The sequence below is a fragment of the Oncorhynchus nerka genome, linkage group LG20 (assembly GCF_034236695.1).
Source record: "Oncorhynchus nerka isolate Pitt River linkage group LG20, Oner_Uvic_2.0, whole genome shotgun sequence".
Classification (NCBI taxonomy): domain Eukaryota; kingdom Metazoa; phylum Chordata; class Actinopteri; order Salmoniformes; family Salmonidae; genus Oncorhynchus; species Oncorhynchus nerka.
In genome coordinates, this window is record NC_088415.1 from 81,767,683 (window position 1) to 81,911,861 (window position 144,179).

The 144,179-nt window shown below is 43.3% G+C and overlaps 7 protein-coding genes and 1 long non-coding RNA gene across 9 annotated transcripts; 3 read left to right on the forward strand and 5 right to left on the reverse strand.

The window, feature by feature from the left end:
* The first annotated feature begins 11,303 nt into the window (after positions 1 to 11,303).
* Positions 11,304 to 14,706, forward strand: LOC115103239 (ubiquitin-ribosomal protein eL40 fusion protein-like). The gene is made up of 5 exons (XM_029624048.2): positions 11,304 to 11,406; positions 11,996 to 12,107; positions 12,284 to 12,370; positions 13,015 to 13,117; positions 14,554 to 14,706. Exons 2-5 carry the CDS (start codon positions 12,005 to 12,007, stop codon positions 14,645 to 14,647), a joined length of 387 nt encoding a protein of 128 aa, XP_029479908.1. The 5' UTR covers positions 11,304 to 11,406; positions 11,996 to 12,004; the 3' UTR covers positions 14,648 to 14,706.
* Positions 14,707 to 15,535: 829 nt separating this feature from the next.
* Positions 15,536 to 47,220, reverse strand: LOC115103238 (homer protein homolog 3-like). Of its 2 annotated transcripts, none has more exons than XM_029624046.2 (10): positions 46,696 to 47,220; positions 46,297 to 46,345; positions 39,421 to 39,577; positions 37,560 to 37,691; positions 37,359 to 37,466; positions 29,311 to 29,444; positions 26,222 to 26,378; positions 17,594 to 17,701; positions 17,001 to 17,081; positions 15,536 to 16,878 (listed from the first exon to the last, which is right to left on the reverse strand). In XM_029624046.2, exons 2-10 carry the CDS (start codon positions 46,317 to 46,319, stop codon positions 16,693 to 16,695), a joined length of 1,086 nt encoding a protein of 361 aa, XP_029479906.1. In that variant the 5' UTR covers positions 46,320 to 46,345; positions 46,696 to 47,220; the 3' UTR covers positions 15,536 to 16,692. The 2 variants fall into 2 exon arrangements, with proteins under 2 accessions (XP_029479906.1, XP_064861935.1); XM_065005863.1 differs by having other exon boundaries at positions 16,711 to 16,878; positions 17,559 to 17,701.
* Positions 47,221 to 47,598: 378 nt separating this feature from the next.
* Positions 47,599 to 62,736, reverse strand: LOC115103240 (regulator of nonsense transcripts 1-like). Its single transcript, XM_029624049.2, has 23 exons — positions 62,394 to 62,736; positions 61,693 to 61,829; positions 61,477 to 61,566; positions 61,147 to 61,314; positions 60,778 to 60,958; positions 60,288 to 60,449; positions 60,078 to 60,165; positions 59,709 to 59,807; positions 59,432 to 59,540; positions 59,164 to 59,323; positions 58,946 to 59,064; positions 58,586 to 58,750; positions 58,191 to 58,305; positions 57,931 to 58,074; positions 57,211 to 57,424; positions 56,393 to 56,510; positions 56,114 to 56,270; positions 55,687 to 55,829; positions 55,230 to 55,404; positions 54,969 to 55,050; positions 54,504 to 54,889; positions 54,279 to 54,398; positions 47,599 to 54,121 (listed from the first exon to the last, which is right to left on the reverse strand). Exons 1-22 carry the CDS (start codon positions 62,559 to 62,561, stop codon positions 54,282 to 54,284), a joined length of 3,297 nt encoding a protein of 1,098 aa, XP_029479909.1. The 5' UTR covers positions 62,562 to 62,736; the 3' UTR covers positions 47,599 to 54,121; positions 54,279 to 54,281.
* Positions 62,737 to 63,186: 450 nt separating this feature from the next.
* Positions 63,187 to 68,139, reverse strand: LOC115101816 (pyroglutamyl-peptidase 1-like). Its single transcript, XM_029621290.2, has 5 exons — positions 67,654 to 68,139; positions 66,896 to 66,948; positions 66,322 to 66,438; positions 65,882 to 66,114; positions 63,187 to 65,561 (listed from the first exon to the last, which is right to left on the reverse strand). Exons 1-5 carry the CDS (start codon positions 67,682 to 67,684, stop codon positions 65,342 to 65,344), a joined length of 654 nt encoding a protein of 217 aa, XP_029477150.1. The 5' UTR covers positions 67,685 to 68,139; the 3' UTR covers positions 63,187 to 65,341.
* Positions 68,140 to 68,263: 124 nt separating this feature from the next.
* LOC135563050 (uncharacterized) lies at positions 68,264 to 70,937 on the forward strand. Its single transcript, XR_010460245.1, has 2 exons — positions 68,264 to 68,601; positions 68,886 to 70,937. It is a non-coding gene; the product is annotated as an uncharacterized LOC135563050 (long non-coding RNA).
* A 2,810-nt stretch (positions 70,938 to 73,747) lies between these two features.
* On the forward strand, positions 73,748 to 75,526 carry LOC115103241 (transcription factor JunD-like). Its single transcript, XM_029624052.2, has one exon. It carries the CDS (start codon positions 74,003 to 74,005, stop codon positions 74,906 to 74,908), a length of 906 nt encoding a protein of 301 aa, XP_029479912.2. The 5' UTR covers positions 73,748 to 74,002; the 3' UTR covers positions 74,909 to 75,526.
* A 346-nt stretch (positions 75,527 to 75,872) lies between these two features.
* Positions 75,873 to 83,126, reverse strand: LOC115103242 (ras-related protein Rab-3A-like). Its single transcript, XM_029624053.2, has 5 exons — positions 83,041 to 83,126; positions 80,961 to 81,185; positions 79,249 to 79,367; positions 78,921 to 79,045; positions 75,873 to 78,252 (listed from the first exon to the last, which is right to left on the reverse strand). Exons 2-5 carry the CDS (start codon positions 81,183 to 81,185, stop codon positions 78,062 to 78,064), a joined length of 660 nt encoding a protein of 219 aa, XP_029479913.1. The 5' UTR covers positions 83,041 to 83,126; the 3' UTR covers positions 75,873 to 78,061.
* A 564-nt stretch (positions 83,127 to 83,690) lies between these two features.
* On the reverse strand, positions 83,691 to 110,951 carry LOC115103243 (3',5'-cyclic-AMP phosphodiesterase 4D-like). The gene is made up of 12 exons (XM_065005866.1): positions 109,912 to 110,951; positions 106,836 to 106,909; positions 103,637 to 103,683; positions 103,260 to 103,372; positions 96,694 to 96,787; positions 95,658 to 95,842; positions 95,424 to 95,522; positions 95,143 to 95,307; positions 93,534 to 93,633; positions 93,076 to 93,353; positions 92,596 to 92,778; positions 83,691 to 92,277 (listed from the first exon to the last, which is right to left on the reverse strand). Exons 1-12 carry the CDS (start codon positions 109,933 to 109,935, stop codon positions 91,741 to 91,743), a joined length of 1,899 nt encoding a protein of 632 aa, XP_064861938.1. The 5' UTR covers positions 109,936 to 110,951; the 3' UTR covers positions 83,691 to 91,740.
* Positions 110,952 to 144,179: the final 33,228 nt, after the last annotated feature.

A 144,179-nucleotide genomic window follows, 5' to 3' on the forward strand; every position in this document is an offset into this window, starting at 1 on the left:
GTTAGGATAAGGTTTAAGGTTAGGGCCAGAGTCAGTAGATAGTTAGTTGAAATGTTACTAAGCATCTATAGATGGACTAACCAAAAAAGTGTTACCAATTCAACTCACACAGAGGAGCAATCTGATTGTACACTGCAAAACTGCACCCTTCATTGACATCAAGTTTACTCTAATTTGGTTTACTTTCACCCAGTGAATATGTTTGAGTAATGGCACACCCGTATCATTTTTTTTTATAGTTGAATAATAGCATGATTTTTCCGCAGTGTGTCTGTTCCGCATCAAAGGTTTGATTGAATTCTTGTCATGCCCCTTCATGAGCTCTACATCCTCATTAGAGGATGCTGTTTTGTTGGTTGACCTGCATTGTACAGATGTATGATCTTAATTTGAGCCAGTTTGCGACAGTGGGAAAATAATCCTGCAGTAACAGGAAATATGTTTTATTTTTATTTGTTGAATTTTTTACCCTTCTCTCCCCAATTTCGTGGTATCCAATTGTTTAGTAGCTACTATCTTGTCTCATCGCTACAACTCCCGTACGGGCTCGGGAGAGACGAAGGTTGAAGGTCATGCATCCTCCGATACACAACCCAACCAAGCCGCACTGCTTCTTAACACAGCGTGCATCCAACCCAGAAGCCAGCCGCACCAATGTGTCGGAGGAAACACCGTGCACCTGGCAACCTTGGTTAGCACGCACTGCGCCCGGCCCGCCACAGGAGTTGCTGGTGCGCGATGAGACAAGGATATCCCTACCGGCCTCCCGGTCACGGCCGGTTACGACAGAGCCTGGGCGCGAACCCAGAGTCTCTGGTGGCACAGCTGGCGCTGCAATACAGCGCCCTTAACCACTGCGCCACCCGGGAGGCCAAATTTTTATTATTATGTGGATTATAATTAATGGATATTTTTGTATTGGTTGATACATTTTTTGTAAGGAACAATCAAGTCTGAAATGTGAAAGCGCATTGAAATATCAAACTTCAGGAGCCTCTTTCAACCTAAAACACACTACACGTTTTTCATTTCCTGCATTGCAGGAATGTTCTCTGCAACCCGGGGCATCAAATTAAGATCCTACATCTGTAATGCCTACAGGTGCTCTGGCAGGTATTGTTATTGGTAGCTCAGGTCAGTGGGGAATAGTAGAGAGAACAGGTGTGAGCGGTTTGCTAAATGAGAGAACAGCAGCAGGTAGAGTGGAGAGAGGATGGGCTCTGTTGCTACAGTAGCTGTTTCCTACGGTAACCTGAGAAGCTTTCTCTGGCCTAATAAATGGCTTAAAGAGGGTATTACAGCAACACAGACACAAGCACATATTTTCTGTATACAGACACATGGTGTGAGCGCACACATGCACACACCGGTACACACATACACACACACCGGTACACACATACACACAAACACGTCATGTATAGATTAACAAAGAGCTATAGAGACACACACCTATTGTCATATTGTAATATTTCACCTCTTGTCAAGGAGATCAATAATAACTGTGTTTATGTTTTCCTCACTGCCAGGGTTGTGGCTCCCCCCTTGGGCAGATATGTGGGGTTGCAGAACAGATTTCACATGGCTGCCACTCCTTCTCCAAAGCTTGAGTCCTTCTACACCCAACAAAATCGACAACCACCTCAGGTTAGTGTCAGAAACATCAAACTCTGATAATGATATATGCCAGTCTTGATCTCTTACATCAACATAGCTACTGGAAGTGTTGGCGCTGTGGGAACGGACACCCCTTCAAATTAGTGGACTCGACTATTTCAGCCACACCCGTTGCTGACAGGTGTATAAAATCGAGCACAGAGCCATGCAATCGCCGTAGACAAACATTGGCAGTAGAATGGCCTGTACTGAAGAGCTCAGTAACTTTCAACGTGGCACCGTCATAGGATGCCACCTGTCCAACAAGTCAGTTTGTCATATTTCTACCCTGCTAGAGATGCCCCGGTCAACTGTAAGTGCTGTTATTGTGAAATGGAAACGTCTAGGAGTAACAACGGCTCAGCCGCGAAATGGTAGGCCACACAAGCTCACAGAAAGGGATCGCTGTATGCTGAAGCACGTAGCGCATAAAAATCGTCTGTCTTCGGTTGCAACACTCACTAGCTGCCCCAACGCATAGTGCCAACTGTAGTTTGGTGGAGGGGGTTAATGGTCTGGGGCTGGTTGCATGGTTCGGACTAGGCCCCTTAGTTCCAGTGAAGGGATATCTTAACGCTAAAATCAAATCTAATTTTATTTGTCACATGCGCCGAATACAACAGGTGTTGTAGACATTACAGTGATATGCTTACTTACAAGCCCTTAACCAACAATGCAGTTTTAAGAAAATACCTTTAAATAAAGTAAGAGATAAGAATAACAAATAATTAAAGACCAGCAGTAGATAACTGCTACATCATACACTGACATTCTCGGCCGATCTGTGCTTCCAACAGGTTGTGGAAGCCCCTTTCCTGTTTCAGCATGACAATGCCCATGTGCACAAAGCGAGGTCCATACAGAAATGGTTTATTGAGATCGTTGTGAAAGACCTTGACTGACCTACACAGAGCCCTGACCTCCACCCCATCGGACACCTTTGGGATGAAGTGGAACTCCGACTGCGAGCCAGGCCTAATCTCCCAACATCAGTGTCCGAATCTCACTAATGCTCTTGTGGCTGAATGGAAGCAGTCCCTGCAGCAATGTTCCAACATGTAGTGGAAAGCCTTCCCAGAAGAGTGGAGGCTGTTATAGAAGCAAATTGGGGACCAATTCCATATTAATGCCCATGATTTTGGAATGAGATGTTCGACGAGCAGGTGTCCACATACTTTTGGTCTTGTAGTTGAAGTTGAAGTTACAGTTGAAGTCGGAAGTTTACATACACGTTAGCCAAATACATTTAAACTCAGTTTTTCACAATTCCTGACATTTCATCCTTGTAAAAAATTCCCTGTCTTTAGGTCAGTTAGGATCACCACTTTATTTTAAGAATGTGAAATATCAGAATAATAGTAGAGAGAATGATTCAGCTTTTATTTCTTTCATCACATTCCCAGTGGGTCAGAGGTTACATACACTCAATTAGTATTTGGTAGCATTGCCTTTAAATTGTTTAACTTGGGTCAAACGTTTCGGGTAGCCTTCCACAAGCTTCCCACAATAAATTGGGTGGATTTTGGCCCATTCCTCCTGACAGATCTGGTGTAACTGAGCTAGGTTTGTAAGGCCTCCTTGCTCGCATGCACTTTTTCTGCCCACAGATTTTCTATAGGATTGAGGTCAGGGCTTTGTGATGGCCACTCCAATACCTTTACTTTTTTGTCCTTACGCCATTTTGCCACAACTTTGGAAGTATGATTGGGGTCATTGTCCATTTGGAAGACCCATTTGCGACCAAGCTTTAACTTCCTGACTGATGTCTTGAGATGTTGCTTCAATATATCCACATAATTTTCTTACCTCATGATGCCATCTATTTTGTGAAGTGTACCAGTCCACCCTGCAGCAAAGCACCCCCACAACATGATGCTGCCACCCCCGTCCTTCACGGTTGGGATGGTGTTCTTCGGCTTGCAAGCCTCCCCCTTTTTCTTCCAAACATAATGATGGTCATTATGGGCAAACAGTTCTATTTTTGTTTCATTAGACCAGAGGACATTTCTCCAAAAAGTATGATCTTTGTCCCCATGTGCAGTTGCAAACCGTAGTCTGGCTTTTTTTATGGCGGTTTTGGAGCAGTGGCTTCTTCCTTGCTGAGCGGCCTTTCAGGTTATGTCGATATAGGACCCATTTTACTGTGAATATAGATACTTTTGTACCTGTTTCCTCCAGCATCTTCACAATGTCCTTTGCTGTTGTTCTGGGATTGATTTGCACCTTTCGCACCAAAGTACGTTCATCTCTAGGAGACAGAATGTGTCTCCTTCCTGAGAGGTATGACGGCTGCGTGGTCCCATGGTCTTTATACTTGCGTACTATTGTTTGTACAGATGAACGTGGTACCTTCATGCTTTTGGAAATTGCTTCCAAGGATGAACCATACTTGTGGTCTACCATTTTTCTTCTGAGGTCTTGGCTGATTTCTTTTGATCTCCCATGATGTCAAGCAAAGAGGCACTGAGTTTGAAGGTATGCCTTGAAATACATCCACAGGTACACCTCCAATTTACTCAAATTATGTCAATTAGCCTATCAGAAGCTTCTAAAGCCATGGCATCATTTTCTGGAATTTTCCATGTGTGTATATGTTATAGCCAATCATAGTAATCCAGTAGGCTAATGCAGCACACGGGGATGTATGAAACGTACTCCTCAGCCTGAACTGTCCCCACGCGGAATAGCTAGCTTTGTGTGGCACGACTGGTAAGACGCTTCGGTAGGACGGTCACGCATGCTAGCAAAACAGAGGTCCTGGGTTTGCAGCCCATTGATAGGGCCCACATCTGGTACTACCAGCTGAAGTTGGGCTTCTACGTCTCTCTGCTTCTCCTTGTCTCTGTGGACGTCGAGGAAAGTAAGTCCCCTCATCTACATGCTATTCACGTCCCTCCAGTACCATGATAACCTTACATAGCAGGCATAAAATAAACACCTGAGCGGGCTTGGGAGAAACCGGAAGCATCCGCTTTTCAGGCTTCACCTCTCCTCTCTGTTGTTCCCCTGAAAACAGTATTAGTCTGGTTTCTAAAGACCCCGCTGAGGGTGGGACCATAACAAGCAGTCCCCATTTATAACCCATCACTTACTAATAGAGAATGGCAAGGATCAGGGTACGATGTTATTTTCTACATGATCAGCTCTACTTTACTTGGGTCCTGGTTAAAAATGGACTCAAAGACCTGTAGGGTGAATGAATGCATAATCTACTTCAAAGCTCACATTTCTTCCTCAGACAAATGAAGGGTCAATATGGTCTTTCAATGAATTAATACCATGTCAGAATAGTCATTGAGATCATGTTGAACAAATACGGCAAAGCATTTGGATGTACAGAGTCATACTCTTGCCATTAGATTTGTCAACTTTTAAACTGGTTTTGCTTCTCTCTCCTTTGTAGGATTTCAAAGAGCAGGTGATTCACCACATTACCACCATCGCCCTGCTTGGTTTCTCCTACTGTTCCAACTAGGTACGGATAGGCACTCTGGTGATGCTGCTTCACGACTCCTCTGACTTCCTCCTAGAGGTTAGAGCTGGATCACCGTCCAGCCAATCTCCCCATTAACGTCATTTTGTAGCTATATCCTAAGAAATGTGTAAATCATGCATTTCATTTGGAACTGGTGAACTACACTTGCAACAGGTTAGCACTTTTCTGACATTGGTCTCACTTGTGAATTGTAACTTTGTTATTGAGGGTCAATGAGGAACAGAATGTTCAATTTAGCTTGGCATGTATTATGAATTATTATTATTATGCTTTGAATTGACTTCTAATCATTGCATGAATTGCTTCCTCTTCCTCTCCCCTCCCTGCCTTGATTTCTAGAATAATCCACACAATCCTTATGCTGTCCATGGAAGTATTTGAACCCTTCACTAGCTAAAATTTTTTCAATGTTCTTCTGATGGTGCTACAAGCACTTCATGTCTTCTGGGCTGTGTTAATCCTACAGATGGCCTACAAGTTTCTCTTCATGGGCAAGGTGAGTATATAGGGTCACAAAATGACCAAAATACAAGTAGTCTAGCACATGTTCCAAGTGTTAATGATGTGTATATGTTTGTGTCTTCAGCTGGATAAAGATGAACTCAGTGATGAAGAGAGTGAGCTGGAAAGGGGGGAGGATGACAAGGGAGACGGGGAGGAGGAAGACGAGGAGAAGGAGTAATGTTGGGAGAGAAGTAAAGATGGTCTAAACGCCAAACTGAAAATGCTGACCAATAGCTGTGTCTTAAACAACCTAACAAATCACAGAGCTGCTGTTGTGAGAAAGATACGCAATGCGCAGTAGAACTGTGAACCTAGACAGAGTTCAACGAAGATTAAAGGCTTTAAATACGGGATAGAGTTAACCATAACCATCTAAGCACAATACAGCTGTAACTCCAGTCACATATGCCCATTCATTGTCCTACTGTATAAAATGTGAATAGGAAGTACCCTATGTATTTTTAGCATTCCAAAGACATTTTTTCCTCCATCTATGGGTTCCTTGGCCACTATTCCTCTCAGCATAGTCAACTTGATAACAATGGGCCTGCCTATTTCCGTTTTTTTAGGATTGGCAGAGTGTATGAAAGAGATTGCTTTACCCTTTTTGAATACAGATTACTTGTTGAATTAAGAAATTAATACTTCAGTATACTGAATGTATCTCAAAGAAAGGTTTGATATCGCTGTAAGAATTGTTTTGAGTGACAGTTTTTGTAAATGTAATGTTTTGTGATTCTAAATGTAGTTTTTAAAAAGAGGAGGATGGAATCCTTGTGATGGCTGGAATGGAATTAATGGTAGGTGTCAAACACACAAACATATGGAAACCACCTGTTTGACTCCTTTCCATTGATTCCATTCCAGCCACTACAAGGAGCCTGTATATAATTGTATGACTTGTCAGGGATAAATGGTCTGTTAGAGTAGGCTACACTGTTGTTCATAATATGGCTATAATTTATGTAATGTAATTGCAGAAAAAACATAAGCCTAACTAGCCTATAACAAGTCCTACAATCTTCTATCACAGGGTGTAATTGGTGTTCTTTTGATGTGACCAATTTATACTAATGCTGATATACTGATATGCTAATGCTTTGAGTTTCCGATGTTTAATGACCTTGTGTATTTAATTTATTCAATTTACCTTTGGGGGAGGGGTGCAGGTTATTGGGTCATACAAAATACTTGGCCTAATAAACATCATTTTGGAAATTAATGCCTTCGGTGACTTCCATCATTTTAGGGGTGAAACTTTGAATCATATGCAATGCAATGTATTAATTTTAGCATGTTATAGAACTAAGGATAACTCATACATGTGTGTTTGTATGGTCCCACAGACTAGGCATACTTATTTTTACTAGGCTATGGGTTTTCCCGCCTTCGGGGTTCACTTTAGAGGAACAAGGTCTTTAAACTGCGTGAATTTGACTAGCCTAACGTGATTATATTTGGATGAAGTGGTATTAAATGTCAGTCTTTATCCATATTTTATGTACGACTCAAGAAGCAGAACTTTACCTTTGACTGAAGAAGCTAAACTTAACCTGAGCCGCATCGGCCCCCTCGGTTGGCGGCCATACGCACACCTGCACCACCAGATGAGTTAGCGCTGAAAGCAAAGGCTATAGATTCCCACAGTGGTGTCAAAATACCCATAAAACCTAGCGGTCAAACAGGAAAATGGTTCCAATCGTTTTTACACCGTTCATTTTTCCCATAGGGGATTTTAGAAAACACTTCAAATGAGGGCTGTGTTTCGTGTAGGCTTACCCTGGTGTGACGTTTTAATAACCATGTAAATCTCTCTCAGACAACGTGACTTGTATCAATATATTTGGCTCTATTTACGCTCAGATTCGAAAATGCTAATTAGCATCAAAGTAGACATGCAAGACTACAAATCAGAAAGGTTGCTAGATCGAATCCCCGAGCTGATAATGTACTAATATGTTGTTCTGCCCCATGAGAAAGGCAGTTAACCCACTGTTCCCCTGGGCGCCAATGTCGATTAAGGCAGTCCTCCGCACCTCACTGATTCAGGAGTTGGGTTAAATGTGGAAGACCCATTTCAGTTGAATGCATTTAGTTGTGCAACTGACTAGGTATCCCCTTTCCCTTAAATAAAGGTTAAATAAAAAAATTAAAATAAATCCTTCCCTGCAAGCACCTGCATGTAATCTCTAGCTGACTCCTTTGCTAACAGTTATTGTGTCAATTTAAAACGTGCTCAAGACAGTTCACAGAATTGTCAATTCAAATAAATGTTGCCAAAATATTAATTCCTGAATTTAGCCAATCCAGAAATTCTTACCTTTGCCTCAATTCGGCAGTCTCGTCCAGATCATCGTGGCATTTGTAGTTCTTTATGATAGCCACATTAGCAGCAAATTAGCATTTTTATTTTGATAAACTTCACCTTGTCCTAGAGAGATTTACAGTTATCAAAATGTCACACCAGAGTAAGCCTAAATGAAACACATCCCTTATTGCAAGTGTTTTCTAATATCCCCTATGGGAAAAACGAATGGTGGAAAAACGTCTGGAACAATTTCCTTGTTTGACCACCAGTTTTTGGGGTGTCATGAATCATACGGTGGTACTCTATCGATCTGTTGTTGGTGAGTGTCAATCTTACGGAAACCGCAAAGGGGAGACATTGCAACACATGTGACATCTACTTGCAGGATTGCTTTCCAAAAGCAACACCAATTTTTTAAAACAAAGCCCGGGAGAGCATTTGTAAACTGATGTAGGCAATTATCTTCCTCTTGCATGGCATGACTTGCAATCCTATCCGTGTTTACCGCAGGAGAGGTAGCTATTAAAGAAATCGTTTTTTCTGGTGGTCAACGCGCCAACTCCGCCAAGAAGCCTCCAGACCAGTAGATGGCGGTAATGTGATGCGTGACGTGTGAGTTTGGGAGCCCAGCAGGGTTGCCATGGTCGAGTTTTTCCGAAAATTGGCCAACATTGAAAACTTTGTTGCGGGTGAAAATGTATTGTTCATGGGTGTCGCGTTTTTGGTGTACTTCTAAATTGCACCGCGGCCGCCATGGCATTTTTCTTAATATATATATTTTTCACTGTGACCTGCTGCTGATTGAGTGAGTGACTGAACTTTTGTGAGTGTAATGTTTACTGTTGATTTTTTATTGTTTAATTCATTAATCTGGCATTGATTGGTCCCATAGGGCGGCGCACAATTGACCCAGCATTGTCCAGGTTCAGGTTTGTAGGGCATCATTGCAAATAATTATTTGTTCTTAACTGACTTGCCTAGCTAAATCAAAAAATATATAGGCCACTTGTGTACCCTACCTGGAGCTGGCAAAAATATTTAATAAATATTTAATAACTCAGTTTGTCGTAGCCTTGTTATTATGCAATTGTTAACGGCCATGTTTAGTAAATTAAATTGGAAGTTATCAATTGTGATCATGGTCACAGCTCTATAGCAAATGTATCATTCTCCACATATAATGTCAGATGCATTGTGGACATTCCCTGAAATGACATGTTGGCCTTTTAGTGGCTATATGCATCTAGCTAGGCACACCATGGCAAATTTGAATTGCAATTATAAACCCAGATTTTAGTCAGTAGCCTATTGAAATAACAAGTCAAATCTCGCAAATAGACCATTTATAATTGTTTGTAGTCTTAACATCTGGCACACAATATTTATTTATTTTGATTGAACCTTTATTTAACCAGGAAGGGCTCATTGAGATTTGAAATCTCTTTTTCAAGAGCTCCTGGCGAAGATAGGCAGCAACAAGTCATTACACAATTACAGACAGACAACATGAAAAACTATAGGTAATCTAGTAAAAAAACAAACATAGAATTCACAAGAGTATAACATAATCATAACAAAAACATTGACAGGTCAGGGAATCAGCCTCAAAATCCTTCATCAATAATTTAAAAACACTCTGGACAAGTTCTTCCAGTTTAAAAGTATTTTGTAAGGTATTCTAAGCCAATGACGCAGAGTACATAAAAGCCCCTTTACCAAATTCAGTTCAGACATTTGCCACAGTTAGCAGGATAAAGTCCTGCGAACGAAGAGAGTGCCCACCACATTTCTGAACAATAAAAATGCCCAAATAAAATGGCAGTAAACCCAAAATGGCTTTGTAAGTAAAAGTATACCAGTGACTGAGCCTACAATTGACTAGAGAAGGCCAGCCAACCGTTGGTATATAAAGTGCAGTGGTGCGTAATGGTTTTGCAGTTTAAAATCAATCTCAATGCTCCATGGTAAAGGGTGTCAATTGATCTTAAACACTGAGTGGAAGCATTCATATATAAAATATCCCCATAGTGTTGTAAAGGCATAAATGTAGCTTATACTAGCCTCCTTCTGGCTTCAATAGAAAAACAGGCCTTATTCCTAAAATAAAATCCCAACTTCAGCTTCCATTTTTGTCATTTAAAAGAAGCTGTCATCAATTAAAATTCCAAGATATTTATATGAGGTTACAGTCTCAATCTCATTGCCCCAACAGTTAATAATAAGTGAAAGGTTCAGAGGTCTATTTATTGATTTAGAAAGCACCATTAGTTTAGTTTTGTCGGTATTGAGGATAAGCTTCAATTGACACAAGGTATGTTGAACAATATAAAAAGACGTTTGCAAGCTTTTGTAAGAGACGAGGCACAACAATAAATAACAGTATCATCAGCATAAAAGTGAAGTCGTGCATTTTGCAAATTTTTGTCTAAATTATTTATAGAAATAGTGAATAAGAAGGGACCAAGTACAGAGCCCTGGGGCACACCATTACAGACGGACAATTTAACAGACATGGGCCCATCAAATTGAGTGCACTGAGTTCTATCAGACAGATAGTTAGCAAACCATGCAACTGCATGCTCTGAAAGACCTACGCTCGACAATCTCTGCCTCAGTATAATAACAGCACAATTTCCAGAAAATAGTGCAACATTCGTTTTTTGAAGTTCGTCCAAGTGTTTCTTGCACAGAGATTTCGAGATCCTCAGTCCAATTTTCATCACTCAAACTCTCCTGTTGGATTTATCTATAGTTATGCACATGTGCAGGCAGGATTTATTTCCAATTATTAACAGGGTGGTTTGAGCCCTGAATGCTGATTGGTTTAAAGCCATGGTATAGCAGGCTGTGTATCACGGGAATTACCAAAAAATACTTTTTGCTATTCTAATTAGGTTGTTAATCAGTTTAAAATAGCAATAAGGCATCTCAGGGGTTTGTGGTATATGACCAATATACCACAGTTAAGGGCTATGTCCTTAGAATAGCCCTTAGCTGTGGTATATTGGCCATATACCACGCCTCCTTGGGCCGTATTACTTAATCATAGCTGTCAAAATAAGTTACATTGATCTGGAGAGTTTAATACGGGTGATTTATCTTTTCTTTTGTGACATATTCTTAAACTTGCAATAATTATTATATTGATGGAAAACCGAATTTAGCTTCCTAGCCTATGTCGTTAAAAATGAAGAAAAAAATATCATTCCTAATTCGCTGGATATGTTATAGACTAAGGGTTTCGTGGATAAATGTGGCAACTCCTCTCTTGCTACAAAAAAAACCCCAAAACATTAAAGACCTAGTTGTCTGCCTTGTGTGCGGGTTTTCAGAGGTCAGGGCCTCGAAGTTTTAGCTAGACCTGGCAACCCTTAGCCGAAGGTAGAATGATGAAAACCATCAAGTTCCTGCTTTCCTGTTCTCCAGAAGCAGTTGTCTGACGGTGAGTGTTGTTTAACCAGCTACGCGTATCTTCAACATTATGGATATATTTTGAGGATTGACTATCAGCGACTGTTTTATGTCTAGATATCTGACATTAATTGACGACTGACTGTTCATCAGTGTGTGAGAAACGGGACTAATAGCTAGCTAGTTGTGTGACATTAGACGGTAGCTAACGTTAGCTTGCTAACAACCGTGGCCCCGTGTGCCATGTGCCATTTCCAAATGGGTTAGCTAAACGCATAACGTTAGCTACAGCCATATTACTAGTGTGTAGCTAAAGCATTACAAACATGTTATCCAGTACTGTAATTGTCAGATGACACGTGGCTGGTGAAATAATTCACTGTAACGTTATTCAGACATCATTAACTTACTAAACAGCCCACAACGTACAAGTATTGCCCGTTTGATTAACGGTAGCTAACTAACGTGCTAGGTGTATGAAACTAGTCATTTAGTAGCCTGCTGATTTTTAAAGCTAACTAGTCAAATATTCTCCGTTGAGCATGCATTTCACTCCAGGACCACGCTTAATCTGTGTCCAGGAAACTGGCCTATAATGCTTACCCGCCTTGTTTCAACAGCCAACAAAGATGCAGATCTTTGTGAAAACGTTGACGGGTAAAACCATCACCCTTGAGGTGGAACCCAGTGACACCATCGAGAATGTGAAGGCCAAGATTCAAGACAAAGAAGGTAACACTCAATCTCAGCAACAGTAAAAATGGCTGGGCACTGATCTAGGATTAGTTTACCTTCCACCTGAGAACTGAAAATCGACATAAGATATGTGTATATGGGCAACTACTCCAGTTGGTGTGATGTGGATGGTTTGATGGCAAACATACTTAGTTTGCTGCCTTCCCTTTCAGGTATTCCTCCTGACCAACAGCGACTCATCTTCGCTGGCAAACAGTTGGAGGATGGCCGCACATTGTCAGACTACAACATTCAGAAAGGTACTTCTTGACTAATCCAATGATGGAGATAATACTGTTTGTTCAGACAATGACAGACAAGTCTTCAGTGTTCACACTAATCTGTCATGGCATTGAGGCTTATATCACATCTTAGTCCATGGGAACGTGAGCAGTCTGTCTGGGATGCGGCAGGTAACCTAGCGGTTAAGAGCGTTGAACCAGTAAATAAAAGGTTGTTGGTTCAAAATCCCCAAGATGACTAAGTGGAAAATCTACTGATGTGCCCTTGAGCAAGGCACTTAACCCTAATTGCTCCTGTGAATTGCTCTGGATAAGAGCGTCAGCTAAATTACTAAAATGTGAAATATTATGCATGCTGTAATAGTCATGCATCACATATTAGCAGTTAATGCCCCTGGCCCTAAACAAAAATAATAAATAGTTAATATAACAAATATATATATAAGGCCCTAACAAACAATTTATTTTATATAAGGCCCTAACAAAAATACAAATGTTTATATTCATATGTTACATATTTTCAACTCTTAGAAATACAATTTGTGATACTACCTGGAAAACAGTGGCATGTGTTACGTAGTGGACTATCCCGACTAAATAAATTCTACTGTGTAATCTTGTTGACGTGTAATTTGTTAATGTGTCACTACTTTGCTTCCCAGAGTCCACTCTACATCTCGTGCTACGTCTGAGAGGAGGTATCATCGAGCCTTCCCTGAGACAGCTGGCACAGAAATACAACTGTGACAAAATGATCTGCCGCAAGTATGTCTGCTTTCATTAACTGAACACAAAATACACTGAACAAAAATATAAACACAGCATGCGACAATTTCAAAGATTTTACTGAGTTGCAGTTCATTTAAGGAATTCAGTCAACTGAAATAAATAAATTAGGCTCTAATTTATGGATTTCACATGACTGGGAATACAGATATGAATCTGTTGGTCACAATACCTGAAAAAAAGGTAAGGGTGTGAATCAGAATACCAGTCAGTATCTGATGTGACCACCATTTGCCGCGCAACATATTTCCTTCACATTGAGTTGATCAGGCTGTTGATTGTGGCATGAGGAATGTTGTCCCACTCCTCTTCAATGGCTGTGTGAAGTTGCTGGATATTAGCAGGAACTGGAACACGCTGTCGTACGCGTCGATCCAGAGCATCCCAAATAGGCTCAATGGGTGACATGTCTGGTGAGTATGTAGGCCATGGAAGAACTGGGACATTTTCAGCTTCCAGGAATTGTGTACAGGTCCTTGCGACATGGGGCAGAGCATAGTCATGCTGAAACATGAGGTGATTGCTGTGGATGAATGGCACGACAATTAGCCCTAGGATCTCGTCACGGTATCTCTGTGCATTCAAATTGCCATAGATAAAATGCAGTTGTGTTCGTTGTCCATAGCTTATGTCTGCCCATACTATAACCCCACTGCCAACATTGGTCACTATGTTCACAACGTTGACATCAGCAAATCTCTCACACACGCCGTCTGCCCGGTACAGTTAAAACCGGGATTCATCCAGCGTGCCAGTGGCCATCGAAGGTGAGCATTTGCCCACTGAAGTTGGCTACGACGCCGAACTGCAGTCAGTTCAAGACCCTGGTGAGAACGACAAGCACACAGATGAGCTTCCCTGAGACAGTTTCTGGCAGTTTGTGCAGAAATTCTTTAATTTCATCAGCTGTCCAGGTGGCTGGTCTCAGATGATCCTGCAGGTGAAGAAGCTGGATGTGGAGGTCCTGGGCTGCCATGGTTACATGAGACCTGCCAAATGATCTAAAACAACGTTTGGAGTGGCTCATGGTAGAGAATTGAACATTACATTTTCTGGCAACAGCTCTGGCGTGACAACTGCACATTTTAGTGGCCTGTTATAGTCACCCAGCACAAGGTGCACCTGTGTAATGATCGTGCTGTTTAATCAGCTTCTTGATATGTCGCACCTTTCAGGTGGATGGATAATCTTGGCAAAGGAGACATGCTCACTAACGGGGATGTAAACAAATTTGTGCACAATTTTAACGTTTTTGGTGAATATGGAACATTTCTGTGATTTTATTATTTCAGCTCATGAAACATGGGATCAACACTTCACATGTTGCGTTTTATTTTTGTTCAGTGTAGAATTACAGACATCTACTGACCCAGGTCTGTGGACTTAATGATGTTGGTGCACTCTCTGTATTACAGATGCTATGCACGTCTTCACCCCCGTGCAGTCAACTGCCGCAAAAAGAAGTGTGGGCATACCAGCAACCTGCGCCCCAAGAAGAAGCTGAAGTAAACTTGCATCCTTACAATCTTTTGTCAAGGTTTTCAATAAAAGAACATGGAAAAAGGAAAGGCTCATTCTTGCTGTCACAAACCTTGACTTACTACATGGCACAAGGCAGTTTTGATCACATTATTCTATGCCCTTTTATTTTTTAGACAGTTTCTTTTGAACAAGGCTCATGAAAAATAACATTTTGCTCCACTTCACTTGAGTGCCTTAATCTAAATATAATTTGTGCAATGAAACTTGTAATTTCATTACGGATCATTTTTTTTTACAGTAAATGCAAATACATACAACCACTTACAAGGCCTATAGCGTTGTCTCCTATAAACTGAACATCAAGTCCCTTCTACTGCTCTTAATGATTACATATGCTGGAGGGAAATAAGAGCTGATCAAATGCATTCATTCAAGTCTCAAAGATAGTTATATTTACGTAAACCTCATGAACGAAGAGCTCAATCCGTAGCGCTTTAGCATTTATGATTTAAATTTTGAAGGTCATTTCCGATTGCGCCGACATACAGCGTTATAGCGCAGATTTTCAGCGCTATGGATTGAACAGATTATATTATCAATTATTAGACAATCTGGCTAGAGACAATGGCTCTTTGAGAAGTCTTAATTTAACATTGACTTATTGCAAGAGCAAACTCTTAAATGTCTTAAATCTTATCGCTCATCTAAATCATCTACCTAATTATCAGGACTAATCTAGCTTTAATTTAACATTCTATAAACACAAATGAGAATCTGTTGAGTCAAGCTTTTGAAAGCTCTTACTTTGAGAACTCAACTCTTTTGGTGCCTTTTAGTTCTTAGATGGTTGGAACATATTCGCATGTATGCAAGTTACCCTCCCATGCCTCATACATCACACTATTACCAGCATGCCATAGTACCAATAAAGTTTTATATATTTACAACTGGTACCCGTAACACGGACACATCTGACGTTTCTGTCAATAAACATGTTTCTTTACAGATTGTTTATCGCTCAGAGCACTTCACATGCATTGTTTTTTTTTAAAGTATACAATTATCAGACATGAGTCGTTAACATATCACAGGTTAAATAAAGACTAACAATCTGTAGTGCTGAAGACCTGCGCTGCTACGACCGCAATAGAAATTGAAAGAAGTACATTTCAATGGCGCTACAGCGCAGATCTTCAGTGTTACGGATTGAATCGAGCCCTAACTACGTTAATCATATTGATGTCCCGAGATTATTACAGAGGCATATCTTTTGGTCTCTGTGACACTAACTTTGCTCAGATGTATAAAAAAATAATATTTTTTAATAAGGCTAATTCTTTACTTTCTTGTTATTGAATACCAATTATCTTGAGTTGTATGATAATTTGATGTGAATTCTGTCAGCCACATTTTTTAAAATTATTCATCTGCGTCATGTAATGCTCCTTTCCACATACATGGTTGCACTGAGATCTCTCCCCCAAAAAATAAACTCACTGGAAAATTAAAATAGATAATCCACATTGCTCATTATACCATTATATTACCAAATTTGTATAAAAATCAGTTGAATTCAAAATCTACAAGCACCTAATGATGTCATTGTTCTCATTCTTGACAATATTCCTAATCGCAAATAAACAGCCTAGCACTTAAGACTATTGCCTTGAATGTTGCTTAAGAAAGCAACATGAAATGCAGCAGATACACTGCCTTGGTCAGTGTTTCCCAACCCTGGTTCTCCAGTTCCCCCAACAGTACACAGTTTTGTTGTAGCCCTTGACAAACACACCTAATTCAACTCAGTGAGGGCTTGATGATTAGTTGACAAGTTGAATCAGGTGTGCTTGTCCAGGTTACAATAAAAATGTACAATGGAGGACCTGGGTTGGGAAACACTGCCTAGGTAACACCACAACATATTGCTTAACAAGCTGGAAAGTACAGTACAGCGATGCAGCAATCTTCCCACAGCAGAAGCGGTGTTGTGCTTTATAGCAGGAGAGAACCAGCTCCATCTCTTTTTCCTCTCTTTGCATTGGCCATCCCCAACAGACCCTTCCTCTTTGGCATCATTTGTCAATCAGCTTGACAAGGCTCTGCCGGAGGTCGTTCAGGTCAAAGAGCTTGATGTCCAGGATCTCGATGGCCCTCTGCACCTCACTCTCTGTGCGGTCCCGCTCCTCTAGGGAGGCGGCCAGGTTCTGCTCGGCATTCTGCACCCGCTGCTCCAGCTCCAGGTTACGCATCTCCATCTCCTGAAGAACCACACGGGGGAAAAGAAGACCATGTCACCCGTCTTAATTCACCCTTAGTGCATCCTACTTGCTGCTTGTTCCTGCAATGTTTCAGCAAGTATTTCTTCAGTGTGCAGTTCTACCTGTAATCTATGTATGGCTTCTTCTCTCTCCTGCTCCATCTCATGGTATTCTGATTTCTTGTTCTGCAGAATGTGGATTTCCTGTGATAAAAAAAACCATTATCAATCGCACATTAGGACCTTTGCGATCAGCAACACAAAACAAAGGAAGTTACAGGGTTTCGCATCAGCCTTTATTTATTTTGTTTAAAGACCACAACTGATTTGAGATCAGTTGCCTGGTTATGCTATCTTTGTGATAAGACTGTTCTCCATCTATAATTGCATACAATTTCATTTCAACTCCAGCTACTTTTGATCTTGGTAACTAGAAACGGCTCCCCCTAACCTCATCGTATGCATAAGTTGCAAAGGGCAAACAGCTGTACCAGAGGAGGCTGGTGGGAGGAGCTAGGACAGGCTCATTGTAATGACTAGAATGGAATTAATGGAACAGAGTCAAATGTGGTTTCTATATGTTTGTGTTTGACGTTCCATTAATTCCATTCCAGCCATTACAATGAGCCCATCTTCCTATAGCTCCTCCCACCAGCCTCCTCTGAGATGTACCTACAATACCTCTCGTTTCCCCTGTATGTCTCTTGCCCTCTGACCTCGTCTTTAGCCTTGAGCAGGGCCTCCAGTTCCTCCAGAGACCGAGTCAGCTCGTCCTTTAGCATGTCACTAGGACCGTGGCCGCCATGTGCTTCCAGATCAGCCACCTGCCAACAGACAATACGTTTCAGTCAAGACCAGGGGTGTATTCATCACGCCGATTATGTTGCAAAACGTTTTCCTGTTCACTCCAAATGGAAAATGGTTTGCAATGAAAACGAGGTTTCTATTGGACAAATTCAGGTAGGTCCAATTTCCTTCTGTTTGCTTCCTTTTGGTTCTTACATGGTAAACAGTTTCTGTTGCAATACGTAATGAATACACCCCAGGATAAATCAGTATAGACTTGACTGTTCTGCAGTTCTTGTCAGATCTTTAGAGGGAATGTGAACGTTATTGTGACGTGTTTGCCAGGACCCTTGTTGAAACTAGATTGAGCCTCTACTTGCTATGTACTCCTGAATGGTACTATAATTGGGACAGGTGCTGGTCCAGAAAGGAATGATACCTTGCCTTTACAGCTTGCCCCTGCCATTAAATGTTATGTACATTTTCCTAAATGTTAACAGTGTTTACCCAGTTGTGGTCATTTAAATCTGTCAGAATCTCTTTTCAATCAGCCATTCTAATTGGCAAGACCAACCGCAATGAGCAATGGGTCTGTTGTTCTCCAGGCCTTTCTTCATCAACTCAATTCACAACTGCTCCTCACACAAAATGCATCATATATAATATAATATAGCAGTACCACACTGCAGGTAAAGGAAAATCCAAATCCCTTTTCCCTGGCTCCGGGTAAAAAATGTCCTACTTTTCTCCTTCCCCCCCTTCTGACACACAGGTCTCGACACACATCTCTGCGTGCCTGGCAGATATCTCAGCTTGGATGTCAGCCCACCACCTCAAGCTCAACAAGACGGAACTGCTCTTCCTCCCGGGGAAGGCCTGCCCGCTCAAAGACCTCTCCATCACGGTTGACAACTCCACAGTGTCGCCTTCGGAGAGTGCAAATAACCTTGGCATGACCCTGGACAACACCCTTCTCTGCAAACATCAAAGCAGTGACTTGCTTCTGCAGCTTCATGCTCTACAATATCCGTAGAGTACAACCCTACCTCACACAGGAAGAGACACAGGTCCTAATCCAGGCACTTATCCTGTCCCGTCTGGACTACTGCAACTCGCTGTTGGCTGGGCTACTGCAACTCGCTGTTGGCTGGGCTACTGCAACTCGCCGTTGGCTGGGCTACTGCAACTCGCCGTTGGCTGGGCTACTGCAACTCGCCGTTGGCTGGGCTACTGCAACTCGCCGTTGGCTGGGCTACTGCAACTCGCCGTTGGCTGGGCTACTGCAACTCGCCGTTGGCTGGGCTACTGCAACTCGCTGTTGGCTAGGCTACTGCAACTCGCTGTTTGGCTAGACAACAGGTTTTCAACCTTCTCAAGTTCTCTCATGTCACCCGTTATGCCACCTCAGGTCACTTGGCCACCCATCCCTACGGGAGTCCAAGCTCTTCTCTGTCCTGGCACCCCCCCCCCAAAATGTTTTTTTTTCTTTCAATAAATAATAAAATATGTCATATATAATATCACCAAGTAGCAGTACCACAATCCAGGTAAAGGAAACTCCAAATCCCTTGTGTATACAGTATACAGTACAACTCAAATGTTTAGACACACCTAATCATTACAGGGTTTTTCTTTATTTTTTACTATTTTCTAGTACATTGTAGAATAATGAATAGTGAAGGCATCAGAACTATGAAATAACATATTTGGAATAATGTAGTAACCAAAAAAGTGTTAAACAAATCAAAATATAATTTTATATTTGAGATTCTTCAAAGCAGCCTTTGCCTTGATGACAGCTTTGGACACTCTTGGCATTCTCTCAACCAGTTTCATGAGGTTGGAATGCATTTCAATTAACAGGTGTGTTTTGTTAATCTGTGGAATTTCCTTTTTAAGGAATTTAAGCCAATCTGTTGTTTTGTGACACGGTAGGGGTGGTAAAAGACCATGTCCACATTTATTTTATTTTTTTACCTTTATTTAACTAGGCAAGTCAGTTAAGAACAAATTCTTATTTTCAATGATGACCTAGGAACAGTGGGTTAACTGCCTGTTCAGGGGCAGAACGACAGATTTGTACCTTGTCAGCTCGGGGGTTTGAACTTGCAGCCTTCCGGTTACTAGTCGCTCTAACCACTAGGCTACCCTGCCGGCCCACATTAAGGCAAGAAGAACTCAAATAACAAAGAGAAATGACAGTCCATCATGACTTTAAGACATGAGGGTCAGTCAATCCAGAAAATGTCAAGAACTTTGAAAGTTTCTTCAAGTGCAGTCGCAAAAACCATCAAGTGCTATGATGAAACTGGTTCTCATGAGGACCGCCACAGGAAAGGAAGACCCAGAGTAACCTCTGCTGCAGAGGATAAGTTCATTAGAGTTAACTGCACCTCAGATTGCAGCCCTAATAAATGCTTCAGAGAGTTCAAGTAACAGACACCTCTCAACATCAACTGTTTAGAGGAGACTGCGTGAATTAGGCCTTCAAGAAACTACTACTAAAGGACACCAATAAGAAGAAGAGACTTGCTTGGGCCAAGAAACACGAGCAATGGACATTAGAATGGTGGAAATCTGTCCATTGGTCTGATGAGTGCAAATTTGAGATTTTTGGTTCCAAACGCTGTGTCTTTGAGACGCAGAGTAGGTGAACAGATCATCTCCGCATGTGTTGTTCCCACCGTGAAGCATGGAGGAGGAGGTGTGATGGTGCTTTGCTGGTGACACTGTCAGTGATTTACAGTATTTAGAATTCAAGGCACACTTAAACACTTAACTGCCTGCCATTAGGTACCGAGATGAGATCCTCAGACCCCTTGTGAGACCATATGCTGGTGCGGTTGGCCCTGGGTTCCTCCTAATGCAAGACAATGCTAGACCTCATGTGGCTGGAGTGTGTCAGCAGTTCCTGCAAGAGGAAGGCATTGATGCTATGGACTGGCCCGCCCGTTCCCCAGACCTGAATCCAATTGAGCATATCTGGGAGATCATGTCTCGCTCCATCCACCAACGTGGCGTTGCACCACAGACTGTCCAGGAGTTGGCGGATGCTTTAGTCCAGGTCTGGGAGGAGATCCCTCAGGAGACCATCCGCCACCTCATCAGGAGCATACCCAGGCGTTGTAGGGAGGTCATACAGGCACGTGGAGGCCACACACACTACGGAACCTCATTTTGATTTGTTTTAAGGACATTACATCAAAGTTGGATCAGCCTGTAGTGTGGTTTTCCACTTTAATTTTGAGTGTGACTCCAAATCCAGACCTCCATGGGTTGATAAATTTGATTTCCATTGATAATTTTTGTGTGATTTTGTTGTCAGCACATTCAACTATGTAAAGAAAAAAGTATTTAATAAGAATATTTCATTCAATCAGATCTAGGATGTGTTATTTTAGTGTTCCCTTTATTTTTTTGAGCAGTGTATATATATATATATTTTTTTTTTTGTTAAATGAAATATGACAGGAAACAATCAAAAGCAACATAAAAGCTCCATAAATAAAATAACATTTTAAATCCTTAGTGGCTGTCACGGTCTTCCTCCTCTTCATCTGAAGAGGAGAGGCGAGAAGGATCGGAGGACCAAAATGCGGCGTGGTTTGTGTTCATCTTGATATTTAATAAAGAAAACACTGAAACACACTATACAAAAACAATAAATGAAATAACGACCGTGAAGCTAATGAGAACTGTGCTGACACAAGCAATCAACATAGACAATCACCCACAAACAAACAGTGAAACCCAGGCTACCTAAGTATGATTCTCAATCAGAGAACACTAATGACACCTGCCTCTGATTGAGAACCATACTAGGCCGAAACATACAAATCCCAAAATCATAGAAAAACAAACATAGACTGCCCACCCCAACTCACGCCCTGACCATACTAAATAATGACAAAACAACAGAAATAAAGGTCAGCACGTGAAAATGGCGATGTCAATTCTACCAGTATTGTACTATGTGATAGCTGTTGGAAAAGCATTCCTCATGAAGCTGGTTGAGAGAATGTCAAGCTGTCATCAAGGCAAAGGGTGGCTACTTTGAAGATTTTTGTTGGGTTACTACATGATTCCATATGTGCTATTTCATCATGTTGATGTGTTCAGTATTATTCTACAATGTAGAACATCTTCTCAATAAAGAAAAACCCTTGAATGAGTAGGTGTGTCCAACCTGTTGACTGGTACTGTACAGTATAGATAACACTAAACCAGCACTTGATCCCCCTCCATAGCTCTGACTCTACTGATAGCTACGTTATTGAGGGAAATGGTACTTTCTATGCCTGTGATGGAGTTGTCCCACCTAGCTGTGTCTTAAGATTAATGCACTAACTATAAGTCTCCCTGGATAAGAGCGTCCGCTAAATGACTGAAAAGTCAAATAAAATGTAAGGAAACGTCAGTCAGGGAGCCTGCCATCTTGGAACCTGGATCATTCCCCCACCTGGATCACCTCCCACCTCTTTATCCCGCTTCAACCCAATTCAGTAACAGCAGTGCCCCTGAGAATGCTGTTCCTATACATGCAAAACAGCAGTATCTCCTACTAACCAAACAAGTCATAAACTAAACAAATAACAACAGTGAGGAATTAATACACAAACCCCCCCCAATGCACAAACTGCCAAGCAACAAAACTGTAGTATAGAGTAAATAACAAAGTCATTATCTGTCATTGGATGATAAAGGCATAATGTCTCCCTATCAGACATTGAGGTCTCAATGATACACACAACATACACCCTCCCCTTGATCCTCCTTTACCGTGGCCAAGGCTGCTGCCTTCCAATGAGCAAGCCAAGGACCGAGACACCACCATTATCAGGTAACTGAGAATTGAAACCTCACTGCTGTGTCAACTCAGCCTGCAAAATACGAGCAAAACTAAAAGGAGACCTTTAAAAGGTCTCTGCTTCTTGGAGAGTCTTGAGAGAGGCTGGATTATTTTTAACTGTGTGTGGTAGGAAGGGAGAACTAAATGAGAAGCTGCCAGTTTCCTCTGGTTATTTTTCATTTTTCTCCTAACTAGGGCATTGAAAGTAGGATATTGCTGTCCTACAAACCTCTCTCTCTTTCACCCCCTGGAGATGTGAACCATTTTCAGAGATGTGAACCATTTTCAGCCACTTGGTCGCCCACTTCAGATCGAGAGAAAGAGAGAACTTGGTCCACCAGACCAGGGCCCGGTTTCCCAAAAGCATCATTAGAACCTTCGTAGGAGCATTGTTAAATCTCTGAACTGTTTCACAAAACCATCGTTATTAACGTTGCACTTAAACACTCTGAATCTAACGCCTGCCTCAGACCACTCATAGAACAGCTACTGAATCTAACGCCTGCCTCAGACCACTCATAGAACAGCTACTGAATCTAACGCCTGCCTCAGACCACTCATATAACAGCTACTGAATCTAACGCCTGCCTCAGACCACTCATAGAACAGCTACTGAATCTAACGCCTGCCTCAGACCACTCATATAACAGCTACTGAATCTAACGCCTGCCTAAGACCACTCATAGAACAGCTACTGAATCTAACGCCTGCCTCAGACCACTCATAGAACAGCTACTGAATCTAACGCCTGCCTCAGACCACTCTTAGAACAGCTACTGAATCTAACGCCTGCCTCAGACCACTCATAGAACAGCTACTGAATCTAACACCTGCCTCAGACCACTCATAGAACAGCTACTGAATCTACCGCCTGCCTCAGACCACTCATAGATCAGCTACTGAATCTAACGCCTGCCTCAGACCACTCATATAACAGCTACTGAATCTAACGCCTGCCTCAGACCACCCATAGAACAGCTACTGAATCTAATGCCTGCCTCAGGCCACTCATAGAACAGCTACTGAATCTAACGCCTGCCTCAGACCACCCATAGAACAGCTACTGAATCTAACGCCTGCCTCAGACCACTCATATAACAGCTACATGTATCGGCCCTCCCGCATCACTTTATACACATATCTCCACTAAACATATAATCACATGGTTTATCCTTCTCTGTGATTGCTGATAACTACAGAACAAAGTTGACTTCAAACCAGTGGTGTAATTAAAGTACTTAAGTAAAAATACTTAAACTTAAGTTTTTGGGGAATCTGTACTTTATTATTTATATTATTGACTACTTTTACTTCACTACATTCCTAAAGAAAATAATGTACTTTTTACTCCATACATTTTCCCTGACACCCAAAAGTACTCATTACATTTTGAATGCCCAGCAGGACAGGAAGTTAGTCCAATTCACACACTTATCAAGAGAACATCCCTGGTCATCTCTTCTGCCTCTGATCTGGTGGACTCACTAAACACAAATGCTTAATTTGTAAATGAAGTCTGAGTGTTGGAGTCTCCTCCTGGCTATCAATAAATAAAAATACATGTAAAAAAAACTGTTTGGTTAATTTAAGTAATTTGAAATAATTCATACTATTACTTTTGATACTTAAGTATATTTAAAACCAAATAGTTTTACTCAAGTGATCTTTTACTGGGTGACTTTTTCACTTTTACCTGAGTCATTTTCTATTAAGGTATCTTAACTTTTACTCAAAAGTTAGTATGACAAATCGGGTACTTTTTCCACTACAGCTACAAATACAAAGTTGTCAATGTCTATGCAATTGATACAAACAAGCGATGTATGAAAATATACTTCAAATGAAAACCGAGATGACTGCATTACAATATAAACAGTCAGCTATAAACCTATTTCAATCATATGCTTAATCAATTATGTTATATTTTGCTACTTGTAGGCTACTGTCTGTAATTTGTCTCAATGTATTTCATGATGTTTAGCCTAATGTGGGTAATGATGTGCCAAATCAGTGATTTAGTGCATTTGTATTGGATAGGCAATATTTGCAGCTTTTGGGAAACCAGGGCCCGGTTTCCCCAAAATATAATTAGAACGTTCATAGTAGCATCGTTAAATCTCTGACATGTTTCCCAAACCATTGTTATTAACGTTGCACTTGAGCTTGTAAGAGCTGATCCATCGCCAGTATTGTGAAACAATTATAATGTTAAGGTAAGATTTGAATGGAGAAAGCTGATCTGAGCGCAGCCCTTCCTTTCTTTCGATCCAATCACTATCGACTCATGCTCCAATGACACACTTATAAACCGTTCTCTCTGCATGGTGTTTTGGTAAATGCATGTTACATCTTCGTCTGTTGTAGGAAAGATTCATCGTTAAATCACTCGTAAATGTAGGTTTTATTGGGCCCTGAGTGGCTTGTCTTTTTAGAGGAGGTTTAATGTAAAGATGCGGAGGATACAAATCTTCTGGGACGACTGATATATATTCACAGTACAGTTAAACAACGACAGAAACATTGCATGAAATGGTAGAATAATAGTGGAGATCAATTTTATCAGGCTAGACAAGACATTATAAGCCCAGACCACTCAAACCATTGAAGTATTTGAATCCAAAGGTTTTTAATAAAAGGCTCGGAGACCAGCAAATTCCATAAGTTCTAAGCAGCCAGCAACCCTGAAAAGACATTATATTGATGACATAGAAGTGTAAAAACAGACAAAACACTTAATTGACTGGACCCATTTAGCATTGACGCAATGGAGAATGTCTCATCATCCACTTGTCTAGTAATCCTATGTATCACATGTATATCTCAGGGATGGGAGTTAAATGGGATTCCATGTGTACTCCAAGCCACAGATGGATGACATTCTCTGCATTCAGACTAATGACGCCTTAGAGAAATAGATGTGATAGTGCGAGCATGCAAAGAGCATGTTTATACTGCCCAGTAATCCAAACCAACTGACACACCTTGAATAAAGCTTCAGGGGAAAAGCCTGCAGCATGACAAGGACAGTGTTGTCAGAGGATGATAAAGGGAACTACCAACTGATGTGTCCTTCCACTTTTCTCCAAAGACTTTCACAAGACAAAAAAAAAACATTGCATGAAAACGATGACCCAATCAAAAACCTGCATGACCTCCCCCCGGCAGAGAACCGGCACGCCGGAGACTTTCAAAAGCTGTCAGTGGCAGTGACTCATCAACCGATCACGTTTGAACAAGACTTTACTGCTACAGTGGCCCACCGCCTTCTCTCTCCACTCGGACTGCAGTGTTTTACAGCACCAGCATTGATAATTAGATGTGACCTTAACTATCAACATCTTACCTCCAGGTCACAGCATGGAGATATTTATGGAGAGAGCGAAGGTAACATGAGGCGAGGCATCAGGCACGTGTCTATTCCTCAAGAGGCTGAAAATAACTTCAAATCTTCATGGTGCTCTATGGTAATGCTTTTAATTGTACTTTCCCATTGCACAACTAGGAATGTAATATACCTTTACATTTCTACAAATGTATTTTTCATAATTCTGTTTTCTTGAGTGGTTGCATGCACTTGCATAAATACATTGAACTTTAACATTTACCTAGCATTCCACTGAGACTTGGTCCACTCAACATCTGTGGAAACGGATCTGACATGGCGTCCATAGTTCTATGCTAAAGAAAGTAAAGGGATGACAACACTCACCTGGTCTCGTAGCCTCTCCGTCTCCTCCTGGTAGGCAGCTAGCTGCTTCTTCCACTGCTGTACGTTGTTATTAGCTTCATGCAACGCTGACACCAGCTTGGAGTTGCTGTCCTGCAGGGTGAAGAGCTCTGCCTCCAGGTTCATCTCGCAGATAGACCTGGAAGACATTGGCAAAGACCTCAGACAAACATTCTCTGGCCACTCTGGAATGGAAAAGAATGAGGGGACATTCACTACATGCTGGAGAGAGGCTTAATGGTAAAGACTGTCAATCAAGAGTGTCCGTATTTGTTCAACTCTGGGGTATAATTTGTGCAATTGGTCCATTAAATATGTTCCTGTTCCATGTTCTTAGATGCCATGTTATTCTACGATTAGAAAGCTTAAGGTTATCCAATCATAGCAACTCACCATAGAAACCATAGAATAAGCCTTGTGTAGTAATAATGGACAACAGGGACAAAAGCAGAGTAGAATGAGTGACTGAATGGCAGGGAAATATTCACATTTGAGTCATTTAGCAGACTCTCTTATCCAGAGCGACTTACAGCAGTGTTTTCCAATAGTGATTTACATGCATGTGGGTAACCTTCTCCCTCTGTGTGTGAGTCATCACATGATCTTTGCCCCACTCCCTTTTCTCTTGTCTGGACCCTGTTTCCCGTTAACATGTTTATTCAATGGGAAAAACTTCATCAAAACAATCATAACTAAAGCAAGATGGCACCGACAGACATGGTCACCCTGTTCTTAGCTCCTAGTCAATTTTGCAGTATTTAGTTTTTTTTGTGTGTGTTATTTCTTATATTATTTGCTCAGAATGTTTTTTGCATTATTACCTACAGCCGAAAGTAACTTTTGAATATTAGATTGGCTGTCATTCACCAGCATTTCGACCAGAAATTTGACTTTCCAAAATTGGATCCTTTGTTTAAACTCCCTCGAGGTAATTCCATGAACGACATCACCGGAGAAGAGGAGAAAACTATAAACCGCATATCCTGAGGCTGTATTTATTGTACCTGGGGACTTAATAAAGGAAATCTGAGAAAAATGCTACTGAAGTTCTATCAACACATCTCATGTGCTAATCACGCATTGAGCAGTCTTGAACATTACTACTCCCCCTTCTGGGACAACTACAAGGCCCACCCCGCCCTCCCTTCCCTTCACCAAATCAGATCAAGGTTCCATTTTGTTCCTCCCCTCCTATAGGCAGAAACTTAAACTGAAAGTGCGAACCACCACATTTAACCATGGCAAGGTGACTGGAAACGTGTACAAACAGACCAGCTATGCCCTCCGTAACGCAATCAGAGGAGCAAAACGATTGTACAGGGACAAAGTGGAGTCGCAATTCAATGGCTCAGACACGAGACGTATGTAGTAGGGACTCCAGACAATCAATGATTATAAAGGGAAAGTCAGCCACGTCGCAGACAACGCTACCTCACTCCCGGAAAAGCTAAACACCATCTTCGCACTCTTCGAGGAAAATATTGAGCCGCCGACGCGGGCCACCATAGTTCCCTCCAAGCTCATCACTAAGCTCAGGGCCCTGGGTCTGAACCTCGCCCTGTGCAACTGGGTCCTGGACTTCCTTACGGGCAGACACTAGGTGGTGACACCTAGGGGTGACACCTCCACCACACTGATCCTCAACATGGGGGCCCCACAAGGGTGCGTGCTCAGCCCCCTCTTGCACTCCCTGTTCACCCATGACTGCGTGGCCACACACGTCTCCAACTCGATCCTGAAGTTAGCTGACGACACAGCAATAGTAGGGCTGATTACCAACAATAATGAGACAGCCTACAGGGAGGAGGTGAGGGCACTGGCACAGTGGTGCCAGGAAAATAACTTCTCCATCAACAAAACAAAGGAGCTAATTGTGGACTTCAGGAGACAGCAGAGAGAGCACGCCCCAATCCACATTGACAGGGCCACAGTCGAGAGGGTAAAAAGCTTCAAGTTCCTCAGCATGCACATCACTGACAACCTGAAATGGTCCATCCACACACAGACAGTGTGGTGAAGAAGGCACAACAACGCCTCTTCAACCTCAGGAGGCTGAAGAAATTTGTCTTGGCCCCTAAAACCCTCACTATCTTCCACAGATGCACCATTGAGAGCATCCTATTAGGCTGTATCACTGCCTGGTATGGCAATTGCACCATCCACAGGGCTCTCCGGAGGGTGGTGTGGTCAGCCCAACACTGCCTGCCCTCCGAGAGATCTACAGCACCAGGTATCACAGGAAAGCCAAGGAGATCATCAAGGACCTCAGCCACAGCCTCTTCACCCTGCTACCATGTAGAAGGCGGAGACAGTACAGGTGCATCTAAGCTGGGAGACTGAAAAACAGCTGTCTCCAGGTCATCAGATTGTTAAATAGTCACCACTAGCCGGCCTCCGCCCAGTACCAAGCTCTGAACTTAGTCACCGCGATGCAGTGCCTTAGACCACTGCGCCACTCGGGAGGCCCTAGTCACTGTTATTAGCCAGCTCTACCCTGCACCTTAGAGACTGCTGCCCTATGTACATATGAACACTGGTCAGTTTAATAATGTTTACATACTGTTCTACCCAGTTTATACTGTATTGTAGTCAAGGCTCATCCTACATAACTACTGCTGTAAACACCTTTCCTATTGATATACTATCAATACATACCATCATATATATATATATACCTGTATATTCCGAACTCTGACATTGCTTGTTCTGATATTTCTTAATATCTTTATTTACATTTTTGGGATTTGTGTGTATTATTTTGGATTGTTAGATATTACAGCACTGTTCGAGCTAAAAACATAAGCATTTCGCTGGATCTGCGATAAAATCCGCAAAATATTTGTACGCGACCAATACAATTTGATTTGATTTGAATGCCCCGGCTCTGGCTTACTACAAGAAAATCCTCTTTGCCTAAATTGTGTTTTTCTGTCTGAACCTTGGAGATAAAATGGAATACTTGAGTTTAAAACCAAGAACATTTCTACAAAACATTTGGTGTACTTTCAGACAATGAAAAAACCCTGTCTTGAGTGAAACTTTGAGGACAAGAGCGTGTATAAGTGGGTTACCCTTCAGAAAGCATCTTTTTAATACGCTCCTTCTCAGAAGACAGTGTGATATCTGCGCTTTGGCTGCGGAACATCTTGTCCTCAGGACCGTTCACACACATCACCGGTGGAGACTGGAGCTCGTCACCGAGGTCCTAAAACACAACACAAATAATACACTTTAAAAGGGGCAATCTGCAGTTGAAACAATAACAAAACACTGTTTTGGTAAAAAGCTGAGGAAAGTGGCTGGAGAAATGTAACCACTCTCAAATTAATAGACTGAGCTATGGATGCAAGGAATGACCATCCATGATATAAAAATGATCGTTTTAACCATGTTTTGAGGCTAAATAGTGTTTATTTTATTGCCTTACAACCTGGAATTAAAATGGATTTTGGGGGGGTTTGTATCATTTGATTTACACAACATGCCTACCACTTTGAAGATGCAAAATATGTTTTACTATGAAACAAACAAGAAATAAGACAAAAAAACAGAAAACTTGAGGGTGCATAACATTCAACCCCCCCCCAAGTCAATACTTTGTAGAGCCACCTTTTGCATCAATTACAGCTGCAAGTCTCTTGGGGTATGTCTCTACAAGCTTGGCACATCTAGCCACTGGGATTTCTGCCCATTCTTCAAGGCAAAACTGCTCCAGCTCCTTCAAGTTGGATGGGTTCCACTGATGTACTTCAATCTTTAAGTCATACCACAGATTCTCAATTGGATTAAGGCTTTGACTAGGCCATTCCAAGACATTTAAATGTTTCCCCTTAAACCACCCGGGTGTTGATTTTGCAGTTTGCTTATGTGCTGGAAGGTGAACCTCCGTCCCAGTCTCAAATCTCTGAAACAGGTTTCCGTCAATAATTTCCCTGTATTTAGCGTCATCCATCATTCCTTCAATTCTGACCAGTTTCCCAGTCCCTGACAATGAAAAACATCCCCACAGCATGATGCTGCCATCACCATGCTTCACTGTGGGGATGGTGTTCTTGGGGTGATTAGAGGTGTTGGATTTGCGCCAGACATAGCATTTTCCTTGATGGCCAAAAAGCTACATTTTAGTCTCATCTGACCAGAGTTCCTTCTTCCATATGTTTGGGGAGTCTCCCACATGCCTTTTGGCAAACAACAAATATGTTTGCTTATTTTTTTTCTGGCCACTCTTCCATAAAGCCCAGATCTCTGGAGTGGGCCTATGGACAGATACTCCAATCTCCGCTGTGGAGCTTTGCAGCTCCTTCAGGGTTATCTTTGGTCTCTTTGTTGCCTCTCTGATTAATACCCTCCTTGCCTGGTCCGTGAGTTTTGGTGGGCGGACCTCTCTTGGCAGGTTTGTTGTGGTGCCACATTCTTTCCATTTTTTAATAATGGATTTAATGGTGCTCCATGGGATGTTCAAAGTTTCTGATATTTTTTTTATAACCAACCCTGATATGTACTTCTCCACAACTTTGTCCCTGACCTGTTTGGCGAGCTCCTTGGTCTTCGTAGTGCTGCTTGCTTGGTGGTGACCCTTGCTTAGTGTTGCAGACTCTGGGGCCTTTCAGAACAGGGTTATACACTGCTCAAAAAAATAAAGGGAACACTTAAACAACACAATGTAACTCCAAGTCAATCACACTTCTGTGAAATCAAACTGTCCACTTAGGAAGCAATACTGATTGACAATAAATTCCACATGCTGTTGTGCAAATGGAATATACAACAGTTGGAAATTATAGGCAATTAGCAAGACACCCCCAATAAAGGAGTGGTTCTGCAGGTGGTGACCACAGGCCACTTCTCAGTTCCTATGCTTCCTGGCTGATGTTTTGGTCACTTTTGAATGCTGGCTGTGCTTTCACTCTAGTGGTAGCATGAGACGGAGTCTACAACCCACACAAGTGGCTCAGGTAGTGCAGCTCATCCAGGATGGCACATCAATGAGAGCTGTGGCAAGAAGGTTTGCTGTGTCTGTCAGCGTAGTGTCTAGAGCATGGAGGCGCTACCAGGAGACAGGCCAGTACATCAGGAGACGTGGAGGAGGCCGTAGGAGGGCAACAACCCAGCAGCATGACCGCTACCTCCGCCTCTGTGCAAGGAGGAGCAGGAGGAGCACTGCCAGAGCCCTGCAAAATGACCTCCAGCAGGCCACAAATGTGCATGTGTCTGCTCAAACGGTCAGAAACAGACTCCATGAGGGTGGTATGAGGGCCCGACGTCCACTGGTGGGGGTTGTGCCTACAGCCCAACACCGTGCAGGACGTTTGGCATTTGCCAGAGAACACCAAGATTGGCAAAGTCGCCACTCGCGCCCTGTGCTCTTCACAGATGAAAGCAGGTTCACACTGAGCACGTGACGCCATGGAGAACGTTTTGCTGCCTGCAACATCCTCCAGCATGACCGGTTTGGCGGTGGGTCAGTCATGGTGTGGGGTGGCATTTCTTTGGGGGGCCACACAGCCCTCCATGTGCTCGCCAGAGGTAGCCTGACTGCCATTAGGTACCGAGATGAGATCCTCAGACCCCTTGTGAGACCATATGCTGGCTCGGTTGTCCCTGGGTTCCTCCTAATGCAAGACAATGCTAGACCTCATGTCGCTGGAGTGTGTCAGCAGTTCCTGCAAGAGGAAGGCATTGATGCTATGGACTGGCCCGCCCGTTCCCCAGACCTGAATCCAATTGAGCACATCTGGGACATCATGTCTCGCTCCATCCATCAACGCCACGTTGCACCACAGACTGTCCAGTAGTTGGCGGATGCTTTAGTCCTCCTCTGGGAGGAGATCCCTCAGGAGACCATCCGCCACCTCATCAGGAGGCATTGTAGGGAGGTCATACAGGCACGTGGAGGTCACACACACTACTGAGCCTCATTTTGACTTGTTTTAAGTACATTACATCAAAGTTGGATCAGCCTGTAGTGTGGTTTTACACTTTAATTTTGAGTGTGACTCCAAATCCAGACCTCCATGGGTTGATAAATTTGATTTCCATTGATCATTTTTGTGTGATTTTGTTGTCAGCACATTCAACTATGTAAAGAAAAAAGTATTTAATAAGAATATTTCATTCATTCAGATCTAGGATGTGTTATTTTAGTGTTGAGCAGTGTATTTACTAAGATCGTGTGACACTTAGATTGCACACAGGCAGACTTTATTTAACTAATTATGTGACTTCTGAAGGTAATTGGTTGTGCCAGATCTTATTTAGGGGCTTCATAGCAAAGGGGGTGAATACATATGCACGCACTTAAAAAAATATATATATATTTTATGAAACAAGATATTTTTTTCATTTCACTCCACCAGTTTGGACTTTTTTGTGTTATGTCCATTACATGAAATCCAAATAAAAATCAATTTAAATGACAGGTTGTAGTGCAACAAAATAGGAAAAACGCCAAGGGGGTGAATATGTTTGCAAGGCATTGTATATTCTTCAAGAATCAATGGGTACATACATATCACAAGTCCAAAAATGTATGTAGCAACTGCAGATTTCCCCTTTAAACCAATACCAAAAAGCCCGGGGGTGCAGTGTCTTCTGGTTTTTGTTAATTCTTTAGGTACCTGATTGGCTGATCCAGGTCACTTACCTGGTTTCCCAGGTTGAAATTAGTAACAGGTAAAAGGAAAAGGAAGAAGACCAGCTGAGGCTGCATGCAGTGCATTCGAAAAGTATTCAGACCTTCACTTTTTGCACATTTTGTTACGTTACAGCCTTATTCTAAAATGCTATGAGATTCGAAATTGAGCTCAGGTGCATCCTGTTGCCATTGATCATCCCTTAAGATGTTTATAGTCCACCTTTGGTACATTCAATTGATTGGGCATGATTTGGAAAGGCACAAACCTGTCTATATAAAGTCCCGCAGTTGACAGTGCATGTCAGAGCAAGAACCAAGCCATGAGGTTGAAGGAATTGACCGTAGAGCTCCAACACAGGATTGTGTCGAGGCACAGATCTGGGAATGGGTACCAAAAACTGTCTGCAGCATTGAAGGTCCCCAAGAATACAATGGCCTCCATCATTCTTAAATGGCCTAGTTAAATAAAGGTTAATAAACAAATTCTTCTCCCGGGTGGCGCAGTGGTTAAGGGTGCTGTACTGCAGCGCCAGCTGCGCCACCAGAGACTCTGGGAGGGGAGGTCCGTGGGGCAATGCACAATTGGCCTAGCGTTGTCCGGGTTAGGGGGGGTTTGGCCAGTAGGGAAATCCTTGTCTCATCGCGCACCAGCGACTCCTGTGGCGGGCCGGGCGCAGTGCGCGCTAACCAAGGTTGCCAGGTGCACAGTGTTTCCTCCTACACATTGGTGCGGCTGGCTTCCGGGTTGGATGGCGCTGTGTTAAGAAGCAGTGCGGCTTGGTTGGGTTGTGTATCGGAGGACGCATGACTTTCAACCTTCGTCTCTCCCGAGCCCGTACGGGAGTTGTAGCGATGAGACAAGATAGTAGCTACTAAAACAAATGGATACCACGAAATTGGGGAGAAAAAGGGGTAAAATTCACAAAATAAATAAATAAAATAAACAAATTCTTAAATGGAAGAAGTTTGGAACTACCAAGACTCTTCCTTATAGCTGGCCGCCCGGCTGAGAAATTGGGGAGGTGGGGAGTCAGGAGGTGGAGAGTCAGGGAGGTGGGGAGTCAGGGAGGTGGGGAGTCAGGGAGGTGGGGAGTCAGGGAGGTGACCAAGAACCCGATAGGTCACTCTGACAGAGCTCCAGAGCCGGCCGTCATTGTAAATAAGAATTTGTTCATAACTGACTTGCCTAGTTAAATTAAGGTTAAATTTTAAAAAATGGTGTTGAAAGCATCATGCTGTGGGGATGACAGGAACTGGGAGACTTGTCAGGATCGAGGGAAAGATGAACAGAGCAATGTACAGAGAGATCCTTGATGAAAACCTGCTCCAGAGCTCTCTGGGCCTCAGACTGGGGCGAAGGTTCACCTTCCAACAGGACAACGACCTTAAGCACACAGCCAAAACAACGCAGGAGTGGCTTCAGAACAAGTCTCTGAATGTCCTTGAGTAGCCCAGCTAGAGACCAGACTTGAAGCCGATTGAACATCTCTGGAGAGACTTGAAAATAGCTGTGCAGCGACGCCCTTTTTATTTATTTTTTATTTCACCTTTATTTAACCAGGTAGACTAGTTGAGAACAAGTTCTCATTTGCAACTGCGACCTGGCCAAGATAAAGCACAGCAGTGTGAACAGACAACACAGAGTTACACATGGAGTAAACAATTAACAAGTCAATAACACAGTAGAAAAAAAGGGGGAGTCTATATACAATGTGTGCAAAAGGCATGAGGAGGTAGGCGAATAATTACAATATTGCAGATTAACACTGGAGTGATAAATGATCAGATGATCATGTACAGGTAGAGATATTGGTGTGCAAAAGAGCAGAAAAGTAAATAAATAAAAACTGTGGGGGTGAGGTAGGTGAAAATGGGTGGGCTGTTTACCAATAGATTATGTACAGCTGCAGCGATCGGTTGGCTGCTCAGAGAGCAGATGTTTGAAGTTGGTGAGGGAGATAAAAGTCTCCAACTTCAGCGATTTTTGCAATTCGTTCCAGTCACAGGCAGCAGAGTACTGGAACGAAAGGCGTCCGAATGAGGTGTTGGCTTTAGGGATGATCAGTGAGATACACCTGCTGGAGCGCGTGCTACGGATGGGTGTTGCCATCGTGACCAGTGAACTGAGATAAGGCGGAGCTTTACCTAGCATGGCCTTGTAGATGACCTGGAGCCAGTGGGTCTGGCGACGAATATGTAGCGAGGGCCAGCCGACTAGAGCATACAAGTCGCAGTGGTGGGTAGTATAAGGTGCTTTAGTGACAAAACGGATGGCACTGTGATAAACTGCATCCAGTTTGCTGAGTAGAGTGTTGGAAGCAATTTTGTAGATGACATCGCCGAAGTCGAGGACCGGTAGGATAGTCAGTTTTACTAGGGTAAGCTTGGCAGCGTGAGTGAAGGAGGCTTTGTTGCGGAATAGAAAGCCGACTCTTGATTTGATTTTCGATTCAACCTGACAGAGCTTGAGAGGATCTGCAGAGAAGAATGGGAGAAACTCCCCAAATACAGCTATGCTAAGCTTGTAGCATCATACCCAAGAAGACTTGAGGCTGTAATTGCTGCCAAAGGTGCTTCAACAAAGCACTGGGTAAAGGGTCTGAATACTTATGTAAATGTGATCGTTTTTTGTTTGTTTAATTAGCCATTTCTAAAAACCTTTTTTTGCTTTGTCATTATGGGTTATTGCACGTAGATTGATGAGGGATTTAAAAAATAATAATGCTGTAACAACACAATGTGGAAAAAGTGAAGGGGTCTGAATACTATATAGGGTAGCCTAGTGGTTAGAGTGTTGAACTAGTAACTGCAAGGTACAAATCTGTCGTTCTGCCCCTGAACAAGGCACTACAGGATGGTAAAAAATATATATATATAATGTCCTGACTTTACCATCCTTGATGGGAAAAGTATGAGTAATATACTATTGTAGTCTGGCGCTATCTAGCAAAATATTCCCTACCTGTCGTGGTTTATACAGTACGTCATCCTTTCACAGTTACATCACTCCTATTTCAATTTCTCTGTAGTTTAGTTTTGCCATGGGGAGTGAATTACATCTACCCCTTCAGGACGGAGAAGGTGTTTGCTGTTGTGAGATACAGAACAGCTTGTTTTCCTCTGAGCGTCCACGCTGTGGACACCTTCCCAGGCACTGTAGCCCTCTGTCACAACAGGAGTGTCAGAGAGCCTGATGTCACCAGAAGGTATTTCAAGGACATCAATTTTAGCAGCATGCCAAGTCTTGAGGATCGTCCATTCTACTACAATGTTCATCATACTCTGAGAAACTCAACCTCACGAAGACAAAGACCCTGGATTTGTTTGATTTGCTGGACTATTCTTTGTCATAGCGTAATGGTACCACAATTGGCCATTCTTAGACGTAAATGGCTATCAAACAAACATGAGACCCACCTGTGAGAACTGGAGGAGAAACCCCAAGTCATCCGATAGCAAGAGAGTAAAGAACACACCAATATAAATTTAACACACTGTATTGAAAGCAATAAGGCCCGAGGAGATGTGGTATATGGCCAATATACCAAGGCTAAGAGCTGTTCTTAAGCACAATGCAACGAGGAGTGCCTGGACACAGCCCTTAGCTGTGGTATATTGGCCATATTCCACGAACCCTAGAGGTGCTTTATTGCTATTATAAACTGGTTACCAATGTAATTAGAGCAGTAAAAATAAGCATTTTGTCATACCCATGGTATACGGTCTGATATACCACAACTGTCGGGCAATCATCATTCAGTGCTCGAACCACCCAGCTTATATAAAACATTTTGTTAACCTCTGACTGCCATAATCAGAATAGTCTAGTGATCAATGAAATACAATTTTTAAGAGAGTGCTAAATAGTAGAAATAGATCTAAATGACTAGTTCACAACTTTCCAGGGGTTTGGTTTTTCAATATCGCCATTACAACAGTAACTGTGCTGGATGAGGAATGAGAGACACCACTTGAAAATGACTCAGCCACAAAATTGAGGAGGGTTAGGCAAGTTTCTCATGATCAGGCAGATGGATAATTGTTCTCTATTGATCAATTGACCCGAGCAAGACTACATTTTCAACATTTCAGGGGCTTCTGCAGTGAGCAGACACAGCCAGCCAGGCAGCCAGGCAGCCAGCCAGCCAGCCAGGCAGAGCACTGGGCTGCATTGGATCATTTCACCATCGCCCTAGTTTTCCTTTCACTTTTAGAAACAAATGACCCAGTTCATCCTTCTTACGGCTTCCTTCCCATCTCTTTCCCAGCCTGCAAAAAGACCTGGGAGATAGCAGGAGTTCCACAGACTCTCAAACGTTCCGCAGACATGGTTGTCTCAAAAAGATTCCTCAGAGGCTTTTCTCTTAAAAGCAGTTTAAATAGTCATGGAATAGCTGGGCACTATACTTTGAACAATATCCCCAATGTTTCTAAAAGACCTCTGGAGTTTTAGCACTGAAGCACTGTGCTTATGTCAGAGCTCACCTGTGGGGCAGCGATGCTGAGAGCAGTGTTGACCAACTCCATCTTATCCTGGGACTTTTCACGTGCAAGACGGGCAGCCTCTTTCACCTCCTTAAACCGCTCAGAAAACTGAGGAGGGACAAGAGATAAATGCTTGTCCATAATTAACTACATTATTTTAGGACACCAGACCCTTAATGTGCAGTGAATTGAGATCTTCACCTGGTGCAGCTGCTGCTCTGTAGCGAAGCCCAGGCCGTAGACCGTGTTGGCCCTGCTGTCCGCCCACTGGCCGAACTTCTGCGAGGTCCTGGTGAACGTCATGCTCGGTGTGATGGTGCAGTTGATGATGGCCTGTGGATAGAGCAGAATCGCAATAGTGGAAACCAAGACTGTTCTCAGAGCAGACCTGGTCGTAGCTAGATATGTTCGAGTTGCGTCAGGGACAATTTCAGCATTTTTCCAGACAAAATCATGACCTACTGCAGTAGCAGTTACTCACCTCAGCTGATGAAAATCAATAGCTATCATGCTATACAAATAATGATTCATGTTTATGCCTAAGCAAGGACTTGTTTTCTCAGAAAAGAAGTCAAACATTTGGGCTCATTACGGGAGCATTTTCTTGTATTTTCAGAATATCCCAACGGATGGTTGCAAATGCGTTGTACAAACAGATGTTTAAACAAATCTGGAGTCTAAAAAAAACAGTTAACTCCTTTGGAAAAGTCTTTTGAGCCTAATAACGTGATAATGTGACATACCCATATTTCAGATTGGACCGTGGGTGCATTGGCAATCTATAGTTTGCATTATTTTTCAGATGTAACCAAGAAATGACTCTTTCTTTGACTGACCTCTCCTTTCAACAGATTAACAAGCATTGCATCAGGCAGCGGTAGACATGGCTACAGCCCCTCATTTTGTTTCAGGTCACATGAGAAAAAACATTAAGCAGACCTATTTATAACCTTTTGCGTCAGCTGCAGAATTACTATAATATAACTGACTTAAACACCCAGAATCAGAGGGCAAGGGCAGCTTAAAGAAGAGGAGGTTTTTTAACAAACGATTACGAGAGTCTGGGCCAACATGTTTCACATGACATGGTACAAAAGATTACCACGTTGCCAGACACAAGACAAGGGGAATTGGGCTGCTGATCACAAGGTCTGCAGGGAGTGGGGAATGTGGGTCAGACCAGAGGTGTTAAGGGGAGATCAGATAGATTCCAGGGTGGCATGGGGAGTTGATCCAAATCCAAAGCTTGTGAGGAAGACGAGCCTTGATCTTGTGAACGCTGTTAGGTGACATTGATTTTCTGTTCACATTCCAGTTCTTCTTGACTTAACATTGGCTTAATTGGTTTTAAATTAATAAAACGTGTAGAACCACTGCTTTAATGTCTAGCATCGTAAACAACTAAGGTCTGGAAGGATAAATAACTTTACAGGGGTAAGTAAGAGTGAACAGAAACAATCTTAAACAGGTCCAGGCTGACCTGTTACATATTCCAGACTCATATTTAGCTACTCTCTATCCAAGCTGGACTATGCTATATTGGCTAGAAGAAGAAAATTGTGAACTTGAGACCATATTGTTAGCCAACCCACTCAATCCTGTGAAAATCCCTTAAATCCCAGTTTTCAACAAGACACATTCACGTAATCCAACCGTAGCATGCATTCATGTTCCAGAGTCAACCCACTACACAGTACAGGGTTTCCACTAGTTGCCGCAGACACAAAGTCAAAATGGTCTATATCGTAAAAGTTCATCAAAATGAAAATGTGTTTTTTGGTCTTAATTTTAAGGTTAGCTGTGTGGTTAAGTTTAGGGTTAAGGTTGGGTTAGTGACACTTAATTGGGGAGAACGGGCTCGTGGTAATGACTGGAGAGGAATCAGTGGAATGGTATCAAATACGTCAAATACGTGGTATCCAGGTGTTTGGTGCCATTCCATTTGCCCCGTTCCGGACATTATTATGAGCCGTTAAAATCCAATTTTAAGAAGTGAAATTGTAAAAATAGGTGAGGTGGCTGTGGTACCTAGTGACGACCACAGTACAGCTGCATGGCTCACCTTGGTACCGCCCACGCTGATGATGCGGTACACGTTCCTGTTGCCGTCGTAGAAGAAGGAGACGGTGACGGCATGCTTGCTGGCGGGGATCCAGTTCCTCTTAGTGTTTGGGTCGATCTGGAACACATGGGCCCTGGCACTGAAGATTGGCTGCTCCCTGGGGAAAGGTGTGGACATGGAGCTAAGCATGTGAAGACAAATGGTGGCCAAGAGTTTCCTATTCCCTACAAAGCCCTGCAAATTTGAGTATGTGAAGACTAACGAAAAGACAACTTTGTTTCTGACTCACAAATAAAGATTTTTCTGAATAATGATTTTATTATTAGTACAGTGGAAGACTGACACATTTCTTCCATTGTTTAAAATATTGAACACTGTTCACTAAACAAATTGACAATTCCTACTTTCGGACAAAAGCATTATATTCTAATCGAGATTTACTGTTCATGTTCTGATGAATAAGAAATATTTGCAATTTCTTTGTGCTTTCAGGGAGGAACAACAACCTCCTAATCCTCCCATAATGGGACACAGCTCCCATACTTGACTGGCTGCCATAATGCTACAGATGTTGGTGTCACCTTTGGCAGCTCTCTCAATCCAACCCTAATTTGCCCGTGGTTGTGGTTAGCATAAGACTGTTGACTAAAAAGCTCTGAACCTTTGCCCAAGTCCCCTCCCCATCCCTTCTTCTGCCAATGTGACCATGCTAAGTATCCTAGATACGAGGTCAATATTTCAAAGCAACAATGTCACTGGTGTTCTAGTATGGTTTGGCAACTGTGGCATGGAAAATTTCAAGCCAACCAAATCCGAATGACCACAGTGGAAAGACCTCACACAGAGGGAGAGTTCAAGTCCAGTGACTGTACGGAGCAGAGCAGACAATAGATCATAACCTAACCACCCTGGAATCTATCTGATCTCCCCTTAACACACAGCAGAGCAGACAATAGATCATAACCTACCTAAGTCTAACCTGTCAAATAAAAACATGTCATTCAAAAAGACATTGGATTACGTACACAGTGAAGTCAAAAGGATTATACCTTGATGCTACAGATTGATTGTTGCCCCTTTCACCCTCATCATATTCAATTCAAATCTGTAGAAGCTATGCAGAACAGAAAATCCACTGCAGTTAGAGGGTTGTTGGTACAAAGAAACCCACTAAATGTCATAGCAACATGACATGGTCTTAGGTGTCTGACTGCTTACTACGTATGGATTAGCAGTAGTGGATGATTATAACAACATATGGTAGTGACGATCCTATCCATTTCATTGGCTGATGAAAGCTAATAAGTCAAATAAATCTATCACAAAAATCAAGTAGAAAATTGATGGATGATTTATGACATGGCAAATACCAGGTCACAATGCACATTAAGCTGTATCCAAACGAAACTCAACTCTGACCTCTTCAGTGACACACAAATCCAGTGATATGGGTAAGCAGACACACGATCATACAATATCTTCGAAGGATGGATTTAAATGAATTGGATTTAATCCTTGTTCTGATTCTATATGCCAGGATCTCTAAATCTCAGGAGTTTTGGTGTACCATTTTAACTGCAAGAATTTGTTTACAATGACAACTATTGGTTGCCAGCTAGTCTGTGTTTTTACCTTCCATGTCAAGACTTTGTCACTTTAACCCTACTGCAAATAACAACTATCACCATCAAAGACTCACAGACACACTTTCTCTCTCAAACACACGATGGGCTTGAGGAAGGAGACAGCAGAAGTCTCATCACATGGTAATCCCCCTTTTGTCAGCTGATCTCATGCTTAATAACCAGCTTCTATATGGCAAGCAGTAACCCCCAGGCTCAGACAGACACTGATCAGAGGGTTGGCCAGACAGGGGACAGGAGCAGTACTGTGGAACAGAGGGTTGGCCAGACAGGGGACAGGAGCAGTACTGTGGAACAGAGGGTTGGCCAGACAGGGGACAGGAGCAGTACTGTGGAACAGAGGGTTGGCCAGACAGGGGACAGGAGCAGTACTGTGGAACAGAGGGTTGGCCAGACAGGGGACAGGAGCAGTACTGTGGAACAGAGGGTTGGCCAGACAGGGGACAGGAGCAGTACTGTGGAACAGAGGGTTGGTCAGACAGGGGACAGGAGCAGTACTGTGGAACAGAGGGTTGGTCAGACAGGGGACAGGAGCAGTACTGTGGAACAGAGGGTTGGTCAGACAGGGGACAGGAGCAACAGAGGGTTGGTCTGTGGAACAGAGGGTTGGTCAGACAGGGGACAGGAGCAGTACTGTGGAACAGAGGGTTGGTCAGACAGGGGACAGGAGCAGTACTGTGGAACAGAGGGTTGGTCAGACAGGGGACAGGAGCAGTACTGTGGAACAGAGGGTTGGCCAGACAGGGGACGGGAGCATTACTGTGGAACAGAGGGTTGGCCAGACAGGGGACAGGAGCAGTACTGTGGAACAGAGGGTTGGCCAGACAGGGGACAGGAGCAGTACTGTGGAACAGAGGGTTGGCCAGACAGGGGACAGGAGCAGTATTGTGGAACAGAGGGTTGGCCAGACAGGGGACGGGAGCATTACTGTGGAACAGAGGGTTGGTCAGACAGGGGACGGGAGCAGTACTGTGGAACAGAGGGTTGGCCAGACAGGGGACGGGAGCATTACTGTGGAACAGAGGGTTGGTCAGACAGGGGACGGGAGCATTACTGTGGAACAGAGGGTTGGCCAGACAGGGGACGGGAGCAGTACTGTGGAACAGAGGGTTGGCCAGACAGGGGACAGGAGCAGTACTGTGGAACAGAGGGTTGGCCAGACAGGGGACGGGAGCATTACTGTGGAACAGAGGGTTGGTCAGACAGGGGACGGGAGCAGTACTGTGGAACAGAGGGTTGGCCAGACAGGGGACAGGAGCAGTACTGTGGAACAGAGGGTTGGCCAGACAGGAGACGGGAGCATTACTGTGGAACAGAGGGTTGGCCAGACAGAGGACGGGAGCATTACTGTGGAACAGAGGGTTGGCCAGACAGGGGACAGGAGCAGTACTGTGGAACAGAGGGTTGGCCAGACAGGTGACAGGGGCAGTACTGTGGAACAGAGGGTTGGTCAGACAGGGGACAGGAGCATTACTGTGGAACAGAGTCAGCAAGATAGGCTACAGAGTTTGGCAGACTCACGTTGAGACATGAAAGTGTAAAAGCTACCATGTTGGTACTTGGCACCAATGCTTCCCAAATCATTAGCTTACATATGATGCAATTGACTGACATTGTTGGGTTAAACTAAAATGCCTCTCTCTACGGTAAAGCTATTTTCATCGTGGAGCATTTGGTACCTTACTGGAAGCAATTTGAATATCAAACTCACACAAATTATGAATACACAACTATACACTTACCTCCTACCGTAAAATGTGCTAATTATGTTGGCAGCCATTTAGAAAAAGTTATCCAGGTCACACCACCACATGTGATATCATTGAAAAGCGCAGAATGTCCTCTCATAGGAACAAAACACAGTGGCATGTATGGCCTCAAAGAGAAAGGCCATGAGAGACCTGAGGAAATGTGTCATGTTTTAGACGATTGTCTTTCTGTGGAAGCGAACTGGATAATGGATCATGTTAAACAGATGGACATGGCTTAGTAGGATGTGGTGTTGTGTGTACATATACTACACACACACACGATCAGGGTTCGAATTATACATCCACTCTTGGGGTGTTGAAAATATTTGACCATTTTGCGGGGGGGGGGCTCACATTGATATTTCAATTATTATAAGAGGGCCTTGTTATGGGGTGGCCAGCCTCTCTAATTTTAACCCTGCACACAGTTTGAAAATATTGATTGGTTTAATTATACTGTAAATGCTCCACCAGTTAAATAGGTGAGCAGAACTCCACCATGATAGGACATAGCGAGAAGATCCCATTTCAGATAATTAAATTACTACATATTCTGGCAATGGAAATTCCACAACACTGCTTTATCGATAAATGCATTACCTAATAATCTATTACGGTTTACAACTGCTTTAATTCATGTTAATTAATGCACCCCTATTGTAGAAGTGTTATCACTCACACTATCCATTTCTAACGGGTTATTACAGTTTATTGTTCTACACGCTGTAAACAGAATTCTTGACATGGATGCTCTTCTAGAGGAGATTCTGGGGCACACAGCGCTGGGAGAACTTCTCTCCTTGATTTAGTACAGCAATAATAGCTCAGGGCCTCAGAGTTATTTCAGAAATGTACTGCTCAAATAAGGTAGTGGTGGTCTCTGCAGTACCACTAACATCATGTGGGATAAACAGATAAACAGCACAAAAACTAACTGATTTACTTTGAAAATCAAGTTTGAAGCCACTTAATATCAATATAAGATCAATAAACAATATAGCTAGTGTGATAATCAGCTACACTGCTGTCAGGTAAACACACGGAAAGCCAGGCTCTTGTAAATTAGCGTTTCGACATCACTCCAAAACATTGATATGTAGTTCCAGAGCATTACTACATACAGTCGGAAGTTTAATTACACTTAGGTTGGAGTCATTAAAACTCTTTTTTCAACCACTCCACAAATTTCTTGTTAACAAACTATAGTTTTGGCAAGTCGGTCAGGACATCTACATTGTGCATGACACAAGTAATTTTTCCGACAATTGTTTACAGACAGATTATTTCACTTATAATTTACTGTATCACAATTCCAGTGGGTCAGAAGTTTACATACACTAAGTTAACTGTGCCTTTAAACAGCTTGGAAAATTCCAGAAAATTATGTCATGGCTTTAGAAGCTTCTGATAGGCTAATTGACATCATTTGAGTCAATTGGAGGTGTATCTGTGGATGTATTTCAAGGCCTACCTTCAAACTCAGTGCCTCTTTGCTTGACATCATGGAAAAATCAAAAGAAATCAGCCAAGACCTCAGAAAAAAAATTGTAGACCTCCACAAGTCTGGCTCATCCTTAGGAGCAATTTCCAAATGCCTGAAGGTACTACCTTCATCTGTACAAGCAATAAATAGTATGCAAGTATAAACATCATGGGATCATGCAGCCGTCATACTGCTCAGGAAGGAGAAGCGTTCTGTCTCCTAGAGATGAGCGTACTTTGGTGCGAAAAGTGCACATCAATCCCAGAACAACAGCAAAGGACCTTGTGAAGATGCTGGAGGAAACAGGTACAAAAGTGTCAATATCCACAGTAAAACGAGTCCTATATCGACATAACCTGAATGGCCGCTCAGCAAGGAAGAAGCCACTGCTCCAAAACCGGCATAAAAAAGCCAGACTACAGTTTGCAACTGCACATGGGGACAAAGATCGTACTTTTTTTTGTCTTCTGGTCTGATGAAACAAAAATGTAACTGTTTGGCCATAATGACCATTGTTATGTTTGGAGGAAAAAGGGTGAGGCTTGCAAGCCGAAGAACACCAACCCAACCGTGAAGCACGGTGGTGGCAGCATCGTGTTGTGGGGATGCTTTGCTGCAGGAGGGACTGGTGCACTTCACAAAATAGATGGCATCATGAGGGTGGAAAATATGTGGATATATTGAAGCAACAGCTCACGGCATCAGTCAGGAAGTTAAAGCTTGGCCGCAAATGGGTCTTCCAAATGGACAATGACCCCAAGCATAGTTCCAAAGTTGTGGCAAAATGGCTTAAGGACAACAAAGTCAAGGTATTGGAGTGGCCATCACAAAGCCCTGACCTCAGTCCTATAGAACATGTGTGGGCAGAACTGAAAAAGTGTGTGCGAGGAAGGAGGCCTACAAACCTGACTCAGTTACACCAGCTCTGTCAGGAGGAATGGGCCAAAATCCATCCAACTTATTGTGGGAAGCTTATGGAAGGCTACCCAAAACACTTGATCCAAGTTAAACAATTTAAAGGCAATGCTACCAAATACTAATTGAGTGTATGTATTCTTCTGACCCACTGGGAATGTGATGAAAGAAATAAAAGCTGAAATAAATCATTCTTAGTACAATTATTCTGACATTTCAAATTTTTAAAATAAAGTGGTGATCATAACTGACCTAAGACAGGGAATTTTTACAAGGATTAAATGTCAGGAATTGTGAAAAATTGGGTTTAAATGTATTTGGCTAGGGGTATGTAAACTTCTGACTTCAACTGTACTTCAAACATCCACACACTATTATTACACTAACAATCCATAGGACACAAGAGACTACTGTCAAGAATAGGGTGGCCAATATAGTCTTGAGGTTAGAACGTTGGGCCAGTAACTGAAAGGTCGCTGGTTCAAATCCTGCATCTGAAAAGGTGAAAACCTGTTGCTGTGCCCTTGAGAAATGAACCTCAATTTCTCCAGGGGACCTGGACAATGGTGACACTGGATGTGACCCCACTCCTTGCGGGTGTCTCAGGGAGAGTTGGAATATGTAACAGAAAAAAAAACATTTCCATTACACACTTGTACAAGTGTGTAACAGGACAGATATAACCTCCCCACACACAAATGATTATTCTCTCTCTTGTCCTGTAAAAGAAGAGGTCCTGTTTGCATCCCAAGGTCATTACACAAAGATTTTTACTGTCAAATGTTGGGATGGATCTCTTAATTTGGACTATGTAGTCAATATGCCTCAACTGAAACAAGGACACAGACAGAAGGGGCTATTAAGTAGATGCTCTGGGTCAATATGCCTCAACTGAAACAAGGACACAGACAGAAGGGGCTATTAAGTAGATGCTCTGGGTCAATATGCTACAACTGAAACAAGGACACAGACAGACGTGGCTATTGAGTAGGCGCTCAGGGTCAATATGCTACAACTGAAACAAGGACACAGACAGAAGGGGCTATTGAGTAGGTGCTCAGGGTGTAATATAACAGCAACTCACCTTTCTCGATGTTGAGGATACATCTTATAAGGCAGCAGAGGTACCCTTTCTATGGAAGAAAGAAATAAGAACACACTGACTGCATACATAAAGATGTTTTCATACAAAAAAAATTTCTAACATTAATACACAACTGGACTAGAAAATAACAATTATGATAGATCCAAGTGTTCAGGGTGCCCTCGCTGCTTTTCAATGTATCATTAGAAATGTATAGGTACCCTACCTCAAGAACAAGGTACCCCAATATTAAAAAGCATTGTCCTGACCTTTTGAGATATGGTCCCGACTGACTGCAGAATAATAGCCTCAACTTTTCTCTCTCATAGCAACAGTCATTTACCAGCGTCCAATGCAATGAGTCAGTGAGAGTTGAATGGAGTTACTCGAGACACTCACCCCATTTCGTTGTAAAAGATGAATAAGATCTATTGGTCGAGCTGCAATGTGGGCTCCTTTATGTTGAACACTGGAGCTGTAATCCTTCCTCTTATTTGTGTCAGTATAGGGATGCTTCCGTATACCACCGGAATTGCACTGCAAAGGGCAAGAATTGGCTATGAATACTGTAGACATTCGCTGTCAATAAAATTATATGCGCTCTGTCCGTTCACTTGAAAAAGCTTGCCACGACGTCGGACATCGATGCCACCACGAAACTGGAGCAATGTGTATCATTAGCCACAGTCCGGCAGTCCATCGTGTGTAGATTTATCAGTTTTTCTTTCTGACTGCACTTCAGTAACCTTGTTGTAACGCAGTTCCTCGCGACGCTCAGGTTGTATTCCTCTTGAAGGTGCAATATGTGAGTGAAAAGCGTGCAGTCTTCTACACTGGTTACCAAGTATCGCTTGGCATGAGATACTTTTTTTATTGGTTACATTTCATATCCAGACAACACCAGCTGCGCGCGGTGCAGCGCTCTATGGCTACAATTTGCTACAGTTGGGGTTTCAACCAGTCTACATACACCACCACCTGCTGGTTACCGTTTGGTAGTGGGTCAAATTACGTTTAATCTAACACCGACTCACTACAGTAGTTTAGAGTCTACTTCACGGTTGACCATTAGCAAATAGATTAGGCGTAATAAACACGGACTAACCTTTATTTAATGTTCACATACCTCACATTAAAACAAATTCCTTGGGCTCACAAGGACACAATACTGCAGCCCCATGTAAACATGAGATTAGGGCCGCCTAGCCCAGATGTGAAGTCTATGAGCTCAGTGCTAGTAGTCGAGTTAATCATAATTCCTGTCATTTATCAAAAACAAGTTAAATTGTCCATTACTTAAAATGAGTGAAAAGAAACCTTTATTTTTTTCAAAGATGTTACAAGGATGACATTTCAGTGAGAGTATAACAAATGACCAAATAACTAGATAATCATAATCAAGCAATTTCCAAGAAAAAAGAAACATCACTTCACTCCAAAGTAAAACCCTGCAGAAGCAAATAATGAAAATAAATGATACTAGGATGACACCAGCTATGGGGGGAGAAAGAGGACAAATCTAGAATATTTTGTGTCCTAATTGAAGGTTCTTGGCATTCCAAAACCCCTGTAACCCATGAGACACTCAAGAGTGGTGTTTTGTTTGAACGATATTTGAAGATGAGCAAAGATCAGTTACCATTTGTAGTGGACCAATATTTAATCTACTTGAACTCATTTCATACCCTAACCATTTAGTTGTATTGCAGGAGCAGTTTATTTTCTCTTCAGGAGTTCCCCTTTTGCAACAATAGGCTAATTTCATAAAGATACATGAATGTTTAGTGATGAAACCTGATAATTGAGGTGTACTATCGAACAGCACATGCACAGGTTGTCAAATAGGGAACGCTGTCAGAAATAACACATTTTCTAAATGTATTTGGAGGGATGTGGTTAATGTCTAGAAGATATGGATAGGTACAAACACATTTAGTCAGAATGGGTAACATCTTAAAATGTCTTTCCACAGGTGTTCATAACAGAAAATGTTTAACCACATTAGCATACGACAATGACTTCTGAAAATCATAGCCTAACACGACTCAGCAAAATGACATCAAAATTGTCAGATGACACTATCACACATGGAATGGAGGGTACCGTAATGAATCATGGGGGATGGTTACATACAATTCAGAATTACAGAATGAAAGATTTCAGACCTAAAACTTAACACAGCAGGGAAGTGACAAGTAGGATTATCACAAAATACTACTTTTACACACGAGAACTTTGACCATCAATGATACAAATTACAGTGCCTTCAGAAAGTAATCACACTGCTTGCCTTTTTCCACATTTTGTTGTGTTAGAGCCTGAATCGAAAATATATTAAAATTGAGATTGTGCCACTGGCCTACATACAATTCCCCATAATATCAAAGTGGATTTACTTTTCTTTTTTTTAAAATACAAAATAATAAAAAATGAAAAGCTGAAATGTCTTGAGTAAATAAGTATTCAACCCCTTTTATGGCAAGACTAAATTAAGTTCAGGAGTAAAAATCACTGTGTGCAATAATAGTGTTTATCATCTCTGTACCCCACACATTCAGATCATTGTAAGGGCTCTCAGTCGAGCAGTGAATTTCAAGCACAGATTCAACCATAAAGACCAGGGGAGGTTTTCCAATGCCTCGCAAAGAAGGGCAACTATTGGTAGATGGGTCAAAAAATTAAATAAGCAGAAATAGAATATCCCTTTGAGCATGGTGAAGTTAATAATTACACGCTTTGGATGGTGTATCAATACACCCAGTCACTACAAAGATGCAGGCGACCTTCCGAACTCAGATGCCGGAGAGGAAGGAAACCATTCAGGGATTTCAACGTAAGACCAATGGTGACGTTAAAACAGTTAAGAGTTTAATGGCTGTGAAATCCATCCTCATTTCAACATTGTAGTTACACACAATACTAACCTAAATGACAGTGTTTTTTTATTTTTATACCTGTACAGAATTAAAAATATCACAAAACATGCATCCTGTTTGCAATAAGGCACTAAAGTGTGTTAAAAAAGTGTGTTAAAGAAATTAACTCTGTCCCGAATACAAAGCGTTGTGTTTGGGGCAAATCCAATACAACACATTACTGAGTACCACTCTCCATATGTTCAAGCATGGTGGTGGCTGCATTATGTTATGGGTATGCTTGTCATCAGCAAAGATTAGGGACGTTTTTGGGGGGATAATTTACAATATAGTTAAGAACATGCCAAATCAAAGAGGAAAACCTGGTTCAGTCTTCTTTCCAACAGACACTGGGAGACTAATTCACCTTTCAGCAGGACAATAACCTAAAATACAAGGCCAAATATACACTGGGGTTTGCTTACCAAGATGACATTGAATGTTTGACTTTAAATCAGCTTAACAATCTATGACAATACTTGAAAATGGCTGTCTGTCAAGTTGGTTGTTGATCATTGCTAGAGGTTGAGAATTTTAAAAGTAATGTACAAATATTGTACAATTCAAGTTAGTCCTAAATATTTCTAAAACTAAAAACATTGTATTTGGGACACTAAACATCAACTAAATCTTGTAATGAATAATGTGGAATTTTAGCAAGTTGAGGAGACTAAACTGCTTGGAGTAACCCTGGATTGTAAACTGTCATGGTCAAAACATGTTGATGCCACGGTACCTAAGATGGGGAGAGGTCTGTCTTCTTAACTATCAACAAGGCAGGTCCTACAGACCATAGTTGTGTCTCACCTGGACTACTGTCAAGTCGTGTGGTCAGGTGCCACAAAGAAGGATTTACAATTGTCTCAGAACAGTGCAGCATGGGTGGCCCTTAAATGTACACAGAGAGCTAACAATAATATGCATGTCAATCTCTCATGCAGTTGGAAAGATTGACTAAATCACTATTTGTTTTTGTAAGAAGTATTGACATGCTGAATGCACACCCATGCATATCCCACAAGACATGCAACCAGAGGTCTCTTCACAATCCCAAAATCCAGAACAGACCACAACAGTACTACATAGAGCCATGACTACATGGAACTCTATTCCACATCAGGTAACTGATGCAAGCAGTAGAATCAGATTTTTTAAAAACAGAAGAATACACCTTATGGAACAGTGGGGACTGTACACATGGATGTTGTATTGTAGATATATGGTAATAGAGTAGTGGCCTGAGGGCACACACTTAATGTGTTGTGAAAAGTGTTATGAAATGTTATGTCATATTTTAAATTGTATATTACTGCCTTAATGTTTCTGGACCCCAGGAAGAATAGCCTCTCCCTTGGCAGGAACTGATGGGGATCCTAAATAAATACAATAGAAATACAACAAAATGGAATAAGAGGTATGAATACTTTCTGAAGGCACTGTGCATCAATGATTCTCCATGTGACAGGTAGGTCTACTACATGTTTGAAGATTTATGTATTGGTAGTTATAAAATTAAAAAGACATTCAAAAGGGGAAAGTAAAATTTCAACTTCAACCGGAAAAAAAGGGTTCTCACAATCTACCAAATACATTTTTTCTTTTCCAACGGGGTGGGTGTGGGTGTGTGGTAGGCTTGAAAACACAACCCTAGGCAACACAGTGACTAGGGTCTGGTTTAAAGTATGGACTCTTACAAACGTTAGTTTAGAATCGCAACGTTCTGGCATGTCTGCCTCATTGTTTGTTGGGAGTCCCTTTAAAATATTTATTTTCCCTTACACTACATTACCAAATGTATGTGGACACCTGCTCATCATTCCAAAATCATGGGCATTAATATAGAGTTGGTCCCCCCTTTGCTGCTATAACAGCCTACTCTCTTCTGGAAAGGTTTCCTTGGAACATTACTGCGGGCGGGGACTTGCTTCCATTCAGCCACAATAGCATAGTGAGGTCCGGCACTGATGTTGGGCATTTAGGCCTGGCTCGCAGTCGGCGTTCCAATTCATCCCAAAGGTGTTCGATGGGGTTGAGGTCAGGCCTCTGTGCAGGCCAGTCAAGTTCTTCCACACTGATCGACAAACTATTTCTGAATGGACCTCACTTTGTGCACGGGGGAATTGTCATGCTGTTGCCACGAAGTTGGAAGTCCAGAATCATCTAGAATGTCATTGTATGCCTTAACATTAAGATTTCCCTTCACTGGAACTAAGGGGCCTAGTTGAAACCATGAAAAACAGCCCAACCATTATTTTTCCTCTACCAAACTTTACGGTTGGCACTATGCATTGGGGCAGGTAGCTTTCTCCTGGCATTCGCCAAACCCAGATTCTTCCGTCGGACTGCCAGATGGTGATTCATCATTCCAGAGAACGCATTTCCACTACTCCAGAGTCCAATGACGGCAAGCTTTACACCACTCCGGCCAACGCTTGGCATTGCGCATGGTGATCTTAGGCTTGTGAGCGGTTGCTCGGCCATGGAAACCCATTTCATTAAGCTCCAGACGAACAGTTCTTGCGCTGATGTTGCTTCCAGGGGTAGTTTAGAACTATGTGTTGCAACCGAGGACAGACTAATTTTACAAGCTACGCCCTTCAGCACTCAGCGGTCCCGTTCTATGAGCTTGTGTGGCCTACCACTTTGCGGCTGAGCCGTTGTTGCTCCTAGACGTTTCCACTTCACAACAGCATTTACAATTGACTGGGGAAGCTCTAGCAGGGCAGGAATTTGACAAACTGACTTGTTGGAAAGGTGGCATCCTATGACAGTGCCACATTGAAAGTCACTTAGCATTTCAGTAAGGTCATTCTATTGTCAATGTTTGTCTATGGAGATTGCATGGCTGTGTACTCGATTGTATATACCCATCAGTAACAGATGGGTCTGAAATAGCCGAATCCACTCATTTGAATCGGTGCCCACATACTGCTGGAAATATAGTGTAGGTAGTGACAGTTCCTCTATGCTAAAAGAGTCCATCATTGGGGGCGTTCCTGTGCCCAGGCGTTGATGGCATTTAAAGTATCAGCTAACCACATATGTCATAGCAATCTGTCAGTTAATGACATAGTTGATGACAGGGCACGCAACCACTGATTGATACGTGCAATGTCTGACCAGGGGAACACGAGCATTGAAACCAGACCCTAGTCATGTTCCCCTGCTCAGACATTGCATGCATCAACCATTGGTTGCATGGCACGTCCTCGACTATGTCGTCAGGGACCAGATTGCTATCTATCTATATATATCTATAACGATCTGGCCTGCATCAGCAAAGGAACGCACCCACTGGTTTGCCTAGAGTCAGGTTTGAGACTAGATCTGTGGTGGGGGCTACACAAATCTACACCATAACCTTTCATGGGCACTAAATATAAAAGTACCTACTGTGTCTACAACACCAATATACAAATATTTGTTCTCATCCTCTGCCACAGTCAACAAACTCATCAAGGTATGGTCAGAAATTATATATTTATATTTTTAAGTGAGTTCATAACCTTCATTCAGTTATGACAGCCAGTACTGAATACCTACAATTAGCAGTTGCCAGAGGCTTCTAACCTTCCTCAGTAGTCAGGTCCAGACTTCCACTTGTGAATACTGCGGAGTCTTATCCCAGTAGTATTCACACACTTCATTACTATAACCTCTCTGAACAGAAATTCTTGTTCCCTTGCAACACCTCTTATGAATTGTTGACCAACAAAGTAAAACATGATTTAATACATAATTTCATGTTTAAACTTGGGTCTCTAGGGATAACTTCTCTGCTTAATGTGGATTAATGAATTAGCCATGTAGCCATGCAAATGATATGTGCATTCTACAAGTGCTTTCTTTGTGGCATTTCATGTCTGTGAAGCTGTGACTAATTTTAAAGTAATAATTTGGAGGTAATTTTAAAGAGCAAGTGATGCCTGCTTTTTCGATTACAATAAGTTGGTTATGGTATTCTTTTTACTCTCCTTTTTGTACTACAGATAGACTTAAGAAAAAAACAAAAACCTGTCTCGCAAACTACAGATCTTTCAAGTCCACCACTTCAGATCTCGAGACAATAATGTTTCCTTTAATTGTTTCAAGAGCCATTCCACCACTTATCCTTCAGAAAGACCAGAGCGGAAAGCCAGTGAAATTCACCAGCTTTCAAAACCTCTGCAACAACAGACCTCATGTAGAAAACTTTCCAACTCAAAGTTGAAAAAGATGAATGGTCAGTATTCTTCCGACTCCTGCACCATTTGATTCCGTTTGAGACGTTCAACAAGACCATTCTTGGTCTGCCCAAAACCTCTCGCCTCTCGCTCAAACATGTTCAAATGCAGAGCATGAGCACGGATCAACTTTGAGGTTAGAAATTTTCCCAAATCGACTGACTGCTTCAAGAGTTTCGTCCCCTTTTTCCCCTCTAGCTGGCAGGAGACGGTTTTGTAGAGTGAGGTTGGAGGGTTGTGTGAGAACTCTTCTCAGTCTCTCTGCTCCGAGAACAATGTCCTCAGCCAACTAACTTGTGGTCCCTGGGGGAGAAGAGGTGGTGGTAGGGATGTGACTCCTGTGACCCCATTGAGGATCCATGACCTTTCACCCCTCGACTCATAATCAAAGGGCTTGTCGCTCCGACGCTGCTACCCCAACGTATGCTGCTTCTCCTTTTCTCCGTGTGCGAGCAGCGCCTTCTCTCTCCCTCCTCCTCGCTCTTGTCTTGTCCAGCTCTACCCCCATTTTGCTCTCACTCTTGTGATTGGTTGGTTTCTCTCGGTCTCTCTCCTGTTGCTTTCACACAGTGGTGCTTCAGTTGTAGCAGTGGAAAACGGGTATCCATATGTTCTTTTTTTGATATTACCCAGATTAAAATGGCGACGAACTAAGCTCAGCACAGGCCTAGCTCCTTTTCCCACAACCTAAGAGTCAAATAAAACAAAGATTACTTTTATACCTTGACAAAGACGAGATATAAAACAGCTTCTGGTATCCTATTTACTCCACCTGATATTACTACAGCAAGAGTTGGCTTAGCTCATAGAATATAGAGCAAAAAGTTCCAATGTAGTCTCTTACACTCTAGTACTGGGACAGTCCAGTCACACCATGTTGATAAGCTCTTTCCCCTTGGTAGGTGGAGTCTTGGGAGAGGGCCACGTCAATCTGGGACTTGAACTCATCGCCAAGGTAGCTGTCCTGTAAGAAAAACAACAAAGGAGAAGCTTTTAGCCTGCATGTACAGGTCTGTCAGAGCAAGAACGTCTGCTATGAGAAACAAATGTAAACGTTCTTCTGCTTTACCTGAGAGAGTTCAGGCTGGGAGAGGCCAGGCTGGCTCATCTGGGAAGGCTGGCTCATGGTGATGTAGCCCTGTGTGAGGGGTCCCTGGGAGAAGGGCTGGGAGCCCAGGTCCTGGCTGGCCTGGCTGCCACTCATGAGCCCGCTGCCCCCGCCGTGGTTCCCCATGCCACGGCTCCGCTGGCGCCCACCTCGCACCCCTCCGCCGCCCGCCTTACCCTTCATACCTCCACCACGGCCTGCTGGCGGGCAGTGGACCTGGCCCAGGTAGCCTGGCGGCGGCATGGGGGGCATGACCAGGTTGAAGGGAATGTTCATGGAGGCCATGGGGCCCGGACCAATCATGCCGATCTGGTCGTGGGTCTGGAAGTACATGTTGGATGAACGTCCTAGAAGAAAAGAAAACATATTGAACAACGGCAAAACAGGTAAAGAGACACAAGTTTACAGTTTGACAAAGTCTCTCACCAGTGCTGCTGCGGTCATACACAGATCCAGGAATAAGAGCCTCCCTTGCATCATACATGGCTGTGCTCATGAAACGGCCCCCCTGAAGAACCCACACATGAAACAAACATTTCAGTAAGTCTAACACACACACACAGTAGCCTATGCACATATTTTTTATAATGGTCTACTGGCAAAGTAATATCATGAAAGTAAACACCACGCACTACATAAAGTTGTACATAATCCAACACACGTGGATTTAGGGGGAGGACGACTCACAGGGTTGATGGCGTTGACCAGTTTGCGGGGCTTGCTGAACTGCATGAGGCTCTCCCTCAGGTTGTTGAGGGGTCCCTCCACCAGAACCTTCTGCTCCTTATAGTAGTTGAGCAGGTGGTTCCACAGAGGCTGCTTGGACAGGGCCTTGGGGTTGCCCACGATGATAACCCCATACCTATACACACACACAAATAGGACATAGCTCCTTTCAAACACTTCCTTCACAGATATAGAAAATAATATGATGGAAATCATTTCTCTTTGCAGTGTGACAGTTTTTCAGCCCGAGTAATGACATTTTGCTCTGAGGATTTAGAAATTGTTGACATAATCCCAAATACTAAATATTAAAATAGTCTTGCAAAACTTGAAAGACAGGATAATGCTACGAGTTTCTTGTTATCTGTTGACCATCAGGAGACTGATGGTCCATGAGAATGGTCCATGTGTTGTTTACCTGGCTCTGGTGAGAGCCACGTTGAGACGGCGTGGGTCGTTGAGGAAGCCAATGCCCTGGTGCTCGTTGGCTCTGACACAGGACAGGATGATGAAGTCCTTCTCTCTGCCCTGGAACGCATCAACGCTGGCTATCTCCACCTCCTGAGGACAGCCAAGAGACAGGAAAGCAATTAGATAAGCTAACATAGACGCACCATTCCACCATCCATTTGAATGTTTTAAGTGAAGGCCAAACTGGATGAATGATTCCATGAGCACATTACTAAACCAATGTAAACTGATTTATTTAGATTTATGCACTCCCATTTCAAGCTATAACTATATTTCAAACCTGCTACATTATAGTGAGAATATGACTGACAGACTGGAGTGCTGCAGCGGACAAGATTGGTCACATATTGTAGAGCCAAGCCTGTGTTTTGTACCTGGTAGAGCTTGGTGTGGAGGGAGCCACTGAACTGCATGTACTGCACCAGGTAGGACCTCTGGCCCTCGTAGGGGGTGATGATGCCTATCTGGTCAGGCTTGGCCCCAGCCTTTAGCAGCCTGGTGGTGATCTTCTCCACGTTGGAAGCCTCAGTTCTGTACAGCGGGAGAGAGTGAAGAAAACCTTATTCACAAAACATACCCTTTTTATGACTGGAGTCATAAATGGTCAGTGTACGAAAGCACTGGAATGACAAATGCTTCAGTTTGTCAAATACCTGTTAAGATAGGAGGTTCCAGAGCTTGCAATTTCTTCCTGGCCCAGGGTCACGTAGAAGAACATGGGCTTGTCTGGTTGTGGCCACTGGAAGTCAAAGCCTTTCTTGATGCGGTCAGCTGTGTAAGTCAAATAAAAATGGGTCAAGAAAAGGAGTTAATAAAATGTACATTTAGGTGAATCCAGATTTAAGTGTAAATTAAGCCAATGTCGTGTATTACCTTTTTATATGGGTGTTTTACATCTGGTGCAAGCTGAGTAAATATGGCTGTTATGAGGCAATTCATGATTGTTCTGTTTTCTTGTTCCTTAGAGACATGATCTAAACTACCCAACCAGTTTGTAGACAACAGGGAGCCCATTCCCCTCTTGCTGGACAAGCACATCAGGAGGACAAGCTAACCCTCACCTGTATTTACAAGAATTCTATAGACGGGATGGCTGACAATGTCCAAAAACGTGCGCGTAGGCAGTGTTGCGATTTTGAACGGTTAGATAGCTTGCCATGTGAGAAATCATAGTTGGCCCGTGTCAGCTCGTTGTATCCTGTTATCGATACCATGTCTTGACTCATGTCATGTCTATGCTAGTATGGTTCACTAGTTAGCTAACCAGCAACTGTAACAATGTATTTGAGAGACAAGTGCTCATTGTGCAAATGCATTTATGTTTTCAATAAACATTTGGAGACTAAATATAGTTTACAACAGTCTATGCCAACCCAGTCTGTTCTGCGCCATAGTTGCACACGCCTCGGTTTTGTTGCTAAACAACCAACCCGTGTACACACTGGCCCAGTTCCATTCCTCACAAACTTACCTGCGGTGACTCCGTTCTGCAGGGAGCCCTCGTAGAAGATGTTGGAGGGGAAAGCGCTGAGGGCCGGGTGCATACGGTACTGCACCTGCAGACGGATGGGCCTAATGCCCAGCACCACAAGACGCTCAAACAGGGACTGGGACAGGCCCGCCTTGGCAGCCTTCTTACACATCACTACTGGACCCAGCTGGCAGTGGTCTCCCACCAGGATCAGCTAGAGAGAAACAGAGAGAAATCATAGATTTAGTACAAATAGAAAGGCTATTCCAATTCAAATCCATTGTTGTGTGGTGTAGGAACTAGTATTGGGCATAGCATTTGCATGTGTTTATTTCCTATATTGTAATTACTTTGCCACCATGACCTATTTATTGCCTTACCTCTCTTATCCTACCTCATTTGCACATGCTCTATATAGATTTTCCTACTGTATGTTTGTTTATTCCATGTGTAACTCTGTGTTGTATGTGTCAAACTGCTTTGCTTTATCTTGGCCAGGTCGCAGTTGCAAATGAGAACTTGTTCTCAACTAGCCTACCTGGTTAAATAAAGGTGAAATAAAAAAAATATCACAACTCAGAGAAAGTAGTGCCCGTCTCAGTGTCAAATTCAACCAAGCACAAACATCCGGAGAAAGGTGATAAATGTAACTGCACTGGGACCTGTCATGGAGATAACTAACTGGACATAATTTATCGTAGAGATTACCCTGAGACATACCTGCTTGGCCCCCAGTATGACAGGCACCATACACTCTGGCTCAGTGGCCTGGGTGCTCTCATCAATGAGGATGGAGCGGAACTGCATCTTGGCCAGGCGGGGGTCTCCTGCCCCCACACAGGTACAGCAGATCACATCAGCATTCTGTGGAGCAGAGATGGGAGACGTGGGTCAGTGATAATCAACCTCAGGGAGTAGTGGAATTATGCCATTTTAGGACTTTGTTTTAAGGGAGTGTGTGGAAAAGGAGCAGGTGTTACCATAAGTAGTTCCCTCTCGGCGGTGCGCTTCAGGGCCCTGTAGCGCTTCTCGTCTGAGGAGGACAGCTCCCCAGTCTCGTCCTTCAGCTGCTGGAGCTTCTGAAGCTCTGGTATACTGCATACAGATACAACAAAAATACAAACTGAGAAACCAGTACTCTTTAGTGTGGAGAATCCCCGAGCTGACAAGGTTCTGTCGTTCTGCCCCTGAACAAGGCAGTTAACCCACTGTTCCTCGGTAGGCTGTCATTGTAAATAAGAATTTGTTCTTAACTGACTTGCCTAGTCAAATAAAATAAAATAAAAGTGGAATCGATCCTTTGTCTCCTGAGTTAGCAGGACACCTGATAAGATGAAGACACCATATTCCTCTCTCGATAGCAGTCCCAGGTTACCTGTCCATGTTGCGGATCTGGTTGTGCAGAGCCAGGAAGGACACAGGGGAGTCGATGGCCTCTCTGCTCTTGGCAGACAGCCTCACCACCTTCAGACCTGACATGTGGATCTTCTCAGTCAGCTGGTCCACCGCAATGTTACTGGGAGCACACACCAGCACAGGCCTGAGGACACACACAACTGGTGTTAGGGATGGACAAGAGCGCTTATAAAAATTTAGAAAAAATATATATTTTGCAATGATGATCTCTGCCAAGACTAGATAGACTATAAGAGTAGTTACTCTTATAGTGAAAGTTATTTACTTATAAGTACTGTATATGGTTAAGTACTGTATATATTAAGTGAACACATCTTACCCGTTGCCCTGTCTGGCCAGGTGGTACACTACAGTGGCAGAGGTGACAGTTTTCCCAGTGCCAGGGGGCCCCTGGATGAGACTGAGAGGACGCTGCAGCACAGTCTTCACAGCATATACCTATGTGATGACATTTTAAAATGCCAAACTGTCAGCAAATATCGTTTTAGAAGGGATAACTCAAATCTACTCATAACTTCTGCATATCGTAACACCCACCTGTGAGTGGTTGAGGTCAGGCAGGCCCTGGGCGGTGAAGCGTTTGGGCAGCTGACACTTGATGACCACATCCTCCACCTCGTGACCCAGCAGCTTGTGGTAGATGTACCCGGACACAGAGGTCTCGTCCACGGCAAAGGTCTTCAGGGCACTTTGCATCCTGGAGGAAAGTTTGAAACCGTGTGTAATATTAAGTCCATTGCCAAAAGCAAGCCTAGCTCAATCCATTTGTTGCGTTTCATATGGATTGGTGTCAGGAGGTTCCTACCGGTCAAAGGAGGTGGACTTCCACACAAAGTCAACCTGGAAGTTGTGTGGTACTTCCACGGGGGCCCCAGCACTGCTCCTCAGCTCGATGGCTATCTCATCGCCATAGTCTATTGTCACAGGATTAAGGACTACACGCCACATAACACCTATTCCTTCCAGAGACTAATGCTATCAATGTGGTCAGAGAGACAATCATTCCCAAACTAATTTTTGAATTTGAATCAAATGAGTAACGAAGAGTCAAGGGTAACATAATGATTTTTAACAAAGGATACTGTCTGGGACTTTGATGACATGTCCAATGCCCTTCCAGAGTGGGGAAAGGTCTCCCTTGTACCTCAGGCAAATCTCATCTCCCTGCATCAGGCGCATGTCTTCACAAATACAGTGAAAAGTAGAAAAAGGACAGCAAGGACAAGGGAATTGGCTGATGAAAAGCACAATTTAGAATCCATAGACTTTAGGACATTAGTCATACAAACATAGAATCGTACACACACACACACACATACAGACATACAGACTCAAGACTAGAAGACACTCCGGCATGCTCATCAGTGAGAACGTGAGGGAGGTCGTGGCCGGAATGGAATGGACATGGAACACTCGTGAACACTGACGTTGATGAACAAAAAATGAATTACCACCTGAGTCCGTCTTGGGAAGGCTGAAATAAGCAATCCGCTTTTTATTGAGTCCCAAGTCCCACCTGACAGTAATATTGTCTTGGGTCTGGGAAACAAACAGACGAGACGGCAATTAATTAACCATCTAAAACCAAACGGTCTTTACCGTGACATCCAAAAGCAGGAGGAGCTAGCCTGAAAACTCCAGCAGAAATCAGTAAAACTGACCTGGGACTCTTTGAGTTTCTTATCGTAGTCAGCCTCCAGTTTGACCAGGGGGCCAAAGATGTTCTGGTACTGGTAGGCATCCTCGTAGCGCAGCAACACGTGCTGAGGCTCCTCGTCCACGCCGGGCTTCTCCAGGTCCTCCAGAGTGGCTGTGGGGTTTTCCTGAAGACACCCAGTCAAACAACAGCCACAGATAAAGAGCGCTGCTTACTTTATTTGAGAAATAAAATTCACAATAGAAGCCAGTAGCTCTCCATGACCAAAGTAAAAGGCCACTGGCCTACAGTAAACCACTGGGTTAACTCTCGCTAAATTTACATTTATGTAATTTAGCTGACCCTCTTATCCACAGCCACTTACAGTAGTGAGTGCATATATTTTCATATTTTTCGGTACTGGTCCCCCGTGGGAATCGAACCTACAGCCCTGGCGTTGCTAGCACCATGCTCTATCAACTGAGCCACACAGGACCATAAGGTAGTTTATGAACCTTCCAGAGCTCCTCAAGCTTGTTTATCTGCTGGGCGGTGATCTGGCGGGCCCGCAGCTGCTCCTGCTCAGAGGGGATCTTAACCAGCCAGGACAGGAAGCAGCGGTCCTGGATCAGCGGCTGCCACTGGGAGCTGTCCCAGTTGATGTCTTTCAGACTGCTCTGACTGGCACATGGCTGCCTGTATTACCAAAAACAAACAATACGTCCATCAATGCACTCCACTACAAAATCACTTTGATTCAATGATAAGAGCTATTGGATTATGGATCCAAAAAGAGCCAAGAACATTTAGAAAAATAGGACATCTGATCATTGTGAAACAGAATGGTGCAAAAATGGTTAGTAAACACCATAGACCGGCTTTACCTGCAAAGCAGTACCACCACAGAGTCTGCCTTGGCAGGGATGAACCCCAGGAGGAAGACGTTGCGACAGCCACAGTTGTAGCACTCCAGCACCGTCTCCCCCAAAGGACCATCCTTGTGCAGAGTCACCTCCTTGGACTTGGCTCTGACCAGGTGGTTCACAATGTGGCTGAGAGAGGAAAATATGAACAGATTTAGCAACATTTCTGATAGACATTTATAAAATGTCCTTTGGGACTCATGTGCCTCACATTCTACTTTGTGTGTGTGTATAGTCTTCCACATAGACGCCAACTACATTTAGCTAAGTTGGTTGTTCTTTGGAGCTTACCTGCCAGATGTATTGCCACGTCCATTGCAAAACCACTTCTTGCTGGTGTTGCAATACACCACACAAGCAGGATCGTGAATGCCACAGTAACTTGGGAAAGCAAAACAAGGATAATGTCACAACCGTAAAAACTTTACAGGGAGGAAAACAAATATTTATTATGAACTCTGCAAGACAGCATCAAAAGATCAATCAAAAGATATTTCTTAACATTACCTGCATGCATGGACTGGGAGGTCTTTAGTATAATAGCTGTCTTCCTCGTCTTCTTCAAAGTTCAACTCTGCAAGAAGTTGACTTGCTTTCACAACAGGGTCATCCCCATTCTGCTGTACTCCATCAGGCCCATTCACCTGGAGAAAACATGGACATTTCATTTCAATAGCGGCTGGCAAAATAATGTAAATAACCTGGAATTGGACACCACCACAGATAACGTTTTAACTACAAGTGCAACAGACAGTTAGTAAACTAACGTTAACGTTAGTTAGCTATTAAATGCACTTGTAGCAAGCTCACAGCGGTTAGCTAGCATGCCTGCTATGTAACGCGGGCAGATAATGCATTTAGGAATGCTACACTCAGTGCCATGGCGTTATCAAGAAAATGACAGGCTGCTTGACAATCTTGGTGTCCATCCCACAACGCGTACAAGCAAATTAGCTAATACTAGCATGCTAAATTATATGTAAACATGCTGGCTAAGTTAACTGGTTAGCCAGCTACGTGGCCTCTGAGACAGATGCATGTGTTTTCTTTGTAACTATACAGCTAGCTACCAGCGTGCTAGCTGTGCTAATATAGTTAGCACACTGGCTAGCTATCTCCAAGGTTCCGTATGTACAATACCCTTTAGCTTGTTAGCGAGTTTTTATTTGCTAGTTTGAAACCATACAGGCAACAAAAATTAGACGAACCTGATTTTCCAACTGACTCTGCGTTTGGCCTGTTTGAGTCTGGCTCGGCAGGGTAAAATCCGTGAACTCATACTCAGAACCCTGGGTATCTGCTCCAAGCAACTCCGCTTCCTCAGTGTCCAGGAACGTGAGAGTCTGCGAGCTCGGCCCGTACGCCTCAACACTCATTTTCTCCACCAACAGTGATATTTCAGAATGATATTTTAAATTCAATCGCTAACTAAACAAAGTGTAGATATCCCTGCCAAAATTAAACTTAAACAAATATCGAAATACCTAAGCACATGAATAAACTGAGAACACACCGTCTCGTGAGCCTCAACTCCCACTCGAAGTAATGACGTAACACCTTGCACACAGCACAAAATGCAAAGAGCACATAAAAGGTCGTCAAATTTGACAAAAGCTGGATCCCTTCTAGCCATAACCACATTCAAAGTGTCCATGGCATAACGTTTACACAAAAGGGGAATATTTTTCACAATCCTTGATTAGGCCTAGAGTCAGAATGTGTTTATCATGTACAGTAATTTAGAAGATGCTGTTATCCAGAGCAACTTACAGGAGCAGTTACTGTAGGGTTGAATGCCTTGCTCAAGGGGCACACTGACAGATTGTTTTAACCTAGTCAGCTGAGGGAATCAAACCAGCAACCTTTTGGTTAATAACACAACACTCTTAACCGCTTATCCTTTCCTGGTAATATTATGTAAGTAAGATGACATTCATTCAAATTCTTTCCAATTGCAATAGATGTACATGATGAATTCATAGGAAGAAGAGCACATACTACTTCAGGTTTACCAATAGTTATTTTACTTGGTATGGCTTAAGTTTATTGGCTTAAATGTTTCTTTAAGTGGTTTAATCACAGCATTAGACCATATTCTGAAGTAGAGAACACAGATACCAAAGACAAAATAAAAATGTCCATTATTCATCACATTACAAATATTGATTGTATATGCAATAAATTACCTGAGATAATAACACATGGTTGAAGTACATTAATCCAAAAAAACATGTTTGTGTCCTTATATTGTACACTATACAATATACTGATATTGTGCAATTTCACAACAAATATTAAACACATGATGAGGGGGGCTAGAGATGGTAAAATAAATGGCACGCTACGTTGACCATTATGTCAAAGCGAGAGTGATTTGTGAGGGGAATAAGGAACTAAAAAGGGAACTATTTAAAATAGTGAGAAAGAAGCAGGCAGTCAGTCATACAGCTGTCAGGACGATGTGGCTTAAAAGCACTGAATATCCAAAGATGGCTGCATTCCAAACACTTAAAAGACACACCCTCTCCCCTCAAACTTCTGATGACGTACCATGACGTCTGACGAGTTTACACTTGTAGGCAAGGGAGGAAGGAATTTTAAATGGACTGCCCTTGCCCGGAAATTCGTCACTCGTTCGTCCCACGAATATTGTGTTTTTAGCCCCCGGTAGCTTGTGGGTGCTTTATATGCGTTACAGTCAATTATGGTTGCATGTCTACTTATATTAACTATATAGTTGTTAATATACGCTTACTGTATGATAGCTAGCAAATTAATTAGCTAACTAACGTTAGCCTGCCTAGCTGGAACTTCTGAAGAAGGAACATGTTTTATTTATACAATTTGCAAAAAGCTATCCAAACAAAAACATAATTACTTTTACGTGACGCGAATTGAATTATGGGGCGTTTCAAGCCCCGAAGTGAACATAATTGTACACTCGCAAAATGTTATCAAAAACGAGGGCTGAGGGATTTACGTTGCGAACTTCCCTTGCTTTGGCTAATAATTTCGACCGACGACCAAAATGGCCGCAGGGATTACTCCAAGGGCATTGCATAAAGTGAGGATAGTGGACTAGGGTGCGTCTTTTATGAGTTTAAAACGTAGCCAATGGTTCTCTCATCTACAGCATCATTTATTGGACCATTACAGTGTGTCGTCTTGTGTTGCTGCTATGCTATATGTTGTTGTTTTTAGGCCTCTCTTTTATGTAGCGTTGTTGTGATGTGTGTTTTGTCCTATATTTTATTTTTAATCCCATCCCGATCTCCGCAGGAGGTCATTTGGTAGGCTGTCATTGTAAATAAGAATTTGTTCTTAACTGACTTTCCTTGTTAAATAAAGATTAAATACAAGTTTAAAAAACAGTTTCTTTGTGAAATACAGTCAAAAAACAATACCCAGAGCCATTGATATAATATACGTGTATACCAGAGGAGGCTGGTGTGAGGAGCCATAGGAGGATGGGCTCATTGTAGTGGCTGGAATGGAATGAGTCAAACACACTGTTTCCAAGTGTTTGACGTGTTTGGTACCATTCAATTGATTCCATTCCAATCATTAAAATGAGCCTGTCCTCCTATAGCTCCTCCCACCAGCCTACCCGGATGGATACATCCATTGCTCTGCCTATTCTCATTCATATACTCTCCCTTTCTCTAGTTCAGGGGAGTGCTGATAGCCCTCTCTTTAGCTACTGCTTAGTGGGGTATCAGTTGTATCTGTCCTTAAAGTTAGAATCCTTAGATGCTACATCAATTTTTGGACTTGTGCTATATAACCATTGATTCTTGACGAATATAACGTATGAATGCCTCATGAGCTTAGTTCAAATTTCATACCCCATCAGAACCCATAATATAAGCTTGTTGTACTCCAATGTTTGTAAATGTAAACAAACACTGTATAGCCTCAAAACATGGTTAAAACTATCATTTTGAAATCATGGATGGTCAGTCCGTGAATATAGCTCTGCCTATGAATTTGAGAGTGGTTACATTTCTTCAGGCCCATCCCTCAGGTTTTTACCAAAACAGAGGCAGGGTCACCACTTTGTTATTGTTTCAATTAAGGATTCCAGCTTTAAGTGCTTTATCTGTCCATTGGGGACAGGAGCAGTGAGTTGAGGACAGAGGTCACCGGAAGTAATTCTTTAGTGAGCATGCTGATGGTGCTGGTGGCTGCAGTGGTGGTGGTCATGGTCATCATCCTCAGATTGACCCACAAGCTCCAGCATCTCCCCTACTACTGCCTGCAAGGCTCTGCCTAGGTCCTGGGCACTGTAGGGCTTCTCTAGTGGAGGAACGTGCACAAACGCTGACCTGCCCTTCCCCAGGTACAGCGACGTGTAGTAGGTGTAGTCACACAGGTATCTGACCGGATCAAAGGTTAAGTTAGGGTTAAAGAGACAACAGAAGACATTAGCTTTTATCAGAATCAATGGATTTGCCATTTAGGTAAATGAGATTTCTGAAGTGGCAACTTCAGATTACAAAAGGGACAGACCACCCACATTATTATATAACATCTTATCACTACCTAGAAAGTATGCTACAATTAAAGATCATAGATAGGATACATTTGTAATTTGTGTGAACATTCCCTTTAATGTAGTTTCATTGAAAAAAGTATGAGATCATAAATAGTGGCATGTGACTGGTTGAATGAGAGTAGAGTCGAGCACAGCACTCACCGGCCTGCATCCTTTGATACTGACACTGCCACGCCAAGCCTTGAGGAGTTGACCCTCTTGCAGACTAGGTCCATGTCTATGACTGAATCGATGCAGTCAGGACCACCGTCCATGCAACACTGAGAGTCTGGACAGAAGCTGCAGTTGTCCACCCGCTTGTAGCCGTGGTTGTGGCCACATTTCTCCAGGGTGACTGTGGTGGCTATCCCAGAGACCCCGACATGGACCACCAACTGTTGACCCACGGAGAAGAGAATGTGTGTTAAATGTAGCCACTGTTATACCAATAGAGACTCTACATCATATTTCAAACTGTAGCCTAAATGTCATACAGTAAGGGTGCACCTGTCGAACACTATTACTAATGCCTTTTACCATGCAGTAAAAAAAGATCTTCTGAGGAACAACACTTGACATTTGCTGTGACTCCCTGTGGCTACCTGTGGCTGATGCTGTTTCCATAGAGATGGCAGTAGACTCTGAACTGCCTGGTACTCCACTGGCACCTCACAGACATATAGGTCCACACTCTGACCCAAGCCCAACCGCTCCAGTTCCTGTACACAGAGGAAACAGGAAGTGTGTAAGGAACCACAAACCCTATTTAATTAGATAAAGCTTTATTTTTCCTTTTGAGGCATTTGTTGTGCCTCAAGGTTGTAAAAATCAGTTGCCTTTACACCTGTTGTGATAACACTAATTACTATAGTAACAACATTGCATTCATACATTGTTAAATAGTGAAAAGTGATTACTTATTCCTTATTAAGTCATTAAGCATTTTCCGTTACGACAGAAGTGCTAAAGCAGATCATTCCTTTTTCCACTTGTGTATTAACATGAAACACTTATATCCATTAGTCCCTACTATGCAATGAAGTAATTATTCTTAAATGTCATGTAATGTGATACAATTTTGTGTTACTACTCATGTGGAAATCAACGTAAGGTGTTGCCAATAAGAATATACCTCTTAATAATGCAGCATACAGAACACGCAACAAACTCAGTTACCTGCACTGCCACCCAGCTAGCATTCACGGTGTGATCGCCAAAAGGTTCAAACCCTAAAAAAATATAGATGATATTGATAGCCTTTTAAGTCCTCGCCTAGTAACACCAGTATACACCAATGCCACATTACATTTTTATAGCTGCTTATCACTCTACCCCTATCTAAATGAAAGTCACAATAATCTTAGTTCGAAAGTCTAACGGACATCTCAAGTTAAATATTATCTATTACAGCAGCTGACATGTATAATCAATTGTAACACAATATATGCAAATGAGTGCATGGGTTTTATAGATGAGATGACACTATACTACAATTTCCATTTAAGTTATATCGGGGGAGAAGAGTAGGTTAAGAATATACTTCTTGTCAGCACGAATTTAGCCAGCATCATTCTCAATAGTATCACAATAATATCACGACAAGGCAAACATGTACCCATGAATGGCTACAACGATCCATGAATGGCTACATTATCGCCTCGACATGATCTGTTTGTAATAGGTTGGTCTGCCTCAACATTACAATTCGTACATTTCAACCTGACAGACAGGCTTTGTGAATGTAAGATGAAGATGCACAATACTGTACAGTAGACGGCCAGTAGTTGTATAGTAGTTGAGGAACAATGTCGTTTTCAAGATGACACAATATACAAGTAATTCCAATCTTTAATAGTTAGGCAACTCATTTTAATCAAAAGTTTATAGAGAACTGACAGCAAACTAAGACAGTATAGGCAACATAAATCACTTACCTGTCACTATTACCGTCCTTTTAGTCGCCATTATTTGTGAGTTATAGTAAATTCTGCAAGAATGTAACGTTAATCTACTCTTTTTCAACCCTGATGAGTTGAGAATTCCTCCTCGATTCTCTTCCGCTATCCATTATTTATGCAAGAGCTCGAGCGAGCGTTCTCGGTTTCTTCCAGTCCTTCTACGCTGTTGACAACACTACTCTATACCTCAACATCCAGCCACCTATCGCCACCTACTGCAATGGAATTCATGCTCAGCGCATGAGCTCATTTATTTGACAAATTTGGCTTAACCTTTTGTTGAAATTACATAATTACAACCGATGTGAAATGTCTAGCTAGTAGCGTTTAATCGGCGACGTCACTAGCTCTGAGACTGAAGTAGTTGTTTTCCTTAATTCCGTACGGGCCGTGGCTTTTGTGGAGCGAGAGGTAGCTATGCTTCGTGGGTGACCGATATCTGTGTGTTTCGAGGGTTCCTGGTTCGAGGTCAGGTTGAGGAATGGAAGCAAATATTTATATTGATGCTGTTGATCAGGATAAATTAGTTGGGCTCTGCCAAAGATTATCTATTATATTGACAAGATAGCCCAGTGACCACTCTAACAATGGAAATACATGTCCTCAATAGTCCACAGTATGAGTCATAATACCCATGAAGCCTAGCGGTCAAAAGGAAATGGTTCCAATAATTTGTCCACCATTCATTTTACCCCATAGGGGATTTTAGAAGCACTTAAAATAAGGGCTGCGTTTCGTGTAGGCTTTCCCCGGAGTGACATTTTGATAACCATGTACAGTTCTCTAGGACAAGGTGACTTTTATCAATATATTCGTCTGTATTTACCCCACCATAATGAAATGCTAATTAGCTGCAAATGTGGCTATCATAAAGAACTACAAATGCCATGATGATCTGGACGAGACTGACAAATCTAGGCAAAGGTAAGAATCTCTGGATTAACTAACTAATGTTAGCTAAATGTAGTAATTAATAAATTGGCTACATTTCTTTAAATGCACAATTCTGTCTAGTGCAAGTTTTAAATTGACACAATAACTTTTACCGAAGGTTTCAGCGAGAGATTACATGCAGGAATTTGTAGTTTTGCATGATGTGTACTTTGGTGCTAATTAGCATTTTTGAATATTAATAAAAGTAACCTTTTCCAAGAGAGATTTTAATTTTTTAAATTTTACCCCTTTTTCGTGGTATCCAATTGTTGTAGTAGCTACTATCTTGCCTCATCGCTACAACTCCCGTACGGGCTCGGGAGAGACGAAGGTTGAAAGTCATGCATCCTCCGACACACAACCCAACCAAGCCGCACTGCTTCTTAACACAGTGCGCATCCAACCCGGAAGCCAGCCGCACCAATGCGCCGGAGGAAACACCGTGCACCTGGCCACCTTGGCTAGCGCACACTGCGCCCAGCCCGCCACAGGAGTCGCTGGTGCGCGATGAGACAAGGACACCCCTACCGACCAAGCCCTCCCTAGGCCAATTGTGCGTCGCCCCACGGACCTCCCGGTCACGGCCGGTTACGACAGAGCCTGGGCGCGAACCCAGGGACTCTGATGGCACAGCTGGCGCTGCAGTACAGCGCCCTTAACCACTGTGCCACCCGGGAGGCTCCAAGAGAGATTTATATCGTTATCAAAATGTCACGCCAGGGTAAGCCTACACGAAACTGAGCCTTTCTTTTAAGTGTTTCTAAAATCCCCTTTGGGAAAAATTTATGGTGGAAAAACGACTGGAACCATTTCCCTATTTGAACGCTAGGTTTTATGGGTACTAAGACTCTTCCACTGTAGGGCTCTATGATTTAAAGGCAGGCGAGATCAAGTGGGACCATTCTAACCAATGAGAGGGCAGATACGCATGTGAACAACAGGCACAATTAAGTAATTTTTCTCAAAGTTGCCACAATGCCACATGCATCCACTTATATCAGTACATTTGTAACAGCCTAAACATTACTAAACATATTTTATTTTGCTTCTTTACCCCCTTTTTCTCCCCAATTGAGATCCTGTCTCATCGCTGCAACTCCCCTATGGGTTCATGCGTCCTTCAAAACACACTCCTTAACACCTGCCCGCTTAACCCGAAAGCCAGCCTCACCAATGTGTCGAAAGGAAACACTGTTCAACTGACAACCAAAGTTAGCCTGCAGGCGCCCAGCCCACCACAAAAGTGTGATGAGCCAAGTAAAGCCTCCACGGCCAAACCCTCCCCTAACCCAGACGATGCTGGGCCAATTCTGTGCCGACACAACCCAGGGTAGAACCCGGGTCTATAGTGACACCTCAAGCACCACGATACAGTGACTTAGACCTCTGCGCCACTCAGGGGGCCCACATTTGCTAAACTTCTATTAGATCAAATAAGCCTCATGTAATTTGACACTCTCATAGACCTCCATACAAAAAATGCCTTATCTCATGAGGACAGATTTTGGGCAGAGTAATTCCTTTCTCTTCGCATTTTCCTCTCTGGCTTCCCCAGCTGCTGTGATTGCTGCGGAGAAGGTGGAGGTCAAAGAGGGGTGAGTGTAACCGATGTGAAATGGCTAGCTAGTTAGTAGTAGCGTTCAATCGGTGTCTTCTCTATTGAGACCTTGAAGTACATATTGATACATTTTTAAAGGCTTTCCAAAGCCATAAGATGGTACGTTTTAATAAATACATTTTTGTTTATTTGGCCTTTCAATTCTTATGTTCAGACTCAGATTTTTTTCCTCCATGCATTTATAATTGCTTTATTTGGTAACATTGACACTTTGCCTATAATAAAATCAAATGTTTTCCCAACTCGCAAAATTGAGACAGCTTCAGCAGAATTTTGTAATCCCAGCTGTAGAGGCCTTTAAAGTCATAGCACCTGGTAGGGTATTCATTGTGTCAGCTATTGTACACTTTAGTACAAGCTATAAATGCTGTTACGTTTCACTTTAACTCTCATCTTAGCTTTATCACATTTCTGTAAAGCAAGAAATAAATCAGTAAATTGAATTTGAGTGGAAAATATATAATGAAAAACATTTGTATTATGTTGAAATACTCTTTAAAACCATCTGGGTTGGTGTTTATGTTTTCATAAAGGCACTCCCATTTTGATATCTGTTCACCACAACAACTTATGGTTTGTATTCAGTCCACACCCCTGTTTCAGGACATGACTCATACGTTCTAGCCACTGCCTTCTGAATGCCTGATTCTAAATGCCATGCTGAATATGGATGGAAAATAAAAGGCAGTTGTTTCTGTCAAAATAGGAAGCTTTTTGTTGGGGTTTGTTTTTAATGTGCTGTGAAGGAAGGTGCAATCTATTCCAAAAAAGAGACATCAAAGGGAGATGACTTCACTAATGGAACATCTTTCAATTGATGACATCCTAACCATATGTATCTTGAATTAATTATATTCTACAAAATCTGATTTTCCCTGAACAAAGCGTCAAAGGCTATTTAATACACCATATACAAAATGCTGGAAGATGTATATCTGAATATTGATGCCCACCTATAAACACACCACACACACACACACACACATTGCGATCCCCCCATCCACCACCCTTGCATCGTGCACTGCAGTCTTCAACAACCTCAATCCCCTTCCCCCAATCATTCACCTGCTTTTGCGTCACAGCCTATGTCAACGTTGCCATGGAAACAAATGATGCCCTTGCTATTCTGTGGTGTTGATGCAGACAGTACATCTTCCCTTCCTACGGGGGGTTATTGGCTAATATGACTGCCTAGTACCACCCACTGCGCTGGGCTATTCATAGCAATAGCAGACAGCCATCACCGTTTGGGGCTTTCTGTTCCGAGGTGGTAGATCTCTCATGCCTTAACCAGCAGATGTCTGATATTTCTGGGCAGATACTCTATATATACAAAGTATGTGGACACCTCTTGAAATTAGTGGATTCTGCGATTTCAGCCACACCCGCTGCTTTGTATAAAATCGAGCACACAGCCATGCAATCTCCATAGACAAACATTGGCAGTAAAATGGCCTTACTGAAGAGCTCAGTGACTTTCAGTGTGGCACGGTCATAGGATGCCACCTTTCAAACAAGTCAGTTCATTACATTTCTGCACTGCTAGAGCTGCCCAGGTCAACTGTAAGTGCTGTTATGATGAAGTGGAAATGACTAGGAGCAACAACGGCTCAGCCACAAAGTGGTAGGCCACACAAGCTCACAGAACGTGACCACCGAGTACTGAAGCGCATAACGTGTAAAAACCGTCTGTCCTTGGTTGCAACACTCACTACCGAGTTCCAAACTGCCTCTGGAAGCAACATCAGCACAATAAATGTTCGTCGGGAGCTTCATGAAATGGGTTTCCATGACCGAATAGCTGCACACAAGCCTAGGATCACCAAGAGTCGGCTAGAGTGGTGTAAAGCTCGCCGCCATTGGACTCTGGAGCAGTGGAAACGCATTCTCTGGAGTGATGAATCACGCTTCACCATCTGGCAACGTGACGGATGAATCTGGGTTTGGTGGATGCCAGGAGAGCGCTACCTGCCCAAATGCAAAGTGCTAACTATAAAGTTTGGTTGAAGAAGAATAATGGTCTGGGGTTGATTTTTATGTTTCGGGCTAGATGTGAAAGGAAATCTTAACGCTACAGCATACAATGACGTTCTGGATGATTCTGTGCTTCCAACTTTGAGGCAACAGTTTGGGGAAGGCCCTTTCCTGTTTCAGCATGACAATGCCCCCATGCACAAAGCAGAACTTGACTGGCATGCACAGAGCCCTGGCCTCAACCCCATCGAACACCTTTGGGATGATTTGGAACGCCGACTGCGAGCCAGGCCTAATCTCCCCATATTGAGTTGCACTCCCTTTGGCCCTCAGAACATCCTCAATTCTACAAGGTGTCAAAAGCGTTCCACAGGGATGCTGGCCTATGTTGACTCCAATGCTTATCACAGCTGTGTCAAGCTGGCTGGATGTCCTTTTGGTGGTGGACCATTCTTGATACACACTGGAAAAACCCAGGAGCGTTGCAGTTCTTGACACACTCAAACCGGTGGACCTGGCACCTACCTCCATACCCCATGCAAAGGCACTTAAATCACCCTGTGAATGGCACACATACACAATCCATATCTCAATTGTCTCAAGGCCTAAAAATACTTATTTATCCTGTCTCCTCTCCTTCATCTACACTGACTGAAGTTGATTTAACAAGTGACATCAGTAAGGGATCATTGCTTTCCTCAATTTACCTGGTCAGTCTATGTCATGGAAAGAATGGGTGTTTTGTACTCAGTGTATAGGCTACTAACCATTCTAAGAATTTTGAGTTGAGTTCTTTGTCAAACATTGGCTTCTAAAAACAGCATGGTTTCCTTCCTCATTTCTGTTAAAACATACCGGTAATTACTTCCCCAATAAACCACCTCTTAGTTTATTTGCACCAAGCTGTGCAATCTCTGTTAGAAATGTGTTTGGATCGGAAGACACAGTATTAAACGACTAATGTCAGCAATTTATGAGGTCAAATGTTTCCATTCAGTGACTGACTGCATACCTATGATTCCTGAGCCCATGTTTTTATGTGCCTTGACTTGCTACAATGTATCCCCAGATGTATCTTAGTCTACTTTGTCATCATATATCCTAAACTGGACAGAACTGTGAGAATGTTTGGAATTGGAACCAAAATAGATCACTTGCAATGAAGAATAGACTGACACAATGACACACACACGTTTGGGGCTGATAAATTAAAGTTTATACTGTGTGTTCATTCACATACAGCTGTCAAGTTGGCGTGGGAACATTGTCTAAGTTCCTCTAAAGACTGGACTAGTCAAGATATCTGAAGAAACCTTATGTGCCCCTCCCTGGTTCCTTCCCCGCCCAGTTTCTTTTGGCGACCCTGAGCGTTCTATTTTATGACATCAAACCACAATGCACCGCACTGTTTGCAGTTTACCTAAAGTCTCCATGGCAATATGGACTGGTTCGGCCCCTTATTTAAATCAGACCGGAAACGAACGTCATTTTGGGCCAATCTTAGCGCGCTAAAGTGACATAATGGAATTTTTAGGGGTAAAAAACAAGCAGAGGGTTGGGTGTACGCATACCAGTTGTGCCATCTGTGAAAAGAGTTCATACGGGCGAGAAGAACAGGAAAAGCCAAGCCACGACTATTGTTTTAGCCTCAGGGGTACAGGTAAAGGGGAACCAGAGTTTGAAGATAGGAAAAATACAGGAAACTGTAACCTGAACTGTGTGTTTTATTGCCGGAGTTTAACGGTTGACTCGCCTTAGTTTATGCGTAAACCTCAACATACCCTCGTGTGAGGGGTTAGAATGGAAACAACCCTCTACCCTTGTAATGTGTTGAATACTCGAGGGATTTCAAGCCTCTATTCCTACAACAGCATGATGAAGAAAGAAGTTAGTCTAAACCTGGATGACCAAAGCTCGATTCCGAAACCGAATCTCCGGGATGCAGAGGGAATTCTGAACTCCCCGGACTTGGGACTCTTGAAATTGGCGACTCCGGAACTTGAACGATTGATTATCCAATCGAATGGAATGGTTACCACGATCCCAACCTCTCAGTTCCTCTACCCAAAGTCAGCCAGTGACGAACAGGAATTTGCCGAAGGCTTCGTGAAGGCGCTTGAGGATCTTCACAAGCAGAACCAGCTGAGCGAGGGGACGTGCGTACCGCCGGACAGACTGGACCTTATCAGCTCCAACGCAGCCTCAATCGGCTTGCCGTCAGATCTGCCAGTGTACACGACATTGAACGGCTATGGTAATAGTCCACTGGGCAGCACAGTGAATTATTCCACGGACACAATTCCATTCCCACCACCACCTTCTCATCTGATGAGCGCGCATCAACAGGCGGCTGCGGCGGCTCTGTCACGACTCCAGGCGTTGAAGGACGAGCCTCAGACGGTCCCCGACATGCAGTGCTTTGGAGACAGCCCGCCTTTGTCTCCTATTGACATGGACAACCAGGAGCGCATCAAAGCAGAGAGGAAAAAGCTACGCAACAGAATAGCGGCGTCCAAGTGCCGCAAAAGAAAACTGGAGAGAATATCCCGTCTTGAAGACAAGGTCAAAAACCTTAAGACACAGAACACTGAACTGGCCTCCACAGCCAGTGTGCTTAGAGAGCAAGTGGCCCAGTTGAAACAAAAGGTTATGAACCATGTCAGTAATGGGTGTCAACTTCTCCCAAACCAAGATCAAGCTTACTAGAGGACAATGTAGGCCTATGAGGTACCCACCACCATGGGGTTCGTTATCATTTGGGGATATGGACTAACTGAAACCCAGTAGGCTATTTGCCTGTTCTAATAGAATACAAACTCATTGCTGAAAATCCATTAGAACTGGAACACTATGGGTCTCTCTTAAAAAATGTGGCTAACAGACTAATTTTGCTGCCCTCTTCAGAGGAAAATGCACTATCAGCTCTCCAATGGACAATAATACATAGCCGAACAAAGATAGCATTATCTGCATGTAAACTGGACAATCTCAATGAGTGCACCTAAACACCAGAATGTCAGTGAGCGCATGTCATCCACTGTGTAATATATAATGCCTTACTTGTTTACAAGCACTTATTTACCAATGACAAATGTATATTTTATTTACTAAAACATGTCTTATTTTGCATACTGTCTTTTATATTTTCTGCAAATATGAATTGTGCATGTCTTGTAAGCTCGTGTTGGCTACAGTAATTTAATGTTGTGCAACTCTGTGTATCTGTCGCTATCCATGAATGTAGCCTTCGTTGTTGGCCCTATGTAGCCATTTTGAACGGGATTTGACCTCTCAAAGCTGTTTTATTAAATTCTATGAATTGTTTATTCTGTTGTCAAATGTTGTTGTGGACCGACTGTACTTTATTTCAGTTCCTGTCCTATTACACATTGTGCCAGCTATTTATTATAGCCTCTACCAGCAATGGATTAGTGTAGAATAGGCGCATATTGTCCCCCCCCCCCCCTATCCTGTTGTATTACAGGCTTTGTTACATTGAAATTAAAAGGGGTAAAATAGGTAGCAGTGGGAGTCCTACACTATTATGCCGCCTATTGGCTTGATGAGGGTAATACCATTGTCAGTTTGGGCCAAGAGGCTACTGTACACCCAACACAAAAATGTGCCTCAAAGACAGATTTGAATAAATGTTGACTCATTTTTCACACAATGCTTTTATGTTTTGTTTATTAATTCCTTGTTTTATCAAACCTGGAGTTAGTGTTACAGCACAATTCACATGACTAAAACCCAAGAAAGAAACATTATTTACAGGGGAAGATAGGATGGAGAGCTAAGAGAGAGCTAACTGAATTGAACAGATACCTAAGTCAGGCAAGTTTACAGCTGTAGCGAAACACAATCAACAAAACTAAAGTTACCCAATGCAGTATAAATAATAGGATGTGAAAAGTACTGATCCTACTTCGAACACTTTTCCCTTTTTGAAAATTGCCACAGTGTAGGCATACATGCCAAATGCTTCTCTATCATTACTACAATATGACAGGCCTTTTATTCAGCCCTAAAAATGTGTCTAAGTCTTGTCCTAGCGGGTGTCATTTTTGGAAAGACCTAAGCAAAGCTGTCTAAAGGGTCTGCTATGAGGGATCCTTGGGACATCCCCACCCCCCCATTGAAGTTGACATTTAAAATGGTTACGTTCATGGTTAGGTAAGTGTTATGGTTAAAAGGTTAGGGTGCGGGTTAAGCTAAAGTTCAGTGCAGGGACGTGCCAAGGATCCCGGATAGCACAAACCCTGCCTAAATCCTTCAAGCAAACAGTATTTGTTAAAGACATGCTTTGTTGGCTGTTAATATTTTCCATCAAGGAGAACCAGGAGACTGGAATTTGACACAGTATTGCTCTGAAAGGAATACAGTATTTACACTAGCATTATTACACCCACACTAACAGCTTCATGGTTGGTTTAAAAACATGGACATTAGTATTTCCCATTGAAACAGCTCATACATGATCAGGAGAACATACAGTGAAATGGAAGTGTCTCAGTCTGGAGTATGTCAACACTTTAATTTCAATTTTGAACCAATCTTTTTTTCAATACTGATATAACCGTCTTTTTTAAACTGTGATAGTGCAGCCTGCAAACAACAACCTACGAAAAACCTACTTCATTAATAAATAAATATACTGTGTATAAATATAGATGGCCGTGACAATGTCTTCATGTGCCTGAGTGCATTTCGTTTGGCTCTAGCTAGTTATGTTTTCCTCATGTATATGCCAACAAGCAATTCTCTCTACACTGAAACAGCAAAAATCACACAAACATGACATTGAACATGCTTTAAAAAAAAGTATTTCCTCCTCACAAAATAAAAAACAAACCACAGACTGCCAGACACCGGGAAGTGATTGGAACGTGATGTAGTATAAGGGTGCTGTACCCAGTGTCGATCTGTGTGTGTGTTGTACACATGAATAAGAGGTAATTGTGCTGTAGAGAAGCAGTGTTATACACTGACAAGAAATTAGAAGCTTCATTTAACTGTTCTTCACACATGCTACGTTCTTAAAGCAAAACAAACCAGTTTGATTCAGAGGGGCGTGGCCCACAACAGCTTACAGAAGTTCCATGAAAAAAAAATTAAACACACCTCTCACAATGCACAGATATGTATACATAAATATTGTAATTGTTTACTATTTGTTTATATATTTTCACATTTTAAAATGCATATTCATTCATGTCTGAACATTTATACATACTGTTCTCTTATACCTAAGACACCTTTATCCATCAATCAATATTCTCTCTATCTAGGTTTGCGAGGGGGGGAAAAATGAACAAAAGTAAAAAATTAAAAAATAATAATAATAATGACAGGGACCAGTACTTAACACATCGTTTTCTGCTTCTTAAATTCCGCAATGAAAAAATATTAGAAAATGACCATGACTGATAACCAATATGCATGGGATTTTGGTCGGAAATGTTCGAAAACACAATCTCATCCAATTTTTGTTATCACAAATTTGGACCATACCTCACTCACGCCAATGGATTTGGTGGCTTAATATGTTCTGTCACCAGCCGAATCGGGGACATATTAAAAAAAAAACAACAGCAAAGCTATCAACAGTAAACAGATAATCAGCAATGTGGCCCTTTGAAAAAAGTCATAATCCTTTCAGGTTCGAGGCCGCAGTAAGGGGAGTCAGAGGAATGTGAACTTTGGACTTACAGTAGAACACCTATAGATAGACTGAAATACAGAATGGAGTTTTTCGGATTTTCCATCCAAACACAAACCCATCACAGACCTCTTCCACCAGCTGAGAAGGTTGTAGGAAGGGGGTGTGTGAGAGGTCAGGTGTGTGTGTGTATGGTGTGTTTAGCAAGCACAGTCCTGGTGGGGGCGTTCGGGCTGCTCGGTGAGCTGGGGCCCCTGTTTGGCCCCTGTGACGGCGGGGTCGGCGTTGTCCAGGCTCTCCGACATCTTCTCACAGATGATGTCCACCAGCCGCTCAAACGTCTGCTTCACGTTGATGTTGTCCTTGGCACTGCACTCAAAGTACTCAAAGCCTGCAGAGGAGAGGAAAGACAGATGTCTGATTAATTAAGAGACGTTCAAATCTAACGAGTGATGTGTACTTGTTGTAATCATAAACACTTGACATGAATTTGTCCATATATTGTTGCCCCAGAACTACTGTACACAGTAACTGCAGATGACCTTAAACCCGACCCTAGGCAACAGCGACTAGGATCAATGATGGACTCTTTATGACATAGATGAACTACATCGCTACTTTATTCGCACTGCTATGCTTTATCTTGGCCAGGTCGCAGTTGTAAATGAGAACTTGTTCGCAACTAGCCTACCTGGTTAAATAAAGGTGAAATAAATCAATTAAAATAAAATACTAAATAGTATCTAGCAAGATTGAGATCAGAGGATATTTTTGAGTGCATTTCACAAGTGGCTAGTTTACATCAACTACCTTCACTCAAACAAAACAACTGCAACGGTTTTAGCCTGCAAACTTTGGTTTTGAATCGCCACATTCTGGCATGTCTGCCTCGTGGTTTGTTGGTCGAGTTGTCAAACAAGAGCCTAGTCCCTATTGCCTACAGTCGGCTTTTAGAGACTACTGCAGGTTAGGAACATAAAACTAATTTTGTAGTGAAAGGAAACTGATAACTTGTTGCTGTTATATTACTGGGTAATTAAGTCCAGTGTTCCAACTCACCCAGTTGGTCAGAGAGCTGCCTGCCCCGGTCTGCTGCCACCACCCTCTCATCCTCCATGTCACACTTGTTTCCCACCAGCAGGACCTGGGCGTTGTCCCATGAGTACGTCTTAATCTGGGTGGACCTGACACACACATTAAAAACTGAGTTATATTAAAGATACTATCATAACTTCCCATACTGAACATGTTTAGTTGCGTGCGTGGACCCTCATTCAAGCAGGCAAAGCAACTGACGCTTGATTGGTGCGGTCATCAAATTATTTAACTTTTGTAGAACATAAACACAATACACGGACAAACACGCTATTTCCTAGTGGACCCGTACCAGTCCTGCACGGCATTGAAAGAGTCCTCGTTGGTTATGTCATACATGAGCAGGAAGCCCATGGCTCCTCTGTAGTAGGCTGTGGTGATGGTCCTGTACCGCTCCTGGCCGGCAGTGTCCTGAGAGAAGCACACGTTATATCACACAATCAGTCATTATATCATACACACACACATACTCAGGCACAAAAATAGCCCTGCAATGTACTACCACATAAAATAATGCACTAAGTTTAACCTCCCATCTTTAAACATTGTCGTTGTGGATAAAAAAAATATATACTAACTTTAATATTCCGTATGATGTCAGAAGTGTAGTTATAGTATCATTTTACAGCCAGCACACGTAGCAGTGCAGTATATCAGAGTAAGATTCTGTTTTAAACAAGCAGTGAGATGGCAGTGCGATAGATACTCCAGTAACATAACACAGAGAGATGCAATAGCACTCAAAACCATTTTCTGATGTGTTTAAGCAGGTTTTATGGGCGTCACCAGGCCATAATGATGCTGCACATAGGAGAGACAGCAACGATAGACACTTTAGAAAATGAATCAAGGTCGATTTAGGAAAACTAGACATTTATATCAGCATACATGTTTTTTGGCTTCAGCGATGTTATAACGTCGAGACATGATCATGTTCACAGGATCATATGAATAGAGTAAACCCACACTGACAGCATATAATCATGATTTATTCCATACATGTCAAGCAGGATATAAATCAAGATAATATCTTGGGAGAGGGGATTTGCTCACATTAATAAAAATGCGCCTCGGATCTAGCAACTGAGAAAACCGTTCAAATTTCAATAAAAACATGTAGATCTAGGTGAGCATGTGTCATCAAATCCTCAAATTACATGTTTCAAGATACAGTAATCATAATCCTTATAATATCAATATCCTTCTTGTGTATGAAGGTAGCACCCTAGATTTGAGCTGTGTGCACTGTTCCATAGCGAGGTCTACTCTGCTAAAAGGGGTGGATACAGATGACCCACCATGACACACGTAGTGTCACAACCAATCTTCTTCAGAACTAAACATATTTCTTACAGGAGCCAGAGACAGAGAGAGAGACACAAACCTCCTGCTAGTGTACCAATACTGCTCCTCTCCGCCCCCTCTGCTGTCATGCAGGAAAGTATAGGGGTCTGACTGGCCAAAATCCTAAACAAACACACCCTCTAAAAAAAAAAAAGCATAACTTTCAGGTCTAGCCTATTGTCATGGGATATTTCCCATACAGTTGTCCCCCCCATTACTTTATAGGCAACAAACTTGGAGAACTAGCCTCCTTGCCAAGACCTTTGTGCTCATTCATATTTCACAAGGTAAAATAGTACTCACCAACCCTGGTACTGGAACGCTACATGTTATTGATCCAGTTCTAATACACCCGATCATGCTCTTGTCAAGCAGTTTATTCGTTGGATTAGGTGTGTTAAGTGCTTGGTTGAAACAAAAACCTGCACACCTTGTACAGTAGCTCTCCAGGACCAGGGTTGGGGATTAGATACCGCAATGGATTGAATCTGTCAATGTCTGTTCTTCATCCAAACTAGCCGGCTACATATCCGTTAGATGAGGTAAATGTGTAATTTGGTGTAGCGATCCCTTTAAAGCAAGAACACCCCTAATAACATAAATGAGCTAATTTGTGTTCAACAGAGGAATAATATAATTTAGTTACGGTCAGTGTCTTACCCAGATCTGCAGCTTGATCCTCTTGTCGTTTCTGTAGATGGTCTTCACTTTGAAGTCGATGCCCACCGTGCTGACAAAGGCCGGCGTGAATGAGTCGTCTGCGTAACGAAACAGGAAGGAGGTCTTACCCACACTGCTGTTGCCAATGATCAGGATCTTGAACATGTAGTCAAAGTTCTGGTCTGAGGACTCCTTCTGTCCATAAGTGGCTGTTGCGGAAGCCATCTTTGGAGGGATAGAATGACGACAAATGTAATTCATGCTTTTGTTGCCCATTTAAAAAAAAATGTTTTTTTATTCTGTCAAAATGGCAGATTTATCCATTTGCTTTGTCAACAATCAGAGGATTGTTTTTCAGAGAAATCCATGAGCACCTCTTTGGTAAATGTCTGAGGAAATGGGCAGGTAAGTAGACCTACCAAATGATTTTCACTCATGCTCACCCATATCCCACATCTACTTTATCTATGAAAAATAGCTACATCGAAATAAGACAGTATGTTTTGACATCAAACCAATAACTATGGAGACATTTTCCTAAACGCTTCCAACGGCAGTGGTCAATAGAATGAGAATTATAATCTAACACCTCTCTGGGAAAGGGACAGACAACTATCAATAAAAACGGCAGTGAGTCAAATCATACTGATTGATGCTGACTATTTTCAATGAGCCGTAAAGCCTTTTAGTAAATGATTGACTTGAGATTAGTCACACCCTTCCAATGTATTCATCAAATAAAGAGAAGGATGTTTTTAAAAAAGAAGAAGCCTAAAGCAATGTAATTTTGTGGAATGCTATGATATGGTACAACATTTTGAATTAAAACCAAAATAGCTGAATTTTGAAATAGGCGTATGCTTTGATTGTATGGCCTATTATAGTATTAAGGACCCATATCCACAGTGTGATTTTGATGGTTTTGAATGTCAGTGTATCCTTGCAACTAGATTTCATTGAGTAATACCATAATAATAATAACAACAAAGTGATTTTGACACTGAATATTTGGACTCCTCCCAGATCTCTTTCAGTCATTTGATACTACAGGCATCGTTTATTGATCCTAATGGTGATGAGGACAAGCCTCTCCTGCTTTCAAATAAATGTATCCACTAAAGTACAGGATCAAAACTGATTGACCTCCATAAGATTTCCATAACACTATCTTGAGAGGTGGGAGTCTTGGAAACATCTGTGTCCTGTGGCGCTGTATAGTCAGCTCCTGCACATTCTAGTGCGCATATAAGGTTTAAACAGAAAAACGATACTATGCATGATAAAGATTATTACAGTAAAGCAATGTAATGAAAACAACATTTTGTTATAAATAAATGTAGTCATTGCTTACATTGCCTGGAGATTTCAGACAGTAAAATCGCCAAGATAAAGAAGGCGGAAACCGCAGGGCTTAGGCTAAGCATCGGCTAACCCATCTATGGCTGGGTATTTTGAAAATAGATTTTAGCGCATGTTGTATACTTGAATGGACAGGGACATGCAGTTACATCAGGCGGTTTGACTTGACATTTGCTATACAATGTACGTAGATAATTGTATTTACATGGGTAAGCGGTCTTGGTCACAGGGAGATCAATTAAGCTATTGGGTCACCATTGTTCAGCTAGCTAGTTTGACGCCTATCTTTATAGCCAGCCAGTTGCTGCTGCTTTCCTGAAGATTGCTAGTGGGCTCGAATGGCTCGCGCACCATTCAATGGGGGGAAAAACATTTCGAAACATATTTATTTCCCAAATAACAGTTGCTCTTTGTCATTCAATATATCTGTTGTAATGGCAGAAAACCCACGCTACATTATTTTTAAACAGCCGCATTGACAGCATAAACATCAGTTCATCCAATAAAACATACACGGCTCCCTGCAATTAGGCTTAGCTAGCATACTAGGCTAGCGAAGCATTCCAGCCTCGCTATATGTCAAATGAAGGTTACTCTTCCTTATTTCTCAAATAAATTGTCCCTCTCCACTTTTTGATTTACATCTGGAAACATAATCTAACCCTTTCTAGTGCTATAATTTCTTTAAATGACTCGCAAAATAATACCGCTTGCGGCTTACCGTGAAAAGCCTGTTTTTATCTGCAGCGCTATTGCAGCAGTACCCAGTATCGCACCTGCAGAACCTTGGGCGTCACTTGATTGCCTGTCACCGAAGGGGCGGGCTCAGAGTAGAGCTAGAGGATGACTGACAGTCTTTTAAACCAATCGAGACTGTTTAAGGTCGCTGAGCGTTCTAGGGCCTACCCCAATACCTCTCTCATTATTGAGGGGACTAGTTATGGATAAAGGTAAAAATCGATTGTTTATCAAACTGTACAATAATTTTCTCATGATTCATAAAAAAAACATGTTTCCACCTATCCCTTTGCTAGTAGGACTGTATTTAGAATGATTGTCTGATTTTGTACCTTTATTTAACTAGGCAAGTCAGTTAAGAACAAATTCTTATTTTCAATGATGGCCTAAGAACAGTGGGTTAACTGCATTGTTCAGGGGCAGAATGACAGACTTGTACCTTGTCAGCTCGGGGATTCGATCTTGCAACCTTTTGGTTACTAGTTTGACTCTCCAACCACTAGGTCACGCTGCCGCACCGTCTTATTGAAATACGTTCAGATAACCATATGTCATCTGATTTGTGTTGAAAAAAACATGCATATCATTGTAGCATTCCATGGTCAACGTTATTCCCAATAAGCATCCATGATGTCAAAAGCATGTAGACTTCTTTATTGGCAAGGTGGACAGGCGTACAGGTACAGTAAGAGCGTTGAAACCCATAGTAAACAGTTGTGTTTAGATTGTCGAGACTGCAGACTGAATAGTTCTGGTCCGGAGAAAAACATAGGAACAATGTGCCTGAAACAAGGAGGAATCTCCTACTCTACTGATGCTATCTAGAAAACATACAGTTATGAATAGAACTACTGTTCCCTGAAGGAGGGAACAAGGTATAACATATTATAGGGGGTCAACCAATCCTATTCACCTGAAGCAAACTGAAATCAAACCCAACGGGCCAATTAATGCAGAGCCCACCCTCAGAAGCCCCACCTCCCTGGCTATAATATGAGGGCTCGCATACACTTCCTAAATTCAGTACTGCTCTTCAGCGAGCCCAAACCTCCTGATGGCGTGGGGTCAAAATAGGTTATACCTTGTTCACTCCTTCAGGGAATAGTAGTTTCATACCTTTCAGTCGGTCACTATGGGTACTTTCAATCATGCTCCAAGCTGGCTCAGAGGGTACCACACGACAGCCCAAGCACACACACAGCTTCCACCGGCTGCAAAATGGGTTTACAGAAGTCACCTTTTTCTCTGATACTTACCCAAGAATTCTGAACTGTCAGAACCCCATTTAGGGACCTAGAACCTGCTGCAACTTGGCAATGCACACTGACACGCTGCCACTGCAGCACAAGTCCATAGACCCCACAGTTCCAAGAACAATACTTAATTAACTTGCAAGCCTGACATGTCAGAACTTGTACAAGGAACCGCAAGTCCAAAACAACAGAACACCTGTCGTGACTTGGTAAAGCGCACACGCACAATGAACCAAGGCAGCCTGTGCATTGCCACGGCAGCCCAAGGCTCAAACCCCTGTGGTAACCCAGACAAAACGCTGCCTAACATTGGCCCAAGTCCATAGACACTTGCGCATAGCTGCGGGAAACATGTTTGGGGGTGCTGCTATTCTGTTACCGACGGGGGAGGGGGCTGCATAATTCTGTTACCGACGGGGGAGGGGGCTGCATAATTCTATTTTTTTGGCCGACCCTACAGATTGCTATATCAGTCAGCTAATACAGGACTAGTAAAGGCCCAGTGCACTACTTTTGTGAAGATAAACAAAATACATCTTACTATTTCGATTTTTCAGGGGTGCTGCAGCAACCTTAGCACCACTACTCCCCACAGCTATGCTATTCAAAAAAGTCTCACACAGAGACCCAAGGAGTCTGGAATGCCAGAACTCACACAAGGAACTGCAAGTCCAAAACAACAGGGCACCTGCTGTGACACTTTGGAGTCGCAGGGGTGTACTAATAGCATGTGGATATCCCCAACATGCTTGGCTGACGCCAAGGCCATTAGCAGGGCAGTCTTGTCTACAGACACCAAATGTTCCACAGGAGGCTCACTCAATGTGGAACCACACCACCAGTGCCACCAGATAGGACCCCTGGGTAGAGCCGTCAATCCCTACATGACACGCCGAGATGGCTGGCATATACACTTGAATATGGAAAAAGAAAGGCTCTGCTCAAAAAGCTCTTGCAAGAACATCAGAAACTCCTTTAACCTGACACCAAACCTCAAACGCGTGCCACTTATATACAACCTTCTCGTAGAGGGTGCACACGCCCAACTGTATAGTCATAATCACGTTTGAGGATAAACCCCTTGTCATCAAATTCAACCTTTCAGGGGCCAAATCTGCAGAGCCATATCTACGGCCTTGGGTGTCAATAGACAATAGATCCTGATGACACGGAACCCCTCCACGGGTCCCTACATAAACTTAAATATGGAAAAAGAAAGGCCCTGCTCAAAAAGCTCTTGCAAGAACATCAGAAACCCGCCAAACAGGCAGAGGATCTCCGGGAATCAGGGTTGTCTGGGCCAACGGGGAGCCACCAGAATCAACAACAGACCTTCCTGACGGACCCTCTCCACAGTGGCCTGAATCAGGTCCACTGGAGGAACGCATAGAGCAGGGTCCGAGGTCACTGATTTGCCAAGCATCCGCTCACAACAAAGTGCCCAGATCTCTCATTGAGAAGAAGTCGACAATGCACATTTTCTCGCAATGTGTAAAGCTTTACGTCGGCCCTGCCAAACCGGTCCCATATCTGGGCAACCACTGAGGGGTGCAGTCTCCACTCCTTAGAGATATGATCCTCCCTGTAAAGTAGATCTGCACCCACATGGAGAGATCCGGGAAGATACGTTGCCCTGGGCGTCAGGAAATTCGCACTGCTCCATATGAGGAGATAACGTGCCAGGTTTAGGAGAAAGAGAGACCTCGTCCCCCCTGCCTGTTGATGTATGCCACTATCGTCCTGTTGTCAGACCTTACCAACACATGCTGGCCCTAAAACATTGGAAGGAAATGCCTCATTGATAGCAACGACGGGGAAACCCTAAGCAACCAATGGCAGTGGCGAGATGCATCCAGACACTAGCAGTCACCTAGCGCTGAAATATACGCATCAACAGACGTCCCAGAGGCACCACAGCCATCATAGAGGCCATTAGACCCAATAACCACAGGCACAAGCGAAACGGCACCGAGGGCCCCAGCCGGAATGTGACCCTCCTCTGTTGGGACAAAAACGCGTGATTCAGCACCGAGTCTAGAGCAAGGTCCAGAAACTGAATGCGCTGAGCCGGAGTCAACAACTTCTCTTGAGATTCATTATGAACACCATATGGGAAACAAGTGTGGCAGTGTGGGAGTGCTATATTATCTCCTAGGATAATTTAGGTTAATTTATAAAAAAAAATTAAAAAATGTATACTTGTTTTTCATTTCCACCACTTTTGACAACCGCGTGTCTGAATGTGAGGAAGGAACTGTGTTTATTATGCCCACACCGGGTTCGGGGACTTCGGCAACCAGTAACTTGCCCCTTATTGACCCAGCCACTTGGGAGCACTGTTGCCACAGTAAATGCTTGGGAAGGAGGGCCCAGAGAGCACGCCCCCTCTCCCGGCCTCCAGCTAGGGTTGAGAGGTCTGCTTCTTCCCCAGCGTCACAGAAGAATCTGCTTGCACCCTGCGTTCCTTCAAAACAGCACGCCGTCTGTGCCAAGACGTCCGCCGCTGCCCAGAAGAACCAAGGCGGCAACCCGCCTTAGGCCTACACACTTTCCTTCACGCCTCGGAACTGCAGAAGCGCAAACTATTTTAGTTGGAAAAGGACCCATAGAGCTACGTCCTGCTTTTGTTTCTCCCGAAACTGGCCCGTAAGGACTCCATAGCCGAGCAAAACAACCTTTTTGACTTAACTGTCTCATCCAAATACATCCGCCTGTCCCTCTCAGGAATCGAGGACAACGTCAACCAGAGGTGGCACTGAGCCACCACCATCGCCCCCATACTTTCCCCCACAGCCAGGATAGTACAGTGGGACAGACATAACTTTGTCCAGCTGATCCGCTGAGGATCAGCACTGTTTATTTCGAATCACCATGCTAGGATTTTGTCACGCTCGTCGGAAGAAGTGGACCAAGGCGCAGCGTGGTGAGCGTACATCTTAGTTTATTTATAATGTCGCCAACAAAACCAGAAATAACAAACAAACGTAAAGTTACGTAGTGCTCGCAGGCCACTACACATAGACAACTACCCACAATCACAGGTGGGAAAAAGGGCTGCCTAAGTATGATCCCCAATCAGAGACAACGATAGACCGCTTCCTCTGATTGGGAACAACACTCGGCCAGAAACAAAGAAATAAAGAACAGAGTGCCCACCCAAATTACACCCTGACCAAACAAATAGAGACATAAACGGGCTCTCTAAGGTCAGGGCGTGACAGATTTGCCCCCTTGTTAGCCTCTGAAGTTAAGTAACTCGCCAGCTTTCTATCCATTGGTGGTGTGCAAACGAGCCCCGTCTCCTCCATACCCACTATTAATGAACTCATTATAACCTGGTAAGCACCAGCCTGGCTGAATGAGGGGAATCGCAGGTTGTCTTTAGCTCATCACTCATCACTGCTGCGGGGACGGGAGGTAACCTGGAGGAACTCCTCTGCAGGGCAGAAGGACAATCCAACCCTAGGTGATCTGCCGCCCTACGACACAGCTCCAACAAAGGCGCATTAACCACCAATGGTTCACTCTCCCCCGCCAAATCCAAAGCCGGGGCTTCAGGCTTCCCCGGACTGATGTCAACCCATTGACACTCTGAAAACACTCCAGAGCCAATCAGGGATAGTATATCATCCCTGGAATCCAGACTCTGAACACTGCCAGAGAAACCAGAATGAGCCTCTCTTGGCTGGGATTACACCCCTATCAACTCTACGCCGGCCTCAAACAACCCCATTCCCAAACTCTAATTTTCACTGGAAGAACCTTCGCCAGCAGCCTCAAACTTCCTCACAAAGTAAGCCCTACACCCAATAGAGGTTGAACCCCAGCCGGAGACATTGGTCACGCAAACTGGCCTGAGCCAAGTGTGTTTCCACCCCAAGCAAGCAGGATAGCACTCTTTTCTTAATATTTTATTGTGAAACCACATGCCCTAGGTCATGGTCGGAGGTTCAAATTCGGCTGGTTAGCCTTTTTGAACTTCCTCCTACCACTGGCCATCTTACTCAAGCAACAGAGCACTAGCTACACAAGCAGAGCAGAAAGTAGTGGGTGTTAAGCAAACACAAATCCTACCTAAACAAGGAAGTATTAGCTACACAAGCAGAGCAGAAAGTAGTTAACAAATGCAAAAATGTAGGAAATGTATGCGAGCCCCAGTATTATTGTCAGGAAGGCGGGGCATCCGAGGGCAGGCTCGGCATCCATTGGCCCGTTGGGAGTGATTTCAATTTGCTTCAGGTGAATAGGATTGGTCGTTGACCCTACATAGTATGTTATACCGAATGACCGACCGAAAGGAAACCGGAAAGTTGGTTTACTTTTGCTTTCTTTTATGGCAGACATAAGGAAACTAAAACATTTGGTTGAGTGCCAGAGGAGGCTGGTGGCAAGATCTATGGGAGGACGTCTCATTGTAATGGCTGGAATGGAATAAATGGAACGGTATTAAACACATCAAAACATATGGAAACCACATGTTTTACTCCGTTCCATTAATTCCATTCCAGCCATTACAATGAGTCCGTCCTTCTGTAGGTCCTCCCACCGGCCTCCATGGTTGAGCACTGTAGTTGAAATCTATCCGATTTTTTTTCTCCCAAAGCTCGGAAGGTAGCTACAAATAAATACTTAGCCTCCGACAAAGTCTATAGTTCTTCATTTTCGGACAGATATAGAAATAATAAATAAACTGTACACAAAGCATTGTGAGGAAAATATACAAAACAATCAATGGTAGACAGAGAGCATAACTGAATCCTCGTGAAAATACTGTCATAACAATGGCTGGTGAAGACATTTTTCATGACAGCTGAGAAAGACAGAAAGGCTTGCTTGAGTTCTGAACTGTTTGTGCTCTTTAACTACTGTGTGCATGGCACTGGTGTCTCCCCACCATATCGAGTATACAATCTATGAGGAAAGAAAACGTACGCAAATATAAGGCTCCAGAAAGTCACATTTCTGGATCTTTCGTAAAAACACAACAACACGCGTAGGTTCAAAAGTTTCTGTTCACAGATGAGCTTATTTTAGATACTTGACTAATTTCCTTATGAATCTTGCATCTTTCATGCATCTTTATCAAAACATATTATAGATACAAAAAAGTTATAATTCCATAGCACAAGGTCCCCCAATTTAGCTTCAGTGGTCCAGCCTGTGCTATGCATCAATAGTAATAATCAAGCCACATAATACCAGAATACGGAATACTAATGTGGATTAGTCAACAGAGTTACAATACACTCGACTGTACTTTAAGCACAGACTTGTAAAAATTACTATACAAAGTGCTTTGGTTTCTTTACAAATTCAATTCATCTAAATGTCCAACCATTCAAACATTAAGAAAGGTGCAGTTATCAGTTAATTATTGTTCTAAAACAGAAAACCTATGGGGCAGAAAGGGTACACAGGGAGGGCGACATGATCAACATTAGTCATTGATGGAAATTAGCCTGTGGCAAAATGGAAACTACAGTACGAGCTGTGTCATGCTTGCTTGGCACTTGTACTGTCATTGGTCATGTCCCTGTGAAGAGCAGAATATTGACCAATGACAAAAGGAAAAGGGTGTGAAAATTTCAGCACAGAAAACTGGCCTATGGCCAATGGTCTTTTTTTTTTTTTTTTTTACAATTGCCTTGAGCGGCACATCTTTCATACATTTCTGAAATAGTTTGGCAAATATTACACCATGTGCTTCACAAACTGTGATAACCCAATGTAAACTCTACCAATATATATATTTTTTACTAGTTCAACTGGTTGAGAGTGTGACCAGATGATGGTACCTGAAGTAAGTAGGAAACTTGAGACCTTTACTGTAACAACAATAATAGACTTGAAAGGACATTGTACAGTTTGACTCATTTGGTAGAGCATGGCACTTGCAAATTCCAGGGTTGTGGGTTCAATTCCCACGGGGACCAGTATGAAAATGTATGTGCTCAAGTCATAATTTGCTCTGGATAAGAGCATCTGTTAAATGACTAAAATGTAAATGTAAAAAATGTCCCACAGCCCTACTGTACTGTCAAACAGTTAACTCTGTTCAGGTTCCCTCAATGCAACTAGTTATCCTAATGTGCTAGGGTATGTAAGTGCTGGCTACCATGTTGCCAGTGGCAAACAAAAATTCTCAGTCACCTGCCTCCAATGTGTTTATGGATTGGCTCAAGCCCTTCCAAGCAGGATGAGGATTGGCTGTGAGTAAAATTGTAAAGTGCTAAAAGTGGAGGCAAACTGATGCCATAAAAAGGTTAAGGATACACACAATTGCAGTATAAAGCAGTATGTATACACTATGAGGGACTTCAAATAGAAAAAAACTAAATCAAATCAAATCATACAGACAAGTGGTGAATCTTAACTGAAGTGCTTGTTTTGGATACCCCTGCCTACAACAGCAACACAGCTAAAACCAATCCACTTGACATACCTATAGTCAATTTACTGTAGGTATGGGCATTTTGAATGCCTTGAATTGCAGTACACGTTCAGACTTTAATTCCGATATTCAACACTGGGAGGTGCCAAGTGCACACCGCATAGCTTTGGGTTACTTATATGTCCCTATAACGGCTGGCTCAGGGTTGGTTTTGTTGGTTTACACATAACAGGACTGTGGTTAGGACTGTGGGAGGAAGAACTGACCCTAAACCAGTTGTTAAGAGTGTGGCTGATGAGAGACCCCTAGTGATGCACCGAGTAGCTGTTACAACAAGGTACCCAAAAAGTGTTGTGCTACATTGAAACAATCTCTTCGTCAATTCTGACGTTCTGCTCTGTACTTTGTCCTTTGTAGTACATATTTGGTGAGTCTGCAGTTTACCGGTTTAAACCACTTTCTGCACTAGTTTAAAAGGACTTAAATTAAAGACAAAATGACCAACAGTTGAAAAGGCAGGCAAATGTTGCCATTGGCCAAGTCCATGTTTATTAATCTGTTTGGCATAATGTCTCAAAAGCCTTTGTGGTGTTTGTTGTTACTAAGTTTGTCGCTTCGTCAATTGTTTCAAGCGGCCATAAGTAGTCAAAAGGAAGACGTGTTCCACAAAATCCTTGCTCTTTTGTTGTAGACCTTGGCTTGACTTGCAAAACAGGAAGGTTGGTTTTCTCAGTGTCTCTGAGAAACATAAGCTGAATACGGCAACACGTCCAACTCAGAGACGTATCGGTAAAACACAAAAGACCAGCTCAAAAACACGGTTTCCTGTTCTCTGCAACCAAAGAAGGAACAGTGGGGCTCTCCTTTCTCCAGTACGAGGTGACTGCTGTGAAAGTGCAGACTTCCTGAACGCACCCCCTCTACGTTCTTTACTCCAGCTTTGTCCTGCCATTCAATCCAAGGAAGCCAGAGATGGGGGTTGAAGGGGTCAGAGGGGAGGCTCAGAAATGTTTTTTTTTTAAAGAACATTGCACTGATGTTATGTACCTAGCCTGAAGCGCCTCACACCGGCGTTACCTTCTTGGTCATGTTCTCTGTCTTCGGTGGCCTCCCTTTCTGGGTCAGAGTCTGTGGACAAAGTCCTGCCACCAAGATTGAGGACAGAGGTAGCCATTTTGGAGAGTACTTGCGTGTGTGGGTGAGAAGTGGCAGACATGGAATGGAGTCTGCTGTCCGGGTCAGTCCTAGAAGGCTCCATCCCAGTGCTACTGTACCCCTCCTCCTCTGCCGGAGGGCTCTCTGTGTCGGACTCGCACTCCTCCTCCTCTAGGGTCAGCTCAAACTGGAACTTATCTCCTGTGGACGATCCACCTCCACCCCCTCCAGCTCCCATGGCTCCCCCAGGCAGGCCCATCTTGTCCTGGGCCTCGGGTGTGGGCGAGGGGCTGTGTGGGATCATGCTCTGGTACCACTCGCGATTGTCCTCCAGCGTGTCTAGGATGTCCTGGGCATCAGGGTGGACCAGGTCTGCCCACGTCTCCCACAGAGGGTGGACGATGTAGTCTATGAAGCCCACCTGTAGAGGAAAATGATTATAGTCACTGGCATATTAGTAAAAGAGGCAGACTTTTTTAGGCCAGACTGTGTGTGTGTAGAGCAGGTGAAGAATCTGTCGGTGTGGCCTGTCTCAGGGGGAGTGGGATATGCAAAAAAAACACATTTCCAATTCACACGTGTATATTGCGCACTTGTATATGTGTGAAATAGGACAAATGTAAGAATATACCTAACTATTATAATTGTAATTGTGTGTGTGTCTCTCTTCTGCATGTGAACATAGTGTGTGCATACTGTACTGTATGTGTCTCAATGCCTGTGTGTATAATAACTGTACCTGGTTCTTCTCGATGGAGGCGTTGTGTTTGTCACACATGGGGCTGATCTCCATGCCCTTGTCCCTCTCCCTGTCCCCCTGGGTGAAGAACTCCACCATGATGCGGTCAGTCCACTGGCGGTAGACCTCCAGGGGCTTGGTGGGGTTACTGAGGTCAGCACAGTGAACCATGTTCTGGAGGACCTGGAGAAACCAAAAACACTTCTTATTGAGTATCAAGGAAAATAAATGACCATACAATCATATGACAATAACACGATCCCAATGGTTCATTTGGCTGGAGCAGGGTGCTGTCAGTCAAAACAAGTGTTTTGGGTTCAATACCTAAATATGCTACATACACTGAATTAATGTGTTAATTGTAAGAAGCTTTGGGTGACCGTGTCAGCCAAATGGCCATATCATTATCTAATTCACATTGGTTATGCTGAATATGAATCCCTTCTAAGAGAGTTAATTTTATTATTCTGTGAGTCTTACCTGGATACGATCTCCATAGTTGTCTAGTAGAAGTACTCCTAGACTGGTCACCTTCTTGGTCTCCACCATAGTCTTCAGGTCCGCCAGCAGGTTCATGTGTTTGGACATGTCTGTGGCTAACACCATGTCTATGACCATCTTGCGTAGGGACTGTCTCTGTTTCTTGCTCAGGTTCTGGAAGATGTCACAGTTGTCCTCCTGCAGCAGCTTAAAGCCCACGGCCAGGTGGTGGTTCTCCAGGACCGACACGTCGTTGTACATCAGGGCCAGCTCGGAGTCTGGACGGACACACAGGAGAGGAACAGTGCAAACACACATTCTACAGCAGGGGTCTCAAACTGGCGGCGTGTGGGACATATGTGGCCCATGAGACAATTTAATGTGGACACACAACCACAAAGGATTCCAAGATTTGAAACAACTCTTTGCCTAGTGCCCAGGGGGTTATGTGAACTCACTGGTGTTGATGAGGAACTGGTTAGACACCCCCGGGTGGTCCACATCATGTATAGCACTGGCAAACAGAGCAGCTAGGATCTCCAAGTCAGTGAACACCGCCTTTAGAGATTGGAGGAACACAGGGATGTTAATGCAGGTAAATACTGTACAGCAGGGGTCACCAACCGGTCGATCGACTGGGCATTTCTAGTCGATCATCGGAAAACATTTCTGTAAAAAAAACAACGATAAAGCCTTGCATTCCTTTATTTTGTTGGCCGTAGGTGCACGCGATTCAGCTGCCCTGCATGTCAGGTAGGGCGAAATGTTCCCATTTTTAACCATTTAATGTGTCTGAAGGTACAAACTCTGCCTTCCCGGTGGGCCTGGAGAGCAAATTAAGTGCACTATAGGCTTACCGCTGGCCAGTCGGATTGCTCAGATTCCCGGGTCTACAGTAACATAGCAGGCGGAAAAGAAAGCAGCAGCAAAGTTGATACTGTGAGATTTCAAAACATTTCAAATCATGACCAGAGAGAGAATGTCAATGAATACAGCAAAGAGATGCTGTTGTTATGAGTGAGTTCATGTTTAAGTTCTTACTCAGCACTGTCAACACTTTTTATTCAACACTTTTAGAGGCTATTAAAATGCGTATTCTTCAAACCTCCACTCACGCAACAACCAACACTGCTGCTGTAATGAATGAGTAGGAAAGTCTATTGATAGGCTTGCATTATTATTAGCAGATTGGGTCTTTTTTAATATCGAGAAATATTTCACTTTCTTTGTTCATAGGAGTAACAACATAAATTTGTGCATGAGGCAGAAATAATGCGGTGCAACTCGAGTTTGGCCATCAGGTGGAAGACGGTGTCCCTTTTTGGTCAGTGTCAACAGAGGAAAGGGAGAGCGGAGGGACGTTGAGAGGTGGACTCCTGTCTCCTCCTGCTCTCTCCCTCTGCTGACACTGACCATCAGATGCAGGCACAATCAGCCCAGTAAATTTTTAAATGTACAGTATGCTCACTCAGCCTTGCCTCACAAGTAATACAACAACATCTACTGATCAGTTATTACCGGTGTGCAACTGATCTATTACCGGTGTGATCATATAGCCTACCTCAAATGTTTATATATTTTTTTAATGTTCTGAACAACAAAGCATTGGCAGGGCAATTCAAGCAAAGACGATATGTGGTAATAATGTATTGGGCCTATCGCCTACTGCACAAACCTCATTGCTACAGTGCTGTTTTAAATAGGTTAATGTTGCATTGGCTTCCGTTTATTTAAGTCCTGTTAAAAAAAAATCTGAGTGGTAGATCTCGTCTTGCTTTTTGACTCAAAGTGATTTTCACTCAGAACGGTCACCACTGCTGTACAGTATGTGTGTGAGAATGTGTATGGGACTTGTGCATAGGCGCAACAACAATATGGGACAGGTGGGACACATGTCTGCCCCAATTTTCAAAACACCCTTTTTCTAATGTCCATAACTTTGAAGTTATACGATGTAGTGTATAGCCCTGCAGAAGGTGTACAGTTTTGAACATTATATTGCATATATCATTTAAAAAAAAATATATATATATTTATTCAGTATTTTTAGCTAAAAAGTTGTCATACCTCCAGGGCAGGGGTAGAGAGGAGGACGTGGGTGGACTGGACCACGTCTGCAGCATGGATGTTGTTGTGGTAGGCCACATCATGGTGGTAGTGGTCCTCCAGGGTCATCATGAAGGTGATGAAGGTGTCTGCAGGGATCTTGAATGACTTCAGCAGCTCTCGCTCCTATATGGAATACATATATGATTTTCAGCATTTTTTATCAGTGACTTTGTCAATTGTTTAGCCATGTAAGAGGGCCCTTTTTAGAAGAGGACTCATTTGGAAACATGAGGACATACCTGGAAAATTGAATAAATTGCCACCGTCAGCGGACGATTCCCAGAATATTCAGATATTTTGAAAATATCCACACCCCATCGGTTTATATCTTCCAACTGCTGCCAGATGGAAAAACATGCAGATCATTTAACTCCAAAACGTGCTGGGGACTATTAAATCCTAAGAGTGGCAGAACAGAACCCTAAAAGTGAGGTACTTTCTAATTGTCAGAAAAGAAGGGTTGCGTAAACTACCTTGGCGAGAAAGCCCTCCTGAGTGGCTGCAACCCCGAAGCGGGGGATGTTGGAGGGGGCCACACTGGGGATGATTCTGGGCTTCTTCACCCCCACGATCTGGGACATGGGACGCTTCTTCTTGTCCGTTTTCTCCTTCTTCTCCTTGATGTGTGGAGACATGATCTCCATGTCATGTTGCTTTTCTGTGGTGCACAGTTATTCCACAGTTATTCCACAGTTATTCCACAGTAATAACAATAGAGTTCAGAAGGGTTGTCTATTGAAACCAGGGCTGGTTACACTTTACACTGAGTTGAAGTTGCACAGATATCATGTAGTTGCCTGGATTCGTATTGTCTTGGCGTAATCACATGTAATGTTACAGGCTTTGGCTTTTCCATTTATATTTCTAGGTTGGACCTTCGCACGTGGGGCGCACCGATTGGTGTCACCTCATTAGTCAGTATGTACTACACCTGTGCTGGTTGGTCATCTCGTTAGGGGGAAGGTGTTTCACCTGTGCTGGCCCAGGTGCTATTTAAGAGTGGCTGGCCCAGTGCTCCGATGGTCTTGAGAGATGTGAAGAGTTAACACCTTTAGTTGGCTCGCCTTATTTGATTTCCAGACAAACAATCCTTTATCTCATCTGCCCTGTTTTCATTTTGCTCCACTTTTTGGTTTGCTTCCTGTCTTTAAGTTTGGTTTGTTTTAAAAAATGTAGTTTGCCTCTTCTTGGGTAAATTTAGTGGGTGTCTTGTAGGTCCTTGTTTTTGTTGCTAGTCAACTTTCAGTGGACTCCCCCATGAGTGTCTTTCAGAACCCCTCCTAAAACCCTGCCTGTTTCGTTTTGGTTGTTGTTTTGGTTGTTGTCAGTGACTCTTTGTGAGTTCCCCTTTCTGTTTGAGTGACAATTTTTGGTTTTCGTGCTGGGGAACGTAACAGTAACTATACAATAAGTATACATTAGTAACTATTGATTCACATTACAGTACATACGGTAGATGTCTCTACTAAGGCAGTCAGACAGTGAAAGGTGGTGGAGAGAAAGACATACCTAGGAACGTGCTGGAGATGAACTCTGACACCTGGTTCCCTGATCTGCTGGCCTCTGATAGCTGAGTGAGCTCTCTGTTCAGCATCCTCTTGAACTGGGGAGACAAACAACAACACACTGCATCACTCAGACTGTCACAATATAGTCTCTACTGTAGACTGTGGATATACACATGACAGGCACATCTACACTGAGATATTTGGTAGTTTGCATGTGTGTGTCTGGTAACTTCTTCATTGAAGAAAAATGTACTTACTATGACTGTGATGCATATGGGGTTGTCCCACCTAGCTTTCTTAAGATGAATGCAACTAAGTATAATTCGCTCTGGATAAGAGCGTCCACTAAATGACTAAAATGTCAAACGTTTTAGAGCTCAGGAATTATTTAAAGACTGGACAAATATTTTTCTTAATTTTAACAAAAGTTTTGTTTTAATGCACTATTAAAAGCTCCTGTGCTAATTTCATTAACATTTTGGCATGTCTTTCTAGATTTAGAACATAAAACATTTATATCTCGAACATTATCCCTTAAGTCTAACACAGCAAATACTTTAATTGTTTAAGCATGTGCTACAGAACACTGATTCAAATACTTTAATTGTTTAAGCATGTGCTACAGAACACTGATTCAAATACTTTAATTGTTTAAGCATGTGCTACAGAACACTGATTCAAATACTTTAATTGTTTAAGCATGTGCTACAGAACACTGATTCAAATACTTTAATTGTTTAAGCATGTGCTACAGAACACTGATTCAAATACTTTAATTGTTTAAGCATGTGCTACAGAACACTGATTCAAATACTTTAATTGTTTAAGCATGTGCTACAGAACACTGATTCAAATACTTTAATTGTTTAAGCATGTGCTACAGAACACTGATTCAAATACTTTTTCAGATATTGACAAAATAATATAGACTACATCAGTGACGGTGTTGACAAGCCACTGACGGAGTTGACAAGCCACTAACGGAGTTGACAAGCCACTAACGGAGTTGACAAGCCACTGACGGTGTTGACAAGCCACTGACGGAGTTGACAAGCCACTGACGAAGTTGACAAGCCACTGACGGAGTTGACAAGCCACTGACGGTGTTGACAAGCCACTGACGGAGTTGACAAGCCACTGACGGTGTTGACAAGCCACTGACGGTGTTGACAAGCCACTGACGGAGTTGACAAGCCACTGACGGAGTTGACAAGCCACTGACGGTGTTGACAAGCCACTGACGGTGTTGACAAGCCACTGACGGAGTTGACAAGCCACTGACGGTGTTGACAAGCCACTGACGGAGTTGACAAGCCACTGACGGAGATACTCAAAACAGACATATTTTGGCCTCTAAAAATAAAAGTTCAATACAAACATTTGCAAAATATGGAAATGTATTAATTGGAAAATTCCCAATAAAAACAACCATTTTATCAAATCTGATGGAGTTGATGTCAGACAATAATCTGCGAGTTGATGTCTTATTGAGTTTACAAAAATATAATTTTTCTTCTTTATTCAAGTGGTAAATATAGTAGCATTTTAGTTTTTCCTCAGTTGCTTTATGACTGCAAAACCTAGTTAAATGTAACATATTTTAACCAAAATTCTGAGCTAATTTAATGTAATGCTAAACATTTCTTTCATGACTTATGACGTGATCATATGCTATCTGGGGGGCCCAACCTCCAGAAGGACTCCAGCACAGTAAAGTATTATAATAGTAAATATACTGAAGAACAATATAAACACAACATGTAAAGTGTTGGCCCCATGTTTCATGAGCTCAAATAAAAGATCCCAGAACTGTTCCATACGCACAAAAAGCATATTTCTCTAATATTTTGTGCACAAATGTGTTTACATCCCTGTTAGTGAGCATTTCTCCTTTGCCAAGATAATCCATCCAACTGACAGATGTGGCATGTCAAGAAGCTGATTAAACAGCATGATCATTACTCAGGTGCACCTTGTGTTGGGGGCATTAAAAGGCCACTTTAAAATGTGTAGTTTTATCACACAACACAATGCCACATTTTGAGGGCTGCTGACTGCATGAATGACCACCAGAGCTGTTGCCAGAAAATTGAATGTTCATTTCTCTACCATAAGCCGCCTCCAATGTTGTTTTAGAGAATTTGGCAGTACGCCCAACTGGCCTCACTACCACATGTAACCACGCCATCCTAGGACCTCCACATCTGGCTTCTTCACCTGCGGGATCATTTGAGACCAGACAGCTGATGAAACCGAGGAGTATTTCTGTCTGTAATAAAGCCCTTTTGTGGGGAAAAAGTCATTCTGATTGGTTGAGCCTGGCTCCCCAAAGCTGCAGGAGGGTGTGCTACACCAGTGATTATACTGTATAATCATCATACACAAAGATAAAACATTTCCCCCCCCTCTGAAACACCAAAAGTCTGCTCTGAAGATGCCAACCGAGCATGTGCACACAGAAAAAGACAGTACATACACACACACTGTGCACGCTGCATGTACTGTACATATGTTCACACATACTTCTTGCACACACATATCTGCACATACACTTTATGGACTCACTCATACACACATGCACAAGCACTCCTGACACACACACAAAAACAGCATCACTTCCCAACTAATTGCAAAGAACTCTGCAAAGAAGGATGGACACCTGTACTACACATTAATTCACCAAGCAACACGTGTATCCCATCCCATCCCAGCCCGTCTTACCTGAAGGTACATCCTCGACAGAGAACAAGTCATTGACTTCGGGCATTTCAGCACTAAATAACGCATGGGGCGGGAAAAAAAGCAGGGTCCTCCCTGTAGCTGCTGTACTGTACTGGTCCGTACTGTGCTCCTGTCCTGTCCTGCTTGTCTGAGCTCCTTAATTCCACTGCAAGCAGATAGTCTACACACACAGTGCACTGGGAAGGTTTTATCCACACACTCTAGCGGGAATGGACAAGTAAGAGGATTGCCTTGGTGGAAGAAGTGTGGAAGCCAGGCTGAGGATGCAGGGTGTGGGTTCATGGCAGAGAAGCGACTCCTGCCGCTTACTCTCCTCTCCCCTCAGCAGCACTATTCTGCCTGCTGCTCCGCGTGTAAACAGAGGAGAGCAGCACACGTTACTCCCACCTCCCCATACTGTATGCCTAAAGGAAGGAACAAATCAGCAGCCTGCTGCATCAGAGGCTGGGACAGGGAAATGGAGCTGATTGGCCCACGGTGGGGGGAGAGTAGGCAGGGGCTGGTTGTGTTCGAGGCTTCACCATGTGCACCAAGTTAAAGATGATGAGGAAATCTGATGCCTTGAATGGCTGAGGTATTTCATCCATATACTGTATGTGACCCGATTCAGGATACTAGGTGTATATCATAAGTCACGACTTCACAGGAGAGCCAATTGAACGTAAAAAATATTTTTTCATCAAAATGCGTTTTTTGGCAGAAATGCCTTCTCGAACATGTGAACTTGTGCCTCAATATCAAACTTGTATGTCATCTGTAAATACGAATAGAATTGTTAAATTACAAGCTTAGTTGGTTTAGCCACGTAAAAATACAATTTATGTGAACACATGAATGTGTTGCTTTAAATGACATGAATGACAATGAAACAAGTATCTGTACATCTAAGCTATGAGGAAAGAGAAAAAAGGGGACGATAGGATGATTCGGCATGATAGGCAACATCATTATCGTATTATGAATGTAAATTACACAAACGTTTGCAGAAAGCTGAATAGAAAATACATTATAGCAGGAGAGAGTTTCAGAAAAATCCATTGCACATTATATTTTCCCATACGATACAATGTAGTGAAGATGGTAAATATGCAAAGTTGGTCAAGTAAACCAGACAAAGAGCAACGACAAAGGGTGAAATGTTTAGAAAGCCAAACATAAAAGTTTGATGGGAAAAAACAAGTGCCAGCATGGATGATTCCTCCTTACTGATTCCCTTTTCATTGACTATTGGCAGCAATGTGGGGGTGCAGCACATAAAACGCACCACCACATGTGTGCCTTGCATGTATGTATATGGTGTATGTATACATGGAGAGCCTGTGTGTGGTGTATGTATACATGGAGAGCCTGTGTGTGGTGTATGTATACAGGGAGAGCCTGTGTGTGGTGTATGTATACATGGAGAGCCTGTGTGTGGTGTATGTATCCAGGGAGAGCCTGTGTGTGGTGTATGTATACATGAAGAGCCTGTGTGTGGTGGGTATGTGTGTGTGTTTACCCAGCGCACATAGCTTTTGCGTGGGGAGGCTAATCATGGAATCACACAAGCTATTAACTCCAGTCTGGAGAAAGAAGGAGAGGGATGAGGATGGATGGAGGGGGGATGGTGTTTTATCCACAGCTCCAACTCTGTTCTTCACATTTTTTCTGCACATTATTTTATATTTATTTAACTAGGCAAGTCAGTTAAGAACAAATTCTTATTTTCAATGACAGCCTAGGAACAGTGTGTTAATTGCCTGTTCAGGGGCAGAATGACAGATTTGTACCTTGTCAGCTCGGGGATTTGAACTTACAACCTTTTGGTTACTAGTCCAATGCTCTAACCACTAGGATACCCTGCCGCCCCAATACTGGGAGTTGGGGGTGTGTGTCTACCGATGCATACCCACTATCCCATTCATTCAGGTAGGCCTGATCACAGACAATGATGAGACAACCTATAGGGAGGAGGTCCTATACCTGGCCGTGTGGTGCCAAGATAACAACATCTCCCTCAACGTGATCAAGACAAAGGAGATGATTCTACAGGAAAAGGAAGACCGAGCACGCACCCATTCTCATCGACGGGGCTGTAGTGGAGCAGGTTGAGTTCCAAACACACCAAGACAGTCGTGAAAAGCGCACAAAAAGCCTATAGATTTGGCATGGGTCCTCAGATCCTCAAAAAGTTCTACAGCTGCACCATCGAGAGCATCCTGATTGGTTGCGTCACTCCCTGGTATGGCAACTGCTCGGCCTCCGACTGCAAGGCACTACAGAGGGTAGTGCGTAAGGGCCAGCACATCCCTGGGACCAAGCTTCCTGCCATCCAGGACCTCTATACCAGGCGGTGTCAGAGGAAGGCCCTAAAAACTCTCAGTCTCCAGCCACCCTAGTCATAGACTGTTCTCTCTGCTACCGCATGGCAAGTGGTACTTGAGCACCAAGTCTAGGTCCAAAAGGCTTCTTAACAGCTTCTACCCCCAAGCCATATGACTCCTGAACAGCTAAGCAAATGGCTACCCAGACTATTTGCATTGTCCCCTCCCCTTTTACACTGCTGCTACTCTCTGTTTATTATCTATGCATAGTCACTTCAACTCTACCTACTTGTACATATTACCTCAATTACTTTGACTAACCTGTGCCCCCTCACGTTAACTCTGTACCTGTACTCCCTGTACATAGACTCACTACTGTTATTTTACTGCTGCTCTTAAATTATTAGTTATTTAAATTTTTTACTTATACATTTTTTACATAACACTTTTTTTCTTAAAACTGCATTGTTCGTTAAGGGCTTGTAAGTAAGAATTTCACTGTAAGGTCTACACCTGTATTCGGCGCATGTGACAAATAACATTTGGTTTGATTTGATTTGATTCATGGAACAAACTCCAAATGTCAGAAGGCATTGGCGATTTCATTCACATTTCCTAATCTCTGATGGAATTCATTGTATTAGTGGCCTTTCACATTTGTCCAATCAGGATCAGCACAAAATGCATTTGCAGAGTGACACAGTCGCTGGCTTAGTGGGCTCTTTTTAATTTGGCAGGCCACCAAAAGTGCATTGGCCAAAATGTACACACATTTTTTAAAATGTATTGCTTACTTTGACGTAAGAGTGAAATAATAATATCCCTTTTGTTTTAATGGAGAGGGGAAAGGTCAATTGTTTTGGCTAAACAATAAGGAAATTAGATTCAATCAAAGTCTGAAAGAGAGTCTTAATAGATATTGTGCAGCTACAGAAAATTTGATAAAAATTCCCTGTAGATTAATTTGGCCAATTCATGATCCATACAGGGTTCTAGATCACAGTCATTCATGATCCATACAGGGTTCTAGATCACAGTCATTCATGATCCATACAGGGTTCTAGATCACAGTCATTCATGATCCATACAGGGTTCTAGATCACAGTCATTCATGATCCATACAGGTTCTAGATCACAGTCATTCATGATCCATACAGGGTTCTAGATCACAGTCATTCATGATCCATACAGGGTTCTAGATCACAGTCATTCATGATCCATACAGGGTTCTAGATCACAGTCATTCATGATCCATACAGGGTTCTAGATCACAGTCATTCATGATCCATACAGGGTTCTAGATCACAGTCATTCATGACAACTCTTCATAAAGCCACGATGGCGCTGACTCAATGGTGAGCTTTGTGCTTTTGTATTGTACCTTGTTTAAGTCCATCATAGTGAATTAACTCAAACCTGAACCAGATACTGATGTAAGACATTAGTAGCTTCAGCCTTACCATTAAAGTCGAGGGTACAAGTGAGTAAGCTCCCTGGGTTATGAGTGTGTGTATGTGTGTACCTTATTGGAGGCCATCTCGCTGACAGAGTGGCGTGTCTTCAGAGTATCCAGCTGCTCCAGACACCAGTCCAGCTCGTCCAGAGTCTCCACTGCCAGCTGCTGAAATGGCTCCTCTGTCACACCCACACAAGGACAACACACAACGAGACGAGCACGTGATTTAACGTTCTTTTAACGTTCAACCTTCATTCAAGAATCAATGATTCAATCTCGAAGTCCCCTTTGCTGTTTATATCAATGGTTAAATCATCAGTTTGGTTTAATATCAGATTAAATCTAATACTAATCTTACCCTAATTGCTAAATGGTTGAATGAAATTTCTGTATTTTTTGTGGAGTGTAGAACTCAACCAAGCAAAACCTTTTCAAAGACTCACCTGCTAAGCTTGTATTTAACATGGACGGTGGATTACTTCCAATTCTCCTGTGGACACACAGACATCCCAGTTTTGAGTAAAGTTGATATCTATGTACTGTGTCTATGTATTGTTCACTTCATCATTATAATCAACAGGGGGCACGTGGGTTTGGGTTTGAGGCGCCAAAGAGGATGGATGACGTTTTACATGTTCCTGACCAACTGTTAGTTTTTTGCGATGTTTGTAACTTATTTTTTTACTTATTTTGTACATACTGTTGCTGCTATTGTCTCTTATGACCGAAAAATAACTTCTGGACATCAGAACAGCAATTACTTACCACAAACTGGAAGAAGCTTTTTCCTTTAACGAGTCCGACGAGAAGGATATACTGCTCTTCTGGGAACAGGCTCAAATCCCCATCATTTCCATGAAGAAAAGACGGAGGAAAAGAGGACGCAGATCGGGTTGCCTTAGGAGAATCCGTAGGCCAGCGAGTAAACTCCGACTGCCTTCCGTTCTACTTGCTAACATGCAATCTTTGGAAAATAAAATGAATGACCTACGATTACGATTATCCTACCAACGGAACATTAAGAACTGTAATATCTTATGTTTCACAGAGTCGTGGCGGAATGACGACATGGATAATATAGAGCTGGGGGAATTTTCCATGCACCGGTAGAACAGAGATGCTACGTCTGGTAAGACAAGGGGTGGGGGTGTGTGTCTTTTTGTCAATAACAGCTGGTGCGCAATGTTTATTGTTGAAGCAGTTTCGAGGTATCGCTCGCCTGAGGTAGAGAACCTTATGGTAAGCTGTAGACCACACTATCTACCAAGAGAGTTCTCATCTATATTATTTGTAGCCGTCTATTTAGCACCACAGACCGATGCTGGTACTAAGACCGCACTCAACCAACTCTATAAGGCCTGATCAAAGAAGAAAATGCTCACCCAGAAGCGCCGTTCCTAGTGGCCGGAGACTTTGATGCAGGCAAACTTAAATCAGTTTTACCAAATTTTTACCAGCATGTCACGTGCAACCAGAGGGAAAAAACTCTAGATCGCCATTACTCCACACACAGAGATGCATACAAAGCTCTCCCCTGCCATCCATTTGGAAAATCTGACCATAATTCTATCATCCTGATTCCTTCTTACAAGCAAAAACTAAAGCAGGAAGTACCAGTGACTCGCTTAATACAGTGGTCAGATGACGCGGATGCTAAGCTACAGGACTGTTTTGCTAGCACAGACTGGAATATGTTCCGGGATTCATCCAATGGCAATGAGGAGTATACAACCTCAGTCATCGGTTTCATCAATAAGTGCATCGACGACTTCGTCCCCACAGTGACGCTCGTCGGATGTGGCAGAGCTTGAAAACTATTATGGACTACAAAGAGCTGCCCAGTGACGTGAACCTACCAGATGAGCTAAATGCATTTTATGCTCGCTTCGAGGCAAGCATCACTGAAGCATGCATGAGAGCACCAGCTGTTCTGGATGACTGTATGATAACGTTCTCGGTAGCCGATGTGAGCAAGACCTTTTAAACAGGTCAACATTCAGAAAGCCGCGGGGCAAGATGGATTACCAGGACGTGTACTCAAAGCATGCGCGGAGCTACTTGCAAGTGTCTTCACTGACATTTTCAACCTCTCCCTGACTGTAATACCTACATGTTTCAAGCAGACCACCATAGTCCCTGTGCCCAAGGAAGCGAAGGTAACTAGCCTAAATTATTACCGCCCCGTAGCACTCACATCAGTAGCCATGAAGTTCTTTGAAAGGCTGGTCATGGCTCACATCAACAGCATCCTCCCCGATACCCTAGACCCACTCCAACCGCCCCAAAAAATCCACAGATGATGCAATCTCAATCGCACTCAACACTGCCCTTTACCACTTGGACAAAAGGAAAACCTGTGAGAATGCTGTTCATTGACTACAGCTCAGCGTTCAACACCATAGTGCCCACGAAGCTCATCACTAAGCTAAGGACCCTGGGACTAAACACCTCCCACTGCAACTGGATCCTGGACTTCCTGACGGGCCGCCCCCCAGGTGGTAAGGGTAGGGAACAATACATCTGCCACGCTGATCCTCAACACTGGGGCCCCTCAGGGGTGTGTACTTAGTCCCCTCCTGTAGTCCCTGTTCACCCACGAATGCGTGGCCAAACACGACTGATCACCGACAACGATGAGACAGCCTATAGGGAGGAGGTCAGAGAACTGGCAGTGTGGTGTCAGGACAACAACCTCTCACTCAATGTGAGCAAGACAAAGGAGCTGATCGTGGACTACAGGAATAGGAGGACCGAGCATGCCCCCATTAACATCAACGGGGCTGTAGTGGAGTGTGTCGAGAGTTTTAAGTTCCTTGGTGTCCACATCACCAACGAACTATCATGGTCCAAACACACCAAGACAGTCGTGAAGAGTGCAAGACAAAACATTTCCCCCTCAGGAGACTGAAAAGATTTGGCATGGGCCCCCAGATCCTCAAAGTTCTACAGCTGCACAATTGAGAGTATCCTGACCGGTTGCATCACCGCCTGGTATGGCAACTGCTCGGCATCTGACCGTAAGGCGCTACAGAGGGTAGTGCGTACGGTCCAGTACATCACTGGGGCCAAGTTTCCTGCCATCCAGGACCTATATAATAGGCAGTGTCAGAGGAAAGCCCATCACATTGTCAGAGTCTCCAGTCACCCAAGTCACAAACTGTTTTCTCTGCTACCGCATGGCAAGCGGTAACGAGGCGCCAAGTCTAGGACCAAGAGGCTCCTTAACAGCTTCTACCCCCAAGCCAGCAATTCATCAAATGGCCACTTGACTGTTACATTGACCCCCACCCATTTGTTTTGTACACTACTGCTACTCGCTATTTATTATCTATGTGTAGTCACTTCATCCTTACCTACATGCACAAATGACCTCAACCAACCTGTACCCCTGGACACTGACTCGGAACCGGCACCCCCTGTGTATAGCCTCGTTATTGTTATGTTATTCTGTTACTTTTTATCATTTTTTACATTTTTTAAAACTTTAGTTTATTTGGTAAATATTTTCTTAACTCTTCTTGAACTGTACTGTTGGATAAGGGCTTGTAAGTAAGCATTTCACCATAAGGTCTACACTAGGTCTATGTTGTATTCGGCATCTGTGACAAATAAAGTTTGATTTGATTTGTAGACTGAACTTACTTGCTGGGTTGACGATCTTGCTGATGGGTCAAAACGGCGAAGTTGCTTCTTACCGTCCTCAAACTGGCAAGTACCTACAAGAACGGACAAGATTAATATACAGTACCAGGCAAAAGTTTGAACACCCCTACTCAATCAAGGGTTTTCTTTATTTTTACTGTTTTCCACATTGTAGAATAATAGTGAAGACATCAAAACTATGAAATAACACATATGGAATCATGTAGTATCCAAAAATTGTTAAACAAATCAAAATATATTTTGTATTTGAGATTCCTCAAAGTAGCCACCCTTTGCCTTAATGATAGTGTTGCACACACTTGGCATTCTCTCAACCAGCTTCATGAGGTAGTCACCTGGAATGCATTTCAATTAACAGGTGTGCCTTGTTAAAAGTTAATTTGTGGAATTTCTTTCCTTCTTAATGCGTTTGAGCCAATCAGTTGTGTTGTGACAAGATATGGGTGGTATACAGAAGATAGCCCTATTTGATAAAAGACCATGTCCATATTATGGCAAGAATAGCTCAAATAAGCAAAGAGAAACGACAGTCCATCATTACGACATGAATGTCAGTCAATCCGGAAAATTTCAATAACTTAGAAAGTTTCTTCAAGTGCAGTCGCAAAAATCATCAAGCGCTATGAAACTGCTCTCATGAGGAACGCCACAGGAAAGGAAGACCCAGAGTTACCTCTGCTGCAGAGGATAAGTTCATTAGAGTTACCAGCCTCAGAAATTGCCGCCCAAATAAATGCTTCACAGAGTTCAAGTAACAGACACATCTCAACATCAACTGTATCAGAGGAGACTGCTTGAATCAGGCCTTCATGGTCAAATTGCTGCAAAGAAATCACTACTAAAGGACACCAATAATAATAAGAGACTTGCTTGGGCCAAGAAACATGAGCAATGGAAATTAGACCGGTGTAAATCTGTCCTTTGGTCTGATGAGTCCAAATTTGAGATTTTTGGTTCCCAACTGCCGTGTCTTTTCGGTGAATGAATGTTCGCCGCATGTTCCCGCATGTTCCCACCGTGAAGCATGGAAGAGGAGGTGGGATGGTGTGGGGGTGTTTTGCTGGTGACACTGTCTGATCTATTTAGTATTCTAGGCACAATTAACCAGCACGGCTACCACAGCATTCTGCAGTGATACGTCATCCCATCTGGTTTGTGCATAGTGGGACTGTCATTTGTTTTTCAACAAAACAATGACCCAACACACCTCCAAGCTGTGTAAGGGCTATTTGACCAAGTAGGAGAGTGATGGAGTGCTGCATCAGATGACCTGGCCTCCACAATCACCCGACCTCAACCCAACTGAGATGGTTTGGGAAGAGTTGGACCGCAGAGTGAAGGAAAAACAGCCAACAAGTGCTCAGCATATGTGAGAACTCCTTCAAGACTGTTGGAAAAGCATTCCAGGTGAAGCTGGTTGAGAGAATTTAATTTTTAATTTTACCTTTATTTAACCAGGCAAGTCAGTTAAGAACACATTCTTATTTTCAATGACGGCCTGGGAACAGTGGGTTAACTGCCTGTTCAGGAGTAGAACGACAGATTTGTACCTTGTCAGCTCAGGGGTTTGAACTCGCAACCTTCCGGTTACTAGTCCAACGCTCTAACCACTAGGCTACGCTGCCACCCCAGAATGCCAAGAGTGTGCAAAGCTGTCATCAAGGCAAAGAAAGGGTGGCTACTTTGAAGAATCTAAAATCTAAAATATATTTTGATTTGTTTAACAATTTTTTGGTTACTACATGATATGTGTTATTTCATAGTTTTGATGTCTTCACTATTATTCTACAATGTAGAAAATAGTCAAAATAAAGAAAACCCCTTGAGTGAGTAGGTGTGTCCAAACTTTTGCCTGGTACTGTACATCCTCTCTACTACCTAATTGTGATAGTCGAGGTACTTCATATATGAATAAAAACATTTAGAATATATTATATGCATACTCCGTGAAGTGTTACAATTGAACATTTAACCCCACAAAAGGGCTAAGCATACACTGCAATGGAGTACATTTAAACTCTCTTACGCCTTGATCAAACCGACAGTGTTATTGCGCAAATGGTACGCTGCATCATCTGGATATGTGTGCAACAAAAGTTCAACATTCACCTTCTGTTATCATTTCTGGCAAGCTGTTTACACATACAGTTTGAGGCATATGTTCGATAAATCCAACTGATGCACCACACAAAACGCACTGCAACTGCCTTTGCAACTTAATACTGCAAGTCAAACACAGCTTTCTATTGGAAATGTATGTACTTCTGGTGTACCAAAATGCATTACGCTGTTGGTGTGATCAAGGCGTTAGTGTTAAATAGTGGCTTGCAATAGTTCATTTTCAACACTTTTCAAAACAAGCAAGCACTAGCGGTGCCCCTGAGCCATCATAATTACAGGCTGATGAAGAGTGAACCCCCTCGCTAGCCCCCACCCTCCCATACGTCACACATGTCAGAGTCTGGGCACCATCTAAATCATGAGTCAGCACGTTAAACAGGACGGTATCTGGTTTCCCGGCTGTGGTGGGTTTCTGATCAGTCATCAGCCGTATCGAGGAACGCCATGTTGGATTCCTCGCTTGTTTAGTAAAGTGAGTGCGGTTATGACGCACGTCCTCTGTCACGGGCCTGGCTGCTGCAATGTGCCAGCCACATGCCAAAGGCTGTTCCGATGGCCGTCTACTAGTGTCACTGGCACCTATAGTGACAGCTGTGACTTCACTGACAACAACCTTTTGTAGTTCTCTTTTTTTTTAAGCTTAGTCAGTGTTCAGTTACGTTATTTATTTCCTTGTTGTGTTGGTGTGCATAATGACGGTGAAGTTACATAACCAGTAGGCAGATTAGAGGTCACATTCCAAATTACAGGGAGAATTTTGCTTGGCAAACCAGAGCGTGCTTAAAACCAGTGGGATAGATTCTAACCCATGCTGGCAGCATACATTGTACATGTGCTCCAGAGGCAGTAGCCTAGACCGCTTGTCCATACCAGGCCAATTCGTTAACCATTTATTCAGCTGAAAAACACAGGACAGAATATTTCCAAAACTAACCTGTGCAAATGGTGTCACAATCATGTCTTCTCCATGTCTATAATGGGGAAAAAATGATGAAATTTAGATTAAATCCAGACATTGGTTTAGGCTCTGGTCTTACATTTTTAAAAGTACATTAACAGAATCAGTGAAAAGGTTAAACAAATGTGCAACCATTTAGTGTGCATACAATATTTAGGTTAAATCCAACATGACTACTATGGTACTAATGTCTACTGTGCACTTTACACATTTGCATTTAATCCTAAATCAAGACAGTTGATTAGTGTCTGTGAAAAAACACTTCAACAACCTGCAGACCGACATCAAAGCAAAGAACTCAACGAATAAAGGTAGACCAGACCGGGTGAAATTAAGGTCAAACAAAGGATGCCATGCACTGTACATTATAGGATCCGTGAGGTAGGGAGAAATGAGTCCAACTGGTAAAGTTACAGGGTTGAGGTTATGCTAGGGTCTTTTTCTTGAAGCTTCACATGCAAAAGAAAAAAGGCTTTTCTTGGGGTCACAGGAAAAACATGGGGAGGGGTATTTTTTTGTTGTCACTGGTGCCATGGGGAGGATGATGGCTCTGAAACCTGTAATGGAGAATGCAGAACAGGCCTTTGAGGGGACAAATCAGCGTTTTGTCAAGTTCTTCTCACCGAGACAACCAGTTGACTTCCCAGTGCTTCAAGCTTTCTTCCCTTTAAAAACAGAGGCAAGAGTTGGTGACCTGCAACCGATTAATCACAAACTAAGGTGTTTAGACACAGGGAAACTGTCTTAGGCTGATGTAGGCTGGGAAAATAAACAGAAGAAGTTAAAAAAACAAGAAAGTCGCTAATTTTTCCAACTTTGGCTGCAGTCCAAACATCTTACTTTTACCCCCTCAGCCCTCGTGCTAGCAACTCTCCCTCGGGTGCGAGTGAAGACCTTTGATCACTTGTGGGGTTGATATGACCCACAAATCAATGCAAACTGTAGTCATTTGTCAAACTCCGGTGGGTGCGAAGTTTCAAATAAAGTCAATAGGGCTGCATTTCTGGCATGTCAGACAAACTTTTGACGCTAGCCTGCTAAAAAATATATAAATAAAATAACATTTTATTGGTCACATATACATAATCAGCAAATGTTATTGCAGGTGTAGCGAAATGCTTGTGTTCCTAGCTCCAAAAGTGCAGTAGTATCTTAAAATGATTCACAACAATACACACATCTGAAAGTAAAATAATGGAATTAAGAGTGGCATTGACTAAAATACAGGAGAAGAGAATACAGTATATACATATGAGATGAGTAAAGCAGTATGTAAACATAATTTAAACAGTATTAAAGTGACTAGTGTTCCATTATTAAAGTGGCCAGTGATTCCAAGTTTATGTATATACGGCAGGAGCCTCTAAGGTGCAGTGTTGTGTAACAGGGTGGATGCCGGCTAGTGATGGCTGTTTAACAGTCTGATGGCCTTAAGATTGAAGCTATTTTTCAGTCTCTCAGTACCAGCTTTGATGCACCTGTACTGACCTCGCCTTCTGGATGATAGCGGGGTCAACAGGCTGTGGCTCGGGTGGTTGATGTCCTTGATGATCTTTTTGGCCTTCCTGTAACATCAGGTGCTGTAGGTGTCCTGGAGGGCAGGTAGTTTGCCCCCGGTGATGCTTTGGGCAGACCGCACCACCCTCTGAAGAGCCCTGCAGTTGCAGGCAGTGCAGTTGTCGTACCAGGCTGACCTGTAAAAGTTTGAGGGTTGTAGGGGCCAAGCCAAATTTCTTCAGTCTCCTGAGGTTGAAGAGGCGCTGTTGCTCCTTCTTCACCACACTGTCTGTGTGGGTGGACCATTCCAGATCGTCAGTGATGTGTACGCTGAGGAACTTGAAGCTTTCCACCTTCTCAACTGCGGTCCCTTCAATATGGATAGGGGCGTGCTCACTCGGCTGTTTCCTGAAGTCCACGATCAGCTCCTTTGTTTTGTTGACGATGAGTGAGAGGTTATTTTCCTGGCACCACTCTCCCAGGGCCCTTACCTCCTCCCTGTAGGCTGTCTAGTCAGTGTTGGTAATCAGGCCTACTACCCTTGTCGTCTGCAAACTTGATGATCACGGAGAAGAAGAGCCCAAAGTCCTTAGTAGTGTGGGTTGTCCTCAAAGTGGGCAAAGAAGGAAGACATCAGACATCAGTGAAGACATCAGTGTCCACGATGTGGCTGGTTTTCCCTAGACCTTGATTGTCTGTAGACCCTGAAACATATGTCACGGGTCTGAGCCTTTAAATTGCGACTCAGTTTTGATTGTTTTGCCTGTTTGATTGTATTCAGCCATAGTCACCTTTCCATGGTTAAATTCTGTGGTTTGCACTTTCAGTTTTGCTCGAATGCGGCCATCTATCCACTGTTTCTGGATTGGGTAGGTTTTAATAGTCACAGTAGGTACAACATCTCCTATACACTTCCTGATGAACTCAGTCACCGTATCTGTGTATTTGTCAATGTTATTCTCAGAGGCTAACTGGAACATATCCCAGTCCGCGTGATCAAAACAATCTTGAAGCATGGATTCCGATTGGCCAGACCAGTTTTGAATAGACCTTAGCACGGGTATTTCCTGTTTGAGTTTCTGCCTATAGGAAGGGAGGTGCAAAATGGAGTCGTGATCAGGTTTGCTGAAGGGAGGGCGGGGGAGGGCCTTGTAGGCATTTCGAAAAGTTGAGTAGCAGTGGTCCAATGTTTTACCAGTGTGAGTACTACAGTCAATGTGTTGGTAGAACTTTGGTAGCGTTTCCCTCAAATTTGCTTTGTTAAAATCCACAGCTACAATAAATGCCACCTCAGGATATGTGGTTTCCAGTTTGCAAAAAGTCCAGTGTTAGTTCTTTGAGGGCCGTCGTTGTATCGGCTTGAGGAGGAATATACACGGCTGTGACTATAACCGAAGATAATTTTCTGGGGAGGTAATACGGTCGGCATTTGATTGTGAGGTATTCTAAGTCGGGTGAACAAAAGGACTTGAGTTTCTGTATGTTATCACAATCACACCATGAGTGGTTAATCATGAAACATACACCCCCGCCTTTCTTCTTCCCGGGGAGTTCTTTATTCTTGCCGGCGCAATGTACTGAGAACCCAGATGGCTGAATGGATATATATCCTGAGAGACCCATGTTTCCGTGAAACAGAGTATGTTACAATCCCATATGTCTCACTGGAAGGAGATCCTCGCCCTGAGCTCGTCTACTTTATTATCCGGAGACTGAACATGAGCGAGTAATATACTCAGAAGCAATGGATGGTGTGTTGTATTCCTGTTCGTAACGCTGGTGAGTTACCGCCGCTCTGATATCCAAAAGTTCTTTCTGGCTGTATGTAATAACACCCCCCAAAATATGTGCTTATAATATAAGAAATAACACACAAAAAAACAAAATACTGCAAGTTACTTAGGAGCTAGACACAGAGCTGCCATGTCTGTCTGCGCCATCTACATCCTTGTTTTTTTAAAGAAAAGCTCATTCTTTGTCCATTAAAATAACATCAAATTGATCAGAAATACAGTGTAGACATTGTTAATGTTGTAAATTACTATTACAGCTGGAAATGCCAGATTTTTTAAATGGAATATCCACATAGGCGTACAGAGGCCCATTATCAGTAACCATCACTCCTGTGTTCCAATGGCACGTTGTGAGCTAATCCAAGTTTATATTTTTAAAAGGCTAATTGATCACTAGAAAACCCTTTTGCAATTATGTTAGCAATAAAACTGGCCTTCTTTAAACCCGTTGAGTATCTGGAGCATCAGCATTTGTGGGTTTGATTACAGGCTCAAAATGGCCAGAAACAAAACACTTTCTTCTGGAAGACCCCGGTGCACAACTGAGCAAGAGGACAAGTACATTAGAGTGTTTAATTTGAGAAACAGACGCCTCACATGTCCTCAACTGGCAGCTTCATTAAATAGTACCCACAAAACACCAATCTCAACGTCAACAGTGAAGAGGCGATTCCGGGATGCTGGCCTTCTAGGCAGAGTTGCAAAGAAAAAGCCATATTGCTGTTCAGTGTATGTTCTTTTGCCCATCTTAATCTTTTATTTTTATTAGCCAGTCTGAGATATGGCTTTTTCAAAATCAAAATAATGAAAATGGCTGTCTGGTAGCCTCAATAAATAGAGAAAGATTTGTAGTTAATAATAAGTCGTTGCATGTACAGATTTGTTTTTTACTTGACTTGAAAAAACTTGTGACTCGACTTGGTCTTAGATTGCACGACTTAAGTCTTGACCTGTTATACTTGGGACTCGACTTGAGACTCGGACCTTGTGACTTGAGAGTTGCTTGTGACTCGAATAATAGTGACTTGGTCCCACCTCTGTAGCTAGCTACATCATATCAAACCTATCATCTGGTTTGCTTGGTTAGCAAGGTAGGAATTAAGCTAGCTAGCCTGTAATGCTAAACATGATGCTAACTATTTAGCTAGCTAATGTCAGCAAGCTAAATTGATGGCTCTGAGTCTGGCTGGAATTGGCAGGAGCCCCACCTGTTTTGAGCCCCAACTGTTTAGCTTTTTTTTTTACAAAACAATAATGTTTTGCGCCTGTTTTGCATGTTATTTGGGCATTAATACATGTCACATAACAGTTTGCAAACAATGTAAAAAATATTTAAAAAAATAATTGACTTAATAAAGCTGCATACAAACACCCTAATAATTTGATCCCTTTTCCCTCAGAATTTTGCCTACTGACTTAGTGGTGCACATGTAGCCTATAGCCTGTTTTAGATAAATGTAATCATCTAATATTGTAAGAGCTTTCATTGTCTGCTTATATGCCCCCTTCCTTTATCCTACGGTTCTGACTTAGTGTTTAGGGAGAATATTGTAAAAATGGCTCATGTTCGGAATCCTGTCGCTGTACATTTCAAAAGTGCTGAACAAATAGTTATATTGACTACGTCTGTCCATGCTCACTCATTAATGTCTTAATCGAAATTACGGATTGCTTCTTATCCCGCCGTCATCCCCTTATGCCGTAGTTTGTGCATCTCAATTGTCAGTAGAAACCACATTTGTTTAATCCAGTCAGCCATATCAGCTATGGTTTTTAAAAGGCAGTAAATGAGGCTGAATGAACTGTTTCACTGCCAGACAAGGCTCGCTGGTAGCCCGGTGTAGCATTGGTAAGGTGTTGCGACTGCTGTGGGATGGCTTTATGTGGGCCCTAACATTTTGTGGGCACCTTTTGTGACCATTATAATGCAATTAATGTATTGTTTGGTGTTGTGTTGTGTAGTGGCTTTGCTGGCATGCATCAAAAAAAAAAAGGTTTTGCTCCACAAAGATTTACATGCTACACACCTACTCATTCAAGGTTTTTATTTTATTTTAACTGTTTGCTACATTCTAGAATAATAGTGACGACATCAAAACTATGAAATAACACATATCGAATCATGTAGTAACCAAACAAGTGTTAAACAAATCAAATGTATTTGATGACAGCTTTGCACACACTTGGCATTCTCTCAACCTGCTTCATGAGGTAGTCACCTGGAATGCATTTCAATTAACAGGTGTGCCTTGTTAAAAGTTTTATTGTGGATTTTCTTTCCTTCTTAATGCGATTATGCGAATCAGTTGTGTTGTGACAAGGTAGGGGTGGTATACAGGAGATGGCCCTATTTGGTAAAAGACCAAGTCCATGTTAAGGCAAGAACAACTCAAATAAGCAAAGAGAAACAGTTCATCATTACCTTAAGACATGCAGAAAATGTCAAGAACTTTAAACGTTTCTTCTAGTGCAGTCGCAAAAACCACTAAGCACTATGATGGTCGAATTCATGGTCAAATTCATGGCCTTCATGGTCTAATTGCTGCAAAGAAACCACTACTAAGTGACACCAATAATAAGAAGAGACTTGCTTGGGCCAAGAAACACGAGCAATGGACATTAGACTGGTGGAAATATGTCCTTAGGTCTGAAATTGTGAGATTTTTGCTTTCAACAGCGGTGTCTTTGTGGGACGCAGAGTAGGTGAATGGATTAACCAGCATGGCTACCACAGCATTCTGCAGTGATACGCCATCCCATCTGGCTTGCGCATAGTGGGTCTATCATTTGGACAATGAACCAACACACCTCCAGGCTATTTGACCAAGAAGGAGAGTGATGAGTGATGGAGTGCTGCATCAGATGACCTGGCCTCCACAATCACCTGACCTCAACCCAATTGAGATGGTTTGGAATGAGTTGGACTGCAGAGTGAAGGAAAAGCAGCCAACAAGTGCTCAGCATATGTGAGAACTCCTTCAAGACTGTTGGAAAAGCATTCTAGGTGAAGCTGGTTGAGAGAATGCCAAGAGTGTGCAAAGCTGTCATCAAGGCAAAGGGTGGCTACTTTGAAGAATCTAAAATCTAAAATATATTTGGATTTGTTTAACATTTTTTTGGTTACTACATGTGGTATCTATATGTGGTATTTAATAGTGTTGATGTCTTCACTATTATTCTACAACGTAGAAACTAGTAAAAATAAAGAAAAACCCTTGAATGAGTAGGTGTGTCCAAACTTTTGACTGGTACTGTACATAATGGGAAAAAAACATATTGTTATTAATTAAGTCAATTATAGTAGAAGCAAGCTATCAAAGTTGACCTCCGGCCCTCCTTCTCATCTTCCCACTCTTCTCAAAAGGAACAGAACATAGACTGTAGTCTAGTAGGCGCGCAAGATTAAATTATTTTCGGCAGAAGTCTTTGACTCTCCTCCTGAACTGTCACCATAGGCCTACGCAGCCATTGGTTAAGCAGCACACAAACATGTTTTTGATCAGCAAGAGCAGAGCAGGCCTTGGCTCAGGGTTGGAATGTCCATTGCAGTTTGTAATGCAGCCTAGTTTTATTTACACCATCCCAGCAGCTATCTTAGAAATAGAAACGTTGCTCTGTGCTTCTCCGAGCATGCACTTCGTAGCATATAGGCTATGGATCATTTGATTGAGACCACACTAAATAGCCTATAGGCGCACATGATAGCAGAGAATCAGAGATGAGGGGCGGCATCGGGCACACATCGATATAAATATCCTAATAAGCAACTAATTCTAAAACACTGAGAAATATATACATTTCATCTATTACAAATGATATTACTCTCCCCTGGACTAGATTTTAAAAAAGACTAAACCCTCCCCTTGACTGAAATTGAAAAAGCATGACCCCACTTTCCTCCAGATAACCATTCTGTACATTTCTATCCATTCCTTGCTGTGATTATACAGTTAAAGGGAAAGCTTTCAATGGGCCTAACATATTCCCCATGTTTTGCTATCGGAATTCCCTTTTGGAAAGTGATCCAAGAAGCAATTCCCTTCCACATATAATTGTATCTGTTCCACAAAACCATATCTGTATATAACCTTGGGCATTACAAGAAGTGGAGACCTTGCAGCATCAAGGCCTACATTGAGACATCTCTGCCATGATGCTTCAATTGATGTGAGTGGAAGGTGAAAGGTCACAGAGGGAGACAGTACCAATATGAGGGGGGGCACTTACAGATCACTGGCAGTGGACGAGTTCCTCGAGGGGGCCTTGGGTGAGAGGTCAAAGTCTGAGTCGGAGCGGTAGAGGAAGGACTCACGGCGCTGGCTGTGGTAGTTGGCCTGGAGCACCAGGCCGGAGCCGGGACTGGCCGGAGGGTCCAGGGGGCTGCGCCCCACCGACAAGCCATTCTCAGCATCAAAACTATGGGGAAAGAGAAAGAGGGAGAGAGCAGATGAGAAAACAATTCACAGTTTCAAACTTGTAGCCTAAATCAAAGTTCCAAAACAACAATAAAAATCTAAGAACTGTTCAGATTACAGTAAATATGAATTTGACATACAACACCCTAAGGGTATCACCCTTGTTAATGAGAGTGAGGAGAGTATGGTGAAGAGTAACCTGAGATGGGAGAGTGATCGAGAATAGGCCACAGTGGCTCTCAACATGTATCATGATTTAGCACGTCTTTCAATGAAAGCTGCTTATTATCATCATCACTATCATTTATAATTGTAATAACCATGCTCCAAAAATCATCCACGTCACAAATGAAGCTCCATCACTCAATAAATGGAACGCACCTTGTGCACACAGAACAAACACACACTCAGTTAAAGCACAATACACAACAGGTTTTAATCATTCGCAAAAAGGCACTTTTCTTCGAGACTGACGTCAAGTCAGACATCACCAACGGGACAAAGGAATCAAACCCCTCCTTTCCCCCCTCTAAACAAATTGAGTGCATTTGAGAAGCCCAAACTAAAAATATCAATGGCGATAATAATAACACAAACCCTTTCAACAACGAAGGTGATTTATCAAAAGCACAGGAAATGGACGCATACAGAAAAAGGCCCATCATTGTTCTGAGTCACACCAAATTACCATTAAATGAGTGGTTGAGAGGGTGAACAAACCCGTATGATAATACCTTGTGAAGTTGACTGCGTCAGAAAAGTATATCTGAATGGTGTTGGCTGGTCAGACTATGGGAACTGGCTGTTTGATGACGAGGGTCGGCCTGAGGCACCAGCTGCACAGATTCACAGATCTGTAAAGCATCTTTAAGGCCATTCAAATGGATAGGAACGGATCCATATACATTAAGATTAGTGCAGCTCTGCACCGCCTAGCCCAGGTTGACAGGCGTAAACAGTTCTCTTTGATAATAATGCATCTCACTAGTCTAAAGGGGCGTAGTCTTCCTGTCTCCTTCCCTTCTTCTGCAACAGATCTTAAAAACACAGATGAAACCCAAGGAGATTCCCAAATTAATTCTACACTACATATCTACCCCATCACATCTACCAGCATTTTCAGATCTGTACAAAGGGAAGGAGACAAGATATGGAAGCCACCATAGACTGTTGAGACACAGCCAAGAGTCTGCACTGCACTGCCTACAGCAGAGGGTCATGATGATGGTCCATCTTTGGCCAAATAAAGGCATTTCTCATTCTCGGCGCGGTTCCACCTTGATCCACATCCACATTCCAACAACCTCCGCTAACATCCAAGCTTAGCGCCACTTGGTATGCAGGTTCTGATGAAATCCAGAGCTGGAAAATCGGTACTTTAGCATACAACCATTGCGGTAACTGTGGCTGTTTTTGGACAGAAACTGGATGTAGCCTAAGCCCTTTGCAAATAAATAGTGCAAAGTGATATGAAAAAATAAAACCCTCATGCTAAAACAGTTTGAATTGAAATTGAAACTAACCAAGCCAGAACTGTCCCCGTAGATGTCTCTCAATTACATGAGGAAATTACACAACATTAACGTCTCTCTTCTGTCAGATGAGCTATTACACAGCAATACAACTGGCATCCAGTGCTTTAATAATGGCAAAGTCAAACTCTCGGCTCTGGTTCAACTGAACCTAATTGGGAACCCCACTGGGGGTATTTATTGCTACCTGTCAGGTGAAGACATGGAATTGATAGATACATTGCCTAGTGAATGTCTACACACCCCTCCTCAACATCTTCATCACCATATATTGTTTTGCTACCAGTTATTCCATTAGAGTCTAAGCCCTGTCTAAGCCAATGAACAAATATTTGGGGCCTTACTGCTATTAGCCCATACAAATGCATTGAATAACAGATTCATTACGTGGAACAACAGATAGTCGGCCTAAATTAAAAAACGAAATTAAAAACTAAAGTCTTGGGACAAATCCATTACACAACACAACGCAGATGTTGGCACTAGATGGAGGGAATGTTGGAGCATATTAAACTAATTAAATTACAGTTAATGAAAATGTACATATTGAATTTATTATACAAGAGAGAAAAAAAATCTGAAATTCTACAGCACAACGGCAGAGTCATGTCTTAAGTGTAAAACTAACAATGACCCAATAATCCGTGCTAAAAAGTCCAAAAGTTATGGGCGGAGCTAGAAAGTGGGCTATCAGAAGTATTTCAATGTAAACTTACTTTCAATCCGTCTGTCTGCATATTTCAAAATATGGCATATTGGGGTGTAGTCAAATACCCAATGGGCTGGACGATTCTCTTTTCATCACTCATCTTGAAAAAAAGTATACAAAAAACCTTGAAATCAATCAATCTGCCATCATTAACACAATGGAAAAATCGAATGTTTTTTTATTAAAATATTAAAATAGTATAGTGTTTCTGTAAGTTGTTCGTATGTGCATGTTTGTAACTGTTTGAGATTTAAAAAAATATTACATGAATATATAAAAAATTATGCTTTTCCAAGAGGTGTTGAGTGTTCCTGAGTGTTCCAGCCTCAGTCCTGATTTGCTTGAACATCAGAGACAAGGTTTGAATATTGTTGTCCATCAATGACACCCAATTCCCAAACAAATTTACTGAGCTTGAGTAATTTTGACAAAAACAATGGATAAATGTTGCCCTAAGAGTTGTGAAAAGTTGGCAGAATCTGATTCAAAATTATTCACAGCTGTAATGGCTGCCAAAGGTGCTTCCCCCAAATATTAACTCTGGGGTGTGAAGACATACAATAACGACATCTTCTTATTATTCTTATTTTTCATTCATTAGGAACATTTTCTATAATTTTTGTTTGAGTTTTAAAATACGGAGTAGGTTGTGTAAATTGGTAGGAAAACATTTCCATTTATTCACTTTTGAGATGTAATTTTAAGGCAGCAAAATGTGAAGACTGTGCAAGGGGTGTGGTCATTGGATTGCTGAAACACCTGTTATATTAAATACATCACATTGTAAGGTACTATGTCTATATGCAGTACCACGATTTATACTGTATATTTGATTTATTTTCTGTTTGTACGAAAATGGTTTGCTCCCACAGACAGTGAATCACGTGGCCATGGCTTGCTATATAAAGCAGGAGGACAGGCATCAAGGCATTCAGTTACTGTTGGATTGCACTTTAGAATGGGCAAAACGAGGGACCTAAGCGACTTTGAGTGTGGAATGATTGTGGGTGCCAGGCGCGCTGGTTCCAGTATCTCAGAAACGGCCGGCCTCCGGGCTTTCCACGGGCTTTCCACACACAACAGTGTCTAGGGTTTACAGAGAATGGTGCGACAAACAAAAAACATCCAGACAGCGGCAGTCCTGTGGGTGAAAACAACTTGTTCAATGAGAATGGCAAGAATTGTGCAAGCTAACAGGTGGGCCACAAACAGGCAAATAACTGCTCAGTACAACAGTGGTGTGCAGAACAGTAAATTGGAATGCACAACTTGTCAGTACTTGTCACAGATGGGCTATTGCAGCAGACGACCACACTGGGTTCCACTCCTATCAGCTAAAAACAAGAAGAAGTGCTCCAGTAGGCACGCGACACCAACACTGGACAATTGAGGAGTGGAAAAACATTGCCTGGTCCGATGAATCCCAGTTCCTGTTGCGCCATGCTGATGGCAGAGTCAGGATTTGGCATAAGCAGCATGAGTCCATGGCCCCATCCTTTCTGGTGTCAACGGTACAGGCTGGTGGCAGTGGTTTAATGGTGTGGGGAATATTTTCCTGGCACACGTTAGTTCCCTTGATACCAATTGAACAGCGTTTCCATTCCCCAAATAATTCAGGCCGTTCTGGAGGCAAAGGGAGGTCCGACCCGGTACCTAATAAACTGGCCACTGAGTGTATCTCCACATACTAGTTGAAATAGTTTATATTTTAAACGAATTTTCACATTTTAAAACCAAACACATGCAAGTCAAATTTGGGAACTATGGCCCTCCCGGGTGGCGCAGTGGTTAAGGGAGCTGTACTGCAGCGCCAGCTGTGCCACCAGAGACTCTGGGTTCGCGCCCAGGCTCTGTCGTAACCGGCCGCGACCGGGAGGTCTGTGGGGCAACGCACAATTGGCCTAGCGTGGTTAGGGAGGGTTTGGCCGGTAAGGAAATCCTTGTCTCATTGCGCACCAGCGACTCCTGTGGCGGGCTGTGCGCGCTAACCAAGGTTGCCAGGTGCATCCTGTTTCCTCCGACACATTGGTGCGGCTGGCTTCCGGGTTGGATGGCGCTGTGTTATGAAGCAGTGCGGCTTGGTTGGGTTGTGTATCGGAGGACGCATGACTTTCAACCTTCATCTCTCCCGAGCCCTTACGGGAGTTGTAGCGATGAGACAAGATAGTAGCTACTAAAACAATTGGATACCATGAAATTGGGGAGAAAAAGGGGTAAAAATTCAACAACAACAAAAAACACTTATACCCATGTAGATTTTACCCATGTCAAATTTACAAATGTAAAAATGGCTACAGTAGGCACTCCATACATTTTCCCACCCACTTCATTCCCTGGGATGTTGCATTAAGACAAGATGCTGGTCTGTCACATTGTGTCATGTGACAAAACAGATAACACAGAGAGAGACGGAATACACAGAGCGAGACGGAATACACAGAGTGATACGGAATACACAGAGAGAGACCGAATACACAGAGAGAGACATAATACACAGAGAGAGACGGAATACACAGAGAGAGACCGAATACACAGAGAGAGACATAATACACAGAGAGAGACGGAATACACAGAGCGAGACGGAATACACAGAGTGAGACGGAATACACAGAGAGAGACCGAATACACAGAGAGAGACATAATACACAGAGAGAGACGGAATACACAGAGAGAGACCGAATACACAGAGAGAGACATAATACACAGAGAGAGACGGAATACAGAGAGAGAGACATAATACACAGAGAGAGACATAATACACAGAGAACGACAATACAGAGAGAGAGAGACAGAATACACAGAGAGAGACAGGGGAGAGTAACTGTTCAATCCTGAGACAAGCAGAGAGAGATTATGAGAGAAAGGGAGAGAGAGTGTGAGAGATAGAGAGAGGATTCTACATTGGCAAGAATGACGTGGCATTGCGAGGGGAGCTGTGTGTGTATGTGATAGTGAGAGTGTGAGAATGAGAAGAAGGTATTCTAAAGATACCTGTGCTGTCGCTGTCTCTCCCTCCTCCCTAATGGTGCATCTCTCCCTCCTCTGGCTGATTCCACACGCTCTAGCTGTCTCCGACTCTGCTCGCTTCTTCATCTGCTAAAAATAGCCTCTTCGTGCGGGAAATAGAATCAGAGATTCTAAAAATAGATTTTCAGGTGGAAAGGGTTCCCTCTCTCTCTCTCTCTCTCTCTCTCTCTCTCTCTGTCTCCCTCTGCATCGACGAGACCAGATTCTTCCCTTCATTCATTCATATTTATGGTGGGGGTTTCTATTTGAAGCAGATGTCAGGTTAAATTTAGTCTCCATAAACAAATCTCTGCCCCTGTCATTCCCTCGATGCCACTTACAGAGCTTTTCCCTCGGAGGCCCGGCTCAAAGTCTTCTGAGTGGGCCTTCTGACTTAATCATCAGGTTGGACTTTGTTTACCTTTGACTTGAGTACTACACAGTGACAGCGTACTACTGTCAACTTGCCTAGTTGTTTAGTGGAAACCATGCTCTACGAGAGTACAGTGACAGCGTACTACTGTCAACTTGCCTAGTTGTTTAGTGGAAACCATGCTCTACGAGAGTATACAGTGACAGCGTACTACTGTCAACTTGCCTAGTTGTTTAGTGGAAACCATGCTCTACGAGAGTATACAGTGACAGCGTACTACTGTCAACTTGCCTAGTTGTTTAGTGGAAACCATGCTCTACGAGAGTACACAGTGACAGCGTACTACTGTCAACTTGCCTAGTTGTTTAGTGGAAACCATGCTCTACGAGAGTATACAGTGACAGCGTACTACTGTCAACTTGCCTAGTTGTTTAGTGGAAAGCATGCTCTACGAGAGTACACAGTGACAGCGTACTACTGTCAACTTGCCTAGTTGTTTAGTGGAAACCATGCTCTACGAGAGTATACAGTGACAGCGTACTACTGTCAACTTGCCTAGTTGTTTAGTGGAAACCATGCTCTATGAGAGTACACAGTGACAGCGTACTACTGTCAACTTGCCTAGTTGTTTAGTGGAAACCATGCTCTACGAGAGTATACAGTGACAGCGTACTACTGTCAACTTGCCTAGTTGTTTAGTGGAAACCATGCTCTACGAGAGTATACAGTGACAGCGTACTACTGTCAACTTGCCTAGTTGTTTAGTGGAAACCATGCTCTACGAGAGTACACAGTGACAGCGTACTACTGTCAACTTGCCTAGTTGTTTAGTGGAAACCATGCTCTACGAGAGTACACAGTGACAGCGTACTACTGTCAACTCCTAGTTGTTTAGTGGAAACCATGCTCTCACGAGAGTACACAGTGACAGCGTACTACTGTCAACTTGCCTAGTTGTTTAGTGGAAACCATGCTCTCGAGAGTACACAGTGACAGCGTACTACTGTCAACTTGCCTAGTTGTTTAGTGGAAACCATGCTCTCACGAGAGTACACAGTGACAGCGTACTACTGTCAACTTGCCTAGTTGTTTAGTGGAAACCATGCTCTACGTCAGAGTTTAGTGGAAACCATGCTCTACAGTGACAGCGTACTACTGTCAACTTGCCTAGTTGTTTAGTGGAAATCATGCTCTACGAGAGTACACAGTGACAGCGTTTACTACTGTCAACTTGCCTAGTTGTTTAGTGGAAACCATGCTCTGTCAACGAGTTTAGTGGAGTACACAGTGACAGCGTACTACTGTCAACTTGCCTAGTTGTTTAGTGGAAACCATGCTCTGTCACTTGCCTAGTATACAGTGACAGCGTACTACTGTCAACTTGCCTAGTTGTTTAGTGGAAACCATGCTCTACGAGAGTACACAGTGACAGCGTACTACTGTCAACTTGCCTAGTTGTTTAGTGGAAACCATGCTCTACGAGAGTATACAGTGACAGCGTACTACTGTCAACTTGCCTAGTTGTTTAGTGGAAACCATGCTCTACGAGAGTACACATTTACATTACATTTAAGTCATTTAGCAGACGCTCTTATCCAGAGCGACTTACAAATTGGTGCATTCACCTTATGACCTCCAGTGGAACAGTAGTGCATCTAAATCTTTTCAGGGGGAGGGGGGGTGAGAGGGATTACTTTATCCTATCCTAGGTATTCCTTAAAGAGGTGGGGTTTCAGGTGTCTCCGGAAGGTGGTGATTGACTCCGCTGTCCTGGCGTCGTGAGGGAGTTTGTTCCACCATTGGGGGGCCAGAGCAGCGAACAGTTTTGACTGGGCTGAGCGGGAACTGTACTTCCTCAGTGGTAGGGAGGCGAGCAGGCCAGAGGTGGATGAACGCAGTGCCCTTGTTTGGGTGTAGGGCCTGATCAGAGCCTGGAGGTACTGAGGTGCCGTTCCCCTCACAGCTCCGTAGGCAAGCACCATGGTCTTGTAGCGGATGCGAGCTTCAACTGGAAGCCAGTGGAGGGAGCGGAGGAGCGGGGTGACGTGAGAGAACTTGGGAAGGTTGAACACCAGACGGGCTGCGGCGTTCTGGATGAGTTGTAGGGGTTTAATGGCACAGGCAGGGAGCCCAGCCAACAGCGAGTTGCAGTAATCCAGACGGGAGATGACAAGTGCCTGGATTAGGACCTGCGCCGCTTCCTGTGTGAGGCAGGGTCGTACTCTGCGGATGTTGTAGAGCATGAACCTACAGGAACGGGCCACCACAGTGACAGCGTACTACTGTCAACTTGCCTAGTTGTTTAGTGGAAACCATGCTCTACGAGAGTATACAGTGACAGCGTACTACTGTCAACTTGCCTAGTTGTTTAGTGGAAACCATGCTCTAGGAGAGTACACAGTGACAGCGTACTACTGTCAACTTGCCTAGTTGTTTAGTGGAAACCATGCTCTACGAGAGTATACAGTGACAGCGTACTACTGTCAACTTGCCTAGTTGTTTAGTGGAAACCATGCTCTACGAGAGTATACAGTGACAGCGTACTACTGTCAACTTGCCTAGTTGTTTAGTGGAAACCATGCTCTATGAGAGTACACAGTGACAGCGTACTACTGTCAACTTGCCTAGTTGTTTAGTGGAAACCATGCTCTACGAGAGTATACAGTGACAGCGTACTACTGTCAACTTGCCTAGTTGTTTAGTGGAAACCATGCTCTACGAGAGTACACAGTGACAGCGTACTACTGTCAACTTGCCTAGTTGTTTAGTGGAAACCATGCTCTACGAGTACACAGTGACAGCGTACTACTGTCAACTTGCCTAGTTGTTTAGTGGAAACCATGCTCTACGAGTACACAGTGAAAGCGTACTACTGTCAACTTGCCTAGTTGTTTAGTGGAAACCATGCTCTACGAGTACACAGTGACAGCGTACTACTGTCAACTTGCCTAGTTGTTTAGTGGAAACCATGCTCTACGAGAGTACACAGTGACAGCGTACTACTGTCAACTTGCCTAGTTGTTTAGTGGAAACCATGCTCTACGAGAGTACACAGTGACAGCGTACTACTGTCAACTTGCCTAGTTGTTTAGTGGAAACCATGCTCTACGAGAGTACACAGTGACAGCGTACTACTGTCAACTTGCCTAGTTGTTTAGTGGAAACCATGCTCTACGAGTACACAGTGACAGCGTACTACTGTCAACTTGCCTAGTTGTTTAGTGGAAACCATGCTCTACGAGAGTACACAGTGACAGAGTACTACTGTCAACTTGCCTAGTTGTTTAGTGGAAACCATGCTCTACGAGAGTACACAGTGTTTCCTTAGCGCACTGCCAAGCTAATGATCTAGTTCGATAAGTATTGAAAGTAAAAAAACTATTTTGGAAATGTTAAAGCGGTATGTTGAGATGAGATTTGATTGCCATTACACTTGACGCAGTGGAAGTGCTGCATGGGCCAATTTTGGCCATATCAACAAACATGACTGCAATCTTAGAACTTAGTTTTTGCTATCTATGAAGAACCATTTTTGGTTCCATGTAGGACTCTTTTCACAGAGGATTCTACATGGAACCCAACATAGTTTTACCTGGATCCAAAAAGGAGTCTTCTACCGGGACATCCGAAAAATACTTTTGGAGCGCTTTTTTTCAAAGAGTGTGTAGTCATGTGGAGGCATGACAATTGTTGTGTGACAACAAATAGTGCTGGACACATGTAATCATTTGTGTGTTTGTATGCATACGTACGTTTCAAATGTACACTTATAGACACTAGACCACAAGTCTTACACGTACAACCTCAGGCTTCTATATGGAGCCATAATGAAATGCTGAATATATCAGATGTGTATTTGTTTGGTGTTCAGGGTCAAGTTCAGAGCAGAGGATGCTCCCCTACAGCACCACCATGGCTCTTTGTGCTTCTGGACTCCATTGTCTTCTCATTCCCATGCTCACCAGTCACACCCTCAGGAACAAACACAAGTGTGAATTGAAATGAAAAGTAAGGATAGGGAAACAGTCCAGAATAACCCTGGGGAGTGGGGGTTCAACACTATATGGGCATAGTGAGTGATCTGAGAGCTGTAGTATTATGTTGAGTGTTTTTTCTTCTTCTTGAGCTTTGCTGAAATCACAAGTCTCGAATGAACTCAATCGAGTTCCCTAGAACAACGGAGAGATGGTAGTAGAAACAGCTATTGATATTCTCATGATAGGCCTTCACATTGAAGAAGATTGTGTGATACTGCAGTAGTGCAAAACACACATTTCCCCACTAGGAATCAATACCATGCACTCAGTGGACAGTTTATTCGGTACACATCCCGTTTACTAAAATGTATCACTCCTACAGACAGTGAGTCACGTGGCCGTGGCTTGCTATATAAAGCAGGCCGATAGGCATCGAGGCATTCAGTTACTGTTTGATTGAACATTAGAATGGGCAAAACAAGTGACCTAAGCGACTGAGTGTGGTATGATCGTTGGCGCCCTGCATGCCGGATCCAGTATCTCAGAAAGACTTCTGCCGAAGTCGTCACCGGTCTTATAGCCATCATTGATCCATTTTTCATTTTCCATTGGTTTTGTCTTGTCTTCCTACACACCTGGTTTCAATCCCATTCATTACCTGTTGTGTATTTAACCCTCAGTTTCCCCTCATGTCTTTGTCAGAGATTGTTTGTTATTCAGTGTTGTTTTGTATTGGTGCGCGACGGGTCCTCGTACCCACTTTGTTTTATTGTTACATTTAGTGTTGGAGTTATGTTTCGTTTACTGTTATTAAATAACTCCATTACATTCGGTTGGATTCTCCTGCGCCTGACTTCCCTGCCACCTATACACATGACTCTGACAGAATCTCTGACCAAAAAATAAAGTCAGCAGGAGAAGGTCATGGAGGTGGAGGAGCGCGTCATGGAACATACGGAGATTATTGACAATCTGAGCACCGCCATGGATCGCGTTGTCCAGAATATGGACCGCTGGGAGAGACAGGGAGTATTTCCAGTGCCTCCACCAGCACAACCGGGGTCTCCCCTGAGCGCCCTTTCCCCGCCTGAACCCAGCAGGAACCAGTTATCCCTGCTTAAGGGGTACGACGGAGATACTGCCGGCTGCCAGGGTTTTCTCCTCAAACAAAGCTTGTATCTGGCCAAGGTCCACCCAGCTCCTTCGGACCGTGAGAAGAGTTACGCCCTCGTCTTTCTCCTGTACCCATGGAGTTGGGAGGGAAGGTGCGCAGGGAGACCGGAGGGGGTTCCCGCTCGAGCACCATATGTGGTCGCAGAGGTCACACTGCTGGCAGGGCACTCTGGCGTCACCCCAGGTGAGTAGGCACCATTCTCATCCAGAGCCCTCTGTTGCACATATGTTTGTCTCTGTCACTTTTCCTGAATTTTCCCCGTGTTCCCAGCATAAGGCGCTGGTAGATTCAGGCGCTACTGGGAATTTCATTAATAAAAGTTTAGCTCATAGTTTAAGGATCCCAATTATTCCTGTGGATATACCTTTCCCCGTTCATGCCTTAGATAGTCGGCCATTAGGGTGAGGGTTGATCAGGGAGGCCACCGCTCCTTTGCTAATGGTAATGCAAGGGGGGTCACAAGGAAAATATACGTTTTTTCCTTATTGATTCTACTGCGTATTTTGTGGTGCTAGGCCTACCCTGGTTAGCTTGTCATAACCCCACTGTTTCTTGGCCAGAGAGGGCTCTCACGGGGTGGTCGCGAGAGTGCTCAGGTAGGTTGTTTAGGGGTTTTCGTTGGTGCTACTACGGTGGAAAGTCCAGACCAGGTCTCCACCGTGCACATCCCCCCAGAATATGCCGATTTGGCTCTCGCCTTCTGTAAAAAGAAGGCGACTCAATTACCACCTCATCGATGGGGGGATTGTGCGATAGATCTCATGGTAGACGCTGCATTTCCCAGGAGTCACGTGTATCCCCTGTCGCAAGCGGAGACGGTGGCTATGGAGACATATGTCTCCGAATCCCTGCCTCAGGGGTACATTCAGCCCTCCATTTCACCTGTCTCTTCGAGTTTCTTTTTTGTGAAGAAGAAGGATGACGGTTTGCGCCCGTGCATTGGTTATCGTGGTAACTTGATCTCAGGATTGTACACTTCTTCACTAAACTGGATCTTAGGAGTGCGTACAATCTGGTGCGTATTCGGAAGAGAGGAGTGGAAGGCGGCATTTAGCACCACCTCAGGGCATTATGAGTACCTCGGCATGCCATATGGGTTGATGAATGCTCCATCGGTCTTCCAATCATTTGTAGACAAGATTTTCAGAGACCTGCACGGGCAGGGTGTAGTTGTGTATATCGATGATATCCTGATATACTCCGCTACATGCGCCGAGCATGTGTCCCTGGTGCGCAAAGTGCTTGGTCACCTGTTGGAGCATGATCTATATGTCAAGGCTGAGAAATGCTTGTTCTTCCAACAGTCCGTCTCCTTCCTAGGGCATCGGATTTCCACGTCAGGAGTGGAGATGGAGAGCGCCATGCATAATTGGCCGACTCCCACCACGGTAAAGGAGGTGCAGCGATTCTTAGGGTTTGCCAACTACTACCGGAGGTTTATCTGGGGTTTTGGTCAGGTTGCTGCTCCCATTACCTCACTGCTAAAGGGGGGCCCGGTGCGCTTGCAGTGGTCAGCTGAGGCAAACAGGGCTTTTAGGCAGACTCTGTTTACCTGAAGACTCTGTTTAACTCGGTTCCTGTGTTGGCTCATCCGGATCTCTCTTTGCCATTCATAGTGGAGGTGGACGCATCCGAAGCTGGGATAAGAGCAGTGCTCTCTCAGCGCTTGGGGACGCCACTGAAGCGAAACTATGATGTGGGGGATCGGGAGCTGTTGGCTGTCGTAAAAGCCATGAAGGCATGGAGACATTGGCTTGAGGGGGCTAAACATCCTTTCCCATCTGGACTGACCATCGCAATCTGGAGTACATCCGGGAGGCGAGGAGAATGAATCCTCGCCAGGCAAGGGGGGCCATGTTTTTTACCCGTTTTGTGTTTACCCTCTCGTACAGACCAGGCTCCCAGAACGTTATGGCAGACGCACTGTCCCGGCTGTATGACACAGAGGAGCGGTCCATGGATCCCACTCCCATACTCCCGGCTTCTTGTTTGGTGGCGCCGGTAGTGTGGGAGCTGGATGCAGACATTGAGCGGGCGTCACGTGCAGAGCCCTCTCCCCCTCAGTGTCCAGCTGGGCATCTGTATGTTCCGTCTGTATGTTCCGCGACCGACTGATCTATTGGGCCCACATGTTACCCTCCTCTGGTCATCCTGGGATAGGTCGGACGGTGCGCTGTCTTGATGGGAGGTACTGGTGGCCCACTTTAGCTAAGGACGTGAGGATTTATGTTTCCTCCTGCTCAGTGTGCGCCCAGTGTAAGGCTCCTTGACACCTGCCCAGAGGTAAGTTTACAACCCTTACCCGTTCCACAACGGCCGTGGTCGCACCTGTCGGTGGATTTTTTAATTGATCTTCCACCTTCACAGGGTAACACCACGGCCCGGTCTCCCTACGGCCCTACAAACTGCGGAGGCCCTGTTTACACACGTTTTCCAGCACTATGGGGTGCCTGAGGATATATTGTCTGATCGGGGTCCCCAGTTCACATCAAGGATCTGGAAGGCATTCATGGAACGTCTGGGGGTCTCGGTCAGCGTTACCTCAGGTTTTCACCCCGAGAGTAATGGGCAGGTGGAGAGAGTTAACCAGGATGTGGGTAGGTTTCTGCGGTCTTATTGCCAGGACCAGCCGGAGGAGTGGGCGAAGTTCGTGCCCTGGGCAGAGATGGCCCAGAACTCGCTACGCCACTCCTCAAATAACCTTTATCCCTTTCAATGTGTATTAGGGTATCAGCCGGTTCTGGCAATTGGTGGACAATTGGTTCCGGTGCACGGAGGAAACCTGGGAGGCCGCCCACGTCCACCTTCAGCGCACCATACTGCGCCAGAATGTTGGCGCAGACCGTCACCACAGTGAGGCCCCGGTGTTCGCACCAGGGGACAGGGTCTGGCTCTCGACCCGAAACCTGCCCCTCCGCCTGCCCAGCCGGAAGCTGGGTCCGCTGTTTGTGGGGCCATTTAATGTCCTGAGGAGAGTGAACTTGGTTCGTTATAGGTTACAGCTACCCACTAATTACCATATTAACCCCTCCTTCCATGTGTCTCTCCTCAGGCCAGTGGTGGCTGGTCCGCTCCAGGAGGCTGAAGTGTGGGATGTTCCTCCACCCCCTCTGGACATCGAGGAGGTCCCGGCGTACTCAGTTTGATCCATCTTGGATTCGAGACGTTGTGCGAGGGGCCTTCAGTACCTCGTGGACTGGTAGGGGTACGGTCCGGAGGAGAGATGCTGGGTTCCGGTGGAGGACACTGCTGGAGCCACGCGTCAAAGCCTCGTTAATGAGAGGTCGAAGGAGAATGGCAAAAATCGTGCAAGCTAACAGGCAGGCCACAAACAGACAAATAACGGTGCAGAACAACATCTCGGAACGCACAACTCATCGATCCTTGACACAGACGGGCTATTGCGGCAGATTACCACACCGTGTTCCATTCCTATCAGCTAAAAACAACAATAAGCATCTCTAGTGGTCAGGCGATCACCAACACTGGACAATTGAGGAGTGGAAAAACATCCGACGATTCCCCGTTTCTGTTGTGTCATTCTGATGACAGAGTCAGGATTTAGCGTAAGCAGCATAAGTCCATGGACCCATCCTGCCTGGTGTCAACAGTACAGGCTGGTGGCGGTAGTGTACCGCCGTCCAATCTGCAGCCACCTCGTGATGCCATCGCGTCAGCATGGACCAACATCCATGTGGAATGTTTCCGACTTGTAGAATCCATGTCCCGAAGAATTCATACAAAGGGGGGTCCGACCCGGTACTAGATGGGTGTACCTAATAAACTGTCTGGTGAGTGTATTCATTCATTCTCGTCTAGAATTAAAGCAAGTTACTGTGCAATCCAAGAGCTTTTGTGTATAGAAAGGTAGTAGGCCAAGGGCCAGACAGACAGACATAAAGGCAGACCCGCAGGAGAAAATATAATGTTTCTCTGAAACACACCTGATTCTCCTCTGTTCAAAAGTCCACATTCCAGGTGAAACGTTTCATGAAAGAAAAGGAGGTGTGTTACTTAACGAGCAGCTTGGTAAGTGAGTGTGATTGATGTCAGGCTGTCAGTAGGTGGGTTACCTGACACCCCGCCTGCGTCACTGCATGTCACAGCTGCATCAATTCCAGCTGGGGAACATTTGAGCACAGGAGCACCCTGCCTGCACTGTGGAAGGTCTAGCTCGTCCCTCTGAGGCACAGTATTATATGAGAGGCAGAGGTGAGTAAGAGTATCCCCGTAAAACCTGGCCTGTCATCCTACTACTCCTCATCTGACTCCTCATCCATCATACTCATCCACAGAACTCTCCAGACATACACCATTACACCAGACTGGCTGGTCAGCACCGTGCAGTTAGGTACACCAGACCGGCTGGTCAGCACCGTACAATTAGGTACACCAGACCGGCTGGTCAGCACCGTACAGTTAGGTACACCAGACCGGCTGGTCAGCACCGTACAGTTAGTTATACCAGACCGGCTGGTCAGCACCGTACAGTTAGTTATACCAGACCGGCTGGTCAGCACCGTACAGTTAGGTACACCAGACCGGCTGGTCAGCACCGTACAGTTAGGTACACCAGACCGGCTGGTCAGCACCGTACAGTTAGGTACACCAGACCGGCTGGTCAGCACCGTACAATTAGGTACACCAGACCGGCTGGTCAGCACCGTACAGTTAGGTACACCAGACCGGCTGGTCAGCACCGTACAGTTAGGTACACCAGCCCGGCTGGTCAGCACCGTACAGTTAGGTACACCAGACCGGCTGGTCAGCACCGTACAGTTAGGTACACCAGACCGGCTGGTCAGCACCGTACAGTTAGGTACACCAGACCGGCTGGTCAGCACCGTACAGTTAGGTACACCAGACCGGCTGGTCAGCACCGTACAGTTGTAAGTCGCTCTGGATAAGAGCGTCTGCTAAATGACTTAAATGTAAATGTACACCAGACCGGCTGGTCAGCACCGTACAGTTAGGTACACCAGACCGGCTGGTCAGCACCGTACAGTTAGTTATACCAGACCGGCTGGTCAGCACCGTACAGTTAGTTACACCAGACCGGCTGGTCAGCACCGTACAGTTAGTTATACCAGACCGGCTGGTCAGCACCGTACAGTTAGTTACACCAGACCGGCTGGTCAGCACCGTACAGTTAGTTACACCAGACCGGCTGGTCAGCACCGTACAGTTAGGTACACCAGACCGGCTGGTCAGCACCGTACAGTAAGTTATACCAGACCGGCTGGTCAGCACCGTACAGTTAGTTATACCAGACCGGCTGGTCAGCACCGTACAGTTAGGTACACCAGACCGGCTGGTCAGCACCGTACAGTTAGGTACACCAGACCGGCTGGTCAGCACCGTACAGTTAGTTATACCAGACCGGCTGGTCAGCACCGTACAGTTAGGTACATCAGACCGGCTGGTCAGCACCGTACAGTTAGTTATACCAGACCGGCTGGTCAGCACCGTACAGTTAGTTATACCAGACCGGCTGGTCAGCACTGTACAGTTAGTTATACCAGACCGGCTGGTCAGCACCGTACAGTTAGGTACACCAGACCGGCTGGTCAGCACCGTACAGTTAGGTACACCAGACCGGCTGGTCAGCACCGTACAGTTAGGTACACCAGACCGGCTGGTCAGCACCATACCATTTTCTATGTCAATATCTGGTAAACAGAAGGCTGTAAATTAAAGCTGAACCCAGTGTCTCCCTTTTTTTAAATGAGAAGTGCTGACTCTGACAAAGTTGTGGTAAGATTGCATTGTCTTGTTATTAACTCCATTGCACCTGCAAGGGTACTATAAAGAGCGACACTGCCAATACACCAACAAAAATAGCGAGCAACAGAGTTGTACACAGGATTGACGGCATCATCACTTGTAAGGCCAAGACAAAATAATTAGATATGGCATTAGATGTTAGGCCGCAGGCAGGGTGAGGAGAGGAGCTAACGAGGGGTACTGAGGTGAAACTATAGGCCGGTTGGGTTAGGACACTCCCTAGCTGCCGAGGTTGAATGAGAGGTCTACTGGGATACAGTTCCTGGTTCAGCCTGTCCGCTGTGAGTCTAGTCTTCATTGTTCCTAATCAGACATTCGAGAGGTCGTGACCCTCGCATGGGGAATGGGCTTGGGCCAGGAGAGTCTAAGTATAGGCTCAGAGAACATACTCAGTTCACTGATTATTTTTTTAATGGACTATACACGAGTGGCGTATCGGTCTAAGGCACTGCATCTCAGTGCTAGAGGTGTCACTACAGACCCTGGTTTGATTCCAGGCTGTATCACAACCGGCCGTGTTTGGGAGTCCCATAGGGCGGCGCATAATTGGCCCAGCGTCGTCCGGGGTAGGCCGTCATTGTAAATAAGAATTTGTTCATAACTGACTTGCCTAGTTAAATAAAAAAATAAAAAATAAACTGCTTATAAACATTATTACATAGTTTGTTTACTAGTAAGCCAAGTAAAAACATGTATTAGGCCTGTTCCTGATTTTGTAAATATTAATTAGTACATGTAATGATGAATAATTACTAAGAATTCATTAATGGCTAATAAACTATTTAATAATGGTTTATGAGCAATTTACCCTCAAATAAAGACATATCACGTATTTGTTCATTTGATTTGGCACGTCTTATTGCAGGAGCAGCCAAGAGGAGAAGCAGCCAAAAAATATGAAAAATCACAATCTGGGTCTGTATAATCAGCACTTGTGCATTTTGGCTCACCCTTTGAATGGTTTTGCATAAATTTCTGTCTGCACTCACTTTCACTCTGTTGATATTACTTTACTGGGCGGCTATATACTGTACGTTCCCTGTATTGTTGCTAATGTCCATGCACCTTAGTGTGCGTACACAATGTTCTAGAGCTCATTAACTGAATCTAACTCAAATTAAATCAAATTTGGCATGCCAAGGACCAGAGCATTAACCACAGAGCAAGACATTACAGGATTTCCCATTAAGATACAGTGAATCATAGGCACAAAAAAAATGTCCCATCTCCAAAGACAGCTAATTAATTGTTGTGTTTGGGCTATACACACACACACACACAGGCACACACTCCTTGCTGCACAATACATCCGTATGACTCTATAAACACATGTTCCTAGATGGGTAAATCCACGGCTGTGCTGGGTCATGTTATGGGGATGCGATGAGCACAGATGATGTGTACTCCAAGTTCTCTCTGATTGTTTTAATCACCGTCTCCAAGCACAAGCCTTTTACTTCTGACCAAATACAGGCCCAGCCTAACCGACGCCATAACACATAAATATGTCATTACGTACATAAATAAGATACTAATACTGATTAAAACAAAAAGAGGCCCACGTAAACAAAGTACATAAGCACAATTCTGTTCTCACGTACGCTTCTAGCATAACAGTGTATTGTGAAGAGGACGTTTGCTTCGGTAGGGCTGAAGCGGGTTGAGAACCTCAGAGCCATAATTCACAAAAGAGCAGCCTAACTACAAAACAGAGTAGTTAGGCAGGGGAAATTCGTCTCGGGGTCGGCTAGTACAGTGTGTGTTTCAGGGCTGAGGTGAAGGGAAGGGGAGGCGGTCTGGAATTAAACTCAGATGACTGGTGTGAGGAAAAGTAGCAGAGGAAACACCGTTGGAATAGGGTTATTATTACTGTAAACATCTTCGGCGTTAACACATGTAGCATTACGTTATGTGGCATTAGCAACAAATGTACACGGAAACGATTAGCATATGCGCTAATGATCTATAATTTGCTATGGCCTCACATTCACGGTTTCTCAGGAGCGGCTGTAAAAGCGCTTCACATCTTCTTGAATCTGGAGATCTCCTTAGTGGACAGTTAAGTCCGGGGGTATTAGGAAAGCATCCACTCTGGGGAGTCAAGAGAGTAATTCAATCATGACAGAACTCTCAGTGAGCCTGTAACAAATTACCCAGGTGCACACCATAGGAGTGCAACCCAATACCACCAAGACCTCAGTCTGTGAATAGATAGATGGATGCCTGTGAGGATGTCCAAGACCCACCATTACTAATCTACTCAGAGGTGATTTTAAAAAAGCTTGGAAGTTCCTCTAGACACATTTATATAAACGAGTCCTCTCTTGGCTGTTAACCGGCACTTCCCTTGCCAGAGGAATGAGAGCTGTATTCTGTGGAAGAGGCTTGATTACTTTATAATCTGTGAAAGTGAGGTGTTTCATATGCCAGCTAATGGCTTGAATTATTTTATCAAGAGCGCATTGATGTAACATTCCATGGAATTAAGCAATTGTCGACCTATGGCGCCAAAGCGATATTTAAGTCTAATCTAATTTTTCACTTTTTCTTAGAAAGTGTTTCTACATTCTGACAAAAACAATTGCTGTCTGCATTTGGCCTCAAAAAAATCAGAACGAGCCCAGGATTCATTTTATCTAAATTTGACATATCAAGCATTAAGATCTTTTCCACTCACTTCAAGTTGAGTAGGATGAGGTAGTTAATTTATTTCTACTCTGTGTTCCAGGAAGTATACCCTTTACTCACATGAAATTACTCACATGAAACCAAGACAGACCAGACACAAAAACCTCATACTTGTGTGCTGTCAATGTCTCATTTAGAAATAATCCTAAGGTTCCATTGAATTGGTCAACTCCCCCTTGTGACATAACTTGTGTAACAGTATAACTTTAGACCGTCCCCTCGCCCATACCCGGGCGTGAACCAGGGACCCTCTGCACACATCAACAACAGTCACCCACGAAGCATCGTTACCCATCGCTCCACAAAAGCCGCGGCCCTTGCAGAGCAAGGGGAACTACTACTTCAAGGTCACAGAAAAAGTGACTTCACCGATTGAAACGCTATTTAGCGCGCACCGCTAACTAAGCTAGCCGTTTCACATCCGTTACACTTGCATGTCATTGCCACTTTATATTTTGATTTGGCCTTTTATGGAGAGTGTTGGGGGAAATTAAATGAAAGGGCCTTCGACAGACAGCTGGATCTGAACAGTTGAGGAAACAGAGGTGGGACAGCATAGCTAAAACAGATTTAATAAACAAATGGACTCCCTCAACTGGTTTTTCGCATTCAATTTAAAGCATATTACAGCAGCTGGTCATACGATTTTAACGGGCAATGAATGGTTTTTCAATTAATAGAGTGAGATTGATCCATGTATCATACATAGGATGTTCACAGAGCATGACAGTTAATCACTATGATTCATTCTGGAATCTTCTAAAAAACAGGTGGTACATTTACAGTGGCAGTGTGGTTCTACGAATAACCCCAAAAGATCCCCTGTCTGCCGAAGTACGCAATCACAGCTCCCCCAAGAAAAAACTGGTGTTATGGAGGGAAGCAGATGTGCCCAACACTTTGAACAAAAATATAAACGCGACATGTAAATTGTTGGTCCCATGTTTCATGAGCTGAAATAAACGATCCCAGAAATGTTCCATACGCACAAGCTTATTTCTCTCAAATTTTGTGCACAAATTTGTTTACATCCATGTTAGTGAGCATTTCTTCTATGCTAAAATAATCCATTCACCTGAAAGGTGTGGCATATCAAGAAGTGGATTAAACAAAAGTATCATTACACGGGTGCACCTTGTGCTGGGCACAATAAACGGCCACTCTAAAATGTGCAGTTAGTCACACAACACAATGCCACAGATGTCTCAAGTGAGTGTGCAATTGGCATGCTGACTGCAGGAGTATCTACCAGAGCTGTTGCCAGATAATGTAATGTTAATTTCTCCACCATAAGCCGCCTTCAACATCATTTTAGAGAATTTGGCAGTACGTTCAACCGGCCTCACAGCCGCAGACCACGTGTAACCACGTCAGCCCAGGACCTCCACATCCGGCTTCTTCATCTGCGGGATCGTCTGAAACCAGCCACCCGGACAGCTGATGAAACTGTGAATTTGATGAAACTGCACAAACTGTCCAAAACCATCTCAGGGAAGCTCATATGCATGCTTATCGTCCTCACAAGGGTCTTGATCTGACTGCAATTCAGTGTCGTAACTGACTTCAGTGGGAAAATGCTAACCTTCAATGGCCACTGGCACGCTGGAGAAGTGAGCTCTTCACAAATGAATCACGGTTTCAACTGTACCGGGCAGATGGCAGACATCATGTATGGTGTCATGTGAGCGAGCAGTTTGCTGATGTCAACATTGTGAACAGAGTGCCCTATGGTGGTGATGGGCTTATGGTATGTGCAGGGATAAGTTACAGAAAACGAACACAATTGCAATTTATCGAGGGCAATTTGAATGCTCAGAGATACCGTAACGAGATCCCGAGGCCCATTGTCGTGCCATTCATCCGCCACCATCACCTCATGTTTCAGCATAATCATTTAAGGTATCTTTGACCAACAGATGCATGTCTGTATTCCCAGTCATGTGAAATCCATAGATTAGGGCCTAATGAATGTATTTACATTGACTGATTTCCTTGTATGAACTGTAACCCTGTAAAAAAAAAGAAGTTGCATTTGCATTTATATTTTTGTTCAGTGTAAATATGTCCTACCTACTCGGAACTCGCCTAATCATAACATCATATGTAACATAAGATATAGCATAACATGACATATAGCGGGAAAAACAATATGAATCTAATTTCTGTGCAGTAAAGTGGAATGTCTCTACTGTAAATCATAGATAGTTGAATCGTAACATGCCGCCGGTAGGGTGCGAGAACGGTGTTTGCTGCCAGACTCATTTGTATCCATCCTCCCCATACAATTCCACCCCTCATAAACCTACATCTGAAGGTGCACCCATGCAGACAATATATATGAGAGAACCTTACCTTAGCCTAACCTTGCCTGACGACTCCAACTGAATTGTTCCACTGCTCTATGTTCGCTACAGACTGTCAGACAGTCTGAGCCATAGTTGAAGTCATTTGTGGTGACGTCAAAATGAGGGGTGTTGTACAAAACAAAGTCATCAGCAATTGAATCGTCTCTAACCAGAGTATCAAAGCCAATGACCAATTTACCAAATGCTGCTTTACCCACCACGTGTGTTCGGGCTCTGGCCCAATTCATCGCTTTCTGGACCAATTAGAACCAATTAGAACGGTTTGCGTTCTAAAAATCATTGGGGAGGTACTCAGATCCAGACTTATTGTGGAGAAGAAACTAACGTCCATGGAAGTGACGTAGCATTTGGCCGGAGCAAGGAGTCTGGGTAGCCAGGCAAGGCCTGACCGTAGTGTGAACCCCTATATCTCCAGCTGGTAGTTTAATAACCGCGTCAACGTCTCTTACATTTTATTCTGAGAATAGATATCCCCTCGGGAGAGGAGGAGAGCGGGGGGAACACTCCACTCAAAGCTCTTGGTGATTGGACATAGGCACTCCTATAGATGATGAGGGATTAGATTACCAGTTAGACATTTGATGGATTGTCATTTTGCTTACTTAAGACTGCTGAAGATCAGGGAAAAATAACACAAAGTTCTTAAATCATTTTCTCCTAAGGTTCTCCAACAGAAAATTGATTTTATAGCAAGTCCATGTGCACAAATAACAACATACAGAAAGCCACTTTTAAAGCCCTAGTCCTCCAGAGCAGACAGCACAAAAATGGGTGGTGAAGAAGCAGCCCAAGGAGACTGGTTACAACAACAACAAGGAGCTTCTTTATTTGGGTTGTGCTATCGATTGCCCTCAAACCACTGATGATGGAGCACCAGACCAGCTGTTAGCCTCTCACAGTCAGGGGGGCCATTTTGCTCTCTGGAGACTAAGGCTGGGTTGAGGAGTTATTCAGAAGCTCACAGGAGTCCCCTTGTTCAAGAACGCACATCCAGTGTATCCCTTAGGATTTTTTTTCAGCAGTGGGTACCGTAGGGGGGGGTGTGGTAGTGGGTGTTGCCAATAGCACGGTCTCCAGCCTAAACATTTTGAGCCACTCCTCTTAGCTGTTGCTGTTTTATTGCAAATTTTCTGCAATTCTAGACATTTTGCCATGTGACGGAGCGAAAATGTTACAGTTTTAAAGCTAGTTTCCTGCAATTCAACACATTTTGTCATGGGGCAAGAGGAAAAAAAACGTTTTAAACCTAATGTCCTGCAATTCTACACATTTTGCCTCAGCGCTGAGAGAAAATGTGTAGTTTAAAAGCAAATTTTCTGCCAGTCTACACATTTTGCCATGGCTTATCCCATGTTCTTATGCTATCTGAATGACTCAAACATTATAACAAAATCAATGGATGCACCGTGCCGTGACATTTTAACATGTTTGATTCTCCCTGACTATCTGGTTTTTATTCTGTTAGTTCTCAAAGATGATCTTATTTAAAATATATATAGCTGCTTTTCTACAACAAATATATATAGATAATTTGACATCATATTCTTGGAAGTGGCGGCCACGATTTAGCAATTGAGGCCTGCCGATGCTAAATGAATATAGGGGAAACACTGCCCATCAGTGTCGGATCTCATGGTGATACAGCACAGGAGGGTGGTAGGAAAAAGCTCTGGTACAGTACAAGTGTGATTGATTTTTCCAATAAACTGTTTGCCTAAGCCATTCAACTGAATCAAATATACAATTACTTTTATTCCAACATTTTGCAGAGTTGTTGGTTATTGTTCAGGCAAATCCTACATAATTTTTTGGAACAAAATAAATCTATTCTCTATATCCAAATGCTGAGGGGAAAACAATCCAAGTCATATTGTTCAGGAGATACAGGAGGCTAGTGATTTCCCTCTAATTCCCATACTCCCAAATGTTATACTTTAAATCCAGTTAACATAGAGCATGCAGGAGAACAGGGACAGAGGATTGAAATGCAAAAATGTCTTTATCCCAACGTCCTCCCTAATAACCTCTCCACTGGCATTGAGGATTATAGTGTATGTGATGTACACATCTCCAACTTCTTGAGCTTTGTGAGAAGATTCATTGGAATTGAGGGAGAGCTTTGTGGTATGAACGTACGTGTGTGTGTGTGTGTGTGTGTGTGTGTGTGTGTGTGTGTGTGTGTGTGTGTGTGTGTGTGTGTGTGTGTGTGTGTGTGTGTGTGTGTGTGTGTGTGTGTGTGTGTGTGTGTGTGTGTGTGTGTGTGAGAGAGAGAGAGAGACTTGTTCTTCCACAGTCCACACATTCTAACTGTTGGTGGAGGGGAGAAGCTTGGAGACGCTTCTAAGGTGCTGTTTATTTAGATCATTTCTGGATCACTGAATTGCCTCACCGGCTCTCTATCTCAGCTGCCCGAATCAACTGCTATACTCAAGGCTATTGTTTGTATGTAGGAGGCAATCCTTGAAGTGATATGGCTGTAGGCTACGGTATGCGTTTTTGAATGAACTAATAAGTTAACCTCATAATGGAGGATACTATATAATAATGTAGCTGAGAGGCACGCTGGAAAATGTGGGAGGAAACGTTAAATTACGCAGCAAACATTTAACAAGAGCAAAAGTGAGCTTAGTTGGAGTCATCTCAACAACCATTATCATAGCTTTCTTTTGAGTCATCGTAGCAATTTTAATGACACTACTCCAACGATGCTGCATTCTACAATAGCATGCAAACGGCAAGGCAACATTTAGATTTGTACAGCATATTACCGCCTGCTTTTTTGTATGATGTCTATAGGCCTGTTGATGGAACAGGGCGATCCACAGATATTCCCGTTCCGTACTTGGAAAGACCGATCTGCAGAAAAATAGAATCCACAGTTTGTTGGCGCACTCATTTTCACCTTCCTTTTCTCTCTTGCTCTTCGTGCGTGCCTCTTCTCAGGTTGGCATCCTTGTACAACCCAGGGTCCGTTTTTTTTCTGTCAGAAGGCCAGCTCTTTTGGATTCACCTTCGGTTCTCATTGCCTCTTAGGCAGAAGCCCCGGGCTCCAAAACATGGGGAAATTATAGAAATATGCATTTGATCTGTTCTTCAAGCATCAAGATAAAAAACAAACATTATAGTTAATTTCTTCAGCGTTGGTGTGAAACATCAATGAAGACAGCAGATAGATGAGTTCTTGAAAAGAAGCAGAAAACCGCAGATTCTGTCTGGTGTCCATTATTCTGTTTGTTCTCAGTGGCTCTCCGTCTCCATACATCTGTCCATGGTTCAGGATAAAACACCGTTATCTGTTTCCCTCTGGTTGTTAGAACTCCACCTCAGCACTGACTCCTGTCACAGTGTAGTCCTACAGCAATGCAAGCTGTGGCCCCTGTGTACCAGCCTGCCACTCTGACCCTATGCTTCCTGTATAAGAGAGCGAGGGTGAGTGTCTCTCTGTGCGTGTGCATATGCATGTGTGTGTGTGTGCATATGCGTGTGTGTGTGTGTGCATATGCGTGTGTGTGCATATGCGTGTGTGTGTGTGTGTGCATATGCATGTGTGTGTGTGTGTGTGTGTGTGTGTGTGTGTGTGTGTGTGTGTGTGTGTGTGCTAGACTGGAGCAAGTTTCACTGTGAGGTCACAGCTAAGAAAAGGGGCGTGGCCCCAAGCTGCATGGTTCCAGCCCACTCAGAATGTCTGACATATTAACCCTTCGTCACACTTCCACGGGACTGGAAAGCTTCTGGTGCTGCAACCAAGCAGTATGGGTTAGTTTAGCTCCTAATTCATAAAGATGGTAATATGAACAACATACCGTGCAGATAAAATCAGAGGACAATATTCCTCGATATTCTCCTATTGGGCCCCGATATAGCGGAGGGTTTGGTGAAGTGGGGAAGGATGGTTGTTTCCTGGTTGCCCAAAGGACAGGTAGCGATTTATTTCAGGAGGCGAGTACGATGATGGGGTTAGTGAGTACCTTCTGGGGTACAGGTCTTATGGTTTAGACTCAGACTTCCTCCCACATACCCCTTGTGTATTAGGCTTGCCTATGTAGTGGCCAAGGTCAGAAATGGCGAGAGGAAATGTATTTCTAAGGACAAAACAATTTAAATGTAAATATGAAACCATACCTGACTGACCCATTCTATTTTTAATCTGAGAATTTACAACGGGAAGTATTTGACAAGAGATCAGATATGAGCCCTAAACTCCAATTCTATGAATGTGATTCAGATCTAAAACACAAAAATGGATGGAATCAAACAGGTATAAAAGACACAAATAATGGAGCACAATTAAACATCGCATTGTCTTCAGAGATAACAAAAACACAACTTGGAATAATGGGAAATCAGATATGTAAAATTAAAAAGAATATATTATTTATACAGCAGAAGGGTGTTGATATCCTGTCAACAGTTCTAATAGGAACCGGGCATTTCTCAACAGGAAACAGGCCCATAGATACAGGGTCTTCAGAAAGTATTCATACCCCTTGACCTATTCCACATTTTGTTGTGTTACAGTCTGAATTCAAAATTGATTAAAAAAAATGTATTCTCACCCATCTCCACACAATACTCCATAATGACAGTGAACCTGTTTTTAGAAATGTTTTAAATTGAACTGAAAATGAAATACAGAAATATCTCATTTACATAAGTATTCACACTCCTGAGTCGATACAGGTTAGAATCACCTTTGGCAGTGATTACAGCTGTGAGTCTTTCTGGGTTAGTCAGAGAACTTTGAACTCCTGAACTGTACAATATTTTCACATTATTCTTGTTTAAACTCTTCAAGCTCTGTCAAATTGGTTGTTGATCATTGCTAGACAGCCAGTTTCAAGAGTTGTCATAGATTTTCAAGTCAATTTTAGTCCAAACTGTAACTAGGACAATCAGGAACATTCTATGTTGTCTTGGTAAGCAACACCAG

Excerpts from the sequence above, each read along its gene's own strand:
- LOC115103239 (XM_029624048.2), top strand. The coding sequence starts at position 12,005 with ATGCAGATCTTTGTGAAAACGTTGACGGGTAAAACCATCACCCTTGAG. Across the intron at positions 12,108-12,283 it reads CAAGATTCAAGACAAAGAAG|GTATTCCTCCTGACCAACAG; the intron begins GTAACACTCAAT and ends CTTCCCTTTCAG. Across the intron at positions 13,118-14,553 it reads GACAAAATGATCTGCCGCAA|ATGCTATGCACGTCTTCACC; the intron begins GTATGTCTGCTT and ends TCTGTATTACAG.
- LOC115103242 (XM_029624053.2), bottom strand. The coding sequence starts at position 81,185 with ATGGCTTCCGCAACAGCCACTTATGGACAGAAGGAGTCCTCAGACCAG. Across the intron at positions 79,046-79,248 it reads TTCAATGCCGTGCAGGACTG|GTCCACCCAGATTAAGACGT; the intron begins GTACGGGTCCAC and ends TGTGTGTGTCAG. Across the intron at positions 78,253-78,920 it reads GCAGCTCTCTGACCAACTGG|GCTTTGAGTACTTTGAGTGC; the intron begins GTGAGTTGGAAC and ends TCTCCTCTGCAG.
- LOC115103243 (XM_065005866.1), bottom strand. The coding sequence starts at position 109,935 with ATGATTGTGACACCATTTGCACAG. Across the intron at positions 96,788-103,259 it reads GCGAGATGGCCTCCAATAAG|TTCAAGAGGATGCTGAACAG; the intron begins GTACACACATAC and ends TTGTCTCCCCAG. Across the intron at positions 95,308-95,423 it reads CAATTTATTCAATTTTCCAG|GAGCGAGAGCTGCTGAAGTC; the intron begins GTATGTCCTCAT and ends TATTCCATATAG.
- LOC115103240 (XM_029624049.2), bottom strand. The coding sequence starts at position 62,561 with ATGAGTGTTGAGGCGTACGGGCCGAGCTCGCAGACTCTCACGTTCCTG. Across the intron at positions 56,271-56,392 it reads GGAACCTCCTATCTTAACAG|AACTGAGGCTTCCAACGTGG; the intron begins GTATTTGACAAA and ends CCCGCTGTACAG. Across the intron at positions 55,405-55,686 it reads GTGGCTCTCACCAGAGCCAG|GTATGGGGTTATCATCGTGG; the intron begins GTAAACAACACA and ends GTGTGTGTATAG.
- LOC115103241 (XM_029624052.2), top strand. The coding sequence starts at position 74,003 with ATGGAAACAACCCTCTACCCTTGTAATGTGTTGAATACTCGAGGGATT.
- LOC115101816 (XM_029621290.2), bottom strand. The coding sequence starts at position 67,684 with ATGGCGACTAAAAGGACGGTAATAGTGACAG. Across the intron at positions 66,439-66,895 it reads CTAGCTGGGTGGCAGTGCAG|GAACTGGAGCGGTTGGGCTT; the intron begins GTAACTGAGTTT and ends CTCTGTGTACAG. Across the intron at positions 66,115-66,321 it reads GGAAACAGCATCAGCCACAG|TTGGTGGTCCATGTCGGGGT; the intron begins GTAGCCACAGGG and ends GTGGGTCAACAG.
- LOC115103238 (XM_029624046.2), bottom strand. The coding sequence starts at position 46,319 with ATGTATCCTCAACATCGAGAAAG. Across the intron at positions 26,379-29,310 it reads AAAAAGATGCTTTCTGAAGG|GTCTATCTGCGAGATGAACC; the intron begins GTAACCCACTTA and ends AATGTCTTCCAG. Across the intron at positions 17,082-17,593 it reads TGCTCAAGGCTAAAGACGAG|GAAATCCACATTCTGCAGAA; the intron begins GTCAGAGGGCAA and ends TTTTTATCACAG.